The 144,179-nt window shown below is 41.8% G+C and overlaps 4 protein-coding genes across 12 annotated transcripts in view; 2 read left to right on the forward strand and 2 right to left on the reverse strand.

Annotated features, from left to right (window-relative positions):
• il34 (interleukin 34) overlaps window positions 1–19,446 on the forward strand; it is a 39,531-nt gene extending 20,085 nt beyond the window's left edge. For all 4 annotated transcript variants that reach the window (XM_069528803.1, XM_020104586.2, XM_020104587.2 and 1 more), the window contains exons 3-8: window positions 11,261–11,364; window positions 12,426–12,503; window positions 12,770–12,847; window positions 15,664–15,771; window positions 16,579–16,762; window positions 18,856–19,446. In XM_069528803.1, the coding sequence (XP_069384904.1) occupies window positions 11,261–11,364; window positions 12,426–12,503; window positions 12,770–12,847; window positions 15,664–15,771; window positions 16,579–16,762; window positions 18,856–18,905 (602 nt within the window). In that variant the 3' untranslated portion in view covers window positions 18,906–19,446. The remainder of the gene's footprint in view (window positions 1–11,260; window positions 11,365–12,425; window positions 12,504–12,769; window positions 12,848–15,663; window positions 15,772–16,578; window positions 16,763–18,855) is intronic.
• Window positions 19,447–31,541: 12,095 nt separating this feature from the next.
• lonp2 (lon peptidase 2, peroxisomal) lies at window positions 31,542–49,352 on the forward strand. 2 transcript variants are annotated; one of them, XM_020104593.2, is made up of 18 exons: window positions 31,542–31,710; window positions 31,845–32,089; window positions 35,046–35,181; window positions 36,048–36,161; window positions 37,063–37,194; window positions 37,412–37,534; window positions 37,612–37,772; window positions 38,753–38,847; window positions 40,099–40,217; window positions 40,308–40,447; window positions 42,332–42,473; window positions 42,694–42,844; window positions 43,273–43,399; window positions 44,941–45,080; window positions 47,286–47,374; window positions 47,657–47,864; window positions 47,954–48,144; window positions 48,223–49,352. In XM_020104593.2, the coding sequence occupies exons 2-18, from the start codon at window positions 31,857–31,859 to the stop codon at window positions 48,451–48,453; spliced, it is 2,532 nt and encodes an 843-aa protein (XP_019960152.2). In that variant the 5' UTR covers window positions 31,542–31,710; window positions 31,845–31,856; the 3' UTR covers window positions 48,454–49,352. The 2 variants fall into 2 exon arrangements, with proteins under 2 accessions (XP_019960152.2, XP_019960153.2); XM_020104594.2 differs by lacking the exon at window positions 36,048–36,161 and having other exon boundaries at window positions 31,557–31,710.
• A 1,148-nt stretch (window positions 49,353–50,500) lies between these two features.
• Window positions 50,501–71,856, reverse strand: siah1 (siah E3 ubiquitin protein ligase 1). Of its 4 annotated transcripts, XM_069528045.1 has the most exons (6): window positions 71,664–71,830; window positions 60,342–60,438; window positions 58,210–58,266; window positions 53,657–53,838; window positions 53,275–53,571; window positions 50,501–52,759 (listed from the first exon to the last, which is right to left on the reverse strand). In XM_069528045.1, exons 3-6 carry the CDS (start codon window positions 58,217–58,219, stop codon window positions 52,388–52,390), a joined length of 861 nt encoding a protein of 286 aa, XP_069384146.1. In that variant the 5' UTR covers window positions 58,220–58,266; window positions 60,342–60,438; window positions 71,664–71,830; the 3' UTR covers window positions 50,501–52,387. The 4 variants fall into 4 exon arrangements, with proteins under 4 accessions (XP_069384146.1, XP_019960151.1, XP_069384145.1 ...); XM_020104592.2 differs by lacking the exon at window positions 60,342–60,438 and having other exon boundaries at window positions 71,664–71,856; XM_069528044.1 differs by lacking the exons at window positions 60,342–60,438; window positions 71,664–71,830 and adding an exon at window positions 62,045–62,067.
• Window positions 71,857–80,408: 8,552 nt separating this feature from the next.
• On the reverse strand, window positions 80,409–94,901 carry n4bp1 (nedd4 binding protein 1). 2 transcript variants are annotated; one of them, XM_069528374.1, is made up of 12 exons: window positions 94,349–94,901; window positions 91,487–91,714; window positions 91,038–91,211; window positions 90,466–90,956; window positions 89,361–89,721; window positions 88,643–88,984; window positions 88,207–88,442; window positions 84,696–84,826; window positions 84,440–84,536; window positions 83,860–83,967; window positions 83,131–83,232; window positions 80,409–83,029 (listed from the first exon to the last, which is right to left on the reverse strand). In XM_069528374.1, exons 1-12 carry the CDS (start codon window positions 94,673–94,675, stop codon window positions 82,645–82,647), a joined length of 2,982 nt encoding a protein of 993 aa, XP_069384475.1. In that variant the 5' UTR covers window positions 94,676–94,901; the 3' UTR covers window positions 80,409–82,644. The 2 variants fall into 2 exon arrangements, with proteins under 2 accessions (XP_069384475.1, XP_069384474.1); XM_069528373.1 differs by having other exon boundaries at window positions 80,409–83,032.
• Between the last annotated feature and the right edge of the window lie 49,278 nt (window positions 94,902–144,179).

The raw sequence follows: 144,179 nt of genomic DNA on the forward strand, positions 1-144,179 counted from the left end.
TGGAGAAACCTGGAGTTATCACCCGGGTGTTGAAAATGAGAACGTCTCATTTTGAATTATTAGCCTGTAACTGATAGTGTTGAGACACATGAGATGAACACGACAGATGACCTCACGGTGACCTCACCCCATGAAGAGACTCTTTTCTCTGCTCATGCCTCAGAGGGTTAGATATTACTTTTCTGTTGAACTGACTCTAGTTAAGTTTTGGTCTGAATGATCAGACAAATGTTAAACATTAAAGTTTATAATGAAATGAAAAGCATCAGAGGGGCGACACGAAACCTGCAGGCCAATCAGGACCAACGGCTTTGTATTAGAATAATACCGTCGTCGTTTTTAAGACATGATGCTGAGTGATTGGTTCTTCTAAGCAAAGGGCAGATCATGTCTCTAATTTTATTGGTTTCAAAGGTTTATGCATTTATCCACATTATTTTCTGACTTCACACTGATGATAGTAAGGCTTCATTCCTTCCAGAGTGACTGTTTGTCTATAGTTCTATAGGATGATACATATTTGAGCTGTGCACGTTATTTCCCGACTTATTTGTGGCGTCTACTTGATAATATGACGTCATGGTGGAGGAGAATTGTTTGAACAATAGAAGCTTTGATATTGTGGAAAATGTTTTCTGACTCTACGTTAATACTTAGGATATACACCCCCCCCCCCCCAGCTAATACTCACACCATGTTGGTTGCATATCTGTCCACACACGCAGGTGAAAACGATCCCTGGCCTCCGGCTACGCCAGCGAGCGGGGTTTTAAAAGGGAATGATCTTTGTTGTGGTGCCGCAGTATTCAAAGATTTTATTAGTTTCCGGGTTCTCTTTAAGTGTCAATCTGTCGACACTTTTGCTCTTCCTAAGCTGCGGGATCTCTGTATTTACGGGTGGCTGCAGCGCTCTGCTGAGTCAACACTCTCCAGGAAGTAGTTATGTTTTCATCTGTGTTTGTTTTTTCGCATGATCACACAAAAACTACTCAAACGAGTTCCATGTAATATTGAAGATATTAGAAAGAACACATTTCATTTTGGTGTGGATCCAAAAATCAGACCTGTGTAGGGGACCGATATTTATGAGTGTGTGCAGTTTTAATTTAAATCATGAGGGGACTGCTAAACCAGTGTGGTTGTCAGTGTACCTGTCCCATTAAAACAACAAGCCCTTATAATAGTCTGAGCCGTTAACATTACACTAATTTGTTTTTTGCATTCCACCGGGGGCTGTGTTTATTGAAAACACCTGTGGTTTTTAATCTTTGGTGCTAAATGCCACTTTGCTAATTCTGACTGACAGCCTTAATGTAACGTAATGATATTTGACAAGCCTCAGCTCAATGACAATGTTGACAGCTGCACTTCAGCTGCTGTTTGCAGCTCACACAAATTAACAAGAGAGTTTGCAACTTTTCAAAAGTGTTAGTTTATGTGACCTCAGACTGAGGTGGAACAAAAACCAAGCGTGTGATCATCTCACGATGCTCTTTTTGTCCCATTACCCTTCAACAGGAGACTTATCTAAAGCTATTACATCAAAATGCACAGAGACGTGGTTGTAGGAGGTACTACACATGCATTTATAGGCCGTTTTATATTTCCAAGTACTTTGGCTGTCTCCTGCAGCTTCTTCATCACCTCTCAATCAAAAATGCCAATCGAATCACGTTGTTGACTCATTGAAATTTAGTTTGCATCAAACTCTTAGTCCATAAAATCTTAAATTTCAGCTCAGGATTCAGATCCAGAGCGGGCGGGACGTGTCCATGTTGACAGGCGCCCTGAGACAGGAGTTATCAGAAGACACAGATTACTGGCAGGCAGAACCTCAGAGCATATAGACAAGGTGGTGGAGCGTTTTACCGCTTGACCACAGGAGGTGGTGGAATGAACTGGAGTCTGTGAGAATAAGTCGGGTTTAAATACTTCTGCAGGGGGCGTGGGAGTGACTGAATGGACTGCGAAACGAGTGGTGAGAGCGGGAAAACCTGGTACTCACACACACACACACACACACACACACACACACACACACACACCCCTAACCTTAACCATGACCAAAGCGTGCTTAGCCCCCAACCCTTAGGTAATCTGAACTTTGGTCCCCAGAACGTCTACTGCTCCTGGCAAGGTCAGTGTGTATGCTGGAGCCCAGAAAAGAGAAGGGGTCGTCCACTCACTAGACGGTCAACAGTTAGATTCCCAGCAGTCTGTGTGTCTGAGGTTACTGAATTTCCCCTGACTATTGTGTGTCTGAATAGTGTAAAAGCAAATGTGCATATGGAAGGGCTGTGTGAATGTGTGCTGCAATGGATGAATGCGACCTGTGCTGCGAAGTGCTTTGGGTGGTCGATGGTTATATAAATACAGCTCATTTAACATTTCTAATTTCTACACACGCACATAAAGGACTGAAGATCAAGGACAAACAACACAAACGAGGCTGTGGAGCAACAGCAGGAAGACACAAGGAAAATATGGACATATTTGTTTAATATTGCAAATTCCTCTGTGACTAATGGAGGAAACCTGGTGGCAGATGGTGCAGTTGGCATTGTGCACCTCCTCGCTGAGTGAATCCCAGCCTTTGATAACAATTCTTTAATAATTCTAAAATCATAATCACTCTATCTCTCTAAGCTATTGTTCTGTTTTTGTTTCGCTGGCCTCCTACGCTCATCTGATTCTCTAAGTCTTTATTGGTTCTACGGGCTGCTGGTTATGTTTTAAGATAAGAAGAGCAAACACGTAGTTTGCGTCCTTCCCCAGAATCAATTAAAACTCAAACCTACTGCAGCAGTGTGGATTAGTTAGACTGAGGGTACCATGAAAACAAAGAATGCATCAACAGCAGTAATCAACCCGGTGCATGAGGACGGGACATGATTATTAGAAGAATGGCTGAAATTATATTAATGAAAACATTATGTAGCCTGGAATGTGGTAGGTTTTCAGGTTACGAGGCCATCGTCCAAGTCAAACAGGGACAAATATGTAGTTTAATAGCCTCATAACACATCAAAATATGATTAGGATAATTTTATCTGGATAGTGTTATGTCGATGTCAAACACAAGAAAGCATTTACAAGAAGATGGAGTGTCAGTGTGTGCGACCTCCGCGGACCGAGTTGCGGTGAGGCGGTGAGGGGGCTCTAATAGAAAATACCTTTTTGCGTCAGACTGCACAAGCTGTACATGGAGGTACCCAGCTGGGGCCAATCTGCAGACCTCAGAGGTCGAGAGGGCAGATACCAGGTCAATGCATTCATAAGTTTTTAAGAGTTAAGAGGTTTCAGGCCTCTGAAGGGAGCAGTAAATATTTCAAATGGAATGAGGCCATACAGCTTATCCTGTCTGCGCTACGCTCCACTGGGGAGATGATCTCCAGATCCTTTAGTTTCTCTTGGTCAGGGAGGAACTCAATAAATGTTTGGCGAGGATAATCATAATAATGACAATAACTTTATTTGTATATTCACAAACTACAAACAATACAAAACAAATGAGTAAGAAATAACAGATTAACGTTGATGCATAAAAAATGATAGAGAAAACCAGCAGCTCCCACATTGAGCCGCACTTTGAGCATTTTAGACCATTGTTCATTGATTTCTCAGAACCTTAGTCATGGATCTTGATGAAGAAAATCAGACGTGTTTAAGGGATGGATAGTTATAAGTGCGTGCAGATCCAAATACAAATCTGGTTCTAGTGAGATTAAATGTGGGGACTGTTGGGGGGGGGGGGGGGTCGCCGCTCTACTGCCTTGTCACGTTTTTTTCCTCGTGTGCCACAGCTACGCCATCAGTGACCAGGAGATTCTCGTGCTGAACTCTAATTTAAACTTAATTTAAACTGTGGCGTCGCCGGACCTCCCGCCTCAGTAAGGAATCCTGCCATTCTCATCTGCCACCTTCAACTCTTTACACTTTATTGTTTCTGCAGCACAACCTGGTCACAGATCTGTTCTCCATCTACGCTCCAGCTGCGTGTCTGGTTATAGGAGATTTAATGGGCTCACTCCCCTCGATCTGGATCTTTATGTCTGTCACCAGTCCTGCGAAAGGGTGTTGACCTCAACCATGAACCTCTTTCATTTCTGTTTATTCTCTCGTTGTCCCGACTTTTTACAGTCATTAGTTCCTCACGTGTTTCACTGTCATGCTCGGTCTTCCATGCAATGTCTTGCATTTTCTATTGTTCTTTTATGTCAATTTTTTTTTTTTAACCAAATTGTTTTCTTTTCCACACTTGTTGCCTGAAGGCTGCGCATTTGTTCTTGTTTTGTCACCACAAAACTTGCATCAGACCTAGTTGTGTTTGTCTTGTTTGACTTTCTCCAATATCCTTCCTGGCTGTCCTCCCGTGACATCTCTTTCAGTCAGATTCTCTTCTCTGAGTTATTCCTCCCTCGTCGTGTTGTTTGTATCATATGCAAATCAACAAGTTTCATTACTGAACTTCATTAAATTAGCAACTCACGTAAACACCATGATTTGAATAATGTCTTATTAAATAGTTGGATTATAGTTGGTGTCCATGCAGACGTGTCATCATCACAGATCAGTGGTTCAACTGGTTGATATACAGCCTCCATGATCCTCTGGCTGTAAAAGTACACAAGGTCAAGTAGACGGAGGAGAGAACTCAGGATTCCTACATTCTGACGCTCTCCAGCTCTGCACATCAGCATAATCCCATCAAACTAAAAACTAAACTCAAGTGTTTCTACCTGCAATGAGTTATTCTTCATTGCTAGAAGTAAAACTGAATATCTTATTTATTGACAAGAGATAAATATAAAGAAGGATTCTCTACCTCATGCCAAATCCTGAGTTTTGACACAGTGGGATTGTATGTTTGGACGGGCAGACTCTATGATCTGTTTTCTTTTTACAAATACCAAAGTTATGGAACTTTACCTGGAATTAGTATTCCCAAATACTGGATCAAAGCTTTACAGCCACTGGAGTTTCAAAAGATGCCATGGAGATAGCTTGTCTGTTTCCCAAGGGAAGGTTATTCCACAGTCGGAGGAGCCCATACAGCTAATTCCCCATGACCCTCTTGTCTCAAGTCTTGCCTTGGGGACCGGGAGCAACAGCTGGTCTGCTGATCTGCGAGTACGAGCAGGGATGGAAGTGTTGGGAAGGTCGTTAACGTACGATGGTGCAAGGCTGCTCTGTGATTTAAAAAGCAGGAACAAGAAAAGAGGAAATGTGGTTGTGATAGCACTTGCATTGCCCTTTTGTACTATAATATCTTGATGGCCAGAGACAAAAGATGCTTAAGCTTCACCGTTGGGGAGCTGTCACGTCGTCCATCTTTCTATCTTGTCTGTAATCTAATGCGTCGAGGCCTCTCAGGTTTGAGATCGGAGGCACCGGCGGGACACTAAGAAAGACAGCAGCATATTTGGGATCGTGCATGTTCATAGTATGTAGATTTACAGGATCAAGACCATATGTAAGAATTAGATTGAGAGAATGTTCATGTTGAGGCAGGGGTGGAAAATATAAACCTGGACCATCCAAATTTGAATGGGTTCCTTCGTGGGTTAAGCCCCACCTGTTCAGACAATTTCATGTGAATTGTTTTTGTGTAATCGTGCTAACCAACAAACGCACATTAAAACATAACCTCTTTGTGTGGCAATGACAAAAGGCTCCTATAGTTAGATTGTGTGGCCTCATTCAAAAGAACAGTAATTTAATGGCCCCAGATTTAAAGCAGATGTATATTTTTCAATCTGCCCTATAGATGGCTGCAAGCCCCCCCCCCCCCGCCCCTCGTCCAGATAACATAGGACTTTACCAAAATGTGTGTGCGATGGGAAAAACCACAATGAAAGCATCTGGCCGAGGCTTAGACAGAAACGTAAAATTTAAGTCACAAGTGGAAATAAAATCCTTGACCATAAAAGTCTTATTGGTGATTGACCTCAAACTCCACACATGGCCATTTAAAGATGATTTACAAAACAGAACTGGCTGTTGAAATCAAGACAGACGGACAAACTGTGGAGTTTAGCATAGTGGAGGGAAAAAGGAGAGAAGTGGTGGAACTGGGACTCAGACCCGGAAGACAACAATCATTTGTGGTGAAGCTCCAGAGATGAAGGGACAACTGACAGCTCGTGGGATTCAGACACACGGAGTGTGTCAGGGGGGATCCCGGCACTTCATCTTATCTGTGGTCGTAACATTCATCCCGTCCTTTTTCCTTTCAAAAAAATGCAACCGTCCACTAGTGGAATCAATGTGTTTTTCATTTCGGTTTGGCCCATCTCCACTCATCTGATCCATCCGCGCGGGGGGAATATGAAGCAAATATGCAGCCTCATTGTTTTGTCACTTTTAAAAATGCATTGTCCTCACATCCTCAAGAAATATTGGTTTTAACATTTCAACTTTTTTTCTTGGAAGTTCGACGACAATAAAACAAAACAATCTGATAAAACCGCTGTTCAGTCGTGGCCACTCCCACCTCAGGCTAAAGTTGACCTGGTGAGTGGGACCCACACTCTTGGTTTGTGTGCAAAAGCAAATCGAGTAGTGAGTAGTCAAGGTTTTAGTACTTAAATCAAATTCTCGTAGCAAGAAGCCTCTGTCCAGATGTGACTGGACGGTTCTCATGTTTGAAATCCTCCTGTGTTCACAAATCGTTCCTCCCACAGTCCGAAGACATGCAAACTAATCTGCCCGTTACGTGAACCCCTTTACTTATTTGTGATACCGTGACGACCGGTCTTGCATGTTTCCCTTTCTCCGGAGCGGTCCCGGTGGTGGAGCCCAGCTGTGCATCCATGCAGATGATGGAGGGTAAATGTTCGAAAACGACTGCCAGATAAAAGTGATCGTTGTGAGCTGTTCACAGGATTGATGGGGTTGTTTGAGGACACACTGTGTCGGCCACCAATCTGGATTCTTTGAAGTTGAAGTCCTTGTCTTCACCCCAGTGTTTGCCAGAAGCATGATAAGACTTGTGGAAGCATGAGGAGATTTTACACAACTGCAGGCCAGAGACGATCGCTGTTGTGTAGAAGGACGCACGATGCGATGAAGATTACTTTTTATTGTCATGTTGTCCACACAGTAAGTTACTTTACCTTGCTCTCCCTCAGATCACACACACACACACACAACACATTATAAGGCGCCCATAGAGCAGTTGGGGGTTCGGTGCCCACCGCCGCCCCTAAGCCTGGCCTCAACACACTGGGAGCCATGAAGTGACCTTATGTTTCATATTGGACAGGTCTAACACTGCTAAGTATCCAAACAGGGTCATTGTTGATTTCTTTCACTGCTGTTTTTTTTCCAAACAGCAGTGATGTTTGTAAGGTTCGTAAGGTAATAAATCACCCTCAGTTATCTGATTGTGGAGTCTAAGCAAGCCGGTCCTGGCAGGCTCCGTCGTCTCACCTACAACAGCCTCATTAGGGTTAGAACCCTGACAATGGGGTCATTACTCTCCATTTGTTCTTATCGCTTCACTGCAGCAGACGCCACCGAACACATTAGTGCAGCGAAGTGCTTAAAGACAAATGAAAGCACAGATGGAGAAAAAAAAAAAAACACGTAACAATGATTTTTTACCTCATTCTAAAAGTTTTCTGTGGGTTTTCTGTGAATCACAGGAGTTTACCTCCAGCCATTAGACTACGCTCCGTTTAATTTCCTGCTGGGGAGAAACTGGATGTGGATTTGTGTTTATATTGATTAACGCCACAGAATATTTTTGGTGAACACGGACCATCAACATCACTTCCTGAATCTGTCTGCTCCACCTCTCGCCTGATACATGCGGAGGATTTGATGCTGTTGTGAAAGCGTCTGTGCAGAAAACCTCCCGATGTGTTGTGCATATGTGAAAAAGACAAACTCTGGATTCCACCCAGAGGTCATTGTTGATGTTGATGTTGGTTTCGTTCAGCCCAAGTGCAACAAGCAGTTAAGGTTTCAGTTAAATAATGACTATTCTCAGCAAAATACACTTTAAGTATCAGAGGTAAAAGCCTTTACCGGATATTATAATGTATAATATAAGTTGTGCTACTTGTAACTACTGAACGTGTCAGTGGCCTCAGAACAGACAGATCCTGAACCACCAACAGTGACTCCAGTCATCCATCACTCAAACAGGGCCAGAGGCATAGGTGAGTCCCACTTGTTCTCCAGATGAAAGATATTTGAGGAATGTTCCCACTTGGGTACTGACAGAAGCTAAAACCCCTCAAGGGTCAATCAGGCTTTTCATTGTGGAGACACTTACTTTTTTCTCACTGAACGAGGCACAGATCATATCAGCAGGGGACATTTCCTTCTGTGTGATAACATTGTGTGTCCACAACAAAAGTGGATGGAGAGACAGTGTTCAAAATAAGGCTCATTGTTCGGCTTGGTGATAATCATTGGAGTTAATGGAGGCCATTAATTGCAGGCTACCGCTAACTGGGTAAAGTTCAATTAAAATGGTTTCCATACATATTCCTTACATATTTTTCTATATTTTCCATATTTCCTTACACTAATGTTACTTATTGTTACTCACTGATGCCTCTTTTAACTCTTGCTGCTGTAATATTGCAAATTTCCCCATTGTGGGACTAATAAAGGATTATCTTATCTTATCTTATCTTATATTGTATATTATATATTATGGCGTTTTTAACTGCAGCACTAAAAACAGTTTGACCAATGAATCGCTCCCAGTTGTGTGTTTGTGTGTGGTGCAAACTGATTCAACAGACTGAAACACTATAAAAACCATGGCGTCATTGCCAAGAACATTTAAAAAATAAAAACAATCAGTGCAAATTAGTCCATTCAGTCTCTCTCTCTCTGTTGTTCTCTTCCCCCTTCACACACACACAGATTCACACACAGTTACAAGCATTTGCATGTGAAGCAACATGTGCCGGCACGCACGATCAGATGCAGAAACACATTTTATGAGGCATGAACAGCCTCTCTGAACCTTTCACATGTGCAGTCCTTTGACAGCCAGCACAGACTCATACACACATCCATCAGCGTTTACAAACTAACAGAGAAGGATCAATACAGCTGTACGAGGGGCCGGCCATTACCTTGTAATGTAATGTGAGTCACGATGATTTAAAGAATCATAACAAGCTGCTCATCTGCACAAATGGTTTGGATTTAGTGGAATTAATGCAGCTGTGAATAAAAACCAAACAATTGAGCATATTGAGCTTTTGCTTGCTCCATCTGTCATTTTCTGTTCTCCACACGGACGAAGGTTTCCAGTTGGTGCAGCGGCTCTTACTACTCTCCTACCTATGAGTTAATAGGCGCCCACCCCAGACTGTCAGCAACATGTGGGCTTGTGTGAGGCATCGCACAACACACAGACGCATGCAAGGAGACATAAGGTTGTTCTTATAGAAGATGGAGTGGAGGTGGTTTTTAATATCCTATTCAAATATTGAAGCAAAACATTTGTTTTTGCAGAATTTACCACCAATGGTGTGAAAATATGAGATTCTCACTGCTCTTGTGTTGTTGAATGTGGCAATTGTGCAATTATTACCTCAGCCAGACACGGTTTGCTTTCGTCTGCGTGTGTTTCGTTATATGAAAAGATCCACTGGAGGGATAATCATGAAACTTGGTGGAAGGATGTGTTATGGGTCAGAGAAGAGCCCAGATTTTTATCACTTCCTTTAACATAGCTAGGTCTTAGAGTTTTTTCAATATTAACGTTGATTTGCTAAAGAATAATTCATGAAGATATTGAGATGAAATCCAAGCAGAAGTCTGTGTCTAGTGAATTTAAATGTGGTGTGGGCGTTCCAGTTATCAAAACATGAACTGTTCCTTGAAATTAAAGTGATCACTACTTATGTAGAATCTGGTAAAGGTTTCACCTGACCTGCAAGAGTTTCTGGAGAAGCTGGTGTAACGTGCTCTGCTGCTGCAGAGGAAATACATTTGTGACAAGTGTGTGCTAGTTATTAGCTATTAGCGTTATCTCGCATGCAGCACGCTTTCATGTGCACCCGGGTAAAAAGACAATAACAAGTTAAGGCCCGGTGTCTATGTGGCAGTGCTGAAGGCCAGTCCCATGTGAACCGGAGAGGAATTCTTTCACACCGCCAGGAGTTACGTCAGTCACTGATGATGCGCTCGAAGAAGACTGAGAGGTGAAAAGTCAGCTGTCAGAGAGTAATTGCTCAAAAGGAATGAGAGCGAGAAGGGAACCAACACGCTGCACTTACTTCAGCCGACTGAGAATTGTGCAACCAGAGAAACCTTTTGGGGACAATATAAACACTGTTTTACTGTCAGGTGGCTTTGGGATGATGAGAGAATTGCAGTTCTAATCCGTTCTCTCCTTGTCATGTTTTACCAAAGTTGTTTTGTGTGGCGCCAAGTGAGATCACTCAAAATGTGAAGGATTACTGCAGGGCCAAAGATTGAGCAGGTGGGGTGGGGAGTAAATATGAATCCCAATGATCCTGGTTAAGAGAAGTGAGGGTGGAAACATTAGTTAAAGTCAAAGAGCTGGATGAATTGACAGGCCAAGACTTTCATACATAAGAAGCCGCCATGAAGAATTAGTGCGCGTGACTGAAGCACTGACACATGACTGACTGACGCAGAAAACATGTCAGACATTTGTCAAAACAAAGACTCGCTAGACTGATTATCGTGAAGCTTACTGGACATCTGATCCCTGTGTGTGTTTTACTGGAGCGTTTAACCAGGGTTAAGGCTTATCTATAATGTATATATAATATATATATATAATATGTAAGGACTCTAAACTAAAATAAATCCTAATTCTACCTTTGTCTCACTTGACTATTGATAGATAGAACCACCTCCTAGTGTTGTTAAAACACGTCATAAGAAAAGTTGGGCAGTGTGTCCAGGTGTAAATGGGCTGAGGACCGAGACTATAAAATGTAAAATGTGTAAGATTTTGTTCTTTGCTCCATGAGGCAGCCAGATTATGACCTGTGCTGTGGCCAGCCACCAGGGGGCACTTTCTTGTCATTAGGCACACAACACTGATTTACTGAGACAGGCCGTATACGGCGGTTTGGCCAAACAAGTCGAGTAAAATATGTCTCTATGTTTCGTAGCCAGAGTGTAGAACAAAGACAGACCCAGCCCATATGTAGACTGGAAGCACACACTCTGAGTCCTGGCACGTGCACAGCAGTTTACGCTTTGCTGAAAAAAAGACAGTTCATCTTATGATCTGTTGCCCTTGTCTCCGTAGGCCTGTGTCTGCTTGAACCTGTTCTGACGGCCCTGACACCAGCCAGCATGTGCACGCCCTTAAGGACGCTCAACGACAGCCTCAGCCACAGGCGACGGTACATGGTGAGTGAATGATGACATGATCGTAAAAAATATTTCCTGGAAAAGTCCGTGGTCAGTTGTCATGACCTCTGTCTCGGGCCTGTTTCTTGGGCTGTAGTCGTGCTCCACCTGCCTGGGAGATAGCCCCAGACTTCTCCACATCCACCTCTTCACCTGGGGCACGTCCAGCAAGACATAGCAAACTTGTTCAAATGCATTCTGGGACAGCACCTGTAACCTAATTATACAATTGTGTTTCATTATGTCAATTGAATCTTGAGTCTTGATCGGGTTAGAGCTGTGCCACACCCACCTCACCAGAGAAAAGCATAGCTCAAAGAACGAGCGAGTATCACTCCTGACCCCCAAAAGACAAACAGTCGGATGATTCCTCATTTCTTAATCTGTGGACAATAGAAAACCACAATAAGAAAAACAGTTACAACAATAAAAGACTTTACGACATCAATAGAAACATTGTTTTCCATTTCAATTGGATTTAAAGGAGGACTCGGTCAATTAAAGATTGCACTAAGATATTTTTTGTCCGTAACTTCAGCAGCTAATCAGTTTGCACCTGGGGCCGGTGCCCCTTGGCCCCCAACCCCTGGATACGCCCCTGCCTGACTCATTCCTAAATGTGGGTCAGATTCACGTCATAGTGACTTAAATTAAACTTCAGCCTGGTAAAAGTTTTTAAAACTCAACTATTTGGGGTTTTCCATATTTGTGGTTTCAGAGCCCAAGTTAAAATAACTGATAACATCAATAAAACCTCAGTTGGGTCTTCACTCTTGATAAAGACTGAATACATTCCTTGTCAAGTAAACTCCAATAAAATGCTTTCAGCAATTATAATCAGACATCGTGTATATACAAATAAAATACTGTAATAAAACTTAAGATTACAAACTTTAAATTGTATTTCCCCCTGCCTATTGTGGGATATGAAAGAAATAGTAAATGTTCCAACTAATTTAAAAACATAAGTGTATTTTTAAGTGTGCAAATTGATCATTTGATGTATAAAACGTGAATGTATTTGTAATTTCTCTCTTGTTTCTTTTTTATCTGTGTTGCAGAAGCACAACTTCCCCATCAACTACACCATCAGGGTTCATCAGAGGGAAGTCTTCAAACTGTCAAACATCAGCAGATTGGTACAAATATGACAAGCTTTTCTCTCTGAGTCTTGATTTATTAAATCTCTTCCGTTTCCTGCCAGAGGACATGCTGCTAGTCTCACAAAGACTTGACTTGAAGCCTTTGGCCTCCATTAATCTGCAGATCTGGAGACATCAGCCTATTACACTTCTAACTGAACCTGAGCTGTCAATGATTTCACTTTAAACATCATCATCCTAACATGCTCTCCTCCTCTCCTCTTCCTTCCTCCTCTCCTCCTCTCCTCCCCTCTCCTCGTCAGAAGTTACAGGTGGAGGGATTGGATGAGCTGGTTCTCCAGAGGCTGTGGTTCCAGGTCAACCAAGGAGTGTTAAAAAGGGTACGGAAAAAGCTTTTTCCTTTGAGATAAGGGCCACTTCAAAACACCAAGTACGAGGACAGTGTCTCTTTGTCATCATTCATAACCAACATGCTAGAAGACACATTAGCCGCTGTCAACAGTCATTAAGCTTTAAATGTCAGGAGTGCATGGGATGAGCTTTAAAAATGTAATTGAGGTTGATTGAGGGTCATAAAATACAAACAGCTGGATGATGTCCATTCACTGTGCAGCACAAATCAAATGCTGTTCAGTGACTGTCAGTATTAATTTCCATCTTTACAATATGCTAGAGCCAGAACGATATGGATTTTTGTAAATGTAACATTGCCGGTGAATAGTTGTAAATAAACAAGAATACCCAAATGCAACCAAGTATATAGAACTTGGATTAATTAACTTGAATAATTTTATACAAACACATTTCATTTTAATAAAAAATTTAAACTCTTATAATCTCAAATATCTTTTCTGCATTGTTTATCCTGGAAACTAAACGTTATCTGAGATCCCTAAAGTACCAAGATCCTCAAACGTGAAACAATATGTGAATATTTAATGTGAATTTATGGTTTTACCTACAAGTAAAACGTTTTAACCAACTACTCATGTAATATTGAGAATCTGCGTGTGGTTTCTCAGAGAGACTTGTGACTGACTGGTGACCTTGAGCTCCAGTGCTTGTTGAGCCCACAGCTCTCTTTAATGGAAACGCAGAGTTACTGGGGAACGTGTAGAGTCGGTTAAATCTATGTGGATAAATGCCAAACACATCACGTCATGAGAGAACTGAACTCAGTCTACAGTGACTCCGCTCGGACATCAAAGTCCTGAAGTATTAATGATGTCATAAAATGCTGCGGTTCCTTTCATTACAACTCGGTCAGTAGAATTACGTCGCTCAGTAAAAAACTTTTTGTTTTACAGCTCCTCGATCGTCTCTGTGCACTCGAACAGAAAGAGAGAGGGAGGAGCTCATGTTAAATTGGGTCATTGTAGTTCAAACAAGCTTTCAACTTACATCCACCAAAGCAGAGAAGTAATTTTACATGTTGATAATTATTTTCATAGGTTTCCTTGGTTTTACTTCAAACTATTCTTGCGTCACATATCTCATATTGATGGGTGCCTGCGTCTGCTGATATGATTCTAATGTTTTTATCCATGATGTATTGTTAGGTGTCCTTGGGTGTTTAGAAAGGTTCAGTGAAATCAAATGTGTAAGAGGAAGAACATATATGTTCTCTGTGTGTATGTTATCATGTTGAGAATATTCCACGTCCGTCGGCCAAACATCTAGCAGAGTAACATTAGCCAATAACAAAGATGAAGTCAGCTGGAATTACTGCGGCACCGACTGAGTTCATTTACCTTCTCCTGCGGCACTGCATTTCGAAACATCCATTCTGAGGATACATTACAGTGCAGACAGAGATCGAGCTAAGCTAACCGGGAGCTGCCAGCTGAGGTGGAAAGTTATCTTGCATGACACATGCTTCAGGGACGATTTAATCATCAGACACTTACTTAACGCACATGAATTCCCTGACAGAGAGGGAAAAAGTGGTATGATGTTGTTTCACTGACCCCTGGCAGCACGACGCCTAAGGAGCTTATGTTTAGCAACAAGTTTAAAAAGCCTGCAACACTATCCTCACCTGCACATTCTTTTTGCCTGCAGGTGAAAACTTAACTAGCATGTGCCATTCACTTAAGCTGCTGAGAAACCTAACAAGGTGAGCCCCCCCCTGCAGCTCTCTGTTGAGCTCCTCTGTGACCTCGGGGTGGGGGGCCCAGGCCCCTGTAATCCTGTGCATTAAGTTGGCACTAATTGCAAATTACCACCGGTTATTCAAAATGGCAACACCCTTAAACCTCAGTTGATGCTCACTTAACCTAATACTGACTAATTTAGAGCTAAGTGAGTCTCATGGTTCTTCGCAGTCGGTTGCAACACACCGGTCTCTGTTGACAGTAATACACTTAGAGGCTGACCACCGACTGTAATGAAATCAACCCAAAAAAGCTAAAAATATCGACTTCATTACATGTTGGATGCAGCAGAAATTCCAAAGAGTACAACGTTATTCATTTTAAGGTTATGAATTGCTTCCTATTGGTTATTCTGAATGTGAAATATGGAAGAGAAGCTGCACTTAACAAGTGTTTCTCTCAGCTCAGCTACGTGACTGCGTTAGCCTGAAAACATGGCCCACCTTTTACCTACAGATCTGCAGCATGAGAGCGTGGCCCTGCGTGCTGCAGATTAGTGCTTGTCCCTCATGAGGGTCCAGGTCTTTCCCTGTCGTGGGAAGCAGCTGCTGTGAGGTGGGGGTGAATAGTAGCTGTGGCCAGTGGGCCTCTTTTGACTTTGAATGGATTTTGCTTTGTATGATTAAAAGTTTCTCATAACTAAACCGTTACAGTGTGAGAAAGCTGTGTTTTTTGTGCCCACTGTTTGGAATGGGTCTGTGGTGATGCTGGCTGCAGTTTTTTGTTTCTCGGCTCAGAACCCTGAACTGGAGAATCAGTCGTCGCTCGTCGTCGCGAACAGGCTTTGATGGACTTCAGTCACGTTGATGAGTCCCAGCTGCTGCTGCTACAGAGCAATCGTATTAACACTGACATTTTCTTAGGCCTTTAACAACATATATTCCAAGTGTGAAGCCCAGAAGCTGAATGGTTCTTGAGATATGCACGCCACATACAAAGATTTCTAAAAATATTAGAAACAAGATACTTTGGATTTCTTTACAGTGTCATTTATATGTTTATATGTTTTTATTTAGTAACCTAAAGACAAATTTAAATTTCAGATCATCCGGGTTATGGCAGAGAGACATCCCTCGCGGCCGTACACTGCTGAGTTGGAACGACGGTTCAGGGATGCCGAGGGAGTCTTTGTAGAGTCGTATCCGGCCGAGGTAAGGCAGAGGTCACATATCTGTACCGCAGCTATATTCACTTCCTCTGCAAATGAACCAATTCAATAAGTGAATCAACTTCCCCCAGACTGTAAGGGTCTGGAGATATTTGGTGGCAGATGGATATCACATTGATTCTATTTATCAATATGGGGGAATGAATGCCGTTATCATTAGCAGCTATTTATGACCCGAAACAGTTAATTGAAGGTGAATTTACTAAACTCATTGATCATTGAGTGAAGTGCGTAAGAGGGATATTTTGCCGGGTAACGAGGACTGGGACGCTGTTTTTGTCTCTGATAGTGACTCATCTTCACTTGATCAAAAATCTAATGTTCCAGTGCATTTTTTCAGTATGAATAAGTCTCTGAACTCCGAGTTAAGTGGTTTCAGGACAGAGGTCGCAGCAATAAAAACATCTTCAAGGCCAGTTTCTTAATGCCAGACAAAGATAATTGGACAATTTGAATTCAGATCTATTTACTTACGGATTTTTTAATCAGGCATCGTCACACTTTGCCATGAGGTTGAAGCAGACGGGGAGTTTGATGTCAGCAGAGACAGATCAGATCAGATGTTTTGCATTTGATCCTAATATGTCCTTTCTTGTGGCGTCTCAAAATCTTAATTAACTTGTTAAATATATACAGTACATGCAAAGTTGAGAGGTGTGCCTCCACCTCCGAGTATCTCTTCTATACATCTCAATCGACTCAGTTGCTCAGTTTCCTGACTCACCTCAACAACATTTACAAAAAGCATTTCATCTTATCACATTGACAGTAATGGCTCATGTGCGTCCAGGTGTTCCAGAAAGAGCTTCCAGAGAAAATCCAGGACATTTGGGATAGTTTAACAGAAGAGCCTGAAAGAGTGCCGGAGTCCAGCTGGCGATTCACTTCTCCAAAATCCCTCCTAGACAACTTCTGCCAAACCATGTACTGCCTCTTCGGCGAGTGCTTCGCCAGCAAAGAAGCGCCGCAGGACTGTGAGTATAACTGAGGAAATGTAACACTGAGGGCTACAAGTAGAATCTTTTAATCCTAAACATCGGTTTCAAATTCTTCTGTCTGCCAGGACAGTACGCACCAATAACTTATGTTTCTGAGCACGACTACGTTAGTAAGTGTCTTCTCTGACAAAGCCAAGCCTTTGGTGTTTTAGATACGTTTGGATAAATCTTGGAGATTTACAAGTGATACTGATTTTTATCTGCAGACCTACGAAAACACATTTATCACCGGGTTTAAATTCCAGATAGACACATGCACACATATCATTGAACGAGCCGATACCAGAGTCATTTTCACATCTGGCTCCATGAACGATTTCCAATTGTTCCAATTGTTCCAGCACATTACGGAATCATGGGAATGGACCAAATGTGTTGTAGAATAGCACAGTGGACTGGGATAAGAGTTTAGAATTCAAATTTAACAAGCCTTCTTTTCAATCTGTTGTGACGTTTTTGGTGCGTTATTCACCTCAAATGCATAAAAGTATTTTACATGACGTACATTAGAGCCGGCCCCGAATCTAAAAATATATCCAACACTTGCCGATCGCAGAGGGAAGCAGGTTTAATATAGTTTGTTAGTCACGAGCTCTGTGCTCTGAAACAGCCCCCTCACTCTTGGAAGTTGCTCTCCTACTAATCAACAATCTTGGCCTTTTTGAATAAGGGACCCTTGGAGAAATACGAGTCTTCCTGTCCTCAGGCTTGTGTTGGTTTAGTTCCTGCTCCTTTTTTTCTTCAGGGGAGCTTGTTGTCTCTTTTAGGAGGAAGACCACGTTTGAGTGACATGCCAAAGCCCTCTTTAACCTTTCAGATTAGGTTGGGGAGATGTGGGTTTGGTTCTTATCTCCTTCAGTGTCTGTTTTCACAAATGGTCAGTATTCCAGTGCCTTTGAGCTACATTGCAGCCCCTGTAAGGAATGCTCACCATTGCTATCCTCACTAAACGGCATATATAGGGTTTGGAGGCGGGGTATTGAACAGCACATTTAATTGTATGTTTTTTTACTCTTTACTCTCCTAGATTTTCGCCTTTCAGAGGACATTTGGGACTTGGCCTTAAGCAAGATACATTCCTCCTTTGTATATGTGCACTTTTACAGTTCCAAATAGTAAATAAGGCTCGTATTTCCGAGCAAAACACCTTGGAAGGTGTGAACCCGATCTGTGACAAATATAAACATGCCCCCGCCTCACCCCTTCGTATGTTCTGCTCCGATAAGAACTTCTTCTCCTTCCTCTTGTCATGCGAACTGCACGTCTGCCAGTGGTGCACAGCTGAACAGATCATCAATGGTGATATCTGATCAGAAAGTCAGTCGTGTGTGGTTTGTGTGGGAGGACTCTGAGGCTCTGTGCCAACACCACAAACATTGTTAGGAATCTGAGATTTGATAAGAATATGACAGGTTTATACAGAGGTGGTCTGAAGAAGAGGAGAAAGTTAGACACAGACAGAATCCAGGTACACAGAGGGAACACGGTGCTACTGGTGTGGTTTATCACTGCCGCTGATTGTGGGAAAGGGATTCACGTCTGTCAACAGTTCAGTTTGAGTGTTGACCAACAACAGGATTCTTAAGACCTTTCATTCACATTTATATAAATGAACGAAATGAAATAAATAAATGCTACAACAAGAAACTACAAGTTGCTGCACGTTTTGAGTTCAGCTAGTTTAATGGTGTAATGATTCTCCAAATCCACAGTTCAGTTTAGACCTCGAAAAATTCCCTAACTACTGACTTGAATGTGCCTGTGGGGTCTTGAGTCTCAGGTTAATTATCCCTCTTGAGATAATTAAAATACTTTTTAACTTGAAGGTGTGGTGTAATTGTTCTATGTTATGTTTTTACTGTTATATTTTTACACTGTAAATCTAATAATAATTTCATGATATACATGAGTTATAGTGTTAATTGGAAAATTTAAAAAAAAAGATTTTCAACAAGTATGGTAATCACCTGCTAACTGTAGCATACGAGCAGCCAATCATGTTCCTTGACCCAGTGTCAGTTGTTTGACAGATTATTGTTTAATGGATTCTCATCTTGTCTATTTCACAGACTGTGGTGTTTTCCATCGGAAGAAAGGCAGGAAGAAAGAAGAGAGCTGAGAGTGGTCGAGTGGGGTGAAGGCCCCGTTGATACTGACTCGCAATTATTATCATTGTCTCCATTAAGCTGTTGAGGGTAAAAGGACAACCCACAGTGGAACAAGACAGTTCAGTCCTGATTCCTGTGAACATGAATAAGTCTTTCTCAATATCCAGGAAAGAGCCTAGATTGTGTTGATGATACAATGGAGATGCTCCATAAATCAAAGCAGACTGAAATAATAGGCACATTTACAGTATTCATATTATTTTATGAGCATATGGACTCTCTACTTTACATAAAGCTCATTTTGGAGTCAAGTCTCCAACTCCTTCCAACTCTTTTGTCGCTGAGGAAGCCCAAAGTGTTTTTTGTCAGACGGATGCTGTAGAATTTGGGTTTCTAGCTTTGGAAGAGAATTATTCATGTTCACACAGAAGGACTAAACTGATGTATGATCAATATATTAGATACACTCTCTCCTAAAGTGGATTATTTAAGAAGGGGAGTACAGCACAGGCTTCTGAATCCCATTCAGTGATGGGTTAACTTCTCCTGGACTGAGGACATCACTGTGGCTTTGACAAATCTCTGCCCCCCCCCCCACCCCACCCAAAAAAAAATGCCTGTGATGTGCCCCCGTGGGCCTGGATGGTCCAACTCAGAGACCCGGCAAGAAGCAACAAGAGAGACGACACGTTGGATTGTTACTGGATTCAAAAACACACAAGTTTGTACCTGGGACAGACTTCTCTTCTATGTTCGCCTCTTGCAAACATCACATCACGAGGGTGAAAGCGGCGTATGTGAACTGAACTTCAAACCTTAAGGCAATCTGAAAACTACTGTTTTCTCTTCCTTCTTCAAATGTGGACATTGCATTTCTTAACCTACAGCCTTCATTTAAAGTGTTATTCTACCAGTGTACCATAGACCCAAACTGCATAATCAGAAACTGTCAAAATGTATTTATTGCTATGTGTTTATCTGGCATGAGTGACAGCTGAACCCAGACAAACTACAAACTTACGATCACCTTCCTCCAAGCCGTGCAATTTCATATTTACTATAGAACTGTTGTAGATCCTGCTTCTAGAGTAGATTTGTCTTCCGGGCAAAGCTTAAAGAGGTGACTCTTGATATTTCAAATTCAGAATTTAACAATATAATCAAACCTATACTTTTTTTTTTTAAATCTAAAACATAAGTGAACTAACAATGATTTTTTATCACGTACAGTTGGACTTACAGGTCGAACCACAGAAAACACCTACATCCAAAACCTGTGTGCATGTGGCAGGAACTTTGGAAGACTTTCAAAATTTAATGAAAAAAAATAGAAAGTTGATCTGAGGGCACATTCCTTCTTCAATTTAAGTGAGCCACAATGCTCAATAGTCTGTATATTTAAAGTTTAACCTCATCCACAATGAAAAACGAGACATTTTCCGGCTGCTAACTGGCTGTCGCTAATACTTCACTTATTCACTTAAAAGTTTTGGCTGAATATTGAGTCTTTAAACTCTTGAGCTGCTCTCAGACGTGCACTGAACCCTGCAGGAGGTGCATGTGATATCGAGAGAGTTTGTGGTGATAAGAGCCGACGCAGATGTCTGTGCGTTGTAAAGAAAATCATGCGATCTCCGCAGCAGAATTAATGGAACAGAGAGTCTGTGCAGAGAACCTCCTGCGTTGTGCAGGTGTGAAAGGAAAACTCTCCTGCAGGTCATGTATGTTTCACCCATATTCAGCATCAGGGAGTTGAACAAAACCAGACACGAACTCAATGACCTAATGCGCCGGTGGCCAATGAGTGACAGCTGGGTTAAAAAAGTTGTGGACCTGTTTTGTCATGGTTGAGTTGGCAACTTTAAAAAATGTGAACGGCAGTTTAATCACTTTCACACCTTTAATATATCTCTTGATTCAGATCCCTGGATTAGGAAGTTAGGAAATTCACTTCTCAGCCATTGTTCAGTGCGGCTGCTGAGAGGATCAACAGATCACCTGAAGGACTTCTGTAACTGGGTTGGAATGCACCCTTGATCTTTTCTTGTTACTTGATTGAAATGTCATTTTGTTTTACATTCCTCACATGGATTTTACATTCCTCACGTGATTATCGATGATGATGAAGGTGGAGTAATAATCTGATTATGGCTGATGGTTCATGGCCGGCACATGCATGCAGAGCAAAGATGTCTGGGTAAGGCACAGGAAGGATTTAGTAATAACACATAGAGAAGCGTTTGAATGACTGACTTGTGAGGTAGAAATACAATTTTCAATGTTTGTTCCATATAAATTCAACAATGACATGTTTCACTAATCTTCCGGTACTTGTTTCATACATTTTTTAGAGTTTCACCCAAGAATGCATGTAATGCTGTGCTCATGCCTAATGTCACATATGATATACGTTCAAGCCTTGCAAGTCCAATTGTGTCACTCTGTAGGAGGGAGAATGATGATGTTAAATTATTATGATATATATACAGCATTGGGTTGAGCAGCTTTTATAAGTTTCAGGAGGCTAAACAAAAGAAGCTCTGTAATGATATAACAGATGAAAGATAAATATTGTTGTATATCTGTAAATGCAGTAAGTGTATTTTAATTATACTTTATCAATCATATGTAACCGTATGGTTGTCTTTTTGTAACCATAAGAGCATTTTAAGGTGTATTCAAAGATTCTTTATTGTAAAGATGAAGAGATATTTACTACAGCTGACTGGCAACAACAGAAAGATGATAACTGCAAACACACGGATGTTGTTGTCTGTGGTCTGAAGATATGTTATAGAAACAGATTTTTTTATACACAAGATATTGAATTATTTATTTTTTGGAAATGTATAAAGCTACGTGACAGTACTTTTATGAAAGAAATAAAAATCAAATTGCTATTTTTTGTCAACTAATCCTGTGTCCAGAGTCCAGTCAGTATTAAAGAGCCCTTAAACCCATTATTCCACTGTGCTCAGTTGTCTTGCATAATAAAATGCAGGTCTTTTAATCTTGTGTTGGTCATATTCTTTCTTTTAAGTTGATTATCTATCTTTGTAAAGACAGTTAATAAGGTGAAAATGGAGAATAAGAGAGAGACTGTTCTTGTGCGACAATAATTAGCTCCCATGAATTTCATCTCAGAGGGTGAACTAAAAGCTACGAAGACCTCAGATCTGCCTCTGTGGCCTCCTCTCAACAAGAACAAAAGAAGACTGGCAAGTCTTTTATTCCTGATTTGGAAAACAGACTTTTTCTGTAGAAAAATAGGTTAAATATATAAGCTAAAGTTGTAAAATGCAAACACAAAGATTTCCTCCTAGATGGCAAAAACAAAACAAAAACTATCCCATACCAAACACCCCCATGTGTGGCAGAAAAATTGTCTGTAATAACTACCAGCATACCTCAAAAGTTGGAATGAGTCCTAGTCACAGAGTGAGAGCCTCAGCACTGAGGACCCTATGTTGACCCTCACCATAAAACCAAAGTAACTGTGCTGCTGCAGTCTCAACTTGTTTTCAAAAGATGTTCCACCGGCTGAAAAGAGAAGTTGTCAGGAACCAGACCCAGACTAACCAGAGAACCAGAGCGTAATGACCCAACAGACACAGTGGAGAGAGGAGACTGCCGCCTTGACTGAAAAATGCAACAAAGCCTGTCTTCACAGGAAATGGGTTACACTAAATTCATGCAAATTGATGCAGCCATGCCCAGAGAAATCTGTAACATCTGCCGGCTGTGAAAAACCTTCAGTAGATGAAAGACAGGCATTAAAAGGAGCATTGAGAACTTCAGCAAGACCACCTATGCCCTAGAGGACGAAAACACCAGCTAGTTAATAAGCTGAGAGAGGAGCTGGAACAAATGCAGAGACGGGTACAGGAAAAGAACCCCTGCTCTCTTCTCACAGTAAGGCTCTCAAACCACTCCCGCCCCTGGCCCCTCAGCCATGGCTTGAGATACCCCAACAACCGTTCCCTCCCTGCTGACCAGGCTGACTCCTCCGCTGCACCTTCATCTACTGTACCAGCCAAGCTAGAGCCACAGGTGCACGGTGCTACTGAAGGACTTCGATAAGATGTATGTGGACCACTGCTGCCTCCTCTTTTGCTAACGTGATGTGTCCAAGCACTGAAGGAACACTGAGCATGCGTTAGAGCAGCTCCAGCGAGATTCCCAAAGTGCTCTGGGAGGAACTATTACAGATGTAAAGTACTTGCACTACCTGAGCCAAGACACAGGCCAGGCAGTGGCTAAGGTTACAGTTTCCTCGGGCTAAACTCTGACCCTAGATTGCCATTTCGGTTCAATTTGGAAAAGTATGTGTGATTGAAAACATGTGGCATATAGAAGCACTCTATTATTCACTTTGAGTGGACTAGAAAAGTTGAGTCCACTTACCACCAGGATTCCTGATCCTCAGAAACTGCCATTTCTACGAGCAGTGACAATATGAACAACTTCTGTGTCCTGAGCAGAAGGTGGAGTGAGCAGCTCCATAGCTCTGCTCAAAGGTGAAACAAATTCTGCATTTCAATGCCTCTAAACCCCCAATATTTTCCCACTGTTTCTAATCCTCCTACTGAGCTAAGCTAATCGGTTGCCTACTTCAGCTGCACAAAATATTATTCTCGATTTAATCTTGTAGATATTTGGAGTGGCCAAAGACATGAATTTCTTACAGATAAAAAGTTGCTTATAGAACCAGATATACGGCTCCTCTCCCGGCTCATTGACGGACTGGTGTTTTTTCGTCCTGTAGCCAGATAGAATAAGTATATAATATATATGCCGAGACAGGGGTACAACTTACCACTCACAATCTTATAGCATATGCACACTGCAAATATAGCGAAGTTTACCAACTACAGCTGCAACTACTTTGTATGAAACTCTTCAAAAAAGAGTTTAGCATGGCTAAAGTTGAGAAACGCCAGTACCTTGGATCATATTGAATATTATATGGGGGAAATATTCAAAGTAAGTCTTCCAACTGTTTCACAATGCGGGTGATCTACTAAAAATAACTGCATAAATTTTATCAGGGGCAAACATGGTAGGAACGGTAGTATTTGAGTGTTTTGCTTGAGTTTCTGGTTTCCGCCATGGATCATTACAGAGAGCAGAGGGACCACAGGTGCAAAGCGAAATTTAATGCCATGGAATTGAAGGCATTAGTGGAAGAAGCAAACAAATGAAATAAAGAGAAGATAGTAGGACATAAGAAGAAGAACAAAAGAAAAAATAGCTCATGATAAAACATCGGCAAATAAAACAGGTGGGGGTCTGTCTACTTCCATTTCGTCTCCTCTTCACTACATTAACTGCAGCCATCTGCGCGCGAAGGCTGTGTCGATTAGCACCTACCTTTCAAACGTACTAAATATAGACACAGTCTCAAACACCGCAATTTTTTTCAGGCTTTGTGAATCACAATGTGTGTGCTAATATTATAGTATTTGCATCTACCCCTCCCAATATTTTGTGTAATTGGGTAGAAAATCCTAAAATTCCTAAGGCAAAAGTACTAAACGGACAGCCTGTATTTACCTGCACGCAATCCTCAATGCGCACCGTTAGTGGATAATCGGATAATTGAGTGAGGTGAGGCCCTGAGTGGTAGAGATGGAGGTAAAAGGACGATTCACACTGAAAAATACAGTTCAGTCCTGATTTGTTAGTGCAGTGTTCATGAACTGAACTTTAATCTTCATGGTAAAATGATATGTACTGTTTTTCCTCTTCAGTTGTTGAGTGAGCATAATCTACAGCCTACATTTAAAGTTATTCTACAAGCTCACTATAGGCCCAAAATGCATAATCAGGAACTGTCAAAGTGTTTGTTTCTATATGATTCCTTCATTCAAACTTAACATAGATCTGAAGCTGATAAATGAAGGCAAGTCAACTTTATTTGTTTAACCTACTGTATTACCACATTAATTTCTAATGGGGCCTAGAGTCACAAAATCTCAACTCAACCCAAAACCTGAGGTGCATGGGAGAAACCTTTAGAAGCATTGTTCAAATGACCATTCAAAAGTTTAAGAGTTAAAAGGTGGAAAATTGCCCATCAGTTCCGCTCCGCCCTGGCCTCCAGCTGCCCCATCTTCATTCTCCTGACTGCTCCACACATTAACATACCTGTTTTCTCTACACAGCCCTGCAGACCCTGGAGCTCTCCCCACATGCACCTCATTCTACAGTCAATCTTGGAGAAATATGAACCAGTTCCCTTCCTCTGTTTCTTGTTTGGCCATCAGCTCTGTTCCTGTGTTTGCTGCCCTGTTGTCACTGGCACATGTTAGGGGATAAAATGAAGACCTCTACGAAGTTGGTGGAGTCAACATCATTGTCTAAACCATTCACTGATCTGGTCAATGATAAGCAGGTGGTAGGAGACCGGCGGTATCTTTGCACGGTCTTCCTCTTAAGTGACTCCCTGCCCAGACTTGTTTCCTGTTTTACTTTGGAAAGCACCTTCCTCATGTCGCTTTTGTTATCACCTGCTTTGTCTTAATGAGTTATACCTGTGCCTGATCTTACCCATCATGTTCATCAGAAGAGTCCATATAAACGCTGCCCTCTTGTGGTATTCACACCCTCACACCTTATAGTTGTATCTATGCTCTGAGTGGATGATGTGTTTGCTGATGCTGGATGTTTTCTTTGTAATCTGACGAAATTGATGATATTCCCAACGACCTCATCTTTGCCCTCTGCAGTATGCCATTGCTACATTGCTTTATGCGACTGCTAGCTTGCTAATTTGTTAGCCTCTGTGGCTTCTAGATGGCAGCAGTAATGTTAACCACTTGAACACAGAGCACATGTGCTCCGAGCACAACTCCGAGCGCTGTAACCATGTGTTACCAAGTTCCGTCCGAAGGCAGCGCAGACCTGAGGTTCTCCCTCTGTGACAGTTTGTCTTTTCACCTGGTGCCTCTGCTGAGTTCCCTTATGTCTCCCTTAAACTTCTGAGTTTTTAAAGTTTTTGTTTGGATTTCGCATCACATCCCTATGTCTTGCAACCCAATTGCATTCAATTCGATGAAATTTTATATATATATATAGCATCATCTCAAGGCACTTTACATAGAAGTCAAGAGCTTAAAAATTATAGAGCAACACAACAGAGCAGCACTTTGGCGACTGTGGAGAGAAAAAACTGGAAGAAACCTCCAGAACTTGGCTTCACAGAAATTGAATTTCCTCCTCTAACCACTAGAATCCTCAGGTGAGCCCCTAGCCGACCATAACGGACTTGGAAATTTGGCCTTTGATTTTCATAATAAAATCCCTGGCAACCAAATGGATGTGTAACTGACAATGCCGGTCATGGGCAATGCTAGGCTGGCATTTAACAGTCCTCAGCTTAACACTCTAGGCCATGAACTGTATCTGTGTAAATTGAGAAATCTCGTTAAATTCATCAATATCTAAATGTATCCATCTATAAATCTAAATGGTATTTGTTGAAAAATCACAAGCCACGTTTCCAGTTTCCTGTTTTTTAAAAATAGTTTAAGTTTGCCAAAGGCTTGTCGAGGAATGCTCAAGGTATACCTGGAAAAGTCAGTGGCCAGCCTAGCATTGCACATGACCAGCGAAGTCAGTAAAACACCCATTGGGTTGCGATGGTGGCAATGTGAGTTATCCACAGGAAAAGTTGGTTTTCTGCTGAGTCAGTGATCATCCAGGGCATTAGGTAGATAGGAATGTGAGTAAATTTCCGAGGTCGTGAATAGACGAGCAATGCTAGATGGTAGCCCAGAGGTTGTTGAAGAAGATCAAGATCTGTGGCTGCCTTCAGTAAAGATATAGCCTCTGTTGACCTCTGACATTGTTGTCCACTTACTTGCAAACTTGTGATCTTATCCGATCATCTGAATTTTTCCTGTACATTTACAGACTTAAATTAGTTAACAAGTTTAGACATGACCACAGTGAAGATTGTGGTTCTGCCATAAATGGTATTTTTCCAGAATAATCATAGATTGAGAGCAATAGAACACATGTTATCAATTTTTAATGACATTGGAGACGTGGACATTTATAAAACAAATGCTAAATGGTTTTGGCCCAAGCAGAACAAAAGATTTCTGGGTCTACTTCAAGTTTGAATCTGCAGAAAATCACTACCAGGGTGAATTGCTGATTTTAAATGAGTTTCTTCAACTTTGGGAGCAACAGGACAAGTGAAATATAAGGAAATGTCTCCTGAGGCAGGGAAAATATATTTAAAACCAGACTTTCTATCGTGTTATCCTACAAATAATTGTAACCAACTTCTAGTGGAGGCAAAGGACGTGAAACCAGAGAAAATTCCTAAATGATAACTCAGAATAAAAGAAAAAAACAGGGAATTTCTGTGAGGAGTTGATCATACCCTTCTTGTAAAATAATAATACTAGTAAACATACTGGTGAAGTTTCGAGTGACATCAGAATTCAATAAATCATAAACAAAAGTTGGTCTACTGTCAAAAGGGAATAACCCTGTTATTCCACAGTAAAAATGATATGGTGGCAAATTGTATAGAAGAAAATAACTCCTCCAAACTGTTTGAGGTGATCAATCTTTTTGACAGGTTAAAATCACATTTAAGCAAGTATTGGATCCCTCCCACCTTTTCAAATATTTTGTTAGGAATGTGGTACCATATAGACTGAGGCTGAGAATTCTGTTATCCAAAGGCTGCAATTCTAGATTCAAATTCCAAACCTCCCACCTGAGCCTGAGTCTGACATTCTTATTCTTATAAAAAGTCAATCTGTATTTGACTCAATCTTTATCTGTGCTGTTACCTGCATCCCTGACAATAATATTAGGTCCCAACTGTTGAAAAAACTACAGTAAAGGTATTTGTGGGGTGTTACTTTATTTTATCAGTTAACAAGACAGGTAAATCTAATGACAATGTGAAGATCAATATTTTAAAGCCGCTTTATTAAGACATGGCAAAAAATCTTTCACAGTACCACAAGCAATGGTCTCCGCTGACGGAACTGGTGCAAAAGCTCCCAAAGCAATTTTGGAACAGGAACTTGTGAAATAAATACTTTACTAATTCTAACACACATATTTGGTTCACTGACAATACACACTTAAGAATTAGCAATTTAATCCCAGTCTTTGTTTTACCCACATTCAGCGTACCAGAGTTGAGCCAAACATGCGATAAGTAGTATTAATATAGTAGTATTACCTGTGCTTACTTACTTTACATTTGTGTTCTCTACTTATTTCTTAATGTTCAGTTGATTCAACTCATGTAAAAATTCTACCAAGCAAACACAGCTATTCAGTAAATTCAGAGAAACTTGTATTACCTAAACTTTGAACTTAGAAAGAAGAGGATTATTCCACTTGCCATTTTTCTTTGACATCAATACGAAACTTGTGCTTGAGTTGCATTTAAAATTGCACGCACATACGTTGAGCTCCACCCAGACGGAAACAAGCCTTAAGACTAAAACTATGGGTATGTATGATCGCCATATCGAGGTAATTCCAACAACATACCAGTTTACTGTCTTACGCTTTGCCACGCTGTCGACCCCATTATTTTATGATGTTTAACTCACAGAGACGTTGAAATATAGATTTCAATATAAGCAATAGAAATACGTCCAATCATGCCGGTGTGTTTTTAAGACATTATGTGGATATCCAGTCCAAGAGCGCCACCTGCAGACTAAATATTATTGTCAAATTGAAGAATATATTGAAAATGAAATTAATATATTAAACTGAGCCATTATGAAAACGGGCCTACAACTTAAAAAATATTCTAAAATTGAAAATCTGAAATCGCATAAATTGCTTTTCTTAATTGAGCAATAAAGACAGTCTATTCTGAGATAATGAGGTCATTAATTAATTCACTGACAATGGAGGGGAAAGACTGGATTGAATGTAGCTTGTACAGATTTATCACAGTTTAAAATTTGCAGTAGATTACAGGATATCCACCTCAATTAATATTATAAAGAGTGAAACAAAAACTTGAATCCTGACTTAACTCACAGTGACCATATGGTATTTATGAAAAATAAGATGTCACAAGATACTTTGAGGTGATCTTTGTACTGGCTCGATAGAATGAACGCAAACAATTCAAAGTCTCTGGAAAATTGACACTGAAAAGGCTTTCAACTCAGCATGATGAAAGTTTAGTGTTACAGAGACCTCCCCTCACATAATTCAAAGAGCCACTCGCTCAAGAATTTAGGAAGGAATTCAGCAGATCACAGGACCGGTCTGATTGTAGAGGACTTTCTTCTGACCCCCACCAATCCAGACTGGAGCCGGCATTAAAGTCACATCCTGCCATGAACAGGATTTAAATAAAACATACATAAAACTCATTAATTGCTTAAGAACCTATGTAAAGAGTATCAGTTGAAATGGAAAACAATCAATACCTCTGTGAGTCTAAAATATTATTGCACACCTCCATCAAAGCCCAACAGTACCCATTTAAACCTATTGGATCTTTTTTTTTAAATATGCCTGATTATCTTAAACTTTAATGGCTTCTCTCTTGGCCCATCGTGCATCCTGCCATCATTTCTTTGAAATCTGTTTTTGCTCAATCTCTTTTTCCCAGTTTTGGAACATGGCGTGATATTTGTCCCGTAAATACAGACGACACTTACTGTTACTTGCATTTTGATAATGTTGATAAACTAACATATTGACCCTTTAAAACAAAAATCACAAAAAGATAGTGATAATAAAATAAGTCACTCGAACAGCTGTGCACTCAATATGTGATGGTTGAGGTCACCAGTTTTATGCAACTGTGAAAGGTTGTTTGTTTTCACACCCAAAGTTTCAGTGAGTAATAACTGGAAAAAAGACGGGTATGTGGGGTATTCACTCAGAGCACACAAGGCCACCAGCTATTTCCAGCCGCTAATATCCAACTCAGAGTTTAAGTTTCCGCAGTATTCAAACAAAAGTACATTGATCTGCATTGTCGGGACCAAGGAAAGGAGAAAAATAGGCCAGCCATTGTTTTAACGTGCTGCGGGCATTCACTATGGCCACAGCATGTGATAGATCACCCTCTGTAATTATCAGGGTTGGAATGCACCCACGATCTTAGCTCGTAACTCGACCTAAACATTTGGTTGTATTTTACATTCCCCTCTGATGATGATGATGAAGTGACTTCATGGTGGTTTATGGTCAGCACAGGTATATGTGTGGGTACAGGAGGGATTCAGCAGTAGCAGGTAGAGGACACTTGAAGCTCTCTCGGGGGGGGACAGGTGAATTAACGACTCGTGCAGAATTTGTCCTATTTAGTTGCACTTCTGAGGGCATAATAACTTCACTCTGTCAGAGTCCGTCTCGTTTGGGAAGATAAATGATAAATGCTCTTTAATGATTTGGAGCTTTTCTAGTCTTGATGTCAACTCAAAGTGTTTTACGATACAGTTTTTTTCCATACACACACACATACAGAGCATCAATGAGCAGCCCTTTTTTTCTATGAGAAAGGGCAATTTGGGGGATTTATCTTGCCCGAAGACACTTCGGAATGCAGATGGAGAAGACTGGGATCAAATTGCAGACCTTCTGGTTAGAGGACAACCACTCTACCGCCTGGCTCATCACACCCCCACTGAAAGATAGGAATCATTGACCTGCTCAGAATCTAAGGTGAAAGATTACTGTGACTTATAGGATCATATATTTCTCAGATAAACGCTTTATGCGCAAACACACAACTAAACAAGACCGTAACAACACATATGTTTTATAGCTAAGCAATAAATGTCCCCTCTGATATTCTCAAGCTTAATCTCATTATGAACCAGGCGCTTGAAGATAAGGAACATCTGGTTGTCAGGATACAAACGAGTGTGGGACCAAAATGCATTGATTTTACATATAGAGAGAGTCAATATATATATACATATATATATATATGAGGGAGAGAGAGAGAGAGAGAGAGAGAGTGTCAGCATTATATATATATATATATATATATATATATATATAGAGAGAGAGAGAGAGAGAGTCAATTGCATATATATATATATATATATTAGAGAGAGAGAGAGTCAGTATCATATATATATATATATATATAGAGAGAGAGAGAGAGAGAGAGAGAGAGTCAATTGCATATATATATATATAGAGAGAGAGAGAGTCAGTATCATATATATATAGAGAGAGAGAGAGTCAGTATTATATATATATATGTATATATATAGAGAGAGAGTCAGTATTATATATATATATATATACACAGATATATGTATATATAGAGAGAGAGAGTCACTATTATATATAAATATATATATATACACATATATGTATAGAGAGAGAGAGAGAGAGAGTCAGTATCATATATATATATAGAGAGAGAGTCAGTATTATATATATATGTATATATAGAGAGAGAGAGTCAGTATTATATATAAATATATATATATATATATACACATATATATGTATAGAGAGAGAGAGAGAGTCAGTATCATATATATGTATATATATAGAGAGAGAGTCAGTATTATATATATATATGTCCCCCTGTAATATAAATAAAAGTAAAGTATTTCTGTTCTATACTTGAATCGCTTCGCATTTTAATCTTAGTGTTATGAAGTTTGTCCCTCGGCGCTTACCGTACGAAGAAGAGGAAGCAGGAGGAGGAATCAAGTTTAAAAATGTGATTTCAGAGCAAATAATAATGCGAAAGGATCGAGATGCAGCAACAAATGTGTTCGAGTCCGTCCGAGGACGTGTTTTAATTGATTTCTGCGGATTATTCGTGAGTTGAAGTCGTCGGTGAGTTTTTTATTTCGAAACTACAACCCGGAAGTGGTGTGTTTACCCCGAGCCCGCCTGTGTGACAGGACTCAGCTGTTTGTGTTCGCGGGACTCGTCTCGTTAACTGTGGCCTGGTTTCATTTCAAAAACAGAAACCTCATAAAATGGCCTCCTGTGATGGGATCCAGATACCCAGCCACCTCCCGCTGCTGCTAACCCACGAGGGCGTGCTGCTGCCGGGCTCCACCGTCCGGTTCAGCGTGGACTCCCCGAGGAACATGCACCTGGTCAGCCAGCGGCTCCTGAGAGGGACGTCGCTGAAAAGCACCATCATCGGAGTGATCCCCAACACCAGAGACCCGGAGCATGACACCTACGACCTCCCGCCGCTGCACAAGTAACACACACTCAGTCCCGCTGCTGTGACGGAGCCTGTCTCTGAACAGGGGGTGTGAGAAAAATGTTCAGTTCGTAGATTCTCCTCTAACATCTGCTCCTCTCCTGTGAAGCACGTTCATTCAAACCACCTGGTCTCAGTGGGTCCAACACTCACATAACGTGTAGCAGGTCATGTCTTCATCACATGTTTACCTGGCATGTCACCGGCCTACCGTTTGCTCTCAGATGATCTATTTTGCTTCTAAAATAACTTGCATGTCATCATTGAGGCTCACCTGTATTGTTGGGCCATGCACGCGTTGTTTAATGTTTGACAGATATTTTTTAGTTTGTTCGAGTTCTAGAAAAGTCTACGGGTTCATAGACACGAGTCACAGACCGGTGGACTTTAACCTTTCAGCAGCTTGTTACTTGTCTTTCTGACACAGCCATACTGTGGTGGTGGTGGTGGGGGGGGGGGGGGGACTGATCCTCTGAATTATTAATGTTCAGTGTCAAAGGTGTTCTTGCCCCAAAAGACATGTAATGTAATGCACAAAAGCAGAATAGATGAGTTTCATGTTTATTATCCAACTTTTCACTTATTACACGTGTCCTTGATTTAAATGCATGTTGCAGCTGAACACCCCTCACCTCTCCCTCCAAACATGAAAAATAAAACTGAGGTAGCTTCAGTTGTCATAAAAACTCAGAAGATGTTTAGTTTGTCCAGTCTGGACTAATGTAAAAAAAACATGGCAGCCGCCGTAGAGAGGGTCCCCTCCATGTAAATATTAAGTATTTGAATATATACGACCTTTTCTCGGGTAAAGAAAACTACAATTCATACAATTTAGATGAAATGAACTAGAGAAAACATCACAAGGATTATTCTACATTAAATTTCTGCCAATAGTTTCCTTTCACCTAAATCTTACACACTGGACCTTTAAAATGAGCCACCCCAGTCTGTCTGAAACACATCAGCATTTTATTTTTTTTTTTAAACACAATCATTTAGCATGTGTCTTATCAGTTGTTGTTTTCTGGAAGCTGGTTTCTTATGCAGAAGATTTTAATGTATACTTCATCAATCAACAATATAGAAACACACGAGCACCCCCAAGTCTAAAGATGTCTCCCACAGAATCCCAGTATATCCCCCTCTTCCTGCGTCACCCATTCTAACAGCAAATCAATGAATTGCTGCCGCTCTCTATTTTACTTATATGTGTTCACATCCCATTGGATAAAGTGTGCATTCCTAAATCACAGTGGGTCCTTACACCTTACTACTAATGTATTATGCAAAAGAGTGTGGTGCCTCTCTGTCTGGGGAATCTGAACTGGTTGAAAACGTTTTTCAACGTAGACAATACACTGTACTGTTGGTTTGCCCTTTATCTATAACCTGACCTTGGGCACTGCTTGGAGATAGAATGTGTGGATCGTAACAGGGTCCACTCTCCTAATGGTGTACAGATGAAATGTGTGATCACGGTCAAAAGTTCCATTTAAACCAAAAAATACTTTGTTAAGGTTAAGAAATGGTCGATAAATATTATTTAAATCGTTATGGTGATGAATGCATTAGTTTTTGTATTTGTCTAAATTTTTTTTCCATCTTCAAATGTACATTTGAATGCGTAAGTCATTCCAATACTGAATATGTGGCCAATAGAATGCAAAAACAAAACACAACCACAACATGATAATGGCTTAGGCGGTGTACACTCTATCTGCCAAAGATTTAACTTAAAATAAATTGTAGGAAAATATATACCGGTAATATGTGGTTGCGCCATCTGACATTTTTTGGGTGGTAAAGCAGAAACTACTGTTAAAAATGAATTAAGGTGGTTTGAAAAGTGATTTATTTAAATAAGACATCGTTCTGGACTCAAAAATATGTATTCCATCTATATTTCAAAGCTTTCTAGAAGCTTCATTTGTCATTGGCCTATTTATAAACCACTCAAAGTGTTCTGCCATTCATCCATTCGGGGTTGAGCATTTTGCCTGAGGACACTTTGGCACAAAGAATGGGGGAGATTGGGATCAAACCGACCTTCTGGTTTGTTTGTAATATATCCACAGCTTTTTTTTACTCACCTTAGAATAAACTTTGGATCAGGAAAATAAAAAAAGCTCCGACCCTCAGCTGTCAAGAGACGGTTGCAGCTGTGTGTGAGCTACAGTGTCAGTAAATTCTGGCATGTGCCCTGTCTTATTAACATCACTGCAAGTCAGTCCAGCTCGTTTTCCTGGAAGTCTGTTAAACCACCAGAGAATTTAAGATCTCTGTCAAGCTGTGAACGCCGCAGGCCGAGGAGGGTGTTGTAGCCGACTTTTGTAGAGGATGTAAGTGAGCTTCATGAGAAAAACATGGCAGCATGTGTTTGCATTGTCATCTCATGAGGTTCTTTCTGTGTGGAGTTTGCATGTTCTTTCCGTGTGTGGGTTTTCTCTGGGCACTCGGACTTAAATCCAAAAACATGCAGATTGGTGTCAGGGGGGATTGGCAACCCTCAGAGATAAGCAATATAGATAACTGATGGATAGATGAAGCATTAGGTTTTAAATCCGTATAATCACTTGAGTTAATTGTGTTTGATACACTTTGTAGTAGTGGAGCTTGGCTGACAGTAGGGCTGCAGCTGATGGTTACATTACAATTAATCTACTGATTATCCTACCGGAAAAATCAACACTTGAACAAACATCAGTCTGATAAGAACTATACCTAAAATGATCTTTTATAGTTTGACCCATGTCCATCTGCTAACATGGAGGGGTTATGACCTCTACTGTAACTTGACCTCATGGGGTCGACCCAGATTTTTAGGGTTTACTTGTGAGGAGCTGTCAGGATCCATCTTTCCACACATCTGTGGTTGTGATTATCTTCAAGTGAGTCGTCTCTCCACACCCACCTCCCGTGTCTCACCTTGACTCTTCGCTCTGTGTCTGTGCAGGATTGGAACGGCGGGGATAGCGGTGCAGGTGGTGGGCAGTAACTGGCCCAAGCCCCACTTCACCCTCCTCATCACCGGACTGTGCCGCTTCAGTGTGTCAAGTCTGCTGAAGGAGAGACCCTTTGTCCTGGCCGAGGTAAAACTTTGTCTCATGAATCGGAGAATGTCGAACGTGTAGAGATGAGTTTCACTGAGCTGTTTGAGGGATAGTATCAAGCTTGTAAATATCTTCATGGGGTTTAATGTCTCCCCACATCACTTCTCAGTCAGGGCTGTTGTTGTACCTGGAATCTTGACGTAAAGAAATTAATACTGATTCCAAATGTAATTTCATAATGACTTGAAAGCAAGCGTGGCGATTGGTCTGAAAGATTAATTAATTGATTAAATCAAATCTAATTGAATTGATTTTGAGATTGATTTAAAAAAAAAAAAGAAGAAGAAGAAAGATGGCATCCTGCTTTGTGAAGTCAGTATCGGTCATCTCGTGAAAGTCGGTCCGCTTAACTCATTGAACTGATATCAGAGAGTATGTGAGAGTTAATGTGTGCTCTTAGTTTTCTTGTGAACAAAGTTATGTTCACACATCAAAACACATCATGTTTATCCCGGAGGCCAAACAGATGCTGGAGGATTGTTCCACAAACTCAAAACATTCACATCATCCACTGTTAACGCTCATGTTTGCTCTAAAACTGTGTTTTACGCAGTATTTCTACATGTTTTTGCACATTACCGCAGACAACTGTCAATTACAGTTTAAAGTGAAACCTCTGGCAGATCTGCGTATCAGTAACGTGTGTGAAACAAACAAATGAGGGACCCAATGATGAAAACACGGCTACATGAGATTACTGGAGGTCAGAAAAACTCCACAGGGCATCCTTGATCACCTTCATGTGATTATTTCCAGTGGAACATTGCAATTATTTTTTATCGTTCCTCTTTTGGAAGGGATGTAAGTTTAAAATGAGAGACGTCTATTATTTTAAAAATTTGCAGGTGAAGCAGTTGGATAAATTGGAGCAGTACACGACGCCAGCAACACAGGGTGTAACCGCTAATGATGGGGAGCTGGGGGAGCTGTCTGATAAATTCTACCAGACTGCTGTACAGGTCTGTGTGTGTCTGTGTGTGTCTGTGTGTGTGTGTGTGTGTGTGTGTGTGTGTGTGTGTGTGTGTGTGTGTGTCTGTGTGTCTGTCTGTCTGTCTGTCTGTTAAAAGATCCTTTCATTCATCGAAAGCTTGTGAAAAAGAAGTTGAGGCTTGATATTTTACAGTTTAAATACAATCTAATATATAGAATTTGAATTAAAACATTTATTTATTTTTGCATAAGACGTGAACATAAATGCTCATCTTTTCCGAAAGTTTATTCTAGAAAAATAAAAGTTTTCATAGCTGCAAAATGTATAATGTTGATCCCCAGCCAATCACCGTTTGCCTTCAGTGATGAGACACGTCACATCATCAGAAAGGCACCGTTAGAGCCTATACCTCAAAGTAATAGGTTCAAATGTTGGTATATAGATTTTTTTTTAGTATTTGTTAATAGTTTGCTCCAGAATATACTCATTGTTTCTTTTATGCCAACAGACAATACTTTCAAAAACTCTGTTTCAGCCCTCTTATCTTATTTCTTCTCTCTGGTCTCACAGTTTGCGGAACATGGTATTTGTCAAACCTTTAAGTTCTTAAACTCTTAACAGGCTCATTCTTAATTCAGCAAATTAATCAAATTGCAGTCATGCTTTAGGTCTTTGCATTCACAGTTTCATGATGCAGCTGGTCCTGCTCCCACTCGGTGTGTTCCTGGAAAACTCTAAATGGAGTTCTCAATTTTGAAGTAACAAGAAAAAGGCAACGTTAGCCTTTTCCAATATGAACTAAACTGGTCCTGCATCATAACGACACAACGCACTTGCTAAATTATGTCAGTTAATCAAATTTGACTGTTTCTCGTCTGTTTATTTGTGTGTGTGTGTGTGTGTGTGTGTGTGTGTGTGTGTGTGTGTAGTTGTTAGGAATGCTGGACATGTCCGTTCCAGTGGTGGCTAAGTTCCGGCGTCTGTTGGACAGTCTGCCCAGGGAAACTCTGCCTGATGTGGTCGCCTCCATGATCCGAACCTCAAACAAGGAGAAACTACAGGTGAGGTGACTGTGTGTGTCAGTGAAATTCAAAGTAGTGTATGTCGCTCAGCAGAGTTTGATTGTCTCGCTCTTAGAATTATAAAAGAAATTAACTTAATCCGCATCCACAACTGAGCCTTTCGTGGCTAATCGAGCTCTGGCAACGACAATAGTACAAAGTTGTGATTCAACAACATAAAGGAGTCGTGCTTTTTCTGCCTTCTGGTGCTGTGAAGGTCTTGGATGCGGTGAGCCTGGAGAACCGTTTTAAGACAGCCCTGTCCATGTTGACCAGACAGATAGAGGGACTGAATCTGCTGCAGAAAACCAGGAAGAAGAGTCCTGATAATGAGAAGAGGGTAACAGACGTTTGTTTCTATTGGTTCAATGTGTCTGTGGACAGTAGATGCCTCATGATCTCTCATCGTCCAATCAGGTGTTATCGGTGCGTAAAGGCGGTGTGTTTCCAGGCCGGCAGTTCAATGTGGATGAGGAGGATGAAGATGACGGAGATGACACCTCGGTCCTCGAGAGGAAAATTCATGCAGCAAACATGCCTGAAGCTGCACTCAAAGTGTGTCTGAAAGAGCTCAAGAGGTGAGCTGTCTTCTTTTTCATAAAACTTAATATCAGTAAGGTTCATATACAATATTTCGCACATACCATCCTCGACTGTAAACACAGATGGAAGACAAATCCCCAAAAGTGAAGCTGAGCTCAGCTTGATCACCCCCTGGTGGCTGGCTGCGGTACACGTCGCAAACTCCACCATGTCCACAGATAAGACATTGAACAAACTAAACGGTCAAAGGTCCTTTTTAAAAAAAAAAAAAAAAAAAAATGGCTTCTGTCATTTTAGGTAGTTCTTACAACACTGATGCAGGTTTTATTTTTCCATATGTTTGGTTTTCTATAAAAACGGACTGAAACTTGTGGCACCTGCTGTATCTGGGATATTTAAGTTTTCTACAACGAGATGAAGTGGAGACACTTCTTTATATACAGTCTATGCCTACAATTTAAAGTAGGTTAAGTGGTGGTTTTGCACATAGCTTCACAGTAAAGATGTAAATGGAGGTTGTAAGTCCACATACAGCAACTACATGGGTGGAAATAAGTTGTAGCATGCTACCGTTCTTCCTCTATCCTTCTACTTCTGTCCTTTTTGTTGTTTGCTATCTTGGACTGATGCAAATGAGTGGAGGCTTTGACAGTGAGCGATCAGATCTCATGCTGGAGATGCACATTAATGCCAGATGTAAATGTAATCAGGTTAAAATGTAAGAAGAATCTGGATAAAAGACACATTTTCATACCAGATGTAAAAGCTGTCGAAGACGTATGCAGCTGCTTTCATGTCCTTCATGTAGATCAAGTATTATTGAGTTAAATTGAGAACCGCTTTTCTGAGAAGAAGTCAAACATCAGCAAGAAGCTTTTCGAACGTTATTTTGCACTTTTGATCTTTTCAGTCGCCACTGTCACGTGATTTAATGTTAAATAAGCAGGAAACGTTTTCGTGTGAAGGAGCCACAGGCACAGATGTAAATATTTATCTTTGTCATGTGTTTTTTCAGATTGAAGAAAATGCCTCAGTCCATGCCTGAGTCTGCCCTGACCAGAAACTACTTAGATCTGATGGTTGAGCTGCCATGGAGTAAAAACACAAAAGGTAAGTAAATCCACTGAGAAGTTCACTAGTGGAAGCCTCCAGGTCGGTAGGTCATACATTTTTTTGTACTCTTGACCTATTTCGAACCACAGCTCCGTCTAAAAACAGGCTTTATTGCTTTGCTGCCGCCAAAAGATCCTTTTAAATTTTCAAAGGGGATTTGTCGTGTTTCAATGCGGAGGAATGTTTGACATGTGGTGACTGAGAGATTGTTGTGATAACTGTGTTAAATACTTCGGTCAGGATTTCACTGATGCAGTGATTGGCTCAAAATACTGCTGGAGCTTTTAAAACCATTTGAATATCCACTATTAATTAATACTGTCAGAACTCACAATCTAATTCATAATATTAACAAATAGTTAAAGCTGATCTAATCAACATTTTCATCTAGCTAATAATTTCAGAAATCTCTCTCTCTATGTATCGCACATCTGGAGAAGCGTAACCTTGAGAACACACTTGGCTTGTGTGTTTACAGCCCATGGAAGTGCAGTGTTTGAATAAACAGCTCGTTGTTCATCAGCAGGTTTTTATTTGCTGCCGCTCAATTATATTCAGGATGTTTTTTACATTTCCAAAAAGGAACCTGTTCCCAGAATCAACACCAAACCAAGATTCGTGGCAAAGAACAGTAAAATTCTCGTGCTTCTGCTTTGTAGACAAATTGGTAAAGAGGACCTGTGAATATATCAGTCCAATATTGTGAAATATAGTAAAATAACAATTTAAAAACTCCTGCCAGTGAGTCAGAGCTTTCATCCGGGATCGCTCATGTCTAAATGTGGACCCATCATTTCTATTTTAATTTCATGGTGATCAAATTACTCGGACAGAAAGTGTGGCGTTCCACACAAAAGCACAAAGTATATGTGGCGGCCAGCCACGGTTTCTCAGTCTGTGCATTCCACAGACTGAAGCTTTAATAACTAACATCGAATCTGTGGAGACTCCAGTTTATTCAGTTGCAGGGTCGGAGGTTATAAACAGATTATGAGCTGTGAATAAACCCAAAGTGCTTTTATCAGTTTGGGAGAAACATCTTTCACCTTTGAACAGACGGACCGGGGATAAATCTTTCATCTTCTTTCTTTATTAGCTGCAGCTGCTCGTTTCTGAAGCCCCACTCGGTAGTAAACTCTCCCTCTCCACTGTCCAGGCCTCCTTCGTAATTTGTCAAGTTACAGTAAAAGATTCCTCGTTTCTCTGTCGTCGCTAACTTTAATGTTTTCTCTTTTTGTTCCTCCTCAGACTGCCTGGACATCCGATCTGCTCGCACTCTGCTGGACAACGACCACTATGCCATGGAAAAGCTGAAGAGGCGTGTGCTGGAGTACCTGGCTGTTAGGCAACTCAAGTCTTCACTCAAGGTGCTGCGGCCAATTAAATAAATAAAGGAAAATGTTACGTGAAGCGATTTCTCTCATGCCTCTCATGTGTATCCGCCGTTTGTTCTTCAGGGCCCCATTCTGTGCTTTGTGGGGCCCCCAGGAGTCGGTAAGACCAGTGTGGGGCGCTCAATCGCCAGGACTCTGGGCAGAGAGTTTCACCGCATCGCTCTTGGAGGCGTCTGTGACCAGTCTGACATCCGAGGACACAGGTGAACTCATAGTGACTCTGCAGGAGGGTCTATAACAGACGATGTTATGATTCATTAGTAAAGTTTTCACGTGGATGAGACGTGTTTAACTTTGCAAAATGTGACATTTATTGAATTCGAGGGTGCGTCCTTGTTTTGATAGTGTATTGGAACGCAGGACTCTGAGTGGAACATGAACTCTTGTGGTAAAATATTTGGATAACATTTCAAACACGATCACACTCACACTGGCAGAAAATAAGAAAGACTAGAAAGCCACAAAGGGGAAATATTTGGGTGAAATCAGCTTGTGAGCATTTCGATTTTTCATGCATGAATTTCTATCTTGTTGGCAACTATGACTTTCCCCCCAGGGGATTCAAACCCGGGACCTTTGTGGGGGCACACTGTGGACTGTGGCGCTGGGGAGGTGTCGGGTATTTCTGACAGTTTTAAAGTAAAACATTTGAAGGTCCAGTGTGTGAGATTTAGGTGAAAGGGAACTTTTGGCACTTGTGGAGATGCTGTATTTAGGCCTCATTCACCAATATCTTCTGAAGAGTTTGTTCTTAAGAAGTTTTTCTAAGAAAAGGTGCTGGTTGTGAAAGTGACACACACAAAAACAAACACACACTATCTGCGTGAGGTGCTGAAAGAAATATCATTAGAGTTGTGGCCTTTAATCAGACAGTCAAAAAACTGTGTGTGTGTGTGTGTGTGTGTGTGTGTGTGTGTGTGTGTGTGTGTGTGTGTGTGTGTGTGTGTGTGTGTGTGTGTGTGTGTGTGTGTGTGTGTGTGTGTGTGTGTGTGTGTGTAAGAATAAACAGCGCTCTCAGTCAGATGAGAAACATGTGTGTGACAGTGTGACATACCAGCGGGGGGGGGGGGGGGGGGGCAAGCGATAAAGATGAAAGTTCTTTAATGGTTGATTTTACTATTTTCTCAAATGAAAACAAAAACCTTTCTGTTAGCTTCTGGTTGGTCTGTGGTTGTTATACATTTTTTTTTTTTTTTTTTTCTCTCTTCTATTTTTTTGCCTTTGAACCTCAGAAACTGCAAATTTCATGCCTTCAAATTATGAACACTTGAAGTGGGTAATTTGTCACAGAGTCTCTGTTTCACAAGTTCAACACAACAGGGGACGTGAGACGCGTCCTCACCTTCTGGAAATATGCTCGTGGGATGAACGATGTTATTATTGTCTTGGTTTTGCACCGTTCGCACGATAGATTCTCGTTCCCTGTGACTTCTGTGGAAGTGACCTGCTCGTTTGTCCATTGAATGTCCAGTTCAGATATTTCGGTGCATGTGTTCAAGCGCTGACTGTGACATGGAGGTTATGTTGCTGTGTGTTTGTGTGTTGTCAGCAGGATAAAACACATTCAGTATCTATTAGTGTGGGAATTTTAGTTCAGCTTCAGGGGTCTGTTGGCCCGCGGCGGAGGGATGCACTTCACTGAGCGCCATTCTACTTTTTTTGTCAGCAGGATTTAGTAAAAAAAAAAAATCCTCCCTATTTATTTTGTTGACGTTTTCAGTTACATGCAGCATCCATTGTACTTCTGTCCGTCCTGGGAGAGGGATCCCTCACGTGTGTCTCTGTCTGAGGTTCCTACTGTTTCTTTCCTCTGTTAATAGTTTCTCCTGACTCTTGTTGAGGGTCAATCACAGAGGATGTTGCACCTTGTAAAGTCCTATGAGACAAATTGTGATTTGTGAATATGAGCTATACAAATTAAATTAGTTTGATTGATCTGGTTGATAACAACGTGACCATTCAAGTCAGTTTTTTTATTTTGAGCAGTGGAATAATGTCCTGTACTTTCGGATCCTTGAGCTTGTTTGAATTCACCAGCAAACCTTCACTGGGTACGTCAGCAGTTCATGTCCTGCCTCTGTCTCCAGACGTACGTATGTAGGGAGCATGCCCGGTCGCATCATCAACGGTTTGAAGACGGTGGGTGTAAATAATCCTGTCTTCCTCCTGGATGAGGTGGACAAACTGGGGAAGAGCCTGCAAGGAGACCCTGCAGCTGCTCTGCTGGAGGTGAGTGTGCTCTTCTTTCGTCCGGAGTCGTGTCAGACGTCTTCCCTGCATTCTCTGATGAGAACCTCCACCTTAGCTAATAAGGATTCATTACTCCTCCTCCCTGAGTCCTCTAGTGGTTTTTTTTTTTGTCCTTTACTGTTCTTCAGTTTCTTCACTTTTCCATCTAAGTTTGATTTTCGTGTCATGACCGGAAACCAACGTCCATGTGTTTCCTGAGGTCCTGGATCCGGAGCAGAATCACAGCTTCACAGACCATTACCTCAACGTGGCTTTTGACCTCTCCCAAGTGCTCTTCATCGCCACCGCAAACACCACGGCAACCATTCCCCCGGCCCTGCTGGACCGGATGGAGGTGCTGCAGGTACCAGGTGGGTTCAGGTTCATATCTAATCGATTCACTCGCCCTTCCGTGTGTTAAGATACTGTCGTCTGCCAAAAAAAGTTTTCTGAGCCAAGTTGAAGCTTTTATTCTATTTGAACACTTTTGACCTGGGTTCGTTTTTTTTCTGGTCTTGAGACATTTTCTCATATGCCTCTAAACAACCTAGGAGTCGCCCTCTGCTGGTCATTTGAGAGAACATATGTTTCAGGCACTTCAGCATTGGCTTCACTTTCTGTGCCTGAATCCTTTTTATATACAATCTATGGACTAAACCGTTGATGATCAAGTTGCATTGTGGGTAGCACAAGTGCCATATTTTGGTGAGGAGAAGTGTACAACAGAAAATGATCACATCTGTGGTTCTGCTCCATCACCTCAGATTCTTTATTCATTTTCCACTGTCTGTTGTTTCAGGCTACACTCAGGAGGAGAAGGTGGAGATAGCTCATCGTCACTTGATCCCGAACCAGCTGGAGCAGCACGGATTAACACCTCAACAGCTGCATTTACCTCAGGACACCACGCAGGCTATAATCAGCAGGTAAGTAATTATAGAAGTGCTCAGTCTCTTTTTTATTTTCTGCCTTTGCTCTTATTTGTTGTTTTCTTGTGGCGGCGACAGACGGCTCACTCAAAACTGTTTTTCTAGGTTGATAAAGGAATTTTTTCATTTATATTTGCAATAAATCATTAGTTTAACTGAACAAAACCCAAAAATGTGAGGTTGTTTTATGCAGATTCGGGATTTGGACTTTTTCTTGGCAGGGCACAGTGGCCTCTTGGAAGTCGGGCTTTTCTAGACTCTACGAGTGTTTGTAGGAGGATGAATTAGGAAGCTTGAGAGGAACGATTGAAGTCCAACCAAATAATCAGTGGCGTCCTCTGGAGCTGATGCAGAGTTGGCTCTGAAGTGCATTCAAGCTGCTTGTGTAGCAACTGTAAGAAACCAGAGGCCACATAGAGGTCTATATGTTTTTTCTCACATTGCATTAAAGTCCCCAGAGTGATGTAGACTTTATATAAACTAGGTTCACTGCTGAGATGCTGCTGTGAGGACCTCGGCCAGCTGGCAGCTCTCATCTGAGACCAACTTGAGAAAGTATCATTTAACTGTCGAAAAGGTTCAGTGTGTTTTAAACATACTTCTCTCAAAGTCGCCTTTTTTATTAAAAACATCAGTCGGCCTCATGTTTCCTGTCCATGAGTTTACAATGGTCCGTCTGTCACAGTCACTTCCTCATATTTCACATGGTTTTCTGATCGTCCAGTAATTAAACACAGCACCACTGTGGTTTTCATGGTGATCTTCATGAACTCAGTCAACGCTACGTTAAACAGCCTGAATGAAATGTTCGCCGCGCTGTCGCTCCGTCAGATGATGAGCTTCGTGCTTCGTGCCGACCTGCAGAGCTTCTCTTTAACGCCCTCAGGTCTGGTTACTATAGAAACAGCCAAAAGCGCACAGCTTGATGCTCGTCCTCTGAGAGACGCTCCCGGTTTAACTGGCTGGTTGTCTTTAAAAAGACGAGTAGTGACTCAGCAGATTCAGAAACCAGTGTCAGGCGGCTGCATGAAAAAGACTTTGCACCGATTTCTATTTTATTTTTTGCCTGGTCTGTGTTTTGTCCTCTCATGATGCATCAGGTGTCTGATTCAGATCCACATGATTCTTTTAGTTTTAATAATCAATAATAATTAACTGCAGACTTTATTTTACCATCAATTCAGTTTTATCTATTTACAGTTCAGCCTACACCTCAATAAAGTGAAGGGTTTAGAACTAATGTCTGAAACCAGTGTAGATCTTTTATCTGTGCTTCATTTCCATTCACCCTGAGCGACTAACATCTATACTGACATTTGCACCTCTGCAGAAATCTCTTACCTTTACATAGATTCCAAGTTTATTCATGTAGCTGCAGAGAGTCACTCTATTCATTTTAGGATATTTTTTTCGAGCAGGAACCTGAGCAGAGGGATGTTAAGGGGTTAAATAACAGAATCTTCAGCACTAGTGAAAACTCAGCTCACATCCACATGAATTTATTGTCTGTTGTTCGTTTGTGTGTCTGTTTGTTGTAGGTACACAAGAGAGGCGGGTGTGCGCTCCCTCGAGAGGAAGATCGGGGCCATCTGCCGCGCCGTGGCCGTGAAGGTCGCTGAAGGTCACAGAGTTGCCAAGACAGAAGCTCCAGTTTCCGAGGGGCCTTTAGAGCAAGGAGGTGAGTCTGTGCTTTTCTGTCTGTCTCTGTGAAAACTTTGGATCAGAAGCTCAAGAGGCTTGAACGCCGCAGCCTCCCTGTGTCGGGAGTGTGCGTTCGCCCCTGACCCGGTACACCGACAATCACAAGTCCTGTGTTTGAGCAGAAAATGATTCCCTGTCAAAGATGGAGAGGACACATCATGAGCAGAACCTCAGAGATGCTCAACAACCACAAGAAAGAAAAAAACCAAACTCTGAAGAGCAGACGGGGGTTCAGAGAAACGCATGAAAGAAACCAGTAGAGTTCTGGAATAAAGATCTGTGGACAGATGAAAGTAAAATATAAAAAAAGATGGAAAGAAGAAAAGTTTGGTTCTGTTAGAGCTAAAGCACATTCATGTCTACGTTTGCACAAGAATCACAATCCTGAAACGACAGCAGCATCACAGAAAGAAAAAATACAAAATCACAAAAGTGCAAAAAACACAGGAGGTCAAAGTTCCCGGTTCATGTTCAGGAGACGTTTTGTGAAAGGAAGAAAACTCAGGTTCCAGATTAATCTTTGTAGAAGTCATCGCAAGTGACGGATCCCTGTCGACAACACAAGACATCAAAATGAGATGATTCAACCTTTGATCAGGGCACCACAGAGGCCGCAGCGCTCTTCTCCGTCTCCTCAGGTCGATGATTACACGAGTCACACCAGGAAAAACAGGTGTAATTTTATTATAAATGACGGGTCTGTGGTCTGGAGGTGTCACGGCTGAGCGAGAACGGTTGTTAACCACTCTGTCGTCCCGCCTCAACAGAGATGTCAGCACGCACAGTGTGTACACAGCAGAGGAGGCAATTACAGCTGCTCGGCACAAGGTGGGGCTAGTTTCACTTCAATGGAAATCAATCACACTGCAATTTTTCAACGAAGCACTGTAACGAGTGTGGATTTATAAAGTGACGTTCGGCCTGTTTACGTGTGTGTAACTCAAGTGGCATCATTAGAAAACAGTTCAATATTTCCGCTGCGGGACGTCTGAGCCTCGTAAACACAACATGATGTTTCAGTGGCTGCGTAATGAGCTGGAAAATGTGCAGCCAGCTGCTCCCCAGTAGAAGATGAAGCTCCTGGCAGCAGCTTTTATTTGGAGACGGGCTCTTTATATATTATCTCCTCCTCATCTGCTTTTCATACTGAAAGCAAAACCAAAGGTTTGTTTATTCGTCTGTCCAATTCCCTCTAGATTAAAATGTGTCTCCAGGTGATTGTGATGAAAACAGCAGCTCGTGTTGCTCTGTCGAAAGTTGTGCTCACATGATGGATGTCACTGTGTGTGTGTGTGTGTGTGTGTGTGTGTGTGTGTGTGTGTGTGTGTGTGTGTGTGTGTGTGTGTGTGTGTGTGTGTGTGTGTGTGTTCTTTGCATATTTCCATGGGGATGCTTTGTGTTCATGTACTTCTCTGTTTTCTGTGCATCTTTGCATAACGTCATTTTGCGTGTGTGTTTGTACAAACAGCTGATTTTCCAGTCTCAGCTGTTTTCCTCTCTCTCTCTCTTTCTCCAACACCTTCTCTCCATATTTCTCTTCACTACTGTAACCTAGAATATCTCCCAGTAGAATTATTAACAGGGAAATTGGTGAAAGTGTCAAAAACATCAAACAATGTTAAAGAAAGTAGGAAAGAAAATACCGGACCTTGGAACCTGGTGTGAGGACGGAGTTCAGGCCGAGAGAGAAAACTTCGTTTAAGGCGACAGATCCAGGATTTCTTCGTTAGCGAGATATTTTTAAATGTTTTGGGGAATTTCTGAAGAACTAACGCAGAGATCTTTCTGAAACGTATCAGGAATATGGAGAGAGATAAAGTCTGTGAACACAGGAAACATTTACACTTTGCAGAAAATGTTTGTCCACGTGGTTAATGCATCAAGTCTGGTGATGTAGTGATCATCAGCCCTGGTGGAGTTTGGTGTGTGTGAGTTAGTGTCATGGTGACGACATGTCGCTCTGTGATTGGACGCTGTGAAGACGCCTTCCAGCAGTCTGACACATTGTGCAGCTGCCGAGCTGATGTTGCTGCGGATGATCTGTGGCTGGCCGCCATTTAACAGTGACATCAGCGAAGATGCACTCTCCTCGTTTTCACTTTAATAAGAACCAGTCACATTTTCACAAACCTGCTTTCATCATCACGCTTTAATCCACTTTTGTGTGTTTGTGTTTTTCCAGACAAAGCGGCGGCGCCCCCAGAGATGCCCATTGTGATCGACCACATCGCCCTGAAAGACATCCTGGGACCTCCGCTGTTCGAGATGGAGGTGGGTCGGGTTGAATCGTAACACACATCAGCCGTCGACTCTCCAGAAACGTGTGACGGCTCCTCACACAGCGGTCATCAACTGGTTCCTCTCATATCTTCTCCTCCCTCAACATATCACTCACTCCCTCATCTCACGTCTCTCTCTCTCTCTCTCTCTCTCTCTCTCCAGGTCATGTTTCACTTCATTTCTGAATTATTTTCTTTCCTTCGAATGATTCCACCAGCTTTACAGATGTGTTTATGTGTGTGTGTGTGTGTGTCTGTGTGTGTGGTATTGAAGGTGTCAGAGCGGTTCATCCTGCCCGGTGTCGCTCTGGGTTTGGCCTGGACGCCCCTCGGTGGGGAGATCATGTTTGTGGAGGCCAGTCGGATGGAGGGGGAGGGTCAGCTCACTCTAACCGGTCAGCTGGGAGATGTGATGAAAGAATCCGCCCATCTGGCCATCAGCTGGCTCCGAGCGAACGCTAAAACCTACCAGCTCACCAACAGTGAGTTCACACACACACACACACACACACACACACACACACACACACACAGGTCAAATGCTGTAAGAACACATTGTGTGTTTGAACAGTGGTGGGGGGTCCAGATCCGTTAGAAGGAACCGACATCCACCTCCACTTTCCTGCCGGAGCCGTCACCAAGGATGGCCCTTCTGCGGGTGTAACCATAGTAACCTGCCTCGCCTCGCTGTTTAGCGGCCGACTGGTCAGATCGGACGTTGCCATGACAGGAGAGATCACGTTAAGGGGGCTGGTGCTGCCGGTGAGTGATCGCATTCCACGCAATGATTCAAACGTGCATCCAGAGTTCGAACCGACTGGATTGGCCTGTCGTTCTCAGGTGGGCGGGATCAAGGACAAAGTCCTGGCGGCCTACAGGGCGGGAGTGAAACGTGTCATCCTGCCGCAGCGCAACGAGAAGGACCTGGAGGAGCTTCCAGCCAACGTCCGAGCCGACCTGGACTTTGTCACCGCTGCCAACCTGGACGAGGTTCTGAACGCCGCCTTCGACGGAGGGTTTCCTGGGACGGACAGAGCGCACACGCCCCCTCAGCTGACCAGCAAACTGTGAGAGAGCGCTGGACGACTGGACGAGCGACTTCAAGACTGTTTGAGATGAAAAGTAACACACAAATATTCAAACACTAATTCAGCTCAGTTGAATTTTGCTAAATAAGCAAATGATTCTGTCACTTGCAGATTTAGAATTTTATTATCTGTGCAATTTTTGTCACGACAGAAGAATCTGATGTTACAAGAATAGTCAAAGATTTAATGAGGAAAACGTCGTAATATTTCAAGAACAAAGAAAAAGAGAGAGAAAAAAGAGAAATTATCTAGAAAATTAGCAGCAGGGGAAAAAAAATCCCAACTTTATTCTTATAAAATTTATTTTTTTCTCGTAAAATTGTAGATTTTTTCTCGTATGATTTTTTTAGTCTTGTAAAATTACGGTTTATTTTTTCTAAAATTATCATTTTTTCCCCCTTAATATTTGAACTTTCTCAGAATATCACAATTTAATCATGTAAAACTGTAAATTAAATCTTTCTTTCTTGTAATATTACTGCTTTATTCTTGTAAAATTAATTTATTTTCCTGTAATATAACAACATAATTCTCGTAATAAAACCTTTTTCTTGTAAAATTCTAGATTTTTTTTCCCGTAACATTTCAAGTTTATTTACATAAAATTACAACTTTTAATGTATTAATCTCTTTATTCTCGACATTTAGGGAATAACTCTAAGTTTCGTGTCATCCAAACTCATTTCTCAACTTTATTTCTCTGACTGTTATTGTGACGCCAGGTTGTGATTCTGCTGAGGATCTGACTAACAGCTGGATGTGTGACAGATGTGTGATGTAGCAAACGTACTGACTTTAAAAACTGTGATTTCGTACTAAACCAAGATGCACTTGTGTCTGATTAGATCAATTACGTTAAATTAAAGATGCTTAAAAACCAAATTACGTTGCTTTGTTCTGACCACGTTAAATACACACGTGTGCTCGTAAACTCAACTCAGTGAAGTAGAAAAGATTGATCCTGATAGAACCAGGAATAAAATCTAACTTGCACAAAATTCATAAAAGATGACAAAACAGACTTTGTACAGAATTCAGTATTTAAATATATATTGTAAAAACAAAGTACACAAACCTCAGGGGGGGGGGGGGGGTGTAGTGTGAAATGTGGACTTGTTTTGATAAACAGGTTTGAAATCTTCCTTTTTTATATTTTGGGATGTAACAAACCCGTGGGCCTCCAGGGGGCGCTGTTTGATCTTAGAGGATTTATCAGAGCGGCTCAGCGGATTCTTCTTCTCCCCCTCCTCCGCCACAACATCCATCACCATCTCTTCGTTCAGACTTTCGTTGGTCTCATCGTTCTCCACGGTCACGTTAAAACCTCAGAGTTCACACGTGGCTCATGTATGTTCTGTGTTCTGAGCATGTGAGTCACGCCCTGTCCCTGTGAAACCCCAGTATTAGGACTCCCTTTGTAGCACACACACACACCCCCCCCCCCACCTCTCCGACCACACGTTCCCCCTCTGCTGAATAGAGGACCTGAACCTCCACAAAATTACCCAGAGTTCAGTTGGGCACACTGGCAGCTACACCAGGCTGTGACCACATGAGGGCAGGAAAGGGGAAACGTAGGGAGGGTTCGTCTTTAAAGCAAATTCGGTTCCCAGGTGACACCGTCCGCTTCTTGATGTATAAATATTTTACCTTTGTTTGGATTCGAAACATGAGATTTACGACTTTAGGTGGAGTGGAGCCCTGGATGATCATCAGGGAGAGTTTATTATGGCTGTGTGTGGTTTATATTTCACTTTATAAAAAACTGAATAGTGAACAAGCAGATTGCTTCACGTTACTGAGCCTCAGCTGTTAATCATGACGTTCTCCTCTTTTTACAGGGTGAGATAGAGAATGACAGAAATCATCCGGTGGAAGATTTTGGTTTTTGTGGACAATATATCTCTGCAATCTCCAAATTTTTTGTCGCTAGGATTTGAAAACTACATCGAACCAAACCCCAATGTGGGATTCAAACACAGACCCGCTCGGGGTGTGAGTCGCACAATAACAGAAGAAAAGACACCAGGTATGAAAAAGATAGATTTATTTAATGACAAATTAAAACAGAAATAAAGTCAAGGAGTTGAGGGAGAGCAGCAACACGACTGAGACTCCACTTAGGGAGAAAGGGAGAGAAGATTGGCTTGACCTCCCTCCCTCCTCACAGACAAAAAAAAAAGAAAAAAAGAAAAGACTTACCACACAAACAAAAAGGACAGAGACAAATAGATGAGGGGGAAAAAACAATCCACTTGTAGAGGGGAAAGAAAAACACAAACCTTCAGAAGAACGACACAACTTGCTTTTTAACTACAAACACTGAAGTTTAGCCACAAGTTTTACAACTGCCTTTAACTTTTGTTTTTAAAAGTCATTACAAAAATGATAATTATGATAATCTCCATTTAATAATAACAATAGCAACATCGTAACGGTAGAAACTGTCCCTCATTCCTGGTTGGGTGATCAGTCAGTCAGTGGTTGAGGCCGACGCCGGCGACCGAGCGAGGAGAGGAGGAAGAGGAAGGAGAAATAAAAGAAGAGTCTCGGAAGAGGAAAGAGAGAAAGTGAGCAGGCTTCCTGCCAAATGTCCGGCTCGCGCACACATGTACACACACTCACAAAGACACACACACACATCAGGACTTATTCTCTCCTTTCATACAAAAAACCCCCAAAACTAAAATAATTAAAAGAAACAGACTTAAGAATAAACTCCGAAAAAAAACTTAATCAACTGAAATGCAGTGTTTTTTTTCCTCCTCGCTGTGAAAAACAAAAAAACTAAAAAGAAGACATTCTCTCTTCCTCGTTCAAAAATGCTCCGACACACACTCATTTTTACACCTGCGTGCACACACACACACACACACACAGGCGGCTTGTTACGCAGAGACTTTTGTGTTTGTGTGTCAGGACGCCACTTTTGTGTCCTGCGAAAATAAGATATTCAAGAAAAAGAAATCCGGGGCTGACGAAGCTGATGGCCGTCATTAATCCTGACAGTATGAGAGCAGACTAATGACTGCGATGACGACCACTGTGGACCGGAGGGAAACCGTGACGATGTGGGAGATCCAGGAACCTTCGATGCCGATCAAAGGTTCGGGTCCTGGACAGAACCTCGTGGTCGTGGGTGCTACAGTCATCCGGGCCTGTGGGGGACGATTCCAGTCGCATCCGCCCACATCAGTGTCACAGGTGGACATAAAAATCCAAATGTGTGAGCCACAGCCGTGGTTCCGGTCCAACTAGTTTAACGGAAACCAGGAGGTCTGACGGGCACGGGGAGGGGGAGGGGGGGGTTACTAACAGAAAGAAGCTAGACTGCTGGAGAGCTTCCTAGCGCTGACCGGGAGTCCGTAGTGAAACTATAGTTCGAGCCGTCCTCGGTGTGTGCGGCCGCCACAGAGCTGCTCAGCGGTGAGCGGCCTCCAGCGTCCTGCAGCTGCAGGTGTGAAATGTGTGAGGATGACGAAGAGGAGAAAGAGAGAGAGAGAGAGACACTTAAACTGGAGTGTTGGGAATTCACTCCCAGAAAGACGTGACGAAGAAATGAGAAGTTTGACGAGCGAGTTTTACTAAACAGCTTCTCAGTTTGTGTCTGTGTTTATGACCGAGAGAGGACGAGACAGCGTGTGCGTGCACGAGTCTCACATACATGTTTATGTGTGTAGAAGTCTATAACCATCATTACAGTTACGTCCTTGTGTTTATTATTCCTCCACTCATCCATCCATCCATCCCACCCACCCCCTGGGCCTCCACGGCTGCCCGATCAGACAGTCCAGTTCCATGTCTCTAGGGGTGAGGCAGAGAGGGGCAGGGCGCTGTGAGGTCACAACATATTTGACCCCCTAAAAAATGCCCCCTGACAATCTGTAACAGTTTGACCCTCTGCTCTTCAAAAGTTCTTAGCACATGGAGATGGTGACGTTGATGCCCAGGTTGCCGTTCTCTGCGAAAAGCTGCGCGATGGACGTGTCGAACACCAGGCAGTCGCTGTTCATGATGGCCGTGGCGATGCCCTCGTGGATGGAGCGCGGCGTGGCCTCCCAGGTCAGGCGGCGCCGGTGACCATTGAGCTCCAGCCGGTAGGCGAAGTTCTCGGCCTGCTTGCGAGTGCCGATGAGCTGCACGATGGCAAAGAACTGCTGGTGGCCGTCGTACTTCTCCTGCTTCTCCAGCACCAGCATGAAGTGGAAGCCGAAGCACGACTGCATCATCACCCAGTCCACCGCTCCAGGGAGGTTGATGTCTGTGGCCAGGAACACAATGTCCTCCCCCTGCACAGACACACACACACACACACACACATACAAGATAAACTGGTTAACAAAGCTACACAATCTCTGAACCTCTTAACTTTTAATTAAGTTTTAGAGCCACAGAAAACCCTCACAGCTAGACTGTTTACTCTTCACCAAAGAGGTGATGTTTTATCTTTGTGAGCAGGATTATACACAACAAGAGAATCAACCAACTTCTGTAAAAGTGTGGAGAGAAGAACTTTCTTAAACATTGACGGATAAAAGCATCTTTGTTCATTTCTCAGAGAATAATTAATTGATCATGATGGAGAAAGAATCTGGCATATTGTAGTGTGTGTGCATGTTTGTGCAGATCCAAATAAAACTCAGGATCTAGTGAATTTAAATGTTGTTTCATACGAGGAGACTGTTACATATGTTACATATGCTTATGTATGACCAGTTATTAAATAGAGGTATGGAAATCAGGCAGACGTGAGCATAGATCAGTTCCTGCAGAGAGGGGTTGATGAAATGAATTAGAAAGTGACCTGCAGTGTGGTGATGGACTTGTGCTGGTGCATCAGATGAGGCATGACGGCGTCCAGGGAGCCCTGCCACTTGCAGGAGGCGCCGGGGCAGGGGCAGGAGTACGGCCGGAACTCGCACAGCTCTTCGTGCTCCGTCTTGTCGGTGTGAGGCAGGGTGACTTCGCAGCCCGATGAGGCGTACTTGCAGGGGAAGAGGACCGAGTTAGCCACCTTTTCCATGGCCAGGTTCCTGATGGAGCCCAGGGGGCCCCGGCAGGTGGGGCAGCAGGTGAGCTTGGGCCGGCAGTTGGAACATACCTGGAAATGGTAAATGCGTTTGTGAATAAGATTTACAAACAAATTCTCTTCTCTACTGATGTCTGAAAGTTCAGGTGATGCGTACCAGGTGTCCGGACTGGCACTGCAGGATGGGGGGTAGGACATAGTCGAAGCAGACAGGGCACTCGAACAGGCTGGCCAGGTCACTGTTAGAGGCCGTGGTGCCTGACAGGGTGGGCACGCGCTGGGAGGGGGGGCACTTGGAGGTTCCTGTGGGCAGCGCGGTGGCAGTCTGGCGACTCATTTCTGGTGAGGAGAAAGAGGAGTTGAGTTTTCAACAGATTCTTCAGCAGGACAAAGAGTGCACTCAGACCAGCCGGCCTTGGTCCGCACATCTCCACCTTCTTACAGCAACAAGCTGACAGAGAAACAACAGTATCTTCACTTTAAAAACAAAATGTACGTATGAGGAGTGAGCAGAGCAGACTTCAGACTTCTCTCTGGGACCAAACATGATCGACTTCTGTTCAACATTAGAGCTGTACACACAACCAGACATTAAAGAGAAGTCAGCTGTGTGTGTGTGTGTGTGTGTAGCTGCTGTCTCTTATCACGCTGTGCAGTTGCTGTGGTAACGGGTTTGTGGTTAAGTATGGGTTACGCCTGTGAAAAAGAGGAGAGGGTAGAGAGGAGGCCGGTTGAGAAAGAGGAACAGGAGGAGATGAAGAGAGGAGGAGGGTAAAGAATCAAGCATGATGTGTGTTTTGAAAGCTTCAAATTGAAAGACTGTCCAAACGCAGAGGATGGTGAGGAGATTTCAAAAACAGGAAGGTGAGGAGGATGTTTCTCGGGTCAGATCTTCTTTGCGTAGTAGAGGAGTTTGGGTAGGATGACTGTGCGTGCCAGTGACCCCGCCTACTCTGCTACCCGGCATTGTTCATCCTTTTTATAGCCCTGCCCACAAACAGAGGCAGCACAGGGAGACGCAGAGCAGAGAGGGTGAGGAGAGGGGAGAGTAAAGTGTGTGGGAGCCGAGGACAGGAGAGGAGAATCAAGTGGTGAGATAGTGCAGCAATGTGTAGACAGACAGGACATCAGCTGGGGTATAACACACATCCACAAAGTGCTGCCACTTCTCAGCTAACAGCTAATTCAACTATTTAGTAGGAGAAATATCATCAGGTTTATAATCTTAATTTGTGTTATCACACGAAAAGGTTCAGAAAACATCACTTTCCTCAAACCGTCCATTGTTGGAGCTCCTCTTTCCTCCCTCTGTCTGAAACATGTCCATTTAGCTCCTGTCTCTTTAAGGAGACATCACGATGGTGCAGGTTTGTGCAGAGTGTTAGTAACCATGTTGGGAGTTGATAGATGTTGAAGAGTTATTCATTTTTCTTAAAGAACTGCAGCGAAGAAAAGAGACATTGTCTGTGTTCTTTCCTTCAACTCAATTCAAAAATGGCGTGAATCTGCAGGAAATGCGATGCTACCAAGTCGACCAATTGCAGCTCTTGCGGTCTGCGTCGCCCTGAGACATAGTGACATTTTTGGGGAAGTGCATGTCAGGTAAGGCGTAGGGGTCTGTGTAGGGTACGCGTCTAAGCATAGGCTACGGCATAGCTTCCATGCAGAAGCATGAATTGGCCTTAATTGATCGGCGTAATGGCTTTCAGCTTTATCAGCAGGCTGCAGATCTACAAACTGGATCTATTGAGAGACGCCAACTGTCCATGAGTCTGCCTGACTGTAAACACATCTGCTGTGGTGGAGACACTGTCTTAGCAGCTATTTATAGAGCTTCTTAGCTGGCTAGCATGCTAGCACAGAGGGACCAAATTAGCTCAGAACATTCTGCTAGGCCAAGGCCAGGGTCACAGTCAGCAAGCATGCGACAGAGAAATCTGACAAGGGACTATCTTTAAACAGCTGTCACTAGTTTGGCTAATCCAGCTTGAAGACAATGCTACGATTGTGATCGGAGGGGAAGTCATTTCCTGTGGTTGTGTAGCTTCCTTAAATACGTGTAAATTTTGTGTATTTTTAAACTCATGCAATCCATATAAAATACTCAGATACTTCCTTCACAATCAACCTAAACCGGATTTGTCTGATAATTTTAATTTCATTGTGCACTCCTGCTCACACCGCATATATTCCTGGTGTGTGCTTGCTTATCCATTTATTACTTTTCTACTTATGTTTCAATTTTTATTATCTGACAGACGGGTGGTTTAGAAAATCAGTTCCATGTTGGTCATCTTATCTATATCACATCTAAGAACATGAATTATGAATACTTCCAAAACATCTCTTGAAAAATGTTTTAAAGCATGACAGAAGTAGTTTTTAAATGAACCATAATATTATTTACACATATCTGAATCTATTTAGTACATACATTTTTTATTATCCCAACAGAGTAGCCATCTTTGTGTGAGGCTGAGTGTTACCACAGAAGCAAAGTGTAGCACTGCAGTCATGTCATGAAATGCGTGGATGACGAGGGACAATGGAAGTCAGAGAGAAAGTTAATATAACAAGATGATTCCTGACGGCAGAAAACAAACTTCCCTGAAATAGATCAACACTGGAGCTCAACCAGGAGGCCAGGAGAGGGGGCAGCCTTTATGGTCTTAGAGCAGAGAACAGAGGCGCCAGACCAAATCCCAGAATCACTGTACTCAAATGTATTGTTCTGATTCAACAGTGAGGATGTCATCCGTTTAGGAACAACGATACATATAGTCAAACTTATTCTGTGAATTCTGGCAGAGCATCACGCTCACTGCTTTTCATTGGTGGACAGCAATCTTTGGAAAAGCCAGCTCGGTTGTGACTGATGTGATTAACACATTGCTTCTGATTGGCCGAGCTACACACAGGCTCTTGGAATTTGGGGAGCACAAACGTTGCCAACACGGCAGCACAGACACCGAGCACACTTTGTCAAAAGCATTGTCCGCTGTATGAAAGACATTTACAATGTTCTTTAGCTGGTAATACAAGACATACTGAACATGGAACATTACCCTGTCTTTGTGCATTTAAAGTCTTTTCAAATAGGTTTTTAAAGAACAATGTCTTTACTGTTAACGAGTGCTTTTTATTTTTGACAGTGAATTCTGTCTGTTGTGTCCCTGACAGAAGAGATATTGTATCTTTTAGGGGGACCTTCCTGGTTGAATATAGAATAAATCAATGGTTTAAACTTTACTTCTAACAACCACCTGCCCCTCTGCCTTTCTAAGAACAGTTAGAATAGACAGTTGGCCGCGCATGAGGTTAAAACAAGTAGCCACATGCTCTGCTCAAAAGAGTGTGGGGATAAACATAGCATCACTTGTTATGCTGGCACATGGGGGGGCTAAAAATGACTGCCATGATAAAGGCTGTGTCCAGATAAGCAGGTCTCGACACTCATGCTGTTAGCAGCAGGGTTACAGCTCGTACAGTGTGAATTTACAGTTTACAAGGCTCCTGCAACCCGTGGCAGCTCATTAGGGATGAGAACATTTATAAAAGAAAATATACATCCCAGAAAAAAGATAGGACAAAGGCAGTTTACGAGACATTTTAAGTGTGCAGAGGGGATTGATATGGACAGTTTGTTATAATTTAGGCTACTTCTTGTACCATTAGGGTTGTTTAGAGTAGAACAAAATTGGCTTATAACCCCGAGGGAGATGCAGCAGCTTTTACAGAAGTTTGAGAGACATGAGGTAAAGCTATAGTGTGAGTGGAAAGGTGCAGGTGCAAGTTACGTATTTAATTCTGGCTTCCAAAGCAATGACGCTCAGCTCAGAGGACTGTGCATGAGGTAGGAAACTATAAGAAATGTCACTAATCAGAGTCATAACTGAGTCGAATCTGAGTTCACATATCTTTTAAATCTGTGTGACGCACATTTTCAGAGGACATGATTATCTCTGTATAGATAGTTGACAATCCAACCAATGGTTCACAGCATACAGGACCCATTAAGAGCTATTTGGGCTGATTAATTTTGAAATGTACACAAATATGGGTAAGTAAGAATTTTTACACCCTGTATAGTGGAGTTGTTGTATCTCACAATGTATCCTGAAAACTAGAGGAAACCCGATTGTCACAAATATATACCATTGTTTGTTGCGCTGATGCTGAATGAAAGGAAAACAGTTGACAGACAAGAGGACAGAGAGAGCTGTATGATGTGAAAACAAAACTGTGGCACGTGTGAATAAAAAGGCTTCAGATGTGACTATATATCGGCAGTGACAGTCAGAAGCCTTGAAAAGAACTCAAAGTTGAACTAGACACTAAGGAGCTTCTATTTATTTCTTGTGGGAAAATGTGCCTGGTATAATTTATGTGATAACGACCAACATAGATATGGAACGTTTTAGTTGTGCAAGAGAAAATGACTCATGTTGCCAATGAGATCACTATATATTCCTCTACGTGGAACTTTCTACAAAGCAGGAGGAGGGAGTAAATGAGTGAGGAATATCAGACACAACCTAACTGAATGCAGAGCAACATATACTTCCTGTTTTCTGAAATAGTTTCATCTGTTCATTTAAATTAAGACCAAAGAAAAACACACAACCTCTCTTGGGGTAAATCCAAACGTGGGCTAACGATACTACAATCGGACAGTGTTTATGCATTGACAAGGGTAACAGAAACACTAACCTTCGTCCATAAGATTTCCAAGTAAGGCTTTAGTCTTCTCTTGAAATGTGGGGACCCCTGAAAAACAAAAAGGTAAACAAACATGACTTGGAGAAACAAAGCTACAACACACTGTCTGGGATTTGCTGAATAACGATGGAGGAACAGACAGGAAATGAAAGACACACATCTTACTTCAGTGGTTCTATCATTTCTGAATCATCAGCTAAAATCTGTTCACATCTGAAGAGAATCAGATTTTAAACATGACACAGTGTGATATTTACGGCGGCCATCTCCACTAATAGGCTAATATGAAGAGACCAGGAGAGGCACTGTCTGTCATGTACATTTCCATGGACTGAACAATGTTCATTCAAGGCATTTAAGCCACTCACTGTGCTGCTAATGCAAAGGGGCATTAGCATGAGACTTTTACAACCATCGATTCTCACTGTACTGTCTCCACACCATTTTCCCAGCACTGTTAGTTCATGTTCCATTAACTACTGAACCCTCAGCAGAACACTTTGATACGTTTTTACAGGACACTCATGTATGAAGTCAAACAAACTGTGGATGTATAAATAGATTCTGCTCAGATACAGTATGGGTGGTTGTGGGTCAGGAGGTAGGGCGGGTCGTCCAGTAACCAAACGGTTGGTGTTTTGACCCTCAGCTCCACCACCATGAATTTCTAAGTGTCCTTGGGAGAAACCCCAAAGTGAACCTTAAACGATGTGTGATTTAAAAGGGTGAATGGGACTTAGCCTGTTAAACGCTTTGAGTGGTCGTTACTATCAGAAAGGAGCTATTTAAATGAAATCCATCTATCATACGGTGTGTCCATCAACAGCCACTGGCTCTAAAAGAGCTCAGTCTGACCTTGATAAATTGCATATCTGTCATTGACGCTGAAAGTTAAAACACCAGTGTTAATGTGCTGTGTATTCAGGTCTTAACGCAAGATATAGCTAAAAAAACTTCAGCTAAAAAGAAGCAACTGTGCCTTTAAAGCCATGAATTGCATCTACAGCAGCCTGCACATTCAATTCAAGAGCAAAAATTAGTCTTGAAATTCACATTTTTGTGTGATAATTATCGATACCCTCATTTTTTTCCCTCAAAATAATATTTTTGTCAACCAGCCTTACTAACAAGCATTACAGTGTGTGCTTAAATGTCTTCATAAGTCAATTAGTAGTTGAGAAATTAAACATAGCATTGATTTAACAAGGGCTATGACATTCCTCGGTAATTATGATTCAAGAATCAACAATGGCAACGTTTATATACAAGCAAATCATCTGACTGGAACAATAATTAATCTGGAGCCCGTGCAAACATCCCACTTATTCAATAAATGCAACTGTGCTCACAGACTGAGCATCTTTATAAAAGCAAGTTAAGAGAATCTCAGTTTACTAACTTTAAAATCATTTTTTTCCAGGCAAGTTTAATACAACTTAAGTTGATTTCAATTGCATTGTGGGACGCTGCTCTCCAACACATACAAAATATTTTGCATTTGTCCATAGTATTCTATAGGGCCAACACTCTATGAGCAGCAGATTTACAGTGAAAACAATAGGGCTGTTGCATGAGAACACTTTGCTTTTGTCTGGATCTGGCTCTCATTTTAAAAAGACGTTTGAATAATTTGTTTCCTTAACGCACAAACATAAAAATTTGACTAGATTTATGTCACCGATGTTAACGTGCAGCATGCACCAACCTGACCTAGACAAAACATAAACACATACAACCACTGACGTTAAAAAAAGACTGCAGGAGTCTAAACATGTGCAAGCTGGATATAAGAGATAGATATGGAGATATGATGAGTGACTGCTGGTTGAACACTGTTGTGTTGAGCTCAGAAGACACAAGGCTAAAGAAGAAAGTAGTGAAGGAGGAAGGAAGCAGCTGGATGGATTTCTGGTCTAGGAGGATAAACTGGTTTGATTTTATCTGAACCAGTTGAACCAACATTTGTAATTATTACAGGTTTTGGCAAATTAAAGCCTACAGCCTGTGCAACACTAACCCCAAATTGAATTGAATCAGCAATAAGCACGACGACGAGTGTGATTAATTAATATTATGTTGTTTGTAAATAGATTAATGGAGCCACTAGTTGAGCATTAACTAACTTGGTAATCACGCGCCAACTGTGATGTTGATACGACACCATTCCCTTTCAGGCCTGGTGACTCCGTGCAGTCTTCTCCGAAACAGCAATAGTCGGCACTAAGAGAAAAACACCACCGGAAAACGGCAAAGAAGATGAAACACAAACAAAACAGATTTGGCACAAGCTTGTTTCATTCAGCTTTGGGCCTCTGCACACTCCTTCGCCTTGACAAACCGGTCGCAGAGGGTTTTTCCATAGTTTCCTACAGAATGACTCTTTACCAACAGTCACTTCAGTCTCTCTCCAGGAGCCATCTGGGAGTTGCCGTGCTGCCTCATTAGTAAGGGGGTCATAAAGCTAGCAGTAGAGGTTGACCTGATCACAGATTCTAGCCATGCGGCGCGCACCAAGTAAAAAAGTTGGGAGGTGCACAACCTGCCGAAATGACAGTGTGCCAGCAGAAATTGCGTAATCTCTGGTGCATGCCAGTGTTCGCAAGTAAAGAAACACTGAGCATGGAACAAGCTTCACTCTTGGAGTACCGGTACGGACTTTGCTTAATATCAAACCAGTTTGCAAATGTTTAGCCTGATCAAACCGCATCAAACACAGGAGCAAAGAGGAAGATACAGGAGATAGATGGAGAGCACGAGTGGAGAGAAGAACAAGCAGAGAACAAGCTGAGCTTCAACACAAACATACCATTCTTTGTTCTCAACTCATTGCCCACTCTTTTCTCACTCACACACACACACACACTGCACAGTTTAGACACAATGCCAGATATAATTCACAATGAATGCAGGCAAAGCTTGTTAAAAGCATCTTCTGTACTCAAACAGACAAACTATTCAACATACATTCTGTCTCAACATAAAGCACATTCACTTTTTCCCCCAACAAGTTCCCAGTAAAAAAAAAAAAAACACACATTGTCGACTTGCTACAAACACACCTAAGATGCACTGAGGAAAGGAATTTATGACATTTTACAACACCTTGGTTGCAGCTAGGACAGATGCAGTTATAAAACACATAAAGCTGATTAGGGGAAAAGGTGTAAATGTTTCCACTATAAAGTGCATTATCTTTAAAAACTGCTTCACCTTTAGTCCTGTGCACGCTCCTTGTGGCTATGCATGAGAAGAGGAGTCGGAACAAGGAGTTCCAGGGTGGAGCTTGCTGTGCTACGCTAGCTGGCTTCAAATTCACTTGGACCTGAGACATAGGGGTAGAGCGTTCACGCAGCCCCTCAGTGCCATATTTCTGCAGCCTTCTCCATGGAAACCACACACTGTTGCCGCTGCCCTTAACATACCACAAAAAGGAGGATCATATTTCTTCCTCTTGGTCCCCCATTTAGGAGGGGTAAGAACAGGAGGGTCCAGGGCGAGCTGTAATGAAAGAATGAGTGCTGTGTCCAGACTGAGCCAGATGGGGATGCTTAATAGTCGGAAAAATAAATGCCCACAAGGGGATAGAACAAGAGAAAGACACCGGAGTGCTTATGCCTTTGTCATGGGAATCTCAGAAACCACAAAACATCAAATCTCAAAGTCCCTCGGTCACTATAACAGCCAGAAAAACAGCCACTGACATCATGTGGGTGAAGCAGGCATCCATCAGAGCTGCCAAACTAAAAGAGGAGCATCAGACAGGTTGCTAGGTGCTTATGCTTCAGCATGAAGAAACAGAGAAGGTCACTAATTTGCTTTCTCTTACACTGAAAGGCTTGCATTAGTCCGAGAGCAGTCTGTCAGTGTGTGTGGTCAACTCGCCACTCCCCGGCTGCTCCCCTGGCCACTGGGAACTGAAGGCAACATGAGATATTTTACTCAAGGCACTTTAGATTCCCCTCAAAGCTGCATGATTAAGTTCCACCTTTGTTTCTCCTGCTGCCAAATATTCAGGAAGTGTAGAGTTTGGACCGCTGCAGCTTTTCACAGACATATCCTCTTCCAAGACCATTTCCCAAAATTGAAGTTTTCCCGCAAAAAAAGCTCGAATCCCAGGACAAAAGAAAGACTGTTGCATGAAAACAAATATTTTGTCGTGTAGAAGAGCTGCTAGGAAAAAAATCTCCCTCTACTGATTAGAGGGGGGGGGGGGGGGAGCCTTGTTTCCTGCTGGAAGAGAAGTGGAGCTCACAAGAGAGGGAAAGAAGGGAAAGTCCCGGACAAAGTCTCTCTCTCCCGCTGACTTTTTCTCCTCTGTGCTCTTTTATTCAAGCCATGTTCTCTCTGTCCCCTGGAGTGTGCTAGGTGTCACTGCTGCTGGGTGTGTTCGTGCAGGACAGAGGAGCTAAGCCGGCATCCAATGTCAGTCCAAACAGAGCATGCTCACTCACACCCTTCCCCTTTAGCTCTTGGCGGCACCGTACCCAAACACACAACCTCTTCTTCTGTGAAACACGTCATTTCTCTTCCACACAGATTTTAACTTCCCCTACAAATTTACTTCACCCCCCCGCCCCACTAAACTTCCTGTCTGCGCTCCTCCATTTTCCCTTTTTTCTACGTGCACACTTCCTTACATGCATTCCCTGCTCTACCCTGCATATTTTTTCTTTCTCCTGGATGGACAGCCTCTCTCTAACTCTCTCCCCCACTTATGTTTCTTTCTCTCTGCCCCCTCCCTTGGCCTGGCTCTGTGGGGCTCAGATTTCAGTCTTGTCTGGCTGCAGGCAGCAGCACCACCACCAGCTGCCCTCGTTGACACCATACCTTACTCATTGCATTTTCTTTCCATTCCATCCTTCTACTGACTTCCTCTCACACCATTTGCCACGGTGCAGTAAACGTGTAAATTGTGTCGTTTGAGATTTATTTATTCATGTTCTTTTTCAGTTATGAATGTCAAACTAGATAATACAAAGGAGTCCTATGTCGTTCATTTTCTGTATGTATTTGTTTGTTGACAGCAGTAATCACTTCCATACAGGGTAAGTAGCATACAGATGTTAAAATAGGTTACATAAGTTGCTATGTTTTAAATGCACTGGTATCTGATCAGTACTTGGTATCGGCCAATACGGAACATCCGGATATTAGAATCGGTCGGGAAACTATGGTACTGGAACATCTCTATATCTCACTATTGAACTACAGGTACTTTGCAGATGAAAAACAATGTGGTGTATTTGTAAGATCAGGGGACTCCATCCCTCATGATTCAGTCACTATGGATATGTAAAATGTTCACTTGTTTCTTTATCTGACATAAGCTCTTTCTCCTGCATGCACATGCTTCCTTTCTAAAAACACACAGAACTGAGCCAGCCAGGAAAAGAAGCCCCAGTGAAACCGAAATATAGCTGAGAGCCAGAATCTGATCGCCAGGAGAGGAAAGTGATAGCGAGCTTAGTGAACACAGAACAATACGTTATCACTGGCCCTGTTTGCACTAAAACACATCATTAGCAAGTCAGTGGCACATTGACAGATAAAAACCAGGGGTGATTTAAAAGAGGCGTTGGCAGTGGCATTTGTTTCCTCAGGTGAGCCTGGATTCTGGCTGTGAAAGCACATTTAGACTTGTTGGGCTGAAAGAGACGACAGGAGGCACGCGGCTGTATTCTCCTCACTGTCGTTACACTGCATCTGTTCACATTATCACCAGACAATATAAACATAATGTAGTCAGAAATTCAGCAGCAGAGAAAATATGGGCACAAAGAGAGCCTGCTGTGACACACACACACACACACACACACACACACACACACACACACACACACACACACACACACACACACACACACACACACACACACACACACACACACACACACACACACACACACACACACACACACACATAAAACAGCACAAGTGACACTAGTTCAATGCTGAAAGTGTGCTATTAAAGGGGCAGCGCAGCAGATACAACAATGGGCCATCTGGACCAGGCAGCAGTTGATCTCCAAAGACACAAACACTTCAACACCTACAGCCAGGGGTTTACAAAGGGGGAGAAAGAGAGACTGATTATTTACATCATCAACACCTCGGTGATACAGATTACAGAAATTCTGACGAGCCAATAAACTGATCTGAACTACCGGTGAGTTGGAGGTGTGCAAATCGCATCTTGGCGGAGAGCTTCTAAAATATGCTTGAGCTGAATTGTACACAAACCTAAATTTCCATATGAAACACATCTTGCTTTTTTGCAGTCTGGCGTCTACGTATCTGATGTGAGTCACTGAGGTACAGCTAAAATAAAGGAAATGTGAATAAGTTCATCACAGCTACCTCTCAAAAAGTACTTTGATTTGCTAACAAGGCTTTGAAAAGATCTAATCATCACGTTTGTTGTGATTTCACTGGTCTCAACTGGTTCACTGTTGCTCAGTATATCCTGTTGCTAATTGTGAGCTAAATTTAAACATTTAAGTTAACCCACTTGTCCCACTGTTGATACAGAATGACCCCTGTGTTACACGCTGCCATGGGTGCATGCAAAGTCCATTTAAAAGCTTTGACCAGCAGATTACTGTGCTGTTCCAAGAAACAACAGTGTGTACAGAATGGAAAAGCAGCAATAAATAGCAAGATTACAATAGGTTTATAACAATCGAAATTCGAGAGACCTGGCTCAAGAAAATGCAACTTACTTCTCTGGTAGTTTGTTGGGATAAACAGCTGGTGGCACTAGTTTTCCAGTTGGGTGACATTACATTTTGCAAAGAGAGTGGATTGAGGAGGATGACATATTTAGAAGAGCATCAGTCAAACCTCAAACGTTGAAACATTTGTTAGTCTCATTTATTAATTTGAGTGTTATAGTCTCCTCGCTGCTCCACATTGATCTCACGTTTATGTTTTTCTTCCCTCGAGGGGAGCAGATGCTTCAGTGGACATTTCAGTCACGTGCTTCTAGTGTATCATGATATATTCATTAATTTTGTTTTTGTTGCAAGTAAGCCAACATTGAGTTACACTATGTTTTCTGCTCATTGTTACCTTTGAGCATCACTACCACAAGAAAAATAAATCAACGTCCTGTTCCAAACTCTATAACGAGAGAGTGGGGGGAACTAGTCAGGAGCCAATTCACTATTTATGAGAGGTTCTCCCATTTTGCTCGGAGCCAGATAAGGTAACAGAGGAAACCACTCTTCAAGCAAACAAAGGCTGCGAGTACATCAGCAAGTGGCAAGAGTTACCCACCGCTCGCTGACACAAATTGGACCCTGGTGAAGCAGATGAACAGTTTCCTCACCGACTTTAGCTAGCTGTCCTTCTAATGCATGATACATGTTTGCACCTACAACTGACTGTAGAGAGCTATACTATGACACTTTAGTTAAGAGATCTTTTTTCTACTATTTTGTTTCCTAGTACTTTATACTAATGTTGACATTTTACAGTTTAACCATGAACTTAAATATAAATAAATCAACACCAATGTAACCACATATATATATAAGATGAAAGTAAAAGATCATTACAGAGATCATCACAGCTACAAGTGCTGAATATCATCAAACAACAAATCATGAACATTTCCTTTAGGGTAATGTTAAAAATTCTTTCACTTTGGCAGTTGCCTCTTTTCCACAGCAGAAAATAAACCAAGAGTGTAACAGTGCAGCTTAGCAGCTTGTTACCATGGAGAAGCCGCACAGCGCAGAGATATCATGGCGAGCAAAAAATACACACAAACACACACACACACACACACACCTTGTGTCTTCTGATCATGCACAAACACACACAGAGCGATAAAGCAAGCAGGGACTCCCTTTGGCATTGGTAAGAGATCTAGAATTACCTCACTGCTACACAGCCAGTGAGTCACTGTCTCTCCCACACACACATGCATGCACAAACGCGCACACACACGCACACACATGGCCAGCAGTCAGAACAGCTGTCGATCCCTTGCTGAGCTCTATTCACTGAACGTGTGCTGCCGATGCTGTAACCAATCACACTGCAGTTTAGATCCCTGTCTGTACAGACTCTTTATGCAGACTCTGGAGGAACCTCATGAAACACTTGTGTATAAAGTATATTTGATTGATTTCATTTGTGATATTAAAATGAAACTTATTTGACTTCACTTTGTTAAGCATTGTGTTATTCTTCTTCTATTGTTTAAAAGTTTGTGACAAAGCTGAAGAAATTCCCTCATGAAAAAAGGGACGGACAGAGGGACAACCCGAGAAGACAAAGTCAGGCTTGGTCGTAGATGCCGGCAAGCATACGCACCCAATATATATCGGTCGACATAACAAACTGAGACACGTAACATCGTCTTAAAACAACCCTTGCTACTTCAATCTGATAAAGATATGTCACAAGCGAGTCCAGTGTGTTATGTCATGTGACACTGTGTATGCTCAGGTTAACAGGTCGTCAGATGACGGCAGCAGGCTTAACAGAAGCAGACGCACAGTTCACATGGACACTGTGAAATTTAAATACAAAATGTGTGAATCTTATTGGATACTGAGGACCTGAGCTTGATCAAGGCTGTGTTATCAGAGCTTCTCAGCAAAAAACATGTAGTCAATCATCAAGTAATGAGCCATCTTTTCAGATTCAAGCAGCGTAAGGCAATTCATGCAATAATTAATTACAAGCTTTATCTAGCAGCAGTTTCCAAGAAAGACAGCGGCACAGGACAACATGACGCACCTACTCAACAACCTGAAGCACACAGAATACAGTCTGGAAAATTCAATATAAAAATTGAATCGATTTTTGTGCACGTACAAGAGAATGCAGAGTATTACATACAGCATGCTTTTGATTGTTAGATCCATGCAACATACAGCTTTACACTCATCTACAGAAATTAGTCATATGTATGTCTCAATTTTATATATATATATGTATGTATGTATGTATGTATGCATGCATGTATGAATGTATAGAAAAATGTGCAAAGTAATTAATAACCATTGAATCATATTTAAGCCAGTCTAAATCAGACGAGAAGAACGATAAAGACAGGAACTTAAAAGGTGAGAGCAATAAGTGACAAAATATGCACTAAAATTGAAAATATGAAACCAAAATTGTAAAAATATATGCAATGCATTACAGATCGTGCAGAAGATGATAAGCATTACTTCACACCAGAATACAGTCTTGTGCTACATATTTTGAAGCCTATCCGCTAAAATGTTTTCTCAATAATTAGCCAAAACTGTAAAACCCCTTCAGTATAGCCAATGTATGACACAGAAAATGCAGGGGTCAGGTTAGAGCTGACGACCCCTCGGGGTGATGTGGCAGGTGACTCAACCATCAGTAGATATATGTGCTCACATCATCCTCACTGCAGAGCTCGTATTAATGATACAGTACGGCTGCATACCAATAAGGTTAACACCTATCAGGTGAACCTACTGTTCATCCGCTGCATGCAAACCATTTCCTTTGTGTAAGGGAAATTCAAAATGTTGACAAATTTAAGTCATAATTCAGCACACTGAATGCTAACACGTATAAATACCACTGCGAACAAATAGTACACTGGACGTGTGATTCAAAAAAGCTATGTCAAATAGGCCTTGAGTATAAGTCAAATACTAGGCTCATATTAATGTACGACTCATACCATGATCTTCAGTTACAATCTGAATGCCAATAGCTGACTTTGTGCCACTGTAACTGAGCTACATTCGTTTTTCATCCAACTAAACCAAAGTGTGAAAGAGAAAGCTTCCTTTATTTTATTTCATTTTAAACAACTACAAGGATTTCATGAGGATGAGTCTTTCCAATCCGTGACATAAATCCCCATCATCTGTCAACATCCATCCACATATGAAAACCATCCCGGTGGCTACATTACCAAACAACTAAGCCTCTGTAAAGGCTAAAAACCTGTGGGTCAGTGCGAGTTCATCTGTGCTGCTATATCACCAACACAGTCAGGAACATTTTTTTTTTTGAAAAATACACAAGAAGCTAATTGTTTTGCTCAGGATGACATATGTGTGTTTTTGCACCTTTTTCCTGATCTGCCCTTCTCTGAAGGACACAGGGATTGATTGGCCAGCCCTGAGTCACCTGTTAGTCAAGGACGCTGGTCAACTTTAACCTTTATCACCCAGACTCAACTGAGCAGAGGTAAAGCCACTCAGAATAAGGGATGATGCAGGTACAGATGTGCTGGGCCTGAGAGAAAATGTTCCTTTAGGATTTTGTGATTAGCTGCTGGAAGAATCCTATTTTAGGCTGCAAACCAGGCTTTTCCCTGATTTATTCCACCATCACATCTTGTACTTGGCTCTAAGGGTGTAAATGTCTGGATCCTGAAAAGTCTTTGGTGCAGCTCCAATGCAGCAAATTTACACAATTAGTGTAATTATTCAAACACAATGATACTCATCACCAAGGTGGTTGTCATTACAAAAGCTCCAGAGTATTTTTATCCAGCTCTTTATATCTTCTAATAACCTTGAGTGTTTTTCAGCCTGTGGTTACAAATAGTCTTTCTGTACATTTAGCCGTCACATAAAATATACTGGTTCAACTCTTATTCCTGTTTTAACTCTACATATAGATCACGGGCTGACAGATATTTCAGGTCACTAGAGCTGCCTCTTTTGTATGAATTAACTTTCAACCCCAGCACAACAGTCAGACCCATGCCGTCACACAAACACCAGATATACAAAACAGGCAGTTGTACACTACCCTGCTGGGTTGTTTATTCTCTAGCAGCCTCACACAGAAGCCAATGATTTTCTTTTCAGCTACAACGAAAAGCAGGTTATTTCTCCATCTCCCTATTAATCATAAACGTTAAAGTTGACGTTTCAACTTTAAAGACATGCTTAAAGTATTTTGTGTCTACTTCTAATTTAATTTCTTTTCTCCCTATAGACTAGGAGTGTAGAAAATGACTGATAAAGACAACTCGTCTAGGCCAAAAGTAAGAAACACAATCAAAAAAAAACAATTTGTAGTGAAAATTGAGCACAATTTGAGACCACAGTATCTGCAGTTCCCCTCATATGTTTGCCAAGTGTGGCTAAGCCTAGCAGTGCTAGCACCAGTAGACTTCTTTCCTCGGAGATTACTGTCCACATGCCTGAGCTGAATGTGGTTAGGCATCGCTCCGCTCAAGTCAACATACGACCTTATTTTCCTTTTCTAGATCAAACTGCTGCCAAACCACGCTGGTTTTACAAGATGTCATCTGTCCCACTTTCCACCTTGCTGGTTTACAACATCTGGGCATTAGCACGGGTGGGGGTGGGGGGTTGGCTTAGTGGTGGGTGGCTGGATAATATCTTGAATACAACAGTAAACAGTCATTGTTCATTAATAAAGTATAAAAGATAGTTTAACCAGTTCATTTCTGTTGCAGAGCAAAGATAGCAGTGTTTAATAGTTTTCTCGTCCACAGACTAATCTGTGGAAAAGACCGAACTTAATATTTACAGGTACAGAAACACTGGAGGTCTGCTTGGATCATTCTTTACATTTTACTTTTCTAACTAAATTTGTCTTCTCACGTTGGAAAAACGATCACACGTCGATTCTAAAGTATCTAGCACATCGAGCATTTTTCTTAAAATAACTTTGCTTTTGTTTTAAACCAGGGAGTGGATTTGTCTCTGATTAGTCATGAAAAAGTGAAATCTGCTGGTTTTGAAATCTAGCAGTGATGAGTAAGACTGAGTTAAGGACTTTCATGTTTAATTCAAAATATCCCAAAAGAGATGCCTCAACATTGCAGCTCCATTTCAACAATAATAATATGAAATAAAAGTTATGTGCTGCTGTTGCAATGGAACCAGAGATATACTGATGGCATAGAGTTTGACATATTCGTTGACCATTTAACTGAGATACTCAGATTGACTCTGGGGTTCCTGCAAGAAACTGCACAGACTCTCTTACACGCTTTTACCCAGTTCACCAGCATTTCAAAGGTCAAAGAGCTGAAATCACAGTCACACAGCTGGTAACACTGTGATGTTAGTTAGTTGTGCTTGTGAACAATTTAATTTAATTCAAACACATCAGTTACTGTAGCTGCTCACAAAACCAGACTCACAACCATGTCCTACTGATACTTCAGTACAGTCACATTTAAGTTGTGTTGAGCATGTGATCGTCTTTCTGTCCATGTCTTCCATTGCCTATGTGTTGTCTGTGCAGAGAAACGAAAGCTTCAGGATTTGGTATCAAGACGTGTCCATTATTCTATATTCAAAACTGAAAATAATAACTGAAGTTCACGCTTTTTCGTATTGACGGTGACACTTTAACATCTTAGTAACTTAAGACGCAGCTCATTATAGCTCTTTACACCTCACTGTATACTTACTTCATGGGTTAATCAGTACATGAGTTTGATGACCTCAGTTTGCAACCATCCGACCTGAACCTGAGCAGAAACCTTGTTGGTTACAACAACAACAACAAACTCTTCAATGAGCCTCGCCTCCTGCTGTGAGGGCACTTCAGTCATAAAGGTCAAACCGTGGTGTCTTCAGAGTTCAGCTCCTGACAGCATCTCTCCTGACACATCTACAGGTGTCCACGTGAACAACACCGATCTGTCAGCGGCCACACACAGTGAGTGAACGAGCAGCGTAGTAAAGCAGATCGGCAGCGTCTGAAGGAACAACAAGAACTAAAAGCTGACATTCACTCGTCCTCATGTCTCAAGACACACACACACACACACACACACACACAGACAGACACGGTGGGATCTCCAGCAGCCACACATCTTCCTCTGGAGTAAACATTAGTCATCAGTGAACCAGCTAACGCTGCTGCACATGACAAAGACACGCCAGGTGTCTGCTGACCTGAACTAACATGCTCCCGAGGCAGAACGGCCCCGTCCGGGTGACACAAGACAACGGCGTAGCCCACCTAGCTGCAACTGTTACACACACACACACACACACACATACGAGGCCTTGTCTGCTAGCACAGCAGCTAGCTTGTTAGCTTAGCGACTGTGCGAAACAAGCTAGCAAACAGATGCGTTAAAACTGTTTGGGTTTTTTTTTTGTTTTTTTCCCGTACACAGTGAAACCTCCGTGTTTGCTCGACGTCAGCGTGACTGCAGCCCGCGGGTACGCGTGCGTTTTTCTTTTCTTTTCTTTTTTTAAACATGCCAATGACAACAAACCAGCTAGCGACACGGCTTAGCTAGCTAGCTAGCTTCTCCCCTCCTCCTCCTCCTCCTCCTCCTGACAAGCTCGGCTAGCTAACAGCCAACATTAGCAGCGCGCTAACGAAGGAAGCTAATGCCTGCTGTTGTTTCCCCCCCTTCAACACACACACACACACACACTGACACACACACACACGCGAAAATCTGGTGTTTCTGCCGCCGCGACACACCCGCTTACCTCGGACGAAATATCCCTCAGCTCACTGCAGGAGAAGCGCCGGCTGTTTGGCGAGGAAACGTCCACACGACCCGTGTTTATCGTCTTTCATTCGTTAGCTGGATCCTCTCGCGGCTCCTGATCTGAGACGAGACGCCAGGCGTTAAGTACCAGCCGCTCCGGAGCGCGCACAGTTGTTGAAGTTTGTCGCGGGGGCGCGCTCAGCACAAACCGAGAGCTGCACACATTTAAAAGGACAGAAATATTCCAAAGTTTATATATATATATATATATATATATAAATATTTATGTACGAATCACTGCTCTCTCTCTAATATTATAATAAGAGATTATAAAATATAATAGTACAGTATTATTATATATTATTTTGTTTTTGGTCAGACCCATAGGTCCACATTTGTAGGTCTGTAAAAATGACACAGATATTCCAAAATATATATATATATATGTATATATAAGCATGAATCAGTGACTTATAGCTCTCTCTCTAATATAATAATAATAATATTACATTATTATTATATATTATTTAGGTTTTGGTCAGATCCCTAGGTCCATATTTGTAGGTCCGTAAAAATGACACAAATATTCCACAATAAATATATATAAATGCATGAATCACTGACTTACAGCCCATTCCATGCTTTAATATTGTTTTATTATATTATATTATTAGTTTAGTTTGGTGGTTAGTTTTTTTTCAGATGCATAGATTCATATTTATACGTCTATATAAAATGACTCAATGATTCCAAAATAAATATATATGTGCATGAATCACTGACTTACAGCCCATTCCATGCTTTAATAGTTATATTCGTTTATTTGTTTTGTTTCAGATTCATAGATTAGTATTTGTAGGGCTATAAAAATTAAATCAAATAGTGCCCATATTAAATTCAAATTCACAAATTCACCATCTAGTTTTTGTGTAATCCTGCAAACTAACAAACAAACACAAATTAAAACATAACCACGTTAATGACAGAGGTAATAATGACAGAATACAGAACAAAAACACATAAATACAATCATCAACAAACAAACAAAGTGTGATGCTTGTCCCTGTTCAACACTAATGACTTACGTTATTTAGTTTGCTTTGACTCCTCTGATTCCCAATCAGTTTATTTAACAGAGTTTAACCTTTAACCATCTGTGTTGTTTTGTAATGTATTTAAACCCAAAAAATCAAGTAACCACTTTAATGCCTCCAGGTATTCTAATTGAGTATTTTAATGATATTTCATTTGATCAGCAAATTACAATAATGTGATTTAAGTTTTTTCCAAAAAAGTGTTATCAGCAGTTCAGAATGAGGCCCTGCCATTCAGTCTCCATGCTGCCGAGCATACATGTAACTGGGTGAGATTAAGATTAAGATTAAGAGGATGTGTCGTTTCTTCCATAGTAATCTGGACATAAGGGAGTCCCCCACCCCCCACCCCCGCTTGACACCATCAGGAGGGGAGAGAGAGAGAGAGAGAGAGGGAGGGAGTGCAGGGTGGGGATGGGAGGGGCTGGGATTACACAGAAGGATTGGTTATGTAAATGCATTGTCCCAGTAGACAAGCGGCAGCCGGAGCTCATGGGAGGGCGAGAGAGGCTCAGACAGCAAGAAAAGTGAGAGAAAGAACAGACTTTTGTGAATATAATCCTATTGGCCTCTCTGGAGCCGTGGCTTTAGGCGCTGTAAGAATACCTCTTACTGTAATCACACAGAGACCAAGAGCTTTTCATTACATCTATTAACCCACGTACTGTACAAACTAAACCACATTTATTACACAGAGAGAATATTGCAATGTATACGCAGAGTATTCTAGATATACATAGTTGAATAATAAGTCTGAGACCGTGAGCCTCCCCTCAGACTAAGTTTAGTTCACGTGTTTTGTGGATGCCTGTGCTGTCCTGATCACATTATTTGATGATTTCTGAATACACTGAATACATACAAAGTACAAAAATACACATACATACATAAAAAAATGTTTCTTGTGATATTTATTAATTACAATCTTCCCTACAACTACTGTATCTGAAATCAAATACAGATTTAGGTCATTCTACATGAACTCCTAATGTGTAATTGATTTGGCCAATGCTGCGTTCATGTTTAACCTTGTTTACTGGACCATATCACTCACTGACCGACAGTGTTCATGAGCCCAGACAACAGGACTGTGCCTACAGAGGTCTAAAAACACAAACCTGCATTGACACCTTCAATAATGATGTAATCAAATGTCCAGTTTTTTCGCTCTGATTCCCTGAGCCTCCACTGAAACTGGGCAGAGACCCCCTCCCACTTTGAAAACCTCTTATGTCGAGTATGTTGCCTCCTGATCCAATATAAGGATTTAAATAACACCTGTTTTTCTGGGCAGACAGAATTCACCACGTCATAATATTAGCAAGCTTTTTTTTGCCACGACACTTGATCCAGCCTGAAATATCACCAAAACAACTGATGGACCATTAAATGTTGTGCAAACATTCGGGGTGCCCAGAGGATGAACCCTAGTGACCAGCATGGGGCTGTAAAATACCTCAACAGTATCCAGTTTTATTTCTCAACATCAACACGATCTGTTGCTAGAAATTCATAATAGTAACGATTGGTGACTTCTACTATGGTAGCATATGCTGCTGATGTTAGCATTTAGCACAAAGTTAAACAGGTCGTCAGTGACCAGTTGGTTCCTGCCAAGGAGGTTTTTGCCGCTGTCCAAGAACAACTGAACAAATTTGCATGAAACTTGCTGGAAGGACGGAGGATGGGCCAATAAAGAACCAATAAAATGTGTTGGGGGCAGATCCAGGAATTTTTCATCACTGTTTCACCTTTTCAATGATTATTTAGGGAATATTTCATAGATCTTTCATAGAGCTTGCACATGTATGGTAAAACGATTTGAAATTGAAGCTGCTTCAGGCAAATCAAGGCATGAAAAGTCATCAGTAACATCATTTCTGAAAATTGAAAGGTAACCAGCAAAGCTATACCGGGGTTGGTGTAATGTGATTTCATTACTAGCTTTAGTTTGAACAAGCCGAGGGCAAGAGAGAGACTCTCAACTCTGCTGCAGGACAGTGAAATCCAGCAGGAATATGAGACGGGTGCTCAGAGAGGGCATTCCTCCACGAGGGCTGATTCTCTATCTTGTCACGTTACAGTAAATGAAAACAAATTCCTGCATCTGCCAGAAATTGGAAGGGTTCTTTCTTGGGTCATACCACACCCCTAAACAAAATCTCATGGATATCAGTTGCGTGGTTTTGGCATAACCCTCTGGTTCTGGTCATATGGACCAATTATGAGGATCTTAATGTTTCTGTTATTCAACATGAAAAAGTCTTTAAATGTTCGGCTGTAAATGTGTTAAAGAAAGTCACAAAGTGACACTGTTTCCTCAGAATGATGAGAAAAATGAGGCAAACGAAGCAGAAGAAGGAAACAGCAGGGTACGGGACAGCAAGGAGTATGTGGGAGACGGGCTGAGGGGAGAGAAGGGAGAGGAAATGGGGAGATCCAAACCCGAGAGAATGTTAAGCTGTGCTGGTATGCTGCAGGAATTTGAATTTCTCGGTTGGACATAACAACGTACATTGCTGTTTTATTTGAAAGACAGACACTGAAAGGAAAATGTGGAAGGAAGAAGAAGAAGAAGAAGAAGAAGGGAAATGTAGTTAGAGGAGGAAAAGAGAAGAGAGTTTGAGAGAAAGGGAGGAAGGAAGTGTGGAGACAGGGATGATGGATGTGAGAGAAGAGAGGAGAAGCAGAGACAGAGGGTGGAGGGGAAAGGTGAAAAGAAAAGAGAGGGAGAGGAAGAAGGTGGTGAGGGAGGATCGCTCACAATCAAATCATCAGCACATTCCACACATGATGTCTGGCAGTGGATTCTTACACTGATGCAGAATCTCTGCAGTGGATTCCTCAGGCGGCTCCTGGAGGAAAGTTAGCGAGCTGCTGTTTCCAGGTTATGAGTTCTGCATTTTGTCTTGGAAACCAGAAGTAACCATATTTGGAGGAGCAGGGGGTGGAGTCTGACGCTGCACGCCCCCATCTACACCTGCGATCTGCACGGTACTAGCTGTCAATCACACAGCGTATTTGACTCTAAACGGGGATCGTCGTTTAGAAAATGAAAGAAATGCTTATGTAGACCCAAAATGTGTGCACGTGAAAACCTGTGCAAACACAAAACCAAACTCTCAAGTATCCGCAGGGAAACAGTGACAGGGCGGAGTCTTGGTGCACTTGCTCTTCCATTGGTTCTCACGACTGCTCAAACCCGCCCGAAATCCGAAAACCTTCGCTCAGCGTGGGATCTGTGTCTCTCACTTGATGGAGAGAGATAACACAGGTTGTGATTCGGTGGCGAACAAATGAAATGGAACAGATCAGACTGAGGGCGGAGGTTACGGTGGGTGTGGTCTTTCTAATGATGTGACCAGGGACCATCTTGTGTCAAGGTGACAGCAGCGTGTTCACCAGTCCACCCCGAGAGAACTCATTACAGTCGTTACTACATTATTACATAAGCACTCATGAGTCACACCAGGACACATCTGTAAACTCAGACTTCATGACAGACAGACACACAGACAGACAGACAGACACAGACAGAAGACACACAGACACACAGACAGACACAGACAGACAGACAGATAGACAGACAGATAGACAGATAGACAGAGGCAGACAGAAGACAGACACAGACAGACAGATAGACACAGACACACAGACAGACAGACAGACACACAGACAGACAGACAGACAGACACAGACAGAAGACACACAGACAGAAGACACACAGACACACAGACACACAGACAGACACAGACAGAAGACACACAGACACACAGACACACAGACACACAGACAGACACAGACAGACAGACAGATAGACAGAGGCAGACAGAAGACAGACACAGACAGACAGATAGACACAGACACAGACACACAGACAGAAGACACAGACACAGACAGACAGATAGACACAGACACACAGACAGACAGACAGACACACACACACACCTCAACATGTTACGATTGTTACTGGCCACACCTCTATCACTGCTCTAACCTTCATCCGTCAGACATTTCCTCTCTTTTATTTTGTTAACATGCTTTGTGTCACGTGACATCTCCTGCACGTGTAAGTTCTAAGCGTCCTGTGGTTCTCTCCGAGGTTTCAGCGTTTATTTATTTTTCTCTGTTTCTCCTCTCTCCAGTCGAGGGTGAAGCTCAGAGGACGTCACACCTTGTAGTCTGGAGAGCGTTAAGCCCTCTGAGGCAAAGTGTGATTTGTGAAAATGGTCTTGTAAAGATTTAACTTGATGAATCGCTGCTGGTGTGATTTCATTCTATTGTTTTTGTAAGTGCAATACATCTTTTGCAGTAAGTTGGATGGTCAAAGGGTTTGACGGGAAAAGTTCATCATTTCACAAACGTACTGTTATTTGCTTTTGCTCTGTGATACGCTCCTACGTCAGTACAGTAAATACAAGTTTCCGCCAGCAGCCAGTACTCTGCCCAAAATCTAGATAGAGCTGGAAACAGTTCTGTCCAAAGGTGATTAAAGTGATGCCAATTAACATGTTGCAGGGAACAGTTCCCAAAATGTCCTGCTATTACTTTCAGTATTTACATTTTTTTTTTATTGAGGCTGTTCTAACTATAGAATGTGCTGAAGTCTAAAATGTGACACAGCCTGACTTCTGCTGTGACACATTCCTAATGTGACTTTAAACTACAAAGTGCCACATTGCATAACGTCACGTTCTGCATTTCCTCTCACTCGCTCCTATAAATGACGTTACGGTGCAGTAATGTAAGTGACGTGGTCGGGCTGGGTTCAGAGGTCACGGCACAGCTGCAGCACACACAGCGCCGTCCACTGCATGTCTTCATAACCATAACTACAGGGTTGTGCATGACACACTCAGGGCCGCGCAGCAACGAGGAAGGCAAGTAAGGACAGAGGCTGACTCAGGAAAACTTGGGAACAGTGGCACAGATAGGAGTTTAGATTTGAGTCACCTCATTAGGAGCAGAAAAAACCACAACTCAGAAAACCAGGGTTTCCTTTACTTTTTTCACCTCAGGAGACACAGTAGGTGGCTCCATCAAATCCTGCGCCCACTTAGACATTTTCAGATTGTTCATAGAATCTAGAGAATAAAAAGTTAATTAAGAACCCAGCAAATGAAACAGGTTAATTTTTTAACTTATAAAAATACGTTTATTATATATAAAACATGTGCTTATTTACGGAAAACTCCTCCACCGATTTGACTGAAACTTGGTTGAAGGGTGTGGTATAATAAAGAATCCAGTAAATTCTGGAGTGGATTCAATTAAGGGGGCACACTCGTTTTTCAACATGTCTGTGAATTCCTCAAGAAATAACACAAAGCCCTCGATGATTAATGGGACAGATTCTGTGTGTGTGTGTTTAATTTGGTGCAGGTTGCTCAAGTTTAAAGAGACTGTGGTAAAAAAAACAAAAAAAACACTTGTTTTTAAGAGTGTAGTGTCGTCTCAGTGTCAAACGCTAAAAAATTCACTTGGAGACAAAAATATTTGGTTTCTCAACATTTTGGGTCAGAACCTCGAGCGCGGCTGCCAAAGTGTTTGTGCACTAACCGTACGCTTTGCATGCAGAGGACTCTTATTGCAACAGAAGTTGTGCCGATCTGTTCCAAATTAGACGAGCTGGCCTGTGGGGAATTCTCCTGCAGCTATTTTCTTTGGCTACGAGCAGGAACTGCACATGATTCCCATGAGCACTTTCCTCTGCAGTCGAGGAATAATATGTGGACGCACACATTGTCAGCGAAGTTAAAGCACTTTGCCTGTAACACAAGCCACATGCATTTGCATAATGAGAGCCAGGTTGCAAGAGGCTAATGCAGCGATGTACCTGATGTGTGTTAGTGCCTGTGTCTCTGGGGTCTGAGGCCTCACTGGGAAACAATAACCACAAAAATGTAATAAAAGAAGAGAATGATAATATGGATGAAACTCAAACAAACAGGAGCAAAACTTACTTCCAGCCAAACTCAGCAGTTTGCCTTTCGGTTCCCATTTTATTGATTTCCTCCCTGGACTTTTATACAATAGATTATTTTAATGACAATCATTTACGTGATACTTTGTGTGCGTGTTCATTAAACAACCACACATGTCCAACACCACGAACCTTTGCATGAAGTCAAAGCAAGGTGTGCTCCTTATGTAACCTCGTGTGTGTGTATGTGTGTGATCCCCTGCACCCATGGGACCTCCCTCTTAAAATCCATCCTCCATCTCCAGTGTCAAGAAGAACAATATCCAGTTTCATTCACTGGCTAGACTCATTCTGTCAGAATCTGTCCAGTCTGCACGGACACAACCTTTAACCCTGAGGTGACAGGTCACAGGTTTATTTGACAAACTGTATATTGTTTAATTGTTGTCGACAGAATTATTACAACTTTAATTTGTTCAAGAATCAGTACCAGTAAACTACATAAACTAATTATTATTGATTATAATTAAACTCAGGAATGAAAATCAAATCAAACTAACTTTTTTAAAACATTTAAAGCAAATGAGTTCTTTTTCTTGGATATTATGTATAAATATTTTATTTTTTTTCTCTTTTTCTTTTCTAATTATTCTCGTTTGTTTTTTCCTTTTTGTGCATATATATGTATGTATAGTACATATATACGTTTAGGATGTGTTTGTGAACAAGTGTCAAGTATGTGTATGTCTGTATATACATATATATATATTTATGTATATTATGTTCTTCCATGTGTAACATTATGGTAAAAAATAATAATGAAAAAAATAAATAAATAAGGGGGGGGGAAGAGGAATGCCGAACGGTCAAAGGCCCGTCACACCAAACAGATATTTTCAGATTTTCTATCAATTCTCCAAACTGAAAAAAAGGTCAAAGTGAATCCGAGCTGAACGGGTGAAACAAACTTTACAGTAAAGTCAATCAATCAATCACAGAAAAGGAAAACCATGAAGAAGTCATGAAGGAAACTATTTTTAATGTTCTCTGGTTGAGTTCATGTAAATATAAATGTTCTACTCAGTCAGCGAGGCCTCCAACCTGAACCACCACGTGGGTCATGTGGGCAGAACTGACGGCAGGTGTAGCAGACCTTCGTTGTCATGGTTACAAGAATATGAGCCACAGGAATGTGTCGGCGACACGTGTACTGGACCTGAATCGTCATGGAAACAATAATAAATAGGAAATAAAATGATAGATATGTGATTAAGTTTATACTGTTATGACATAGGTAGCAATAAAAAAAATAAAAAAATAAAAAAATGATGTAACAACAGTTTGTTCAATGAATCAAACAAACATATTCCTCCACTGGCCAAAGCTTGTGTGCACTGACCTCTAGTGAATAACTAGCAGAAGTGAAAATGTGCAGAGTCAGAGGAAGGGTGGGACGTCTCAATCAGTTGCATCCTTGTTTCTACAAAGTTTGATAAATAGTGTTATAATAATAATAATAATGTAATAAAAACTCAGAATAAAGTTAATCACATGAAAATACTTGTAATAGATATAAATGTGGGTTTCTAGAAGTAAAAAAACAGAAGTGGAGACGCGTCGTTGTCCATGACTGGTAACCTCCTGAAGCTAAACTAGCTAACTAGCTAACCAGCTAAGTTAACTGGCTGATTCACAATAAAAAGCAAATAAGGACGATTCCCCAAAATGTTTTTGAAGTGTTCGTTTTAATACTTTATACAAAATTTTTGGCCATCACAGTAACGTTGCCCCACAAAAACTGATTAAAAAAAAAAAAACAAGTGAAAGTGACCGAACAGGAGGATAAACAGTAAACACTGTCCAACCATGCAAACATGAGTTAATGGGAACTGCTGCGTTTGATTGAGTTTTGTTTTCCACATACATAAAACTATATGTGCACTGTAGCCAAAAAATGCTTGTATTTACAACAACAACAAAAAAAAAAGGAAATGAATATTCACCTAAGAAATATAATAATAAAGTCCTTCAGTAATCCTCACAACAACAAAGCAAGTATGAACAGAACTGTTTGACACCTTGTGAAGATTTTTGTGCAGATTCTTTTCTTACAAGGAGATGAAGTGTTTGTATTGTACAAAACTCAGATGCACATTAAATATGCAAGCTGCAGCCCCACGTTCTCTGGGTGTATGAGGGTAGAAAAACACTACAAGCTTTCTGAAGATTCCTCAATGGCACAGTGTTAAACTCACTACATTGTTATTTACCTTTCAGTGGTTTTAATTCAGCTATTAACAATAATTACAAATGCAGTTAAAGTAATTTTTTGGGTGAGGGTATTTAAAAAAAAGGGGCCATTTCATTCAATCAACAAAAAGATTAAATCCAAACTCCTGTAGTGTTTGTTTCCATCCGAGGTCAGATGCACACGTTTTCAAAGACCGATAACTCGGGAAGTTTCTCGGAACAGAACGCTGATGAGGAACTAGTAACTGCCTCCACCTGAAAACACAGTTTGATGGTGACTCAAACCTGAACAACTCATTCTGTAATTGAACTTGAACTCAAATTCTTGTTGAAGCGATGTTCAGAAACAGTTTGTCTGAGCAGCAACGGCCGGTTCAGCGTCTGAATTCGGTTTTTTAACGTCTCTCGTGAGGGAGAACATGAGCTCAGGGCCTTTCCTCATATTGATGATCCTCAAATTCCCGAACATTCCTTTTAAATATTAATATTATTTCTCTAAATGACACGTTTGTGGCCGAAAAGGTGTCACTCATCAGCGAGGGAAGAATTTAAAAAGCAAAATCCTCACTGAGAAGAAGAAATGGTCTTTTATAAAAGTGAGGAAGTGTCAGTTATCTTTACTCTGACTGTGGGGGGAGGAGTTAATTAAAGCTTCATGTAGATTGAGCCGGGTCAGAAAATACAGGAAACATTCGGAGGGCGTAGAGATGGGCAGTGCTGCAATGCTTTTAATAAACGAGACAACCTCAGTCTGGATATTTACAATAAGTGAACTATTTCTGAAATAATAATAATAATAATTATCTATATAAAAAAATACAGGTTGCTGTTACTACCCATCTATACAGCCTCAAAATAATGGCCCATAAAAGTCTAAGTGCGTTTCTTTAATAAGATTATATGTTATTACTCTGCTTTTTGAATCAAAGTTGCTTCTGGCATTCCTGTCCAATAATCACACTAATAATTATTTGAAGGTGAAGCCAATGATGTCATCATCCCCACATCTCTGACGAAGGATACCACAGCCGTCCTCAATAAACGGAACCAGTAAATGCGTCGTCAAGGAGATTAAGTGCGGTAAGTTTAAACATTTCCTTTAGTGGATGTTGAACCCCTGAACTTCTGACACGGTGAGTTAACTCACGTGAAGTTCAGTACCCTGCTGCTGCCCGACAGTGTGCGGAAGCCGTGTGTTGAAAACATGCAAAAACCTGCCAGTGTCGAAAGTCTGATGGTTTAATACGGTTTTGGAGAAAGAAGCTGAGAGCTGCGGCCGCTGTCCCACGAGACCAGGTCTCCACCTTTGGTCCAAACGTTTCCTCCCGGTGTTAGTCCCACGTTCATGGAACCTCTGGACTCTTGTTGAGGGACCTTTAGATTTATTACAATTGGAAAAATGTGGAGTTTGCTGCTTGACAAATATGGTGATTAAACACTTTTGATTCTGTAGAGGCCAGTGTTGTTCTTGTTGATCGACTGGAAAGCAAAAGAGGAGGAAGAGCAAAAGAGGAAAACATCCCAAAAAATAGTCTTTGCCGGTAGCAGCTAGTTTGATGATCAGTCTTAATGTTAAATTATAATAACAAAAACAACTGTGAATGTCCTCCAGGCTGGAAGAGATGGCAAAATAAATTATATTTAGGCTGACACGTACATATGTCCTTGCGAGTGAGTGTTTGCGTTGTGTGTGATCCTCACTGCAGAGTCATTTATCCCAGCAGCAGCCCGGACAGGGCGTTCAGGTCTCTCATGTACGGGTTGTCGCTGAGGATGCGGTCGATCCGCTGCTTCTGGTCGGGGAAGATGTCGTACAGCTTCCTCTTCAGCTCCGATGTCTCCCCCGGCGATCGCTGTGGCGGAGGCGAGGGCGACGGGGAGGGTGAGCGGCGTGGTGGGTGCCATTCAGGGGGACCAGAGTGGGGCCAGTGCGCTGTGGGGTGGGGCATCAGGGAGGGAGGAGGCCTGGGCGTGGAGGCGGGGGTTCGAGGAGCGGAGTGCAGGGCCTGGACGTAAACAGGCTGCTGCTGCTGCTGCTGCTGCTGGCAGGTCGGCCGCAAGTCTGGGGGTCTCTGAGGGGGCGGGGTGACTGCAGCTCTTCTGAGAGGAAGACAGCAGAAAATGATGAGTTACAACATTTAGAAACCACGATACTGAGACTTCAACGTGTGTACGGTCTGAACTCTAGACTCACACACCTGTTCTCTTTTCGCATGAAGACGTCCAGGTGAGGTCCGTTTTTACCCAGAGGGTCGTCAGGGATCATGAAGTGGTCCTCCACAAAAGTAAACTGAAGCAACCTGTCAATTAGAATTAACAGAAATTTAAACTTCATTATTTGCTCTCACGGTTTTATAGTGATTGTCAATCTTTTTTGACCAAACCCAACATTTCGGTGTTTTACAGAACTGCTGGTTTTAACAGCTACAGTTTAGTTTTGCTGAAACACATCCATCCTCACGTCCGTGAGCTAAGAGAGAGAACGACCAATAGAGGGCGACACAGTCTCACAGAAAACTCATCAAGTCTCTGTCGTCATTCGGCCTCTGGGGCCGTGCTCTGTATGATTTCCTTTAAACCAAGAAAACTTTACATGACAGAAAAAATCTAAACTTAATTGATTTATTATTGATTCAGACGATGATGTTGTCATTTCATGAGCCCAATTATATCATATGAATATTCTAAAAGGATAAACCTGTGAGTTGAATTGTCAGAGCAATAATTTATTTACTTGTACTTTTTAAAATTTTGTTTCTACTCCCTCTTTTGTAAAATTACAATTCTAAAATGTTCTGCCCCATTTTTATCCAACAGGATCTTCAGATTGCTAATCTCAGTCTCTGTGGACTTCCCAGTATCATGTTGTGTTATGGGCTGTGTAAGTGAATGACTAATTGAGCTGTGTAAACGTAACATGCCGTCACCTCTCTTGAATAATTCTCCGCCACGTGTCCGAGGTGTTGACAAAGTCCCTCAGGTTGTCGTTGGTAACAATGATCCCATCTGTTTTTTCTGCCAGGTGGAGCAGGAACCTGACAGAGAGAGAGAGTTAGAGTGTGAGTGTGTGTGTGTGTGTGCATTGGATAATCTGGATTTTCCCTCAGTTGAAAGTCCGCAGATGTGAATCCACCAATTCACAGCTAGCGCCCTGTGTGCTGAGTCAGGATGAGTTTCAGGTAGTTCACACAAAAGGTCCTAAAATAGGACTCACAGAGCTGCTGACCTTTTAAATCTACATAGAATGTTCTTATTCATGTCTTCGTGTTAACACAGTGTGGCAACATCCACACTAATACGTTTTCATTTTAAAACGGTATTTCAAAAATATAAAAAACAAACAAACAAACAAACCATTTCCTAAATTTATCTGAGCAGTTTGTTTATTTCAGTTTAACTGTATAGTAAAGTATTGATTTGCTATCGTGTTTACTCTGAAGCACTGCGGAAGTGCGTTTTGAAAAGTGCCGTATAAATAAAGTTTCTTCTAAGACTGTGGGTGTGTACCTGTCATCGTGAGAGGAAATCCTCTGACCACAGACCTCTCTGGACGGAGTGAAGGAGAGCAGCCTCAGGTCTTCCAGCTGGTTTAGAAAATGTTGCTCTGTAATAACGTGACAACAGTTAAATCAGTATAACACCAGACTGACACACACACACACAATTAGCTGTGTTTGGATGCTGCATGCTCGAAGAGCGTTACTTCAGTTGAGCACATGGACAAACACTTTGCTCAGACACCTGCAGCTCACTGTTGTTGTACCTGTTGTGAATCTGTCTCTCTTCTGACGCCACTGGGGGACAAATACTGTGATCTCTCTGTGGCCCCGCTTCCAAAATGTCTCCACTGCCAGAGCGATGCCTCGACAGGAGAAGAACCGATGAAGGCCGTGCCTGGAGAAGAGGAGCGACACAGTGAGACGAGGATTAGAAGAACAGGTAGACAAAAATGTAAAATATTCCTGACAGCAGTAGAGTGTGCAGATTTAAGTTAAGGTACAAGTGGGTTTGTAAGAATGATCAGTATCAATCAATCAACATTTCATATCTTCTGCCTCATCTACTGCTTGTGACACTTGACTTCATTAATGTCAACGTTAATCAAGCAAAACACATCATCACTGGCTTTGAATCCGCCATCAACCACCAATTCCCAGGCTCCATATGATTTGAATTAGCTGCAGTTTATGAAAGCTAAACTGCTCGATAAGGGACTGAAAAGATTTAGACTTGATCATTTCGGTTGATTTGATACTGGATTTGGATTTTCCCTCGGCAACTCAACCACCAACAGATGTAGTATTGCACAAGAGCGTACTGCATGCAACACGTTGCACAGTGTGACTGTTGGCAGAACAAAGTGTACTATACATACCACAAACTTTCACTCTCCCACTGTGGGATTTTTTTTGAGCATGATGCATTCATTTCACACTCTATACTGTGGCACTTAAATAAAATGGCAGAGGGTCAGTATTTATGCTGAATTAAAACCTCTGGGTATTATGGGATGAGCAAAAGCAAAAAAAAAAAACACATTTAAGGTGAAAAATAAAGCTCTGAAATCATAATAATGCAGCCAAGTCTACTTAAGACAATGAGCAGGACAGCACCTAACGTCAAACAGACTTTCAGTGGTCTCCATGGCAACAGTAGCCCTGTTAGTCTAGTAGTACTCACAACAAACAGACACACACACACGGCGACGCCTGACCCACATTGTTGAATATGACGTGAACAGCGTGTACGTGCACGTCAGACGGCTGCAATACAACAGCACGGTAGCTACAGCAGACAACCACAAAAACAGCAAAATACAGGGTGAGAAACTCCCAGAGATCGCTCCGGCATCACCGAGCAGGAAGCTGACGAGCCGCAGAGCCACAACACAACCTACTCTTCGAATAAAGATTATTTTTATCGGTGCATTCGAAGGCCTCGTGTGCATTTGTTTAATTCATCTGTGCCACATTAATAAGCCTGGAAACCTGCAGATGATCATCAGCACTTGACATTTTTATAATTGTTGAAGCATTCAAGTTGCACAGCTGTCATCACTTCCTGTTTTCTTCATTAGAGTTTCACATTAGAGCTTCTTCTTTGTTTGATTTTTAATAAAAAAAATATAATCCAGAGAAAAACGCGTAAATGAATGAAGCTCATGTTAACTCTTCATTCCTCTTCCTCGTCATGTGAATTTTTGTCAGTTACTTCTGCACTGGTAACTTCCCTTTTTAGATTATCCTGTTCAGTAATCTGGCCTCACATGAGCTGCGGTAAAGCACAGAGCGGCCACAAAAAAAAAGTATTCACTCGAATGTATAAAAAAAACATGAAAGCATTATTGATCTAATTCATCCACATCAAACTCTGACATTATAAAAGGCCACAGTTTATCTCGTACAATCAGGAGAGAACAAGAGGAGGATTGTGGAGGTCACTGGAAATTTTCTGATGCTGATGAGGTCTGACCTGAATTCAGCATTTGATGGTGTGATAGACTGAAAAAATGGACGACATGACAGTTCCCATAGAGTGAAGCCAAAAACTTTTGATTGCCTCCTGGTGGGTGGCAAATCCTAAACCCTCCGTCCTCCATGTTAGTGGATGGGACAGGAGCCAAGTACACATGTTTTTCTCAAAGATGGTTTCTGTCGTAATAGAAGTCTTTGGTACTGACTCACTGCGGAAAACTACAAACGCCATCCCAGTACGTGTGCAGTGCAAACAACTAATAACAAACTTCTGTGACATGACGTCAATATCACAGAAACAAAATTTCAAGGTGGAAAGGTCACACGTCAAGAACATGCCACACAGACCCCCCCCACACACACACGACAGAGTGAGAAATGTTTTGACAGTGGGTCAGAGCTGCCATGAAAACTCAGGGGAAGTTCCACCAACTGAAAGAGAAAGGGATGAAGGACACCAGTCGGAAAAGATTATGCAACCAGTAACAACACCATGGAAACCTGGACGCAACCTTACGCTGCAGAGCTCAACAGAGCAACTGTACATGTCCGAACAACCTCCGTCAAGATCAGGATCAAGATCATATCCTGATCCTCAAACCTGCACTGAGAACATCATTAAAACTAGAGTGAGGCTCACACCTCCACCGAGGTCCAACGGTCCTCTTATGAAAGCACATTTAAATTCACTTGATCCAGATTTTTTATTTGGATCTGCAGCAAATGGCAAGATGTTAATTACGTAGTACGGTCTAGACCTTCTGGAGAAACCCAACAGTTCCCACAACCAAGCAAACATATGGGCTACAGTGGAAAGACAAAAAAACTCCCTTTCAACAGGGAGAAACCTCCAGTATGTAAGCAGCCATCTACCTCAACTGGGTGTGGTGAGAAAAATGTGGAAGGGAGAAGAGGTGGGTGTTAAATATCAGTCACCTAAACATGCCTGATTTTTTTCTGCAAGATCCATGAATGATTCTCTGAGAAATCAAGGAGAATGTCCCAACTTGCAAAATTCAAGAAACTTTGTTTTAACCCCTGATCTGGATCAGGACCAGATATTAAAGGGTGAATCCTGACCTGTATCACATCCTTTGACCAAGTTCGGTGGAAATGCGTCTGGGAGATTTTGTGTAATCTTGCTTAAAAAAACAAAACAACCAACAAACAAACAAAGTGGAGAAAACACAACCTCCTTGGCAGATGTAATAAACAATAACACAACTAAATGGGGTATAAATATTTGTTCTTACTCTTACATGGCAGACGCTGCCGTTTTAACACACTAACAGACTCATAATTGCGTGTCTAACTTTGTATTTCCAACTAAATGTGATACCGACGGAAGCTTTTCTACTTCAGTGTATTTCTGGTAAAGAACGGGCGAGGGAGAGAGGAAGAGAAGGGGGACAGGACATGAAAGGAAGTGGTTGTAAAAGTGAGAGGTTGAGGTAAGGTCATCTGGAATGAAAACTGTGATGACACATCAGCAGAAAGTGACGAAAAAATTCAAGAACAGCAGAGCTGAGCAAGAGTCAGGGCGATGTGCTACGATTCTGACTGACATGCTCTGCCTTTACCTGGTATTTTCTTTTTCGAAACGTTCAGAGGAAATTATGGGTGATTACTGGAGAGGAACTTATAGGTTAACATGTTCCAGTAAACCAAAGGGTTTGTGGGTTGTGTGTGTGTGTGTGTGGTGTGTGTGTGTGTGGTGTGTGTGTGTGTGTGTGTGTGTGTGTGTGTGTGTGTGTGTGTGTGTGTGTGTGTGTGTGTGTGTGTGTGTGTGTGTAGACTCACGCCATAGCCACATTGCTGCCATCAATGATAATGTGTCTGAGCTCTGGACGCCCCGGCTCATTCGGCAGCTTCAGAGTGTAGGGCGTCCTCAGCGACTGATGGAAACGACCCAGACCGGTCACTGGAGGCGCAGGGGGGTCGTTTGCAGGAGGGCTCTTGGCTACGCCCCCGTGAAAGCCCACGTGGCCGATGGTCTGATAGGGAAAGGCCGAGGGCCGGTTGATGGACTGAGCCGACTGAGAAAGACGAGAGGGAAAGAGTTGTTACTAACAAATTTAACCAAAAAAAAAACTTGTACAAAAAGGTTAAAGGAGAAACCTCAGCATACAGCTTTCGTTCCACTGTGCATCATTCAGGATAGGAATGTTTAAAAGTCCAAGTAACGCTACACAAAACACTGTTTTAAGTGGAGGGGGGACTTTAGGTTAATACCTACACTGGGAGTCGACACCAGGGAGGAGGTGGTGGCCGTCAGCCACTGAGGCGTGCTGCGCAGTGCCGTCACACTCTCAACTTTCACAGATCCTCCTAAAGTCTGAGTCCCGCCCCTGGACAGGTAGTCCCTCTGAGAGACGCCACTCCCGCTGCCCACTCCCCGAGCCAGATAGTCTGTTCTGGATCCCGAGTGGGTGTCGAGGTGTGCCGCGAACATACGGGGCACACTGCTGTCTGCTGTTTTGGTTTCCGTGAGGATGTCATCATCGTCATCGACAATGGTGATCACCTCATAGTTTCCTGCTCCGCCTTGAGCACTGGAGCTCCTCTTGATTGTGATTGCCTGAAATCGGATTTTAATTAATGACCCACAACACCATTTGAAACTTTCTGAAATAAATCAACCATGTCATTTTTTCAGGCTTTACAATACCTTATTGTTTCATGTGATGAACCAATTAGAGGAGTAATAAGATATGAAGCAGTTTATTGGAAATCATGCGAAGTGAAGAGACAAGAAGGATTTAAAAGTGTCATGGGAGCTAAATTATGACAGATGTTGAGGTTACAAATGAAACAACGTTCAACGGTGATATGAAACAAGTCATCTTAAATGGATGATTTCAGTCTGAGTGGTTTGATTCAGTTTTGTTCTCCTATCAAAGGAGAGAAAGAAGAAATGAACTAAAAAAGGGTTCTTGCTGTAAGAAGTGAAATACCTGCTGAGTGCTCGTCTCGCTGCCGCTGCACTGCCTCCGATGCCCCAGCCCATTGCTACTGCTCCCGTGCTGGTTGGGCTTAATGTTCTCTTTAGACCTGCCAGGGTCGACCAGTGCTCTGCTAAACTCACGCTCCTTCTCTCTGAGACGAGAGACCGTAGGGGCCGAGGACGACGATGAGGAGGACGCCGTGTCTGAGGAGCGTACGGAGGTCGGCCGTCTCTCTTTGTCTCCTCCTTTCGAGCCCTCTTCACACCGCTTGGTTTCCTCCACGATCTTCTCCAGGACGAGGAAGGTATCCTCAGTCTGTCCTGTCTCCTTGACAACACGCTCCACCACTTCCTGCTGGTAACCCATGGTTCTGGAGACATTTAGTTTTACATGTTTTATTGTGCAGCATGACGTGTGTTTAGTCTTTAAACGATACACACATGCTTGTTGCCATTTTGCCCGTGAGAAAAAACATTTTGTATATATATGTGGTACGAGGATGAACAACCATTGAAAAGCTTGTTTGTTACAATGCCACCGCTGCTGCTCGGTCTGGAAACACGACACGGTGAAACAGCGTTGGGAAATGTTCTTGTTTTGACTAATCCAGTCTGAAGCCTCATATTAGCTTCAGCTGAACTTTAGAATCTATTTTTACACAGAATGAGCGGAGTTGATTCTGACCGTTGCACTGAACTGAGAGTAAAAATCATTTTCCGTAGCAAACCGTCTGCTGATAATTCAAACAATTATTTAGTTATTAAAAAAACAGAAAACAGTGAAACATGCTCATCTCATTTCTCTAAAAGCGGTCTTTAACAAATGACTTCATCAAAAGTCTTGACCAAGAACACAAATTCATATAATATTACATTTATTGTGATGAAAGATGAAAAAAAAAAAAATTAATTGTCATATTTGAGAAGCTAGAACTCCAACATTTATCATTTCTGTTGGAGCAGAGACTTCACAGTTGCTGTGTAATTTGCTGTTGATTGAATTATTCATTAATCATTGAGGCTCCAGACCACATATTGAACTCATGAATAACAGACCTGACATAATAATAATAATAACAGAACCATCAACAAGGACTTGAAGCTCTGACTCTTACCTGAAGAAATTGACCAGGCAGCGGAGGTTGGTTTCTGGACTGACTGCCTCCCCCTCATCTGAGATCCCTTCACTGGAGTCCAGCATGATCGGCCCGACTGTGTTTGCTTTAGCACAGGAGGAGAGGGACGATGAGGCAGAGGGCGTTTTGGATCTACAGCTGCTACCAGAGCCCCGGCCCTCTCTGTCCCTCTGCCGCTCTCTCGCTCTCTCTGGCGACTCGTCTCTCCGCTCCAGAGAGTATTGTCTCTTTGTGTCCCGAGTCTCGCTCTCAGACGAGCGCCGCTTGTGTGAGGGCCGAGTGCCGTTGAGCAGAACGGCTTCGGCACCTAATCCTATCCCTCCTCCCGCTTTCCCGGCTCCTCCGGCAGATCCCACCGTGGCCCCTCTCTCTTCAAAGCTAGTGTCCAAGATGCGGTTGGAGAGCTCCGTCACTGGCGTGCTGCTCTGCGAGCGGTCCTGGTCAACCTCTGCCGTGCTGGGCTGCAGAGTCTGTTTGAGGAAAGAAAGTTGCTCTTGAATAACAACCTTTAAGTGTGAGTAAGTTGACTTTTGCACTTATATTGAACTAACCAGGGAGGATGTGTTTGTGCTGGTGGGGCTGTGAGCCAGTCCCAGTAACTCTTCCTTCAGGGCACTGGGCAGCAGAAGAAGCTCCATCGTGTATTTATCATCCCGTTCCTCAACAAAGGATTTGAACGCTCGTTTCACCGCTGGCTCTCTGTCGCCCGGTAGACTTCGCTTCTCCTGGACAACACAGACACAGAGAAAGGGATTCCACGTGATGGCACACAGTGCTGAAGGTTTTCATTATCAATCAGTCTTCTTTATTTTGTATCAGTTGATAATATAATGGTTTATGAAATGTAAATTTAAAGTGAAAATGCCCATTGCAATTTCCTACAGGTGATGTTTTCTATTTAACTATTTTTTGACAGTTCTGCCATTTAAGCTCTCAGGTCCAGAAATTAAACAGCTGGATAACAAAACTGTGTGAGGGGACTGATCATTAAGACTCGTACCTGGAATAGTGCTACAAACTGCTGAACTCTGCTCTGCGCCATCACAACAGGCTCGGCCTGGCCCAAGAGCCGCAGGCGACCCGGCTCCGGCACCTGAACCTCTGCACTTGTGTCCCGTATGAGCCTGTCCAGGAAGAGGCCGCGGGCACCAGCAAAGATACAGTGCATGTCAACTGGGTAACGCTCTTCTTTGTGCAGTTCTGGGTCACAAAGTCCTCGCACATATTCCTGCACAATGAGGAGAAGAAGCTAGAATTAATTTACATCACCTGACTAAGCGGTGAAGGGGGATGTGTTTAAAAAGCAAAACAACAGTGAACAATATGTTATAAGTATAAACTCATTCAGTCGACTTCAATACTTCAAGACACGTTGACAGCCGACACGTGCTGAAACTGAACACTCATCGTTGATTCAGGGAATGTCCTCACTGTGACACAGTTTGAATGAATCAGATCCAGGGAGGTGCGGTTACTGTGTCACATATTTTTAGAGTTAATGTGTAGAAAAGATAAGACAAAAAAAGACTGTAAAATGACTCAGCAGTGACTCATTGGGAGTGAAAAAAGAAAGAACTGATATCAGAACTGAAAGAGAATCAGATGATAAATATTTGGGTGCGGCTTTTTAAAACAAAACAAATGAAATGGACTTCCCAGTACGTCTGAACCTGCAATTATCAAATTCTTCTTGTACTTTAGATACAGGTTTTTAATGACTAGAGGTAAAAATAGAAATGTGGCATTCAGTAAGTATAAATAAGTACAGTATGATTATGTCTGGCGTGGTTCATGAGATTAAATGTTCTCAGAAAGCACTTGCACAGTGTCAATCATTTGTAAAAAGCTTTCACAAAGAGAAGAGTTTATATGAGGTTACAGATTGAAGCTGCCAGACATTTTCCGGCAATTTTCCAAACGGGATGTAAGTGACAGCGAAAATGTCCAGAGTCAGTTGGGGACCGGCAGCAAAGGTTCCAGAAAATGTCCGGAGATAATGACTCGGACATTTACGTTCTTGCAAAAAGTCTCTTCGGAAAACTTGCGGAAATTGTCTAGAGTTCAGTGCACGTCTGAAAGCTCTGTTTAGTCAAAGCCTCAAAACACTACAAAGCAGAAGAAAGCTTTTAACGACCAAAACGTCAGCCAATAAAACTAACAAACTGCTTTACATCATCAACATGTCGACGCTGTGAGAAGTAACAGCAATAACAAGAGTATTTTCAGTCATGTGCAGCACTTCAGTCACAGCTACTTAACCATAAGAAACTACATTACTGGAAAATCATTCATGGGGATAACGACAGTGATTTCCCAAGCTTGAGGAAGAACCCATAAAACTTGCTATGGTTACGCAGAAAGTCAAGTTTGACTCGTGCGGAATCATCATGAGTCGCACAGGCTGACAGTGAAATGACCTTCTCAGCATCACATTCTCGGTTGACTGGCAGAGCCTGGAACAGCTGGTTACAGAGAGAGTGACTTGAACACCAGAGTGAGACTCATGACACGAGATACAGAAGTGTGACCAGTTCTCTTGTGCGGGAAATTACAGTGAATTAAAATCGACAATTATAGACGGCTACTTTGCATGGGTAAGCAAAATGTATGATTTCTAAATACATCTCGGAATCTGATGACTGCAACTGACGGCTGTTTCAAATCATCTTCAGTCTCAGACTAGAATGACACTCAGCGGAGCACAAACCGTTCTCCTGAAGTATTCCCATGAAACCTTATGGAAGGAGGCCGTGTGAGTCAGGGATACAATTCTTTTTTGCTGATTGTTTCTTTAATATCGCACGATGGGTGTTTCATTTTATTTTCATCAGTCTTCTTGGAAATCGTTGAATCATGAATATTTAGGGAACTGATAGATGAGTGTGGGCCTGGTGGGACCTGACGGAAGAATACACTCCCCCGAGTGTCATTCTAGTATTGTCTAGGCATGACGCAACACCACAGACCTGCCTGTTATGGGAAAATGAAAGTTAGTGAAGCAAACTGAGCTGAGTCTGACCTAAATCAACAATTAAAATCAGTAGCAAGACATCAAGTGACTTCATCTAAATGTTCAGCAGACAGACAAATGAAACCAAACATCATTTTGAAACTAAGGTGAAGGAGGTGAGACCTTCACACCCGTCGCACAACATGTCGATCAGACAAACCACGTCACTGTCGTCTTTTAACACGATAGCTTGTAACGAGATGTTTGATTATTTTACTACTTTATCGATTAATTTTATCTATTGTCTTTCGCTTTCATCTTGTAATTGCACATCATTTTCTGTTTTTAGTTCCTTGAATCACCTGGTAAACCAGTGAAATGTGCAAAAAAAAAATAAAGTTTCTTCTTTTTATAATTATCATTATATTCATTATTGTTATTAAATCAACTGTCTAATAAAGTCTGATGAAGTCCATCTACGATTCAATCAAAAAATGTGTGTAAATAGTTTGGGAACGTAACTTCTACTGTTGCTTTGATTAAATATCTTTATCTAAACTTGGTGATGAGAAGACGTGGTCGTGCTGCAGATGTTGTGACATGAACCACATGAATGTTTGTGTCTCCGAGCTACAGAAACTTCAACAAAGTTACTCCTTGTGTGTTCCAGACTTTACAGACAACTTCTAAATATATGAACCACATATTCAAACTTGTATGTGAGCTCAGGGTGTCTCAGATGTTTTTAAAGCGCCGAGATGAACCAGAGGAGCCTGGAGCCAATCACAGGACCCTGGTACACCTGTTCACCAGACACCAGGCAACATGGAGACGTGACATGAAGCCACCACAGGTGAATCTTCGGGTTGGGGTAAGAACATGGGAGCGAGGCAGCTTTGACGGAAACTTCACCTTTGCCTTGGACGCGTCGTCTCTGTTCCCCCGGAGCTGCAGCCATATCTGCCGGGAGGTCTTGCTGCCGTGCGGCTGTCCCGTGTGGTCCAGCAGCCCGATGATGGTGAACGTCACTTTGAAAACCTGCTCCACTCGAGGCTTGGCGCACTTCAGCTCCTCTTCCTTCTCCTCCGGGACCGTGAACTCGTCCACGGTGGGACCGTCCTGCTGCTGCGGCTGCTGCTGCTGCTGCCTCCCCGCCGCGGGGAGCCTGCCGCCCGGCTGCTCCGCGCACGCCAGCTCGGTGACTCGTCGCATTCCGAGGAGGGGCCGCGTTGTTGACATTCCGCCTCTCGGTCGGACCGTCGCTCCGGACCGCGACGACTCAAAACTCGGCCCCGCCGGCGACGGTGGGAGCCACCGGCGTTTTCATGGTGTGTTTAACGTGAACTGCGGAGCGACGCGGCGACGTTTTAACGGCGTCTACCGACATGAGCGCGGATGTAGCGCTAGCTTGGTAACGCGGAAGCCCCGAGTGACGTATCCGGAAAGTCCCCGCGATAACGTCATCAAAGCACGACGAGAGTCCACAGATGTTTATCTGCGTCTTTTTTTTTTTTTTTTTCAGATCAGGTTTCCTGTTCGGCCTGATTATTATTATTATTGTTATTATTATGGTTAATATCATTATTTTTATTGTTAATATTATTATTATTGTTGTTATTATTATTATTGTTATTATTATGGTTAATATCATTATTATTATTAGTGTTATTATTATTGTTAATATCGTTATTGTTATTATTATTAGTGTTATTATTATTGTTAATATCATTATTGTTATTATTATTATAAAAGAGGAACAGAACAAGACACAGGTAAACATTGGATTGTGTAGAATATCAAATAGGAACATACAAACAAACAAGCCAGGGGTGTTTCACAATATACATATAAATCATATATAATGAAACAGCCCTTTTGTTGATACATCTACTTTTTAGGAGTTTTAACGAAACCAAATACCACATTTCCCCCCAAATAATGGAAATTCTCTAAAAATATGATCAGTGATAAAGTTACAGAGGTCCTTCCAGAATGTCTTGGTTGTGAGAGCAAAGTCCACAAAAAAGGGTAATTAATGGATCATCTTGAAGGACATTTTCTTTACCTTATTAACGACCAAATATTTGTAAGGAAGCATTCAAACTTTCTTCCAATTAATGTCATTGACAAACTGATTCCAATCGGCTATCAGCGAAGGTGTCGTGAAAACACGTTTGACAAACAGAGACCCGGACTTACAGATGTTCTTATGACATCAAACCGTAGATTGAGATTTAATACAATGACATTTATTTGTATTATTTCTTTATGGGCGTATTATTTGTTCTATTATATTCTAGTACTATACTGTGTATTCTAGTACTTTATTTACTCTTTACTTTATTTACTCTTTACTTTATTTACTCATTTACTCAGGGAGTATGTAAAGTTTTTATACAATCCTTTCTCAATTTGGGATCAGTAAAGTACATCTATCTATTTATCTATCTATCTATCTATCTATCTATCCATCTATCTATCTATCTATCTATCTATCTATCTATCTATCTATCTATCTATCTATCTATCTATCTATCTATCTATCTATCTATCTGTCTATCTATCTATCTAAAAACTAATATAAATCATCATGGAGACCCACTGGAAGTGAAGAAGTCACTTCTCTTTCATTGCTTTGTGTGTGTGTCAGTGCTGACTAGCTATGCGAGAGAGTACTACAAATGTTTCCTCCAGCACAGACATTCATCCACTCCAGTTAGATATTTCCTGTTCTACCACTATGCAACGTTTCCTTTTGTCATTTTTTTTGGGCCAATCACGACAGAGTTTCTGAGTGAATTTCCCCTTCATTTACATAAAGTAGAAAATATTTAACGTCATGCAAATTCTAGGAATTTTTTCCTGCATGACCTGGAATTCCACAATGACTTAATGCCTTTACAAACAGTGTATGGTGTATTTACACCTAGTGAAAGTTGTGTGTTAAAGAACTGTAGTGTACATCAGAATGTTCCATGTTTTGGTGCTAGTCTGTTTCTAAAATGAACTTTGAAACTCTCTCTATTCTCAGGGAGATAATAACAATCCTGATATGACTTGCAGTGACCTATGATTATTTGCTCCCTCACATATAATAGAATACTGATGTGCATATTGTCTGACGATACACTGATGACAAAGTGTTCCTAAACAACATTGTATGAAATTAGTGATGAAATGCCACTTGAGATAAGTGATGATATTTCAGCAATGACTCAAAAACCAAAGACCAAACTGGAGGTGTCGATGACATCATAAAGTGACCTAGGTGAAGATTTGATCAATTAAATTTTTTCACTATAATATTTCATTTGGCTGTTAAGTTTGGCAAATAATCCCTTTAGAGAGTCACAGTTTTACTTAAGATAAACTGGCTTTAGTTGATAACCGGAACATATTTAGACACTAAAAAATCAAATTATATGTGTATTAAAATGAACTGATATGATGTCAAATTATAAAAATATATATATTTTTATGATTTGTATGGAATGGACATTCTCAACAAACAGCCATTTGGTAACGTGTGCTTCTCGGAGCTTCAGACATGTATGTAGCCCTTAATGTAATGAAGGTAAAAGACAAACTTTTAGAGAAAGAGCAAGAGAGACACACTGGACAGAAAGAATAAAAGACAAATAGATTATAAAAGCTCTGTATCGTTCATAAGACTGAGAAAGACGGAAAAGTTTGTGGGGGAAAAAAATGAAACACCCAGAGAAACATCTGTTGTTTCTGTTTGTCTGTTTTTATATTCAGTTCATGGTTGAATATAACTCACACACACACACACACACACACACACACACACACACACACACACACACCTCTTTGTGTTACTGGAACATTCAGTTTCTCAGCACCACAGTCATACACTGGTCTGCATGGGACAATAGACAGGACATGCTTTTGTTTATTAGTGTGAAGGGCAGGGCGGCACAGTGGTGCAGCGGTTTACAATGTCCGGTTAATGCCCTAATATATAGTTTGAATGCTAAAACGTCATAGTTTTTTCTTTTTATTGTACATATTTACTTATAATAAGAACGTATACGTGCATTTGTTTTCTGTTTCCCTGTTTATTCAAACTAAGTAAAAAAAAAAAAATCTGAATAAATGTTTATTAAACAGAAAGTGTGCCTGTATGGGAGGTTTTCAGTGAGCCAGTGTTGCTCTCCTCATCCACTAGATGGCGCTGTAGGCTTCATAATGGTATCCTGTCCTCTGCCCCTGATGACAGAGTAATATCGACTTAAAGGTGTTTCAAATCAATATTTTTCATTATTTGAAGTCCAGACGAATGCATCAAAAGAATGTCGTCTTTATTAAAGTTCACTGTGTTCATGATCATGCGCAGGGAGAACGACAGAGACAGAGGTGACAGCAATATCCACACTTACACCTTAGCACTGTACCGCTTAGACTCACTGTCAGTTTGGCAGAGTCGATGCTGCTGTCAGTCTGCACATCTGCTGAAAACCCGCCTGTGGCTTTGTGCACGAGGAAAGTAGATGAAGTCATCAGAATTCAGCAGAAAACAAACATGGAGGAATAAATAAATGTCAAGCTCAGGTTAAGCTGTCAAACACCGACAGTGGAAATATTAAAATCTCCAAATATAAAAATCAGGATCTCCAGTGAAAACACCCAATGTGTGTGTGTGTGTGTGTGTGTTTGTGTGAGCATGCATGTGTTCGTAACATCTGTGTCTGCCACCTGTGAGGTGAAAGGGAGGCTGACCTGAGACACATGCTCCTCTTTAGTTCCACATGACTGAGAGTGTGTGTGTGTGTGTGTGCGCGTGTGTGTGATGGAGAGAGACAGTGACAGATAGGCAGTCGACAATAACTCAGTTAAAATGTCTTCTCCACGTGAAATTAAAACCCACGTGGCTTGAATTTTGTAGCAGTGGTTTTTGAATATTGGAATAAATCTTAGATCGTTATGAATAATTACTTAATAATCATGGTTGCACTTGAAAATGAATGAAAAAGCAGATATAACCCCAGAGAAGCACTTGAAAGAGAGAGCGTGACGTTTTTATTTGTGCACGGATCAACATATATGAACCAAACGCAGCAGCCTCACCTCATGTTTACGAGACGTCACGTTCAGGAGGCACCACGACTCCATCATGTCTCCACCGCAGCTGCAAGAAGTTGATATTTTATGGGTTTTACAATTTGCAGCTCATCATTTGATGGATATGGGAACTCACAGCTTGTAGCTGCTGTCTTACCCTTAATTTGTGTATTTCCTGAAAACTAAGTTGCATGTTAGCAGAAGGACAAATCAAAGCACAAGTTAATGGCACAAAGAGCAAAGTGAAGCTCGGCGTTAATCCAGACAGAGCAGTGGAAGTGAGGTTGTAGTTGCTGCCGGTGTGTGTCAGCTGTTTGCATCTCAAATTTCACAGCTGACAGGTAACATCCCATCATATTCAGGCCAGTGTCCAATGTGCACGTTCTAACCTGACTCCTGCTGAGGTGCTCTGCAGCCACAACCTCCTCCATCACTCCAACCTCCTCCGTCTGATGAACTTTACTGTTTTAAACGTTCAAATCGACCATGTGACAGCCGCCCCCCCCCCCCCCCCCCCCATCTTCCCCCCGACCTTCGGGGATCTGATCACGGAAATAAACGACCAGATGTTTTGTCACAAGGCCTCAGAAACAGAGAGCGATCATAAGTGGTTTTGAATGAAACAAATAAAGACGAGTCAATGTAAATTGTATGTCTATATTAAATTTAGTCTTTATATTAGATTAGTAGAGTACTTTGTTTTGTACCGTGAAGTGCTGAGTACAAAGTTGGCATGGCGACCATCGTGAGAACGAGGTTGAGAAATACCAAAATTAGCGTTTCAGAAAAAGAGCAGAACCAATGGACATCACATGAAAAGAAGGAGAGAAGGACTGGTTCTATCACAACTGACTGTAAACAAACATATGGTGTTTTAAATCATTAACGTCTGAAGACAATGAGAGCAGAGAGAGAGAGGGACAGGAAGAAATGAGAGGAGGAGAGAGAGAAGAGAAAGAAGAGAAGATCTAAACGTAGGACTGATGATTTGTGGACATCATGGAGGGAGGATCGAACACACATACACACACACACACACACACACACACACACACACACACACACAAATACTCAACCACACCCGCCCACTTAACAAATTTATTTATGTACGGCTCAGCTAAAGCCTTCCTCCTCCTCCTCCAAACACAGGAACACATTGACTTTTCCCTCCCTCTCTCCATCTTCCTCTCTCTCTCCTCCTCCTCGCCTTCCTCATCCCCCCTTCTCTTGCAGGTCATGGGAGATAGTGAAGAGATAAATATCGCTGGCAATAAAAGGTCTTCATCATGAATAATAAAAAAGCTGTAATCTCGACCAGTGATTTATACGTCAACAGTGTCTGACGGCTGCTCTCTCTCACACGCACACGCACACACACAGACACACACACACACACACACACACACACACACAGGCAAGTGAAGCACTGAGTCCCGTTAAATTGAGATGAATAGTGAAGCAGAACGTGGGACTGGTGTCGAACACACACATTCACTTTATCCACACACACACACACACACACACACACACACACACACACACACACACACACACACACACACACACACACACACACACACACACACACACAATGGTTCAGCAGCTGGTAAAGACAGGGAGAAGAATTGAACATGAATAATGTTTCAAATAACCAAATCTGAAAACTTGAACGGACACCCGTTTTATAACAACGACCTAAAATGACAGAAAAAATTATTTAAGTTTGGCATTTTATTTGGTTCATGTCCCATCTGTGAACATGGAGGACGCAGGCTTTCTGACCTCTACTGCAGCCAGCCACCAGGCGGCAGTAGAAACACATTGGCTTTACTTTTGCGAGCTGTCACGTCGTCCATCTTTGAAATCAACACCTGACTAGTTTCTGTTGAGAACCTCAGGTAACCTCTGCACTTTATTTTTCACTGGTTTGATAAACACGCAGGATAAAAAACCACAGTAAAGACAATAATCACTTGACAAATCACCACAACACTTAGCGAGCATCTGTTTATAAGACCTGACAGGGAGCAAATACTGAAATATTGATTGTCAGTATTAAACACAAAGTCGTCACAGATGAACTGGCTGCTGCATCAATTCATGTAACGGTGAATAATGACTCGCTGCCTCTTTAAACCTGCTGCTTGTGAATATTAGGAAGTTTTGTGAGTCTGACAGCCAAGTTTTTATTCACTGAAAACCACTGACCATCTATCGATCTATCTATCTATCTATCTATTCTTCCATCATTTTGTATTTGTTGTATACAATTGCATATGATGTTCTGTTCACACACACACAAAACTACATCTGTGTTGTTTGTGTGTGTGTGAGTTTGCTGTTCAATGTATAAAATTCCACACACATATATTGTATAAAAACAACACAAACACAAATAAACTGAGACTTTATCTATGACGAACACAATTACGATTTAAAATATACTATGACTGTTGCAGCATTAGTAACACTATGTATTCACATTTCAGCATTTAATGTATTGTATGTACACTACACAGGAGGAGGAGCGAGTCGTCCGCTAATCAGAAGGTCAGTGGTTCGATACCCGGCTCCTTGGACACACAAGACACTGAACCCTGACATTGTCCCTGACGGCTGCTCCGACAGTGTGAGTGACAGACATTGCGCTGCGAGCACAGAATGAATGAGTGTGAACGGCTGAATGTGATCTGTACTGTAAAATACTTTAAGAGGTCATGAAGAGCAGAAAACCCATTTGCAATTAGTATTTTAATATAAAAGTATTTAATTATCTCAATAGTTTTTCCTCACTTTTCGTGAGCGAACCTTTCACTGATGAAGGCCATGAAATTGGGGACGAAAATATTTGAACTTCTCCACAATTCTTAAAAGTATATATTATTAAAAACCAAAAGCAATTTTTCACATGAGCTTTTGCTGTGGTTTTACTAAGACAATTCCATATCCAGCAGGTTTGTCAGGATGCTTCATATTTCAAAAATAGTCCAATATTGCAAATTTGCTTTTATCTCTGTGTTGTATAAATCACCCAAATTGTATCTTGCATTAGGCTCCAGTGGTTTAATTTCTTAAGCTGTGCAGGAAATGACAGCTTCCTTTCATTTTCACCCACTCCTGCTCGCTTTCCTTCTCCTCTTGTCTCCTCCTCCTCCTCCTCCTCTCTCCTCTTATCCTTCTCCTCACAAGCTGCGAACCGACAAGAGGGACGGGACAAGAAAAGAGGTATTAGAGCAAAAGGGAAGGAGAGAAACGTGCCGAACGGTGAAGATATGACATGATGTGAAAATACAGAGATTATTCAGTCGGACAAGAGGAAAAAAATCTGGGGTAATGAGAGAAATGAACGTGTTAACATGCATGTACCAACATGTTAAATATTTGAATTGTGCTGTCAAGTACATTTAAAAAAAACAAGGACGATTTCTCATTGTTTCGCTTCCTCAAGCTGCTTCTTGTCGTCTGTTTTTCTTCTTCTCTTCTTGAATTTTCCAAAGGCCTGCGTGCTCCCTCTTCACTTTGCTCTTCTTCCTTTGTCCTGGATCTTCTAAATACCTCCTCCTGTTTTTCTATCCTACAGTTCTTTCCTCTTTTTCAGTCTCACCCTCCTGTTTTTCATCCCCTTGCATCTCTCAAGCATCCTCATCGTCTTTCTAGCCCAGTTTTCTCCTCTTCTTCTTTTTCGTCTTCATCTTCCTCCTCTCCCTCTCTCCTCCTCTTCCTCCTCTCCCGCTGGGTGAACCATTGCAGACATGCCTGTTCGGTGCTACAACCCATTTAGGGTCCTGCTGCCGTAGCCACCAGGTAATTGGAGCTGGAGTCAGGACCAGCACAGAGAACACAGGACGGGGGGGGGTCATGAGCATTTGTGTGTGTGTGTGTGTGTGTGTGTGTGTGTGTGTGTTTGCAGCATCAAAGAAAACAGAGGGAAAGAGCAAAAAAACTGACGAAGGTAGCGACACACGCTAACCACATGTGTGTTAGAACATGTCAATGCTGCCACAGCAGCTCAAGTGCTTTTCATTCCGACTGCAGCTTCAGGGAACTGAAATGCAAAAAAAGTATCCGCTGCTCTAAATCTAAAAGAGATAAAAACATTTTCAGATGTAAAAAGATTTTAAAAACACAAACCTGCAAGAAAATGATCTTAACAATTGAAAATCCTGCACATTAAATGAAAATTCAGGATCATTTGAATAATTGTATCTGTCGTCATCGGAGAACAAGTAACTTAATCTGCTTGTTATTTACTTGATTGGCAGCTGAATAATTTTGTCTGTAAAAGTAATGATTGTTAACTTTTACACCTGGAGAGAAATGATGAACGAAAATAATCACATGTTCTTCCCTGTTCTCACCTAAACTACGGAGGATATTATTTTAATAGTGTTGAGATTAAATAGATTCAAACTAAATACTTCAAACTGATATACGTATACTGTTGCATATTTTGTCATTATAATATATATTAAATACTATGTTATGTATATAACTTATTTATCAGTGCAATCTTATTTCATATTATGAAATTATTTAAAATTATTTCTCCACTGAGATGAGTTTTTTAATTTATTGCCGCATTTCACAATTTCCCCGTAACGCTACATATTTTTTCCTTTATTTATTTTATTATTATTTCACTTTTCAGATGTTATGGTTATTTATTTCATATTAAAATCCTCTGTGCCTCCAGATTGACTCGAATGTTTTTAGCTTTGAAGCTGATGATTTAAATATCAACAAAAATATCATGGCGTATTCACAGGCAGAAAAATCATGCATGTCAATTATATCAGTCAATTCAATTATTTTATCACCATCGATATCAACAACTGTATAAACACCTTCAGTATGTGCAGGTGTTTTACTAAAGGCCTCACATGGAGAATAAGTGGCTGCTTTAGACATTGAGTAAACACAATGTGAATTTCTCCACAAGTATGTTCACCAGTGAAACATTAAAGAAGCTAAAAACCTGGTACTAACATGTTCAAACCTGGTACTAACATGTTCAGACCTGGAACTAACATGTTCAGACCTGGTACTAACACGTTCAGACCTGGTACTAACATGTTCAGACCTGGAACTAACACGTTCAAACCTGGTACTAACATGTTCAAACCTGGAACTAACACGTTCAAACCTGGTACTAACATGTTCAGACCTGGTATTAACATGTTCAGACCTGGTACTAACACGTTCAAACCTGGTACTATCATGTTCAAACCTGGTACTAACACGTTCAGACCTGGTACTAACACGTTCAGACCTGGTACTAACACGTTCAGACCTGGTACTAACATGTTCAGACCTGGTACTAACACGTTCAGACCTGGTACTAACACGTTCAGACCTGGTACTAACATGTTCAGACCTGGTACTAACACGTTCAAACCTGGAACTAACATGTTCAGACCTGGTACTAACACGTTCAGACCTGGTACTAACATGTTCAAACCTGGTACTAACATGTTCAGACCTGGTACTAACACGTTCAGACCTGGTACTAACATGTTCAGACCTGGTACTAACATGTTCACACCTGGTACTAACATGTTAGCAGACAGAGGCAGGAAGTGACATATTAACTCCGCTGTCGTCACCCTGAGCTTGACTGACTAGACCTTGACTCAGATTTCATCAAAAACGCAGAATGTTAGCGCCTGTATTTGGGATATTTTAGCTTCATTGTTGTGCAGAGGGAGAAAGTTGAACGTATGAGCTGCGCTGTTTTGAACTTGTTTTGTATAAAAGTCATTTCTAAAAGCAGTTTATGTTCAGGTATGTGATATTTTACAGAAACTGATGCCAACAAACTTCAGCTCAAAGCAGTGGGAGTATTATACCTCAGCATACGTTAATGGAAAAACAGTTTAGCACAGTGAAAGCTACTTTTAATAATAACACAGAGTGTTGTTGCAATGACACAGTGGCGCCGTCGTGGTGCCACATTAGGTAGAAATTGATGGAGAGACTTTTAGTGTCAGTTAAGTGAAAAACAAAGTGTCAGAAGTAAATGCTGGATGAAATAAAGACTGAAGAAGAAGAACTCTTTGAGAATCACTCACATAAACCAGGGTTATAAAGTCTGAGAGGTGAAATACTCAGGTGTCACCGGCTGTAAAGCGTCACATCAGTTAGATATGAAACCAGGATTTTCATTGTGTTCGAACACGCCTTCATACCATTTAAAAAAAAAACACATAGTAAAACAGATATTTCCTTTAAATTGGTGTGAAATCAGGATGCTAAATTGGTCGTGGCACATTTACGCCAGGATTTTTGCAGCAGCATATGAAAATGTATTCGTTGAAAATCAGTGACAGGAACTTTAATGTGCGGCGTTCTTCACTTTCACTTCCAGATTCATGGAAGAAGTTGAGATTCCGAAGAGAGAGAGACAGAGAGAGAGAGAGAATCCTTTTAACGGCTCACAATAACACAACATAAAGGCAACAAACATAAATACAGCGATAACTCATCAAGACACTTCACACGTCACATTCTCCCTCTCCTCCCCCACTTCTCTCTCTCTCTCTTTTCTTCTCTTCCCATTCTCCTCATCTCGTCTCTGTCTCCACCTCTCCCTCCCTCCCTCGCTCTTTTGCTCTCCCGCCCCTTCGTTTCCTCTCTAATGCGTCCATCTTTCTCTCCCTGTTCAGCGCAGTAGGGGAGAGCTGCATTTGAAGCTCATTAAGTAAAGACCTACAGAGCACTCTGGTGTGTGCGTGTCTGAGAGTGTGTGTGTGTGTGTGTCTGTGTGTGTGTGTTGCGGCTGTCTGCTTTCTCCTTACGCATAAAGAATTAATGACATATAACTGCTAATTTACTCTGCGTGTCTGCGGCAGGACAAACAAACACCAAATTAAATCTTCGAAAATACATTTATTTCCCATTAATGTCGCTGACAACAGTTACCGATTAAGGATCAAAATTATTTGGAGACTAATATATACATTTATTTTCGTATTAATATTTCATTTGGATTCAGGTTAAGTGTAAGAGCAGTTCCTCTCTCATTGGATGTTTTCGCACCTGAAAGTCATTCGTTTTTCTGCTTCGGATGTTAAATGCTGTCTTTCCTCGTCTGAACTATTCAGGAAAGTGTTCACACACCTGAGACAAAACCAAACCAGTTTGATCCAGACCGAGACAACACCTCTTTTGTTTGGGCCAAACTTTGGTCTGAGGAACCTTTCACTTCTTTTAATTAATTTTTATTTTTAACTGAAAAGTCTAAAGGTCTGGACCAAGCAAGGCAGGTGTGAAAACTCCCACAGCAGCATCACATTATTACGTTTTCTGAAAAGGAACCGCTTCGGTCAAAATGTAAAGATTCTTATTTCAGAAATATATCAACTTGTAATTTGTTACCACTTCTGGTGAAAGCCTCATGAATTAAATGTCAAGCTTGATGGTTCTTAATGATCTATAAAGTGTTAGGAACCATCAGTAAATCCTCTAATTAAAGATTTACAAGCCCTTTAATAATAACGCTGCATCGCCGGAGAGCGTTACCTGTAACGCTCCTGTTTACCAGAGACGTTCAGAACATGTGCTAATGAATCTTTAGTGTCAGGACGTGAACACGTGTTGTCGACCCTGTTACAACAAACCTCTGCAACAAAAATGGTTGTTTTAATTTATTGAACTCGAGGTTATTTACTCAATTACTGGAAGTAAGTTCACTTTTAAATTACTACTACTTTTCAAAAGCAGTTTAAATTTAGGTTCAACTTTATGCTTTTGAAGGTCTGACTGTGTGTGTGTGTGTGTGTGTGTGTGTGTGTGTGTGTGTGTGTGTGTGTGTGTGTGTGTGTGTCTAGCAGTGGGGGTTGGGGGTAGGGAGGGGGCAGGTGAGAAGCTAAGCTGACAGAGATGGACCACTTCACTTACCTGAGATGACGGTTCCGTTGTTAATGATGTTAGGCACATCTGGGGGGCCAGTCACACACACACACACACACACACACACACACACACACACACACACACACTGCAGATGACAGACAAATAAAGACAAATAAAATATGTGGATACAAGTATGGCTCCGAGATTAAGATCTGTTATTAATAACTTAAAGCGACAAGGACCGCTCCACTTCACACTGTACACACATCACCATATACCTGCAGTTGTGCACATATGAGACAGAGGAGGGGGGGGGGGGGGGGGGGGGGGGGCAGCTGTGTCTGTATGTATATGCTAATGAGTTGGCAGGATGTTTTGGAACAAGCCACCAAACAAGGCAAGCAAACAAAATAACAGCTGTCCCCATATTCCTGGAAAACGTACGGGACCCACACACTTTACAACAGAGGTATTTAGACGGAGTCAACTCTTAGAGGCGAGAACATTTACAGGTCAGTAAAAAGCTCCAGCGTCCCACAGGAAGTGTTTGTTATCCAAGTGTCGACGCTCCGTCACCCATTGGTTTGTGAGCTCTTGGATTGAGTACCATGAGTTTGGCGTTTTGACCAGCGCCATCTTGGATTTTTGAAACCAGAAGTAAAGATATTTGGAGGAGCTGGGGGTGGAGCCCGAGGACACAGCATGGACCCCCACAGCTGAGACCTGCATCCATTGGACAGTGCAAGCTGTCAATCACTCGGTGTACTGGCTTTATGACTCTTCAGGTGTATAGAAGAAGACTAGAAACTAGAGGTCGAGACATGAACTCCTTCGGACGATGTTCACTGACGTTACACATCAGGTGATAACAGTCGTTCTTATAGACTTCTATAGAACCTGTAACCAGTGGAGTCGCCCTCTGCTGGTCAGTCAAAAGAATACAGAATTCAAGCAGCTTTGCATAGGCTTCACTTTCTGTACCTGGGGTCTACGTTCTATATTTTTCATATACAGTCTTTCAGCCTCTGACCCAGCGGATGGAGAGTAGCCTCGCTCCAGGCTTCCTCCTCTGGATGCTGCTGCCTCGCCTCCTTTGTTACTCTCAGTCTTTTCACCGCTTACGTTTCATCTCGCCATTTCGCTCTTTGCCCCCCCTCCATACTTTGATCCGCTCCCATTCCCCGAGTTCTTTTCATCCCCCACCACGTTCTCACGTTCGGCTCCTGTTATTACTTTCTGTTTGCTTAACAATCCCCCCCCCCCCCCCCCCCCCCGTTCACCTCCACCTCTCTACCTCAGACCCCTCCTTCTCACTCCTGTCTTTTCTTTCTGCGCCTCCTCTACAGCCATGTCCTCCTGTCCCTCACGGATTTCATATTTTCAAAGTCAAATAGCATTCGCCGGTGTGCCAAACAGCACCGGAGACACACGAGTGGCGGCTCTCGCAGGTTAACATCTCATTTCAAATAATAAAAATTAAAAAAAAGCAAGCATAAAAGACACAGCCTGAGACACAGACAGAGAGCGAGAGACAATACAAACAGGATATCAATTTGATCTTTTCCTCCTGTACCTGCCTCCGTCTCAGCTCTACAGTGGGAGACCAGGTGCTGGAGCAGGGAGGTGCTTTAATTGTGTGGAGGGGGAGAGATGAGAGGGGAATTTGAGCTGGGAGGGAGGGAGGGTGTGTGTGTGCGTGTGTGTGTGTGTACTTTTGAGAGGCAGCAGCAGCAGATAATTGGAGAGGCACACCTGGACACTGGTCACCCCTCAACCCTGCCCCTCTGCCCTTCAAACCAGCTCTATTCACTCTGGATGTATCCTCAATGTGTGTGTGTGTGTGTGTGTGTGTGTGGTGATCTCACACTGCCCATCCGGCTGGGGATTGCACGTGTGTGGTGGTGGTAACAGCAGGCTACGGTGTGTATGTGCCCATCTTTACCCACTGTCTATACCACAGTCAGCGTGTGAGTGTTTGTTTGTTTGTGTCTGAGTGTGTGTGTGTGTGTGTGTGTGTGAGTGAGAGATGGTTGTGGTCAGAGCAGTGGGTCATTCTGCTAAAGCTATAAAAGATTCAGGACTGACTGATGACCTCAGCCAACTAAAACTGCTCTCACTTTTTCAGCCAGTCTTCTTTGGGAGACTGTTTTTTGTTTCTTTAACCTTTGCTGTGACAAAGGAAACACATGAAAAATTCTCTTTCACCGCTGCACCGCTGCGCAGAGGTAAACTACAGCGTGGTGGCAGAAAGCCTGGTCGCATTGTCGATGGCTGTGCATTTTGGCTTGTTGCGAGATGGAAAATCTGAACCAAGGACATGGAGAGATCATGGAACGTTCCAGTCTCGTTGTGGAGGTTCGAATCCTGCAGCTGGAATAACAACATTTGTCTTTAGCTGCTTTCAGACATGCGCTGAACTCCAGATCATCTCCAGAAATGATCTGGAGGGGCTAAATGCGAGAATGTCTGGGTCAGAGGCTCCGATTAATCTCGTGAGAACATAGAAGTATATTGTCCGCTGTGAGGAAGAGGCTGAGCTGATGATGAACATTTGAAACTGAAAATAATAACTCAGCGTTAAAAAGAGGATGTATCCGGCTTCCTGCATATTTAAAAATAAACATACATTTGTTGGTAAAATAATATCACTGAAGACATTATTTGTTCTCAAGGAACCACTTATCTTCTTAAAACTATATGTATTTAATTTGTGTTTCAGTCTTATAATCTAAATTACGTTGACAGAATCCATTTCTCGTTAACAACGTGTAATCTGATTTTCTGTAATTCTCGTGGGCTGAATTCAAGCGTGGGATGTGTTTGGGCTTGTTTTACAACACTGTCATTGCAGAGCTACAGCGGCTTCATCTTCATCTTCACTATATCCTGTCTTTGTGTCTTTTAATCCTGCAGTGTGTGCCCCTAGCTTTAACCTTATTACCCTGCACACCCGGGGGACATGTAATGAAACAGCTCCCTCATTCAGGAGGTCAATTTGCTTGCTTTCCTTTATGAAGTCTAAAGTCTCCTTCATCCCATCGGCATACCTGTCTGTCTGATTCTCTTCCTCTCTAGCTTTTCTTTAATTAGCCTGTGTGCTTCTGTGTGTGTTAGAGAGAGACAGAGAGAGAATTCTTGTCTTGCGCTGACTTCATTGATTTTGGGTTTGATCTATCAGTAGCAATATTCCCTCTTCTTACTTCTAACATCTTACAAAACCTCGTCTTTATAGTTTGACTGTGTGCCTGTGCGCAGACAGATTGCTGCTCTGGTTTTTCCTGCCTTCGAAACAGGAAAATCAAGCTTCACCAATTACAGACGACACACATAGAGCATCGCAGGCCCAGAGCTGTCATCACATTCAATCCAACTGTCAGGGAATCAAAACAGATCAAATGCAGCAACACAAAGCAACGCAAAAAAAAAAAAGACGCTGGCTCACATGCCAACGAGAAAGAATTTGTTCCTAGGCAGCCTTCTATGAAATCACCATTACAGGCTGTTACATCACAATCAACGCTTTTGCCTTTGGGTAATTCAATTCAAGTCAATGGGTAATGAAATAAATGAAATACAGTGTGTTCACTCCAGAAAAGGTTGTTATATGAAATGTCATGTGAAGGTTTGTGTGTCTCCAGAGGAACAACACCGTTCTAGAGAATTTAGTCACAAAATGAATGATATTTAATTCCTGTGGGGAAGACGGGGTTCAAACATTTAATTCAAAACAAAGCACAGTTATTTCATATGTAGTTCCAGTTACGCTAGAGATGGAAAAAGCGTCCGTTAAGTAAAATTAAGTCAAAATATCCCAGTTGTGGTTGCTGCCATCTTGTGGTTTTGGAGTCAGATTCAGTGATAAACGAAGAAGAAGAACCACGTTATTGTCGTCCTGCCAACACACATGCACGAGCAACCGCAGTTTTCAATCATCATCAGAGAGAGAGAGAGAGAATTAAAATAATTTGACTTGGTTATTTCATCGCAATTTTTTATAAACTCACTGTTTTGTCGTATATTGTGTCTTTTGAGATGCCTGTATTGCACATCCGCCCCACAAAAAACACAATTTTGTTCTGGATGGGAACTGACAATAAAGTTGCCTTGAACCTTGACCCTTCCTTTTTAAAAAATAAAATCACTTAGATCTCTCTTTCTTCCTCTGTCCGCCTCTCTTTCTGTCCTCCTCTTCTTTCCTGTGTGAAGAACAAAGAAGGACGCTATCCGGTGGGCGATGGGGGAGGGGGGGTCAGCGTGATATTTGGGTGTGATATTTCCGTTGCCGCCTTAAATGTCTGGTGTCAACCAATTCATCACCTGGCAACCAGTGATGGAAAAAGACCAGGCTCCGAAGAACAATGGATTAGAGATGAAAGATGAGAGAAAAATCACATTTTATATATAATACATTATCTTTATGTATCGTCTCTGGTCTCTCACTTTGCTGGACCTAGATTTCATTGCAATTTTATAATGTTAATGTTAATCCTTTAATATGTCATTTATGTGATGAAGCGTTCAGCATCCAGGATTTCACTGTGACGACTCATCCTGTCACAGCACATTACCTTCTGGATGCCACCACATCTAGTGTACTGCATGTGTTAATCCAATGAAGCAGATTAAGTCGGCCCTCCTCAGGCGGGGTTGCACCATGGTCACCATTCTACCCAGTCTGTATGAGACCCACTGTGCCAGTGTGAATCAACGTTAATGAAGTGGAAACCTTCATAGTGCATTAAACCGGTTGTGACTCCATCCTGAACTTAATCTCATTCTTAAACTCTCCGTTCTGCGAAGCTCAACAGGTTTGATTGAGTTACAGAAAGTGCCTTGAGTTATTGTATTATGTGGCATTAAGTCGTTCTGTGACTGGATGATGTTTCTCTGAATGTCGGCATGTTGTGTTGTATTTACCTGCAGATAACAACCATGACCTCTTCAAACTGACACGCCAGGAATCCGACCTGCGTGTGACGAAGCCCCCCCTGCGCTGTGTGAGGAAGGGAGTGACGGCAGAGAAAGGAGGAGAGAAAATAAATTAGATTGAAATGGGATCTGCTGGAAAGAACGTGGAGTTCTCTGTACTTGTGTATTCTCGAGGAAACATGCAGTAGTTCACCGTGTTCACATGGAGGGAAATCAAAATGAAAATCAAATTGATTTCAGCTCAGAAATAAGTTCTTCCTGGTGCTTATAAAATAGTAGTTGCAATTATCTATCTATCTATCTACCTACCTACCTACCTATCTACCTATCTAACCATCTATCTACCTACGTACCTACCTATCTTTCTATCTACCTACCTACCTATCTATCTATCTACCTACCTATCTCAAACTATCTATCTACCTACCTATCTATTTATCTAACCATCTATCTACCTACGTACCTACCTATCTATCTATCTATCTACCTACCTATCTATCTATCTATCTATCTATCTATCTACCTACCTATCTATCTATCTAACTATCTACCTACCTACCTATCTATCTACCAACCTACCTACGTACCTACATACCTCACCATCTATCTACCCACCTACCTACCTACCTACCTAAGTATCTATCTATCTACCTACCTACCTACGTACCTACATACCTATCTATCTATCTATCTGTTTTATGAGCGATTTAAGATTTTAAAACATTGTTCAAGGTCTGTAATAGATAAATTAAAACACTTATAAAACCTCTACAATAAGTGAATTGAAGTTAATTGCTGTCATCTGTAAATTACAAACTCTAGTATTTTCTGTATTACTCTGTTACTCTGTACTAAGTTTCGGGGTCAGGAAACTTCCTGTTTCTGTGAGTTTTGACCGTAATGTGAGACGAACACAGAACGATGGGGCAGAAGTCTGACAGGAGCAGTTGATTTTTACACATCGTCACGACACTGGATCATTTGCGTTTACTCGCGACAACCAAGTCCAGCGCCACCTTGGGCCGACCAGGTGTGTGTATCGCATATCGCCAATCGCGTTGTGTTGTGCAAGAGAAAAGACTGTACGTATTCTCATTGCACGAAATATTTGTGTCACAGCATAAGAGGAAGTCCCGTCACTAGTTTTTACTGGCTCGAATGTCATAACACTAAAACTCTTGATGGATCAAATCATCCTGATTCTGTTTCTCTTGTTCCCAAATGTAATCCTGCTCTCAAACATCTGTGTCGCTTTCACAGGTCAAATTTGTTTTGTGCACTAAACAATCACGTACATGTGTATTTCAGTCGTAAACACGAGTCATAGTTTGATGTTCGCAGCTCCTCTGTATTTCGACAGAGACGAGTCAGAGTCTCATTCCTTCTCATCTAAATGGACAAGCTGTACTTTGAGCCGTTTAGTTAGGTAAACTTCTCAGGTACAGTCTAGCCACTCTCAATATAACATGTAAATCCCAGAGATGGGGGGAGGGAGAGAGAAAAAGAAAGACTACACAGAGACAATGAGAGAGAAAGTGGCTGTCAGGCATTCTTCTTATCTGTTTTTAATAAAAACCCCTTTGTCCTCAGAGATCCACTGCACCAATAATCACCTTTACTCCTCTCCTTCACTTTTTCTCCCTGTCTCTCAACTTTGACACGACACCTCTGCCAAGGAGGATCATTCATTGTTTGTTATACAATAGCTACTGGATGGATTACCAGAAAGAACCTGTTAGACTTTAGTGCAGATCCAGAATTTTTCAAGATGGGGCATATTTTGAGTTTTCACCAATTTCCCCGGGAATTATTCATGGGTCTTAATGAAAAACATCACATATTTGAGGGGACTGTTGGGCCTTGGTGGAGTTCTACGCTCTGTTGAGTGCCACTCTAATTGAAAATGTTATTGCCAAGTCGTAAACTCTAGTTATGGAACACATCTACACACAATCTTCACTTAATGACCCATAAGACCAAAGGGAAAATGTGTTTTCAGACATTTTAGTAAATTTATTAAACGTAAAAATTGTAGAAACACCTGAGATTTTATCATTCGTATAATCATAAAATTAATTACAAAAAAAAAAATCGATGTCACACCACAGAGCTTCAGAAGACAAGTGAACATATGTAGAAGTGTTGGTGGACTTTGACCTAAAGTCTTAACAGTTTGGAGAAATAGATTTCCTCATTTTAGTTGGAAAGACAGCGAAACAAACCAGCCTTCCCCCTTTAACCACTGGAGTGCGCTCCACTGCTGACAGGAGGTTATGTCTCGTCCCCTGCACGAGGGCTTATTTGTTTTACAGCAGGATTACACAAATAGTACAGCTCCTATTTCCTCAAAACACAGCGGGAGGATTTGCCATGGGGTAAGAAAGAACTCATTGGATTTTGGTGCAGATTAAGACAAACGGACAGATCCAGCAAAACAAATTCTTGGATCTTGATTTAGAAAAAAAATACAGACATATTCGATGACTCATATGTGTAAGTGTGTGCAATTTGGTGCAGTTTGATTGAATTCAGGGGGACAGTTGGGTCTTTGGCGGTGCGCACTCTAAGTGCTGTTCTAGTGGTAAATGCATTAAACTGTCTCAGAATGAGCTGACGTGCAGCGCCTTTGATTTTAATCCGTCGCTTTTCTTACCTTCCAGAGACAAGTTTTGCAGTTTGAAAGTCTTACACAGCACATACGAGTTATTCAAATGGAGATAAAACACGTCGCCTGTTGCATTTTTTTTTTTTAAATCACTGGCAAACAGGAATTCCAGGGTTCCTGGAAAAACATTAAATAAATAATAGCTGATACATTTGAATTGAGGATAACTCTCGATCACGAGGACACATTTGAGGACTGTGTAAAGTCAAGACCTCATTTTTTGTTCATCTGTTCATTTTGCCACACACACTCACGCATATGCTACTCCTCCATCTTTCTGTTTTCCTCTCTCCTGTCCACTTTGTCACTCTCTCTCTCTCTCTTCTCTGTCTCTCATGTGGTATGAAAACTTTATTGGATGCCGGCAGAGACCTTGAGGGGAAACACTTTAAATGTCTCCGCAATTATACGTCTAATAATGGCTTCACACACACTCACACAAACACACACACACACACACACACACACACACACACACACACACACACACACACGTATGCAGCTGGGGGCTGACAGTGACACAAAGGAGGTGGAAGTTACTCTGTCAGTCAGTAAATCTATTAATCTCTGTCACCTGAAGCTCTGTGTGTGTGTGTGTGTGTGTGTGTGTGTGTGTGTGTGTGTGTGTGTGTGTGTGTGTGTGAATGGCTCTTGACAGAAAACAGTGGTGTGTGTGTGTGTATATGTATGTATGTATAACACTGAACAACTTCACTTCCTCTCTTTGCACAAAAACGATAAGTCTGCTGCCATTTCGCACCGGTGACATCATTGCAAGTCATTATCAATGCAGTAGTGACGGAAACATTTGTCTGACTCGTGTAGTTTGATTTCTCAAATTTGGTCCATGTGTGGTTCATGACATATATATATACTTCAGCCATCCACCAGGGGGCAACTCAGATGAATTGGCCTCACATTTTTGGAGCTGTCCTGTCGTCCATCTTTATAAACAGTCCATGATCCTGAACCTAGAGGTGCCTGTCGTGTCTCATGTGCAGTGACTCGGCCTCTTCATCATTTCAGCGAAACCCCGTTCGCTCGTTGGTTTGCGGCCACGTGACGCTTTAATCTCATTCTGATGTACGGTGAGTATGAGCAGGATGTGACCGCAGCGTCTCTGAAGCAGCTCTAATGAACGTCCACATTCTGTCCCTAACACTGAAGATGCACAATTAAACCTGCGTTGAAGAAACTTTCTTCAACGACACGAATTGCCTTCTCTTAAACCCTGATGTGTGTGTGTGTGTGTGTGTGTGTGAAATTTTTCACCTCCACAGCCACAAAAATTTATGCATCACATTGCGGAGGCAAACGTGTAAAATAAATATTAGAATCACTTCAGTTAACTGAGCTGAGTTTTTTAACAGGATTATTTCTATCAGGTGGTAATTGTACTTGAACTGTGGAGGTGTTGTTTTTTTATCACAATGTTTTTATCAACCACTGAAGAAAATACAGTTAGTATGCCATTCATTGACGTGTGCCTCCTCTCGTAGCTTGTTCCTCCTTCACTACTCTTTAAAACTGAAACCATTGTTTTTCTGTCTATATCCTGTAAATGTGATAAATGATAAAGTAGTATTTGCTGGACTGTCAATAATCAAGCCTTTTCTAACAACTAGCTTACATCTCCCAGGTTTCTGTCACAAGCTAACAAGCTAACAAGCTAACGTCTTGGCTAAATTACGCCAAAAAAGATCAGTCAGAGCTGTCAATCATTTCACTCTGTTGTTAAAGCATCAAATAAGTTATTAAAACCAAACTCACTGGAGAAATAAACAACGTGTATCAGTGTGATAAGAACAAACTAACCTGCTCATGTAGGAGGACGCAGGGTTTATGACGTATACTGCAACCAACCACCAGGGGGCGATCCCAGATGCGTTGGCTTCACATTTGGGGAGCTGTCAAGCACCTTTAAATAAAGTCAATATCGTAAACTGGACACTTAACTTGTCCACTGAGTGATAAAGGGTAAACAGTTCCATCCTGGCTGATGGGTTTGTAACCAATAGACCATTTACTGATTACTTATTTATTTGTTTTAAACATGGTACATGTGGAGAAAACGATGGTAATTCAGTGATAAATGTTCATTATTATTATAATATTTAAATGTACAATCATTGGTTTCAATCATCAACTCTGCAGTTTTGAACTTTAAGTATGAGCAGGAGTAGATTTTGGATCTGATACCAGGAGTCAGTTTCTTCTTCTCTGGGTATTTGCGATGTTTACCACTTTCCTTCTTGTCATTAGGGTTCATGCCAACATCCAGCTGCCTCACATCTGCTACACGTCATCTTTCAAGGTATCTTACCCCACGTTTAATGGATGTGGTGTATTTTTAACTTGCGCCGCACACAATGATCTTGAGACGTCAGCGAATTTGTTATACGTGTTTGTTTACATGAGAATCTTTCCCTGCGGCAGCAACCTTTCTATTCCACAAGCACAAGGGGAAAGTGATCAGATGGTCCAACCTTTCAGATGAATTGTACCACGCCATCAGTAGTTTTTATCAATGCTAATATTTGCAGTAATGTTACTTGTAAGTATTTATATGGAATCCTTACTAAATGGTAAATGGTCTGATTATTATAGAGACTTTCTAGTCTTGATGACTTTACAGTCATTCACCCACACATTCATTCAGCTCATCTACCGGCACAAGTTTTTCTATGAGAGGGTCAAATGGGGGGGTTCAGTATCTTGTCCACTTTGGAATACAGAATGGGGAAGACTGGGATTGAACCGCCGGCCCCGCTGGTTCGAGGATATGACCCGCTCTCCCCCGTAGAAAGCTGTAACAAGGAGGGAGCAGCTCACACACTGAAACTTGCTCCTAAAGGTTCATGGGATAATGATTTGACTGTGAATTTACCTGGAAAACCAAAAGTTATCGAAAACTTCTACAATCTCATAATTTTCAAACTTTTCTTATAATTCATTGTCACATTCACTCTTATGGCTTGAATGAGAAACGGACCAAAATCCAGAATGATTGGGAGGAAGCACGATTGTGGGATTCATGCACATCTTTGAAACTGCAGTACAAAAACACTAAGAGGCTTCACTTAAGTAGAATTAATATAATATCTTTTTTTTCCACTCATGATGGAGAGAAAAGGAAAAGATGCTCTAACTTTATCTCTGTCCTCTTCTAATCTTTTCTTCTTTCTTAAGCGCTTCACCAAATTTCTCTTTTCCTTCCCATCCTTCACCGCTGCTCCTCCAGCTTCTCCCACCACACTCGGTTTGCCCTCTGTCTTTGTTATTGTGCTTTTTCTTTTTTCTTGGATCATTATTACGCCCTTATCCATCTCCCTCTGTTCCGCTGACCTTCTGCAGCCCCCTCCTCTCCTCCCTCCGTCCTTCTCCTCTCTCTGTTTGATGAGGAGAATGAGAGGAAAGAAAGACACCCTGACGTGAAAGATGCCAAATGTCTGGGTCACTCACACACTGACAGCCCACCGCTGTGTGTGTGAGTGTGTGTGAGTGACAGTAGAACAGTAGGGAACTCAAATAGGGAGAGTTGAAGTGTTTTTGTTAAACTATCAAATGCATGCACACACACTCACGCACACACACACACACAAACACACACACACACGCACACGCGCGCACACACACACACACACACACACACAGTATTGTAAGCCAGCCTCATGCTGTGTAAATCGTGGGTTTTGGGAGTTGGGATCTTTCACATGTTTCAGTTTCACTTCAGCTTACCGAAGCACTTCACTCATTAATACTGAAATTCAATCAGACGGCCGAGAGCGATAATGTTGCATAAAAAGCCTCATCTGCAATTCAGATTGACTGTAACATCTGTGACTGAAGGAGAAATGGTGGAGGTCCCCAGTTTCCATACGGACCTGGTGGTGGGTTCTGGAATTTAAATATTTGCTGATAGTCTAAATGATGAGGAATGTGTGTAACGATACTGAACAGTTTTACATGAACAGTCAGAGAAACAACATCCTGTACGAGGATGGATGAACGTGCTGGAGGCGTGGCTAAATGCTGTGACATCACAAAGTTACCGAGGTGCTGACGGCTCGTTTTTAAGGGACAGGACATTGAGAATTTTGTGGATTTCTTTTTTGCACTTTCACAGATTTTACACTGAAACTAGAGCTAATTAATATTTATAAAAGTCACGGTAATCTCTAAAGTATGAAACCTTTAAAAAAGTTCTTTAAGACTTTTTTTTCACAGGGACACGAAGAAAATAGAATCAACATGAGGGGGGAAGTTGCTCTTCTTCCCCCAACACACATTGTCACTGGTTCGATATGTTTCGTGACGGAAGGGAAACCTTGGAAAAATCAATGTCGGTCCTAAAGAATAAAAAGCTGCAGTAGCTCTCAGTGAAAGTCTGTCGCTGATGTGACTCGATACAGGTGAAGAAAAAACCTCACATTTCTCTATATTTCCTAAGTATCTTACTCATTATTACTCACTGACGCCTAATTTTGACTCTTGCTGCTGTAATATCGCACATTTCCCCATTGTTGCACTAATAAAGGATTATCTTATCTTATCTTAACAATCTCTCACACACCACTGAGAGTCGGAGGCTGTGGGAGTCTCTGCAACACAAACCGTCTGTTAACAGACGCAAATTCAAATAAGTCAGTCGACAGTAATGTGCACTGAATGGAGCAGAGAGTGAAAACATGGGAGCGATGAAGAAAACCAAGAGTTTCTGTGGGTAAAGGTGTCCTTGCATACTAAAGGGAAGAGGCTGTAGATAAATGTTGTTCTCCACACAGCCTGCGTCTCTCATATATCTCTGTTAGACCACAGCAGCCATGGCTGCACCAGACAAGGCCAAGTCAGTCTCTGTGTGTAAGTTTGTGTGTGTGTGTGTGTGTGTGTGTGTGTGTGTGTGGTACATGTGAACCTTTATGAGAATCGATGGGACGGGTGTGTTTTTCACCTTTGAGCGTTTGTGGGATAACTCACAAGAGCTAAAGTTGAGCTAAAGATGTTTGCGTGCACTTTTTTCCTTGTGCGTGTGAGTGTGTGTTATTCACGTGTTTGTATGAGCTGTTATTTAGCGTGTTTAAAATACCTTTCACACTCAGAACTTACGTTTCCCTGGAAGGACCGTGAAAAATCTGCAGACGCTGATTTTCAAAGTGTAAATGTTTGTCAGTGCTGATTATGACCGGGGAAGACAGTGTGACTTGAAAATAAGTAAAACACATTCAATGTTATGTTTTTTTTAATCTTATCCCAACACGTCATGTGTACTTATATTTGAAGGAAGATTTTTTTCGTATGTTTGTCATTGGTTCAATCTTTTTATTACATCACGCAGCAGTTTGCTCCTTTAAAGCCGATCGAAGCAGTTTGATATCATCATGTCACGTTTAGTTTAAATGCAATACTTTATTTTCTTAGCTGAATTTAATATAAAAATTGAAAGAAACCTAAATTGTTTGTTTAAAACTGTTTACCTTATTGTGTCTACCTTTGTTTAACACAATTTATGGAACTGAATTAGAACAGCTAATAAAAAAAAAAAATCATTAAAAATGGGATTTAGAAAACCTAAAGATAACAAAAGTATATTTACTATTTGTAGAAACAAAAATTATTAATATTTTAACCAAAAAGGAAAAAAAGTAAGATTAATTAACATCTATAAATAACACTTGATGCTGTTGTTGCTATCTAGCGACTGCGCCTCATGATTCTTTACTGTGATCTCAAGTTTCGGACTGAGATCACTTCCTTTGGATCATCCTCATGAAGTGAGTTAAACAAAAGGCCAAACCAGTGTCGCCTTATTGCAGGATACATGACAGTCAGAGGTTCAGACCCACTTGATCTGCTCTCTGTCTTCAAGTATCAACACACGTCCTGCTCTCAGACATGTCCAGCACACTTCAGGTCTTGAAGACGTCTGAGCTGCTGAGCTCCAGGAATCCAGTGAAGTCTGGTGAGCTCATGTACATTACTCAAATTAATGAAATCTACAGGACACTGAGACACAAGTGAGGTACGCTCAGGTGTTACTTCTTACAGTGTATGATATAGACAGACTTCAGTATAAATACACAGCAGAGATACTTCCTCAGGATTATTCTGCACCATATTGAGGGGAAATATACGTCTGAGTGTTTCGGGTTGTGTGTGTGTGTGTGTGCGTGCACATTGCTGCTGGCACCTATTAAATTTAAACACTGTTTTTATGACGGTCTTTGTAAAAACAGAACACAAGCAGAGCCACAATTTACCTCTTCCACTTAGCACTCTATCACGCTACCCCTGTATTTCCCCGCACTCATCCCTCTCTCCTCGTAAATCTATCTCTCGTTCTCTCCACTCAAAAGTCCATTACAGCCTCCTGCCTGCAGCTTTCTCTGTTTGTTATCTGTCCCACTCACATTATCTCTGCCTCTCCCTTTGACTCTCTCCTCTCTTCATTATATCAGATCTGATGTTCTTTCTGATGCTGCCTCTCGTGGTGCAGACTCTTTTTCTTGCCCACCTATTTCCGTCCCTTTGCAGACGGTCTATGCAGATCGTCTACATGTGCTATTATTTTTAAAAGTATTGTCTTTTCCCCTTCTGATACCTATAACCCCCCCCCCCCCCCCCCCCCCCCCCCCCCCCCCCCGTCGGCTTTTCCTCATGTCTGCCTCCTCCCCCTGCCCCCCCACCCCAACTCTCTTCCCAGGTGCTGCATGCACTTTATCACTTTTGGCAGCGCAGAGTTAAAAAAGAAGAGAATTTATGCAAATGTGGGTCTGAAAAATGAGTGTTCACCTCAGTTGCAATGTGCAGAGGAAAGTAGAGAAGCTCCTCATTACAATATTTTCTCTTTGTTGTGGATCCACTGGATAATAATTAAGAATGATTTGTGATGTCGGAACGAAGCTGAACCTCGTCTCCTCCCGGGAAATTCACCTGATACAGTAGTTACACGACTGTACACGTGGACGGACACAGACATCGAGTCCAAAACAGGAATCTGATTAGAAAACAACATATTTTGACAATAACCACATTATACAGATAATGTAAATATCTAGGGAAGATACTTTTTTATGCTCATATTCATATTTTTACATGTTTCGGGAGCTTTGGGCTTTTTCACAAAAATCCATGGAGCACACCAGAGGGAAGTTAAACTGAAGATGCATCATATGTGACCTGTACATAATAATTTCAGTGAAATTATTTTTTAGATGTAGTTTAGACTGGTTTAGTTTCCTGTCTGTGAAAACGTACCTGTCGTCTTCTCTCCAGCTGCTTCAGGACTCTCTTCCTTCTCTCTGAGTCCCTGTCATCCCTCTGTTTGCTCTTTGTGACTCGTAAAATTGCTGCAGCCCTGCTGAGGGCAAATATCAAATTGTTAAAGGGGCAGAGGTCAAAACGGGGACGTGATCCACTGACACGGACACACACTGTATATTTACACAAAGCCTTCTGTACAGAGGGACGACACTGAGGAAAAACTTGGATGAGGAACATAATGAAGAAACATTCTTACGTTCAGGAAACAAGGGTCAGAAGTTTAAAATCAAGTGGTTTGATGTGTCTGTTGGACAGAAATACTACAGATGAGCAAAAAGCTAAATAAAATAAAATATTCTAAATGTATGATCCACATCAGGACCTGTTTATAAAAAAATTAAAGGAGTAACAGCAGTAAAATGTCATCCTACACAATCAAATAACGCGTCTCTCCCTCTGGGCCAGTCACTAACAAACATGTCAGCCTGCTCCACTGGTGACTGCATCAGAGCTCGGGGGCCAATCAGTGCACGGCTGCAGTGGCGAGATGCTTTATTGTTTAAGTTTTGTCGTAGGCAAGGCAACCGGTTTGAGAGGTGACACGTTATGATGATGTGATGCTGCAATGCATCAGTTTCTCTACCTGCTGTGAGAAGAACAGACGAGGAGACGAACCGAACTCACACTGATTACGATATAAAGTTTGATTCCCCACACACACACACACACACACACACACACATATACAGTGTGTGGACATGTGTGGCTGCCTGCATTCATTAATAAAAGACAATGACCGCGAGTAGGAGGAGAGGTAGAGTGGGAAAGACAGGACAGGACAGCACAGACAGGAAGGAGAAATAATAGCCAATTTAGCCTTGTCGTCTTAAAGCTACACCTTGGCATTTTGAATTTTGCCTGGTTATTTTTCTTCACCAGACACTTGTCATATTGCGCAGAGAAAAAGTTTCACTTCCCTCACTAAATATGGCTTGTTAGCATCAGGAGAATGCCACATGAAACCAGAGGGGGCACGGTAAGCGATCCCTTTAAAATCTGTTTTAAAAAAAAAAGAAAAAGAGAGAGAGACAGAAGGAGGAAGAGGGGACAGGAGGAGGAGAGGAGATGGATGAAGAGGAGAGGAGGGGCACAGAGTGTGGCCTCACTCCGTTTTTATTCCGTTGCTTGTAGACGTCTGCTGTGGCAGGAGGGGATAATGAGGAGAGAGGAAGGGAGGTATCAGCAGGTTGAAGATGAAGGAAGGAAAACGGAGAGAAAGATTTGATGTAAACATTGAATAAAATGATTTGAGAAGGTCAAAGAGAGGTCAGGGAGAGGCTTGAAGAAACCAACACAGTCAGCGAAGGTTACTCACAATGACAGCAGTACAAGGACGTGTGTGTGTAGGATACTTTTTGCTTGTATATGAGATTGTATTGAATATGTGTTTAATGTTTGTGTCTTGCATGCTGGGATACATTTGTGTGTGTGTGTGTGTCACCTTTTCCACAACCCAGCATTTCAATTAAAGGCTGAAAGCAGCTCTTTGTTTGGTTTTCTGTTCAGGTAGAAAAAGAAAGAGCGAAGCATATTACTCCATTCAAACCTTCACTGGGAACCAATCGGATGGTTCAATTTTGTTTGCCTCATACGAAGGACAAAGTCTTTTCATTGGTTTTCAGAGGACGGAGAGAATCATAATGAATAAAGAAAAAAATGAGGAAATATAAATGAAGGCGAACCTGAGCTTGTCTTGTCCGGATCCAAAATCTTAAACCAATCTCACTGTTACTTGAGGAACTTTCAAAACTCCTTTGAAAAGATTAGGACTTTATTAAAAAAAAGGTCATTTCATTGAACAGTTTTCTTTTTGGAATATCACTAATTTATTTTCAAAATCTCTTTTTTCCCCTTGAAGAGGCTCTAATACTGAAAATAACGTGACACCCTTAGATATTTATTTACAGATTCATGTGCACACATCACCTGACACATGTTACATTAGCGTTTCCAGTTTTTTATGGTTTTCTTGGTTTCCGGCTCCACACAAATCCAGGAACCCATGCTGTGTTTAAGTGCTGCTGGAATTCGGTAAATTCATGTGCACGTTCAATGTGGCTAAGATGTTTTTCTAAAGAGACACAATTGCCTGTCACCCCTTGATTAGAGCACACATCTACTAATTATAGACTCTGTACAGTTGCCAATAAGTGTAAATAAATGGTTTCTATTCACTACTGCTGGTTAATTTGTCTCATTTTTCTCCATAAACATGCAGCTCTCCCTCCCATATGTCAGCTCCCTGCAGCCACACACATACAGTATGAACGCAGTGGGTGTTCTGCATGTACACTGCTCTGCCTCCAGTTATAAAGATAAACGTGTAGCAGAGCTCTCTCTCTCTTTCTCTCTCTCTCTGTGGTGAATCTGCATGCTGCGACTAAACTAACTAAACAAAGTCTATTCTCCTAAAAGACGTATCGGACCGTTGTTTGTAAAACCACATTTGCTCAATATGAAAGTGCCAAACCTTTAAACTTTTAACCTCTTCGTCATACTGAGACACAGATTCTTAAAACTCTGAGTAAACTCTGAAGCCATCTCTCTGGATTTTACCCGGGGGTCATGTCTGAAAACGGCTTCAGAAATGAAAACAACCGAAAAGAATCTTTGAGAGTTAGATTTGAAAATAACATTGATGGTAGTAATGCTCATGTGAATGTGAACCTTTATGTACCTGTCTCAGAATGTAAGGCAGCAGACCTTGCAAATATCTTGCATAAATTGCCAATGTCGAGTTTTTAATGTCGACTCAAGCTGAGAGCGGTTTTAGAAAAATCCTTTGAGATGGTTACAGGGTCAAGAGCGTACATTTGTATCCAGGAGAGTGAGTTTTCAAGTCCCGGCACTCGTGCACACATCAGGATGAGCACTTAAAACATCCATCCGTCTATTTATTAGATAAACCACAAGTAGTTTTGTTGATCAGAACCAAACCAAACTGTGAAGAAAAAGAAATATTAAAGAACATAACGAGTTAAATATGTCAAAAAAACAACAACTCGCTCTGTACGTGGACTTCGTTTGTCTTTATACTTCGTCTTCTGACTTTTTAGCTTTTACCTCAGATGGTATTTTCTGATAGAAAGGCTTGAAGGCCAACTTCTCCCACTTCCCACACTCTAACCTTACTCTTTACTTTCTAATAAAAATGGAAATAACATCCAGGATAGAATTTAATGATGAAACCAATCGCTGTCAACATTGGTAAATCTACAATGGCCCTTAACTTTATACGTCTCAGAATTTCACAAGTTTAAAGCACGTTACAGCAAAAGTAACGATTCATAGACCGAGCTGTCAGGGGCAGTTCGGGAGTTGGGTTTCTTGCCCAAGGACACTTTGTCTGGGAATCACACCACGACCTTCTGATTAAAGACACGTTCTATCATATTTTCTGTTATATCCTCTTCATGTCCCAATAGCATGAATAAATGAAGTCATCTGGAAACAAAACCCCAAACCTTTCATTCAGACTAAATGAAATGATTTGCGGGCGTGTACCTGTCCGACACTGACCAACTTCCCTGCCAATGAGCAGAGTCTTCACGAGACGGAGAGACAAACGCGGCCGAAGCAGAAACGACGCTTCCTGAAGTTAATGAGACGAATCGCGGAAAAGTCGGCTTCTAGCTGTTGTCACTGCACGATGTACGGCGTCAGTTTCTCCATGTGAAGACTTTCAAAACTGGTGAAACTTTTAGACGTGTGCACAATGAATCTATGGCAACATCCACCGTGACATGTTGCTACTGTAACAGACATTAAATTTAGCATTCAGAGAAACCACCTAATAAAAGCCTGAACAGTGTGCAAACAAAGCTCCAGCAGGAGGCTGCACAGGTTGGGAAATCGAGGGGGGGGGGGGTGTTCTGGAGTCTCACCTCCACAGCTACTGTGATGATGAGAAAAACAATCAATGTGTGATCCAGTTTTGAGTGGCAGCCAATGGTGAAAGAGAGAGATTGTTTTTAACCTGGGTTTATCGTGGCAGCGTGAGCAGTGAGGTTCATTTATTTCACTGCAGTGGTCATCTGACTGAAGTTAAAGTCCTGTATAAATCACTCAACGATAAGAAAATCAATTTGTTGTGTACACCTGCTGATCTGGAGAGGGCGGGGTTTATGACCTATACTACAACCGACCACCAGAGGGGGATCAAGATGTTTTGGCTTCAGTTTTAGGCAAAATGAACTATTATGATGTATTGAAGAAGACTTCGCATGAGAGATTGAGACAAACTCGTGTTTACTGACATTAAGATTCAAGTCAGACGTAGTTTTTTCAAATACTTCTCAAAAACTGACTTCTTTTTGCAACCAGTGGCGTCGCCCTCTGCTGGTTATTTGAGAGAATACAGGTCTCAGGCACTTCTGCATTGGCTTCACTTTTGTGGATAAGGAGTATAAGTCCACTTTTGTAGTTTATGGTTGACAATAACATTCAGACTAGTATTTAGCTCTGTGTAGTACACACAGCCACTAACAAGCCAGAATTAAGCACACTTATACTCATGACTTAAAACATTTAAATCATTGTGTTGTATAATAACTATGGTCCAGTTGAAGCTAATTTCAAGACACACCTTGGTGCAATCAAGAGTATCCGACATAATCAAGTACCTTTCTAACGGGCCACTGTTGTTAACCACCAGGAAGATCTGTGAGATTTAGCTTTTGTATCAGTCAACTACTCAAATTTTCTCTCAGAAAATTTCTTACATGCAGTAGAATAGAGTGCAAAAGCGACAATAACTACAAGTATGTAAAACACACACACATGCAAAAATATGTCGCTTGATATTTAATACTAATTCGCTAAACTAACATAAATTTGGTGGCAAAGAACAAAACACGAAGATAAAAAGAAGAGCATTGTATTTCACAGCGGCTCCACAGAAAAGGCAGAGTTTCTTTAGGCCGTTCAGTTAATTAAACGACTGCTTGGCCTCAGTGGCAGTTAATGCTGTTCAATTATGAATGAGAGAGACGGGGTGAAGAAGGCAGCCCGATCAATGGCGGGGAGAGTTGTAGGGATGGTGCAACGATGGGACCAAAGAAAAATAAAGGAGCGAGGCAGAGGGAAGGAGTAGAGAAATTACTTGAAAGAAAGGATGAAGGGTTAAGAGAAATCAAAGAAGAGATCGGGGGGGGGGGGGGGGGGGGGGGAGTCTGAAATCAGAGAGAAAAGAAGGGGAAAGAAAGAAAGAAGAAACAAACACAGGAGGAGATTCTGACTTGATGTTGTGTCAGTGTTTAGCTGCTTTGAACTGAACAGTGGAGGGTTTAATTTAGTGTCAGTCTGACTGAAACAGGCCCTTTGGCAACATGGCACCCAGTGTTTGTTTTGGTCTACCCAGCAGCCACAGGCACCTCTCTTTATCTCTCTCTCTTTCTGACTGTCTCTTGTGACATCTTTGTTTGGATATAAGTTGTTTCTTTCTGCTGCTGTCACCACCTCCTCCTCCTCCTCCTCCTCCTCCTCCGCTGCTTCTACTCCTGCCTCATATTTTATTGTCTGTCTTTATAACAGAAGACAATCCTTCTTCTCCTTCGTCTCCCTCGATTTGACTCCAACATTCTTGGAAATGTTACAAACAGTCGGTCTTTAGTGTCACACAGGGAAACTAATGAAATCATGTAAATGCTTTTAAATGTATAATTTATAACTACATACTTGATATATACTGTAACTGTGATTGTATATACAATTAACAACATGAAGGCTCACAAGAGCGTAGCCAACTTGTTGCGATTGCCCTCTGGTGGCTGGCGACATTATGGGTCATAAACTCCCCCCTCCTCCGTGTTAGCAGATGGTACACGGATCAAACTTTTTAATTGGACCTTCGGACTCTACACTTAAAACCAAAATAACCATCTCTTCTTCGCCTGTGACAGAAACGATGTTGACTTGTTCATTGTCAAAAGTCTTCAGATGCAGAGGATGTCTCTCACCTCAGCTCTTCACTATTGTGGAGAAATCCAAAACTTGACCGACCTGCTCTGTCTTGTTATGGTTGCTAAGCTTTGATTAGACGGACTCTCCAGGGGACGGATTTGGTGAACGGTCAATTATAAATCGCTCCGCAGAGACTGCAGCACAAATCCGTTCAGGGGGAAAAAAAAGATTTCCTGCAGTTTTTATTTTTTGATTTTGTAAGGAATAATAATTTTAATTGAGTGGCTGAGTGATTTGAATAATTTAAAAAATACAAATACACCATGATCATAGTGTTCAAAATCTTCATGAAAGAGTTTCAAAAAGTTTCTTTGATTCAGAGCGACTATATTTTGCTTTTCAGGTTTTTCCTTTAGTGAGTCAGAGCTTTTAAGTGGTCTGTATTTCTATGGCAGGCGGTGACAGGTACAGTTTTACCATTCACACTCTCATACAGTGCATCCATGTGCAGCACGTTCTCCATCACAAGGACAGCTGGAAACGCAGAAATGGGGATCAAACCACCCACCTCCAGGTAAGTGGGTAAGTCTCTCTACCTCCTGAACCGCCTCGTTTGCGTTCCTTGTTTCACTCATATTGGTACAGCCAAACCGACATTGTTACCGTGGCTACAAGAGTTTTCAGCCGATCAGAAAACCTCTGTAAGTGGGAGGCGGGAAACTTGCGAGACACGCTGTGAGCAGTTGGCCAATCTCAAAACATCTGAACAATCAGAGCAGACTGGGCGATGCAGCAGTGAATGGTTTAAGACAAACGTAATATATTACAGCCTGTGAATCATCAACCCTGTTCATGTGTTTAAGGCCACTTTAATCTTTTCCTTCATTCACATTCCAATAAAAATATAAAACAATAGAATGAAATAGAGTGGAAGAGAACAGGGCTGACATCTCTGTGTGGTTAAATATAACTTACAGCTTTTGTACAGCATTTCTCTGCAGAGACATCTCCAACTATAGATAGAGACATGTGTACACAATGCTGCATATGCAGTATAGACACGTACGTAGACAAATGTGGACACACACACACACACACACACACACACACATAGAATTAAATCAGCATAGAGCTTGGCACTTGTGCCTCCCTGGCCCCCAACCTGCTGGCTGATTCAATTTTCTGGGCAAATCTGCCGACAGTGACCGCCAACATTCACCTTTAGATGGAGGGAGGGAGGGAGGGAGGGAAAGAGAGAGGTTGGCACGTTGGGGGAGGCAAAAAGGGGGTGAGAGAAAAGGTGACTGTTGCTGCGTACTTTTAGAGATAGAGGAGTGGTGTGTGACGGAGGTGAATGCCAATACTATTCCTGAAGGGAAGTGGACCTGGAGGAGGGTCTGGCAACATTCAGCTTCACTCTGAAGAATCAGAGAGTGTGTGTGTGTGTGTGTGTGTGTGTGTGTGTGTGTGTGTGTGTGTGTGTGTGTGTGTGTGTGTGTGTGTATGGCTCCAAGGGAGAAATTAAATCTAAACACTTTTAACACAAGTTACTGTGGTTCACGTTTCTGGCTCCAGTTTGCTGGTGGAGATTTTTTCTTTCGGATGAAAACAGAAAAATAAACACAAAGTGAGATATTCACATCACAGCTATGAGATTACTATAGATTCTTCTGTCAAAACCATTATTCACATGAGGGTCATGTTCCAACCAACAGCACATTAACTGAAGAAGAGGGTGGAATTACCTGTAGCTTTTTATACTCGCTTAAAGTTTACTGACTTATTCCATCAGTACAACTCTGGGTCTGTGCAGAGATTTTCAGTTTCTCTGCATCGATATTAAGCTCAACACTATTTACACTATTTGTTGTTGGACTTTCAATATAGAGACGACCGGCAGAAAGAGAAGCAGGAAGCCATGAGACAGACAGAATGATACATTGATAGACGGATAGAAAGACGGAAAACCAGGTGGAGAGAGAGGCGCAGAAACAGAGGAGGTCACATATGCTCACTTCCATAGACATAAGCCGTGATTAAATTGAGTGTGTAGTAGCTGGCCGCTCTTCAGGTGTGTGTGTGTGTGTGTGTGTGAGTGAGAGTGAGAGTGTGTGTGAGTGAGAGTGTGAGTCCTGTAATATTGTCTGCAGTCCCATGGGCTGAAGCTGAGCAAACTCAATCAACTCCCACTCACCTCTGTGGCCCTCCCTACACTGTGAGGCCAGGACGAGACACCGGGCCTGCCTCTCCTCTGGCCTGAGAGAGGGGGGGCTGACGGTGGGAGAGAGTGAGAGAGAGAAAGGGGGGGGAGGGAGAGAGGGAGAAAAAGAGAGGGGGTGGTGAAAGGCAGAGAGAGAGAGGAAGGAAGGGGGGAGACAGAGAGTGAATGAGAGGTGCAGCAGTGTGTGGGGTATGTAAGAGAGAGACAAGTATGCGTTTGTGTGTGTGTGTGTGTGTGTGTGTGTGTGTGTGTGTGTGTGTGTGTGTGTGTGCACATTCAGGTGCGTCCTTGAGAGAATCAAAAGCCTCGGCAGATTGAATGCATCAGTATCACAGAGATTTTTCAGGAGTGTTCAGCATCCACGTGTATGTGACATGTGACACTGTCAGCACACTGCACCAACATTAATGTTGCTTTTGAAAAAACATTTATCATAAAAATCTACATGTATGTGTCGAACACGGCTCAATATCTCACTTCAAACGTACATATATGACACAAGGATAAAGTTAACACCCTCTGATTCCCCCCCCCCCCCCCCCCCCCCCCCCCCCCCCCCCCCCCCCCCCCCTCATTCAACAGTGACTGCTCATGAGTGGGAATCTGGAAAGTTGTGCTGATTTTTCAAATCTGTGCTGAACTAAACCCCGAAACATCGTCAACCATTCAGAGACATTCGTCTCCCACGGCTGCTAGGTAGGTGTTTCTACATATCCAAAGAGAAACTGGACTAAAATCCATATTCGAGAACTTTTAAAAAAAGTTGTCCCCATAGTTTAACCGGATGATGTTGTTGTGTACTAATCCAGTGTATATGTTCGTGAGGATACACACTCACAGACCCTCGACGCCCCCCGACCTCTGGCCCTGCCACCGCAGTTGTCATTCACAAACATCTGCCGTGACAAGCGGAGTGGAAGGTCTTCTTGCAATGGGACACACGGCAGCGCACGGGGGCGGGCAGCGCTGGCAGATCCAACACCAATCAATCATCTGATCAATCATAATTGGCTAATTTGCATATTTACCACATATTCACAATCACCATGCATTTATTCAAATGTGCAGTGGGACGCAGGCTCCAGGGAGAGAGGGAGGTCAGGACTGATCTTTGGACCTGTTGGTTGCTGAGAGATCAAATTAGAGCTTTATTTAGATTTATGCAGATGTTAACAGTAATGATATACAGCAGGCACAGCGCCCTTGTGTGTCAGTGAAGACATTAATGCGTCTGCAGCAGCAGCAGCAGCACAGACACCGTCTCCCTGTTCAAATACTGTGGGTTTAAAATACTAGACTGACCCGTGAGCCTCATTTGAGTTGCAACCTACAGCAGAATTCATATATTCATGTTATTACTCATTTTAACCTCGACAATGACACAAAGTCTTATAAAGTCTGAGCGAACAATTAATACGGCACAGTCTCTGTCAGGGTGTCGGCAAATGTCTCACTGTTGATGAAGAACTTCAGCAAAACTTCTGAATGTAGACAAATTTAAAAAAACAAAAACTGTAACTTGCTCCACTTGAGAGTCGCCTTTATGTGACATGGTCCAAACATGAAGATGCATGTGAGTCTCATGTGTTCACCTCCTCTGCAGGATAAAACCTCCTCTCAGGACTTTTCACACAGATCACAGACTCTAGACAAAGACAGATGATGGCTCACCACTGTGCAAATGTGAAGTCCAAACATTTTGAGGTTATCTAAAAGTTATCCGATGTTTTTTTAATTTTCATTTCCCATCTGCAGACAGGCGATCAAGATATTTTGTCTTCCTTCTTGTGCTGCGTCCATCTTTATGTATAATCTATCTATACTTTATATTCTTTTCAAATTAGTTTGAAAATTAGATTTTTCAACATGAGCTCATATGTCATTTAACGTGTGTGTGTGCGTCTAAACTTCAGTAGCACTTACTGTCAAAGACATGCTGACGGGTTATTGGCTTCAAAACAGTTCAATATGTCAAATAAACACACGGCTCAGTGAACAGCGAGAGAACAGAGTGATGAGAGAGAGACGGAGATAAAGAGCGCGAGGGAAGGACAGAGATGAAAAGAGAAGTAAAGAAAGATGGTGAGAATACGAAGTCGACGGGTAAAATGATAAAGGAAAAGATTATCAATACATAAGGAAACATTGATTCTCACTTTAAGCCTGAGATTAGCAGCACGTTGGACCTTTATTACATATTATATAATGGAAGTATTAGAATTAATATACAATAATGCATTGGTAATAAGTGTTGTTGTTTATTGGTGAAGGTGAAGCTCAGTCTAAACACTTTATTGGCTGTTTGCTAAGTAAAGATGTGGAAATATATAAACAGTGTTATTTACAAATAAATAGAGTATCTAGTATCTGTGCAGTGGCCATCTGAGTAATGATGTGAAAAGTAGTCGAGAAAGTACTCAAATCATTTACTTAAATAAAAGTACCTCTGAATAAACTAAAATATACACAAGTAAAAATACCACATTCACTTTTCTACTTGTGTTAGTACTTGCTTTAAATATACTTTATATAGTTATACCACTAAATACGTCACAGTGCACAACAGAAGACTGTGGGACAGCCGAGTGAGTCCTTGTGTTTCTGTGGGCGTGTGTCTCAGTGTGTGTTTATGCCTGTGGGTCGGTGTGTCAGAGTCACTCTGGTGTCTGTCACCAGTCACACTGATGTACCCATAATCCCATCTGTTTATCAGGGCTTTGATAAAAGACAGCTTAACACCAAACACGTCACACAAACCCAAACGGGAGGATTAACGCTGAATGAAACCAGAGGGGCAGAGTTTGTGACCAGAAACGTCAAATCCAGAGGAGGAACACAAACAGGAGCAGGCTGAACTCACAGTGCTCAACAAACTTAGTCAACCTGTGATGTGACTTTGTAACATGAACAAACAGATGTTTGATTTTGTCTAATCACTAGCAAATCTGATTCATTTGAAAATCATCATATTTTGGGTAAATGATGAGACGCTTCATATCAAAGGAAACAATAACAACACATAAATGATAAATACATTCATCATATCATAAAACACTAAGCCAATGTTTATTTGATTGTTTGACACTGTCCACATGACAAAACATGGAAAATGGTCAATCTCCTCCAACGATGTGAGGAAAGATGTCAAGTTAGAGCAGACAAATGTTCTTTTATTCACGTAAATTGTTTTTAGACGTAGAAAATGGACGTGGAATCAAGGTTCTTAAGTGCCTGGAACGTGTATTCTCTCGAATGACCAGCAGAGGGCAGCTCCACTGGTTTCAAAAGAAGTCTATAGAAGTCTGAGATAACGACTCTACGTCTCACTTGATCTATAATGTCACTTAACATTTTCTAAAGAAGTTTATGATCTCAGATTCTAGTTTTATATCTTCTTCGATACAGCATGAAGTTCATGTTGTAAATCATGGTCCCAATTACTGTCAAATACGAGATAAGGCAATGCGGAGTGGAGACTGTGTGATTGTCAGCTGGTTCCATCCAATGGCTGGAGGTTACAGGTGCAGGTGGGCGTTCTGTGTTTCTGTATATGGTCACGTCTGGTTCCAAAAAACAGATGAACTCATGGCTTCAGATCAGCAGCTCGCAAACAAGGTTTGTAGGATCCATATTTTACTAAACTGAATATTACAACTCGTAATATTGACACTCAATGATGAAATAATGGGAATTTTGTCAGTATCGATCGTACCAACAGTAAAATAATCAGATATCTGGCAACACTGTCATTAGTCGCTGTGCACACTGACATATAAATTCAACTACAGGGGTTTAAAATCTGGAGACGAAACACGTTTGTGCTGCGAAGTAGAAACCCAATTATTGTGAAGTAGTTAAAGGCTCGTCACCTACGCAGAGATCCATTGTAACAGAAACACACACACACACACGCACATGCACCTACACAGTGATGCATGTGGACGCCTGATGATACACAGAATACAGATGATTGATCTGTTGAGTGCTGACCTTGGCTTTAATTGAGAGAAACAACATAAAGAAGCAGTAAGGATGTTTGTGTTGTTGGTTTTGTGTCTATACGTGCGATTGTGCTTCAGGCAGTTATTTTCCTTCCTCCTGAGCAAACAAGATGCTGTTTGTCATTAAGGCCAAAACACTGTCGATAATCACAAATATTGAGATGCAAAGCAGCAACCTTTGAATTTAAGAAGTCAGTTTAAGTCTCTGTTTGGTGTAATTGTTGGTAAATTGTTGGTATATCTACTCTGCAGTGACCTTGACTGTGTGTATGCAAGTGTGTGTGAGTGTGTGGGTGAGTGGGTGGGTGGGAGAACACACTGTACCTGTGTGTGAAAGCATGCAGAGAGGACGACTGCGCTTCCTGAATGGTGCATGTGCGACGGGTAATTTTGAAGGTACAATTATTGAGTGATTAGAGCGTGCATATTACTGATTTCGAGGTATTCAAGGTAATTAAATATTAATTCAAAGCAAAGAATGATCCAAATATTTATCAGAGGGATCTGAACACAGATTTAAAATTAACAAAACAGAGTAAAGCAATTTCTAACATTCTTTACTGTTATTTCTTCTCACATAAAGAGAGAGCAAAGTGTCAAGGCAATCGATGACATCAGAAGGGGGCAGTGAAGAGCACAGACAGACACTGACAAGACGAGAGGAGGGAGAGCTGAGCACAGACCGACTGACGCTGAGTGACCATCTGCTCAAGTTTGTCTTTCCTTCACTTTCCTTCATCAATTAAATCCCATTCTCTCTCAGTCTCGTGTGCACACGAGCAAATACACATGCACTCCGTTTCTCTGGATCTGTCATATCTCTTATCCATCTGTTCCCTGGGCTGCTTATTGCTAAGAAGAGAAGCATACAGTAAATCCCACCTGTGCCATGACTCATATGCTCATATACACGACACCCATGTCGGAAAGCCTCTGTTCACACACAGTGAATATTAATCATTGACCCCTGAGCAACCAGCCGCATGTATCTAAGGCAAATTCAACAGGAAGAAAAAATCACAGCACAAGATTCGGGTTTAGCACATCCGTGAAATGGCTCTTATTTTGAAACAGGAAGGACTTGCGTTAAGCTCGACGGTCATCACAAGCACGATTGGCTGAAAAGACGTCACATGAGAAGAGACGCAGACGTGATCCAAACTGATCAAATCATCTTACATCATGCAACACTGCTCGACATACGTGTCCTTTCCAGACCCATGTGACGTCACCGCGGCCTGAAATCCAATCAGTTCATCTTTGAGACCAAGTGGCAACTGATCACAATTTTAATAAATTCCATGAAGGCAAACTTAAAATATCATTTTCAAGACCTTGAATGTAATCAGGTAGTCCGTGAGTCTAAGTGATAAATTGGTGACAGATTTGACAAAATTCCCTCAAGGTGTTCTTGAGACATCATGTTCACAAGAAAGGGACGGACAGACAAAAACATTACGCCTCCGCAAACGCAGAGGCATAAAAAAATCAAGCAAACACTTTCACCTCTGATTAGAGGCTCGGCGTGTCAGCGGATGAGTGGGACCAAAGAAAAAGAAAAATCGCAGTTACCGCACACTAACCGATCCTGATCTGTCCTCACAAGTACAACACAACGTTACGTTTGTGTGTATGCATGATATCAATGATCCATGTGAACGCACGTGTGTCATGGTGCAGTTGTGTGTCTGTATCTGGGCTATGTGCCTGTGGGTCAGTGTGACACAATGATCACGGTCTGAATGATTAACGCTGGTTTCTGTCAACTCAAATTAGCTTCTTCAATATGGCCTTTATCGGCTCTGCTGCGCTGGGTCGCTGCTCTCAAATTAATTGGAAGCTGCACGTCACATTTGACTTAAAGTTGCGACTCGTCTAAGGAAAAAGGAAAAAGTCGAACTTAAAGATGCAAATTGATGCAGAATGAAGGGTTTCGTTGTTGTGGTGTTGATGATCTGTGCCCGTGTGACAATGAAGAGAGGCATTAATAATATTCACTGATATGAAGGCCTGGAACAGACGCTAACTGGGACTATCACGTAAGTGGCTATTGTGTGTGAGCACAGTATTCCAGAATGAAGTCATTTACAGACACTTCCCTCAGTTAACTTCTATTAAAAGGTGGCAAACATGAATCTGATAGGTGTGTGAATGTACGAGCTTTAATTAAATACTGTGAAGTTTACTCTCAGTTGGTAAAATAATCAAATTGATGCAGTCCTGCGTCTTCAGATTCAAATCAGTTTTTGGTTTGAGCCGATTTTAAGTGTTAATTGAGTCGAGTGTCTGTGGTGATGTCGTGTTATAGTTTGCACTACAGGTGTTTCTGATATTTTAACAGCAGCACAGACGTCATCCTCCGAACTGTCCACACAGCTGAATCTGTACCACGGCTTCATAAGGAGTCGGTTTTATTGCAGGACTGTTGACTGTAATTTTTCTATATTTTATATGTTGGACGTCTTGTTAGCTTCATCCATGAGCTAGTTAGCTTAGCTTAGCATCAGAACATTTTTAAATTCATATAACTCAAACCATGTTTGTTGCTTTTCATTTGTTTCTTATTTCGTATATTCAACATTTCATTGAAAGTGAACTTTTAAAAGTGAACCCGGTTTACCTACATGTGGCAGGTGCTACAATAACAGTATATAAAGCCGTTTATATCTTATCACCTGCAGACAGGAGCAGGAAAACTATAACACAAATGATTGTGTTACTTAATATGAAGGTTTTGTGAACTTTACTAGTTACTGGCTATAAGATATAGTACAAAACAGCATATTTAAACAAATGTATAACAAGGAAATACAATAGATTATCAATGCTGTTCTCTCACCAACACAAGCTGTGGTGCAAATTTATCTCGAGATGTGAAATAAAGAGTTTCTCAGACCGGAATTATCTTCAGAGGGTTTCACACTCAGCACGAATGCTCGGAGTGGAACACCTCGAAAAGTGAAAGGAGAAGATTTTTATAAAGTCGGGTAAACAGGAAACATAAAAGACAACTGTTTCTGAGTAATAGCATAAAAACTGAAGCCACCTGCAGTCTGGTTGAAACAGGAAGCTGTCTGCTCTTGCTTCTGCGTGAAAGAGGAAGTTTGCCAGCTGCACAGATCGGGGTCAACAAGAGGATCATCATCAAGTAACGACATGAACTCTGAGGTCACATCTGCCAAGTGCAACACTCAGGGCATCTGTTAGTTAAAGGTTAAAAAGAAAAAAAAAGATATCTGTCTAGTTTCGAATCGTCGGTCTGCACGTACGCCAGACAGTTCCTCTTATGTGAGCACAACTGTTTCTACATGACGAGTTATTGTTGAACACAGCACACGAGCGTTGATCAGACATAGGAAAGAGTTCAAGCTAAGGTCATTTGCAATTTTTCCATTACAAAGCAATAAAACTTTGCATCGGTCCACTTCGATTTCTTCCTTCAATAATCTGTCTGTCAGCGTCAAATTGCACTGAAGTGATGTGATATAAGCAGGGAGCCAATGTCTCTCTCTGTAGAGGTCTGGTTATCCGATACAAACCATGTGCACATGTGGTTTTCTGAGGCTCAAAGCATGTGGAGCTGCCTACGGAGGATGAGAGAGCGAGAGAGGATTTCATATGCAGGGAGGAAAAGACGCGAGACAAAAACTGAAGAGAGCACGAGAGCAGTCAGGATTCAGAGAAAGAGAGAGAGAGAGATGTACGAAGTGGAGGAGAGAGGGAAGGGACATGAAGACAAAATGAAAATGACAGATCATGGGGAGTGAAAAGAGAGACTGGAAATAATCAGCGTAACAACAAACCAGGCCTGTACTGAGGAGAAGATGAAACAAATAAAAAGAAGGAGAAACATAGGAAGCAACAAAGAAAGAAAATTAAGAAAATCCGAGAGCAGGAGAAGTGTGAGAGAAGGAACGATGGACAGGTTGGACAGGAAGATGAGAGGACAGGGCAGAGAAGAGAAAAGGGGCGGAGGAGCCAGTGAGAAACGACGTACTTGACATTTACCTTCCATATTCTTCAGTAAACAAGAACAGGAGGGAGACAGAGAGGGAAAATGGGTGAATGAATATGTAACCGTTACTGCACGTCTGTATAAACACAGAGTGTGACCCCGGGATTTATCCACCACTGCTCCCCAGCGGAGGGACAGACCTCACCTCTGAACGGCTGATGCACAGGAACATATGCTCAGTTTGTTCCAACTAGATATGAGGATTTATTTCAAGTGGCACCATTTATGAATCATTATATGCGTCTTTCTAAATTCCTGTTTGTGCGGAAAAAAGACATTATCGTTGTTCTAATCCAGGAGCTTTGTGTCACCTGACGTCTCGAGGGAGCTCCGCTGTGTGTGTCCTTCCTGTTGGGTGTTTGTTACGTCCACAGAAAGAAATGAACAAATTCCACAAGCAAATCACATCTCACAATCAAACACAGCCGCGAAATACTGTACCCCTCATTCTTCTGGTTACGTGTGTGTGTGTGTGTGCGTGTGTGTGTGTGTGTTAGTTAACCTCCTAGGAGAGTGGAGTAGTCGCTGATTCAGCAGCAATGTCCAGCGTGGGATGAATTCTCTTAGCGGTCATACAAGAACACGAATACACACAAACACACACACACGGTTCAGTTCTCCTCAAACACAGTGAATAATAATTTCACCATCACTGACCAAAAACTGCAAATCTTTCTTCCTTTTTACTTGTTTCTGTTTTTCCTCTTCACCTCTTCCTCCCATTGTTTCTCCTGTTTTCTCCTCCACAGAACCCGGACACCAGCCTGACATGGATGTCCCACTGTGAGCACTGTGTGTAAAGGCATTTTCATCTTCCTCCCTGTATGTTGTTTGCTGTGATTCCCACAGTGAACGTCTCACATTTTTCCTTCCACTCCCGGTTTTGTCTCTCAGACTGTAAAAAGCCAGTTTTTCTCTGTGCACATATTCGTGAGGAGGTTTTATGATCTCTACAAAACTACATCCTACCAGTTAAGAATAAACACAATGAAGTATCCTATGAGATTTTGGTTTGTGTAATTTGTGTATCAGACATGAAACAGCCATGTTGTTGCAGAGACGCCCTGGAGCTGTTCCGTCTCGACCCGCGATGTCAAAGGTTGCAACATGTGTGCATTTGCTGGAGTGAACCCGCCCGTCCATGATGCTGTAGATAATCTGATATGTCCTCGTTCAGACGACTGTGAGGGCAGCGGCATGAAAATCACGTGATGTGTCTCGGTAATGAAACATCAAAGTGTTCTACATCATGATCCACGACGTTTCCAAAAGCTCCAGCAGACCTTGAACATACATGCTCTGAATTTAACAGTTGCACATATGCATAATTTTTATTCATCTCTGAGGAAGAGTTTGTTTGTGGTTATTCAACTCATGAGGGCTGTGACTCATAAACATGTTCTTTCTGTTTTATATGACTTGTGCAACACAACCCACCTCTTATCAGTTTATTCAATATGTTTGCACATTTTCATAATTTGTCGCAACACATCACCTCAGCATCAGTCATCACTCACAGGCCCTCAGGTGTGCACACGTCCTCTGGTCCTGTCAGTCGCTTTTAATCTGTCAGGAGACGAGTGTTTTATGCTCAAGAGATCGGATGAGTATCGCTTGAACTTTGCGTCAGGGCGGTTACAAAGGTTAAAGGTTTTAATGGAGGCAGCTTTGCCAATACCTGTCACCTATCTGCAGTCAGACAGACAAACACCTAGTCTTCTGTCTAGCGTAATACTTCCTGTGAGTGTCGTTGAGTCTGATTGTCGTCGGGTTAAGAGGTCAAACAAAACCTCACAGCCAAGAGTAATTTTGACTTGTTAGTTTGGCCCCTGCTCCATACGCTAACATGGTGAAGGCAGGGTTTATGATCTGTACTGCAGCGAGCCACCAGGGGGCAACTGAGATACTTTGGCTTCACTTTTTGTGAGCCGTCATGTCGTCCATCTTTTTATAAAGTTTACAATCTCATACAATCACGATATAGTGATGATACAGAAATCTTTACCTGAACAGTTCAGTATTAATGAAGTGTTATTTTGCAAACATACCATTTACTGTGGCATTTATTAAACACTTTCATATCTAAACCTATTATTAGAAGGGGGGATTACGCCCATTTGGGATTGATTAATGTGTCTGTAATAAAAATCACTGCAGGGCTGCTGTTTGGAATTTTCTGTCCTGTCAACCTGACGACTGAGAGCATCTGCTGCTGAAACACGAAGGCTTTAGGCCAGAAAACACACGGAGCCGAGTCCCACGACTGCACGAGTTCCCCTCCGCACCAATTAAAGGTAAAACGTTCCTACTCCTGTCAGCTGCAAGCTTTCTTCTGCCATATTTGATTCTTTTTCGTCTGTTTGTATATATATATATATATATATATATATATATATATATTTATCACCATCCCTGTATCTTTCATTTCCTCATCTTTTTCTCTCTTTCTCATCCCTCTTTGTTTTCGTTTCGCCCCCGCCTCTCTCTTTCTTCTCTCACTCCACAGGTGATCGAACAGCTGGGCAGAGAAGCAAACTACCCTGATCCAGACGTGCACCTGGACCAGGCGACAGCCAGAACAAAGAGAGACGACTGTTGTAAAGCTGTTCAAGTGACTAAAACCACGTTCGGAAGACTTCGTCGTATTAAACATCAATCCAAGCCGCTGCAGATTGACCTGTTTCCTCATCTCCCTCTCACATGATGATTTCACTTCCCTGGTCGTCTCCTCTCTCAGCAGCTTCCACTTTTCTGAAGCATTTTTCTTTAAGAGAAACAAACTCGTGTCAGGACTCCCCTCCTTCCCGCTCCAAACCAGAAGATGCACCATGAGGCTTCACGTAATGTGAATAGGGTTCAGAATATGATTCGCATATTCTGAACGTATCAAAGTCTCTCTGACGGCCATCGGGGGCAGTTTAGGGTTCAGTGTCTGCAAACCTCTGCGTGTGGACTGGAGGAGCCGGGGATCAAACTACCAACCCTCTGCTCCTCCTGAGCAACAATCACCTCGTACCAGCGAAAGGTGCAATAATTATCAAACAACGATGATCTGATGCTGCTTTTACTTGAAGGTACAATATGGGTGAAGAGAGAACTCGAGGAGTTTCACTGTTTTGTTCAGCTGCATCACGATCATAGATTGTTTCTTGAGTATATTTGCGCACTTTTGATTTATTCGTTTTCTTCGACGGACATTTCGTCGGTTTAAAGACAAGAACAACTGTGAGCCACGGCTGAAGACAAACTTCAAATATATATCGACAAATAAACTTTACATTGGACCGAACAGAAGAGGAAGCTGCTGCAAAATGTGACATTGTCCACAACAAGCATTCTGATTGATGGTGAAGGCGAAACATTGGAAAAATAGAATTAAATCAAGAAAAATAAAAGCCGCAATATCACTCAGTCAAAGTCCGTCACTGATGTTAAACTTTCATTAGGTTTGAAAATGATTCTAGTTTTGCAAAAGCCTTAAAAATGCAAATAAGTTCCAGGTTTCAAAATTAATTGTCTACATGTAGTTTTAGAAAAAAAAAAAAAAAAAGGTTTAAATCAAGTTGCTACCAAGCAAAATAGAAAACTGTATTTAATGTGTATTACTGTCACACCAGGATCACGCTCTAAATGAACAAAGTTACACCAGGAGCACCAGTAGACAAGAAGAACATTGAATGTGATTTATCCAGCCTGTAAATTTGATTATATTTCATCATGAACTCGCACCGGACAACAGAGTCTATCTATGTATGCAAATGCACATTTCTTTTAATGTGTGTGTGTGGATCCTTGAAGCAAAGTGTGTGTGTGTGTGTGTGTGTGTGTGTGTGTGTGTGTGTGTGGGCAGAGGTTAATTTAGCCCAGCAGTGAAGAGCCCTTGATAAAGAGAAGCCTGATCCCTGTTTAATTACCTTCCGTCTACATTTCATTGGCATACACTGGGTCATAGGTGTGTGTCTGTGTACGTGTGATGAATTTAAGATTTGTCTCGGAGCAGTGACACACACACACACGGACGCACGCACGCACGCAAGCTCGAGATTTATCCCATTCGGCGCCTGTGTGAATAAGGGCTTGTCTGACATTTATCTGTGTATATTTGTGTCATGTATGTGCAAGCTGGTTTGACATATGAGGCTTTGCTGTATACAGACATACATACATGCAGTTTCAGATTCTCACTTTTGTCCATGTAACTATACAGTGTCTGATTTAAAATGTCCACAAAGCTAAACATGTATTTAGGTGGGCTTGATAAAAAATAAATAGCTACTCTTTAATTAATTGTGGTGATTTAAGTGTTTGTAATATTTAGTAAATGTAAATAATAGCAAACATCTGATCTTGTCATGTTGCATCCCTGGTAAAACACCATCTCAATAATACGATTAATATTTTTATCATATCTTTGACATCGAGGCTGTGAGGCCTGTTGTCGTCACGACGGTGGAGGTGTGAGGGCGCAGAAGCACGGAGGGAAAAGTGTCACGATGGGACGTGAGAAGCCGAGGCACGCCGAGAGAGCGCCGGACAGCAGGTGGGAGACGAGAACAAGTAAACGTGTGGGTGCTCGGGAAAGAGAGAGTTCGAGGAGACCACGTGGGGGGTGGGGGATAAGAGAAGAGAGAGGAGGTGAGTAATGACTGGGGCGTCCACGCAGAGAGACACAGCTGTGATAAAACACACGTGTGGACGTATTCTTATTTTCTGACGTGAAACGTATAAACCTCACATTAAACTCTGCGTGTGTATGTGTCTCATTAAATTGGAGCTGCTGCAAATATTTCATTTTTTTTGTCAATATATTTCACAGAGACCATCACTGCAGATGAGCTTGTAAATGCGTGTACAAAAGTCAAGCCTAATTTAATTAGGTCTAATAAAACGGCTGAGTGCAGCAATCAGCGACCCGTCACTGGGGCGGGAGACGCTACCACAACCAAACGACTGCACGCACACACGTGTGAAAAAGCTAATAACATAATTACATACACAACAGCTTGTGTTGTCGCAGCTAAACAACGCTGGCACAGTGCCAACGCTCGCCCCATGCACCCGCCCTGAGGTATCGTGGAGCTTGGCCAGTTTCACTCGTCTCTCGGCCGCTTTACTTCAGCAGCTTCTCCGAAAAGGTTTTCTCAGGTAAATGCTGAATCCTATTTCAACCCTCACCCAAACTCCTGTATCGCACTCCGTACGAGTGTGTTTGTGCGAGTACGGACCCAGAGGGAGCGAGCAGCCGGAAGCTTTTTATTCCTGAAAGCTGTTTTCTATATTGATTTCCTATTGTTGAAAGAGTGAAAACATATAGTAATGCATCCACAAGACTTAACAGACGATAAATTATTTCTCACATGTATAAAGCTAGTGATGTGTTCGGGTCTTGACATTGTCACAATCCTGTTTATGTATTTCTGAGGCTTTGAATGGAGATGTTCTCTAATTTACTGAAAAGCCTGTGTGTATTAAAATGAAAACCTCTTCTCATATCTTTCTCTTCTCTGCACGGATCTGTCTCTCCATCACGCTCTCGTTCTTTTGTGCCCCCTCCTGCCTCCTTTTTTCCGTCCTTGAGCTGAAAATGGAGAGAGGTAGGCAGCGGTGAAGAGAAGCTGATATTGGTTTGACACTAACATTTCTTTCTTAGCACCAAACTCATTCAGCTGTGTGTGTGTGTGTGTGTGTGTGTGTGTGATTTTGATGAAAAGCCTGGTGAGCTGACTCAAGGCTGGAGCTGCTTACGGAACCGGTGAACTATCTGGCAGATTTCAATGAACATAAATGAACATGTGACCAAGGAGGAAATAAAAAAAATAAAACAGAATTGATGTGGTGGGCTAACAGTTGCTAGGCAATATCAGTAACCTTGTTCGGATCGAGCGACGTAGCTTTTACTAAAAGGAACTAAAGCTTTTTCCGCTATAACTTTATCGTATTATTATAATCTACAATGGCCTAATTAACGTATACGCACACTCTGTGATTGCACCAGTTCATACAGCTCTCTGTAACCATGATGAATGTGAAACTGCACTGTTTCCATTTCTTTTGTTAATGACCTCATACTCACCCAGATGTTAAAACTTTGTCTTTTTTACTTTTCTTTGACAATGATCATCGAGATAAGCGTATTGATTTAAATGCATTACACTATGCATTCAAACGGGCCCATTTATAGGTTATTGTTCAACCTTCTGTTAAGGCAGAAGTTTTATTTTGAGCCTTGTGTGCATTCAGTGAGCGATCATTAATGGAAACAGTTGTAAATTGTAGAATGGAGCTCACATGGTAGAAGTTCTGAACTTCATCTATCACTTGAGTTTGGCATCCAGAGAACGATTGTCAGGTTCCCCGTTTGATGATCGAGATTGAGGCTAACGAGAACTAGCCTCAGATTCTCCAGAGCCGAGCTTCATTGAACACTGCGCATCTGGTTGTCCCATGTTTCTCACACACACACACACACACACACACACACACACAGATCCCCTTTCCTCCATCTGTTTTAACCTATCGCCACAAGGTTGGTGCCACACACACACTCACTTAAACAGAACATCTCTTTTCAGCCAATCGCAGTGATTTATTGGAGCCACGTCTCTCGCTCCTAAACTTTCCTCTGCGTCTCTTACTCTCTCTTTCTCCGCTGCACCATTTTCCCATCAGTTTACATCTAGTTCAGCGATCTTCATTTCTAAATCATCTGCAAATCCTCCATCCTCCCTCACATCCCTCTCTCTCTCTCTCTCTCTCTC

This window comes from Paralichthys olivaceus, chromosome 7 (genome assembly GCF_024713975.1).
Source record: "Paralichthys olivaceus isolate ysfri-2021 chromosome 7, ASM2471397v2, whole genome shotgun sequence".
NCBI lineage: Eukaryota > Metazoa > Chordata > Actinopteri > Pleuronectiformes > Paralichthyidae > Paralichthys > Paralichthys olivaceus.

Coding starts and splice junctions, on each gene's coding strand:
- lonp2 (XM_020104593.2), top strand. CDS start 31,857: ATGGCCTCCTGTGATGGGATCCAGATACCCAGCCACCTCCCGCTGCTG. Junction 40,448..42,331: donor TCTGACATCCGAGGACACAG/GTGAACTCATAG, acceptor CTCTGTCTCCAG/ACGTACGTATGTAGGGAGCA. Junction 47,865..47,953: donor AACCTACCAGCTCACCAACA/GTGAGTTCACAC, acceptor GTGTTTGAACAG/TGGTGGGGGGTCCAGATCCG.
- n4bp1 (XM_069528373.1), bottom strand. CDS start 94,675: ATGTCAACAACGCGGCCCCTCCTCGGAATGCGACGAGTCACCGAGCTG. Junction 90,957..91,037: donor GCACAAACACATCCTCCCTG/GTTAGTTCAATA, acceptor TTCCTCAAACAG/ACTCTGCAGCCCAGCACGGC. Junction 88,985..89,360: donor GCGAGACGAGCACTCAGCAG/GTATTTCACTTC, acceptor ATCCGATTTCAG/GCAATCACAATCAAGAGGAG.
- siah1 (XM_069528043.1), bottom strand. CDS start 61,549: ATGTCTCAGGTCCAAGTGAATTTGAAGCCAGCTAGCGTAGCACAGCAA. Junction 53,572..53,656: donor AGTGCCAGTCCGGACACCTG/GTACGCATCACC, acceptor TACCATTTCCAG/GTATGTTCCAACTGCCGGCC. Junction 52,760..53,274: donor AGTCCATCACCACACTGCAG/GTCACTTTCTAA, acceptor GTGTCTGTGCAG/GGGGAGGACATTGTGTTCCT.